At 41.3% G+C, this 130,356-nt stretch overlaps 1 protein-coding gene across 3 annotated transcripts; it reads left to right on the top strand.

Moving 5' to 3' along the window:
- Positions 1 to 22,538: 22,538 nt before the first annotated feature.
- On the top strand, positions 22,539 to 86,404 carry LOC139583832 (gamma-aminobutyric acid receptor subunit gamma-2-like). 3 transcript variants are annotated; one of them, XM_071415361.1, is made up of 10 exons: positions 22,539 to 23,337; positions 30,056 to 30,198; positions 31,078 to 31,145; positions 41,281 to 41,501; positions 42,107 to 42,189; positions 43,928 to 44,065; positions 69,623 to 69,775; positions 75,570 to 75,775; positions 77,037 to 77,060; positions 79,712 to 86,404. In XM_071415361.1, exons 1-10 carry the CDS (start codon positions 23,222 to 23,224, stop codon positions 79,991 to 79,993), a joined length of 1,434 nt encoding a protein of 477 aa, XP_071271462.1. In that variant the 5' UTR covers positions 22,539 to 23,221; the 3' UTR covers positions 79,994 to 86,404. The 3 variants fall into 3 exon arrangements, with proteins under 3 accessions (XP_071271462.1, XP_071271480.1, XP_071271471.1); XM_071415370.1 differs by having other exon boundaries at positions 22,540 to 23,337; positions 79,715 to 86,404; XM_071415379.1 differs by lacking the exon at positions 77,037 to 77,060.
- The last annotated feature ends 43,952 nt before the right edge of the window (positions 86,405 to 130,356 follow it).

Below are 130,356 nucleotides of genomic sequence, written 5' to 3'. Positions count from 1 at the left end.
CCAGAGTATGGCCGTGTGCAACGTGTACGTTGGGAGTCATGACGCAAGTACAGGGAGTGCAAATGTAATAATAAATAGAACATAGTACAAACAAGAAAAATACGAAACGCGTACATACATGAAACAAACAGAGTCAATAATGCCTGTGGAAAGAACCAAGGGGAGTGACAGATATAGGGGAGGCTATCGGGAAGGTGATGGAGTCCAGGTGAGTGTCATGAGGCGCAGGTGCGCGAAACGATGGTGGCAGGTGTGTGTAATGATGATTCAACTGGCGACATCGAGCGCCGGAGAGGGGGAGCGGGAGTAAACGTGACCCCGCGGTTATGGGTGGGCCCAGTAACTTGATGGATAAAGTCCATAGAGCTCAAAAGACGAATAACTTCAATGGCCTTGGAGTCAGTCGCTTTGCCAACATGAATATTAAAATTGCCCAACACAATGATTTCATCATAGTTCTCAAAGAGTTTAGAGGAATCAGTAAAGAAAGTGGGGCTGTGCTTAGGTGGCCTATACAGGGTTATGGCCAGCACTGGTGGCTGATAATTAAACAGTATAGCATGATGCTCAGAAGACACAAAGTCGCCAAATGAAATATCCTTACAGCTGAGAGCAATAGTAGAAATAGAGGCTGTCCCCACCACTCTTTTTCCCTTTATTGATAGAGTATGAAAAGCTGTAGTCCAGGGGGAGGCTTCAATAAGAGCGGCACTACAGTCTGGAGACAGCCATGTTTCAGTGAGAAACATGCAATCAACTTTCTGCACAGTAATGAGGTCATTCATGAGAAAGGTTTAACCAGAGATCGCTCTAACATTTAAAAGTGCGACGTTCAACGAGTGTGGGCCACTCTGCCCCTGGTGGATCTGCCTAGAGGTAACCAATGGGATAACAACCACATTATGAATGTTGCAACCACGTTTTAGGAAGTGATAGGAGATAACAGTTTGTATAAACTCACTAGAAGGCGGAGTTAAGTAGGAAGTTCGGGTTGGGGGCAAGAGGGGGAAAAGGGGAGCAGGTAGCTGACTAGTGGTGGATATTCAGCAGCCTGATGGTCTAGGCGTAGAAGCTTTTGGCCAGTCTTACAGTTTTTGCCATGATGCTCCTATACTGCCCGCATTTGTGTGATAGAAATGGGGAGAACAGGCCATGGCTCGTGTGGCTGGGGTACCTGATTTTCTTCTTGGCTTTCCTGTGACATCTGATATTGTAGGTGTCTTCGAGGGCAGACAGTGTGCACCCAATAGTGCGTTCGACTGAGCGTATCACCCTCTGTAGCACCTTGCGGTCCATGGCGGTGGAGTTGCCGTTCCAGGCTGTGATGCAGCCCAACAGTTTGCTCTTGATGGTGCTCCTGTAGAACCCTGCGAGGGTCCCTGGGGACAGGATGAATTTCTTCAGCATCCTGAGGTTGAAGAGTCGCTGCCGTTAGGTCTTCACCACGGTGTCTGTGTGGTTTGACCATTTCAGCTCCTCAGAGGTGTGTACGCCGAGGAACTTTACATATTTAACGGTCTCCTAAGTGGTCCTGTTGATGAGGATGTGGGCATGCCCAGACTTGTTCCTCATGAAGTCCACAATTAGATCCTGTGTTTTTATGGCATCGAGGGACAGGTTCAATACCTGGCACCACACCGTCAGAGGGCCAACTCCTCCCTGTAGGCTGGCTCGTCATCGATTGGTTATCATGCCTACTACTGTCATTATGTCAGCAAACTTGATGATGGAGTTGGAACTGTGTGAGGCCATGCAGTCGTGGGTATACAGGGAGTACAGGATTGGACTGAGGACACACCCTTGTGGGGCCCCGTGTTGAGAATCAGTGTCAAGGAGGTGATGTTGCCTATCTTCACCACCTGGGGGCGGCCCTTCAGGAAGTCCAGGACCCAGTGGCATAGGGAGGAGTTCAGTCCCAGGGTAGTGCACTTTGTGGTGAGCTTAGAGTGCACTATGATATTGAAGGCCGAGCTGTAGTCGATGAAAAGCATCCCCACATATGCATTATATTTGTCCAGGTGGATGAGGGCAATGTGCAATGGCGATTGTCATCTCGCTTTGTTTCTGACATTTTCACCTGCTTCAAGATGTCCACTATCATCCCCCTGCCCAAGAAAGGGAAAGTAACTGAACCTTGCTCCACTGATCCCTCATCTACTGGGTGTGCAGATTTATATTCCAGCCGAGAAATCACAAACTTGATTATCAACTCATTAGTGTTGAAACAGGTGTGTTAATGCTGAGCTGATATGGAACCCTACACAACCAGCAGACATCCAGCAGGGTTGGCCTGATCCAAATATAATAGGTTCATATACTGAACAAAAATATAAACGCAACATGTAAAGTGTTGTTCCCATGTTTCATGATCTGAAATAAAAGATCCCAGAAATGTCTCAAAATGTGTGCACAAATCACTGTTAGTGAGCATTTCTTATTTGCAAAAATAATCCATCCCCCTGACTGATGTGGCATATCAAGAAGATGATTAAACAGCATGATCATTACACAAGTGCACCTTGTGCTGAGGACAATAAAAGGCCACTCTAAAATGTGCAAAAACACAATTCCACAAATATCTCAAGTTTTGAGGGAGCATGTAATTGCATGATGACTGCAAGAATGTCCACCAGAGCTGTTGCCAGAGAATTTATTGTTCATTTCTCTACCATAAGCCACCTCCAATTTGGCAGTATGTCCAGCCGGTCTCACAACCGCAGACCACATGTAACCACGCCAGCCCAGGACCTCCACATCCGGCTTCTTCACCTGCGGCATCGTCTGAGACAAGCCTCCCAGACAGCTGATGAAACTGTGGGTTTGCACAACCGAAGAATTTCTGCACAAACAACCAGAAACCATCTCAGGAAAGCTCATCTACGTGCTCATTGTCCTCACCTGTGTCTTGACCTGACCACAGTTCGGCATCGTAACCGCCTTCAGTGGGCAAATGTTCACCTTCGATAGCCACTAGCTCACTGGAGAAGTGTGCTCTTCATGGATTAATCCCGGTTTAAACTGTACCGGGCAGATGGCAGACAGCATGTATGGCATCGCGGTTTGCAATGTCAGCGTTGTGAACAGAGAGCCACATGGTGACGGTTAGGTTAGAGTATGGGTAAGCATAAGCTATGGACAACAAACAGCTGCATTTTATTGATGGAAATTTTAATGCACAGAAATACCGCCGCCATCCGCCGCCATCACCTCATGTTTCCGCATGATATTGCACGGCCACATGTCGCAGGGATCTGCACACAATTCCTGGAAGCTGAAAATGTCCCAGTTCTTCCCAGGCCTGAATATTCACCAGTATACGGTCCAGAGCATCCCATGTGCGGGATGCTCTGGATCGACGTGTACAGCAGTGTGTTCCAGTTCCCGCCAATATCCAGCAACTTCGCACAGCAATTGAAGAGGAGTGGGACAACATTCTACAGGTCACAATCAACAGCCTGATCAACTGTATGCGAAGGTAATGTGTCGCGCTGCATGAGGCGCATGATGGTCACACCAGATACTAACTGGTTTTCTAATCCACGCCCCTACTTTTTTTAAAGGAACTGTATCTGTGACCAACAGATGGATATCTGTATTCTCAGTCATGTGAAATACATAGATTAGGGCCTAAAGAATGTATTTAAACTGACTGATTTCCTTATATGACTGTAACTCAGTAAAATCTTAGAAATTGTTACATGTTGCGTTTATATTTTTGTTCAGTCGACGTTGTGTGTGATGCTTCACTTTATTTTTGTATACAACATTTGCTAGGCCTACACATACAGTGACTTCAGAAAGTATTCACACCTCTTAAGTTGAACCACATTTTATTGTGTTACAGTCTGAATTTAAAAATGATTCAATTGAATTTTTTGGTCTCTTTCCTACACACTATACCCCATTATGTCCAAGTGGAATTATGTTATTTTTTTATATTTACAAATTAATAAAAAATGATAAGCTGAAATGTCTTAAGTCAATAAGTATACAAACCCTTTGTTATGGAAAGCCTAGGTAAGTTCAGGAGTAAAAATGTCCTTTACAAGTCTCATAATATGTTGCATGAACTCACTTTCTGTGCAACAATAATGTTTAACATGATTTTTTGAATGACTACCTCATCTCTGTACCCCACACACACAATTATCTGTAGGGTTGCTTAGTCGAGCAGTGAATTTCAAACACAGGTTCAACCACAAAGACCAGGAGGTATTCCAATGCCTCGCACAGAAGTAGTTGCCGGAGAGGAAGGAAACTGCTCAGGGATTTCACCATGAGGCCAATGGTAACATTAATACATTTACAGAGTTTAATGGCTGTGATAGGAGAAAGCTGAGGATGGATCAACAACATTCTAGTTAGTCCACAATACTAACCTAATTGACAGTGAAAAGAAGGAAGCCTCTCCAGAATAAAAAATATTCCAAAACGTGCACCCTGTTTACAACAAGGCACTAAAGTAATACTGCAAAAAATGTGGCAAATCAATTACCTTTTGTCCTGAATACAAAGTGTTATGTTCGGGGCAAATCCAATACAACAAATTACTGAGTACCACTCTCCATATTTTCAAGCATAGTGGTGGCTGCATTATGTTATGGGTATGCATGTAATCGTTAAGGACTGGGGAGTTTTTCAGAATGAAAAAAATAAATGGAATGGCTCTAAGTAGAGACAAAATCCTAGAGGAAAACCTTGTTCATTCTGCTTTGTACCAGATACTGGGAGATTAATTCACCTTTCAGCAAGACAACCTAAAACACAATGCCAAATTGACACTGGAATTGCTAACTAAGAAGACAGTGAATGTCCCTGAGTGGCCGAGTTACAGTTTTGACTCATCAATTTGCAAACATTTCAAAAAAAAAAAAACATTTTCATTTTGTCATTATGGGGTGTTGTGTGCAGATGGGTGAAATCTATTTAATCCATTTTGAATTCAAGCTGTACCACAGCAAAATGTGGAAAGAATCAAGAGGTGTGAATATTTTCTGAAGACACTGTATAACGCATGTCATATAGGATATACCCTTAGTCTCTTTGGACATTCATTGGAACCTCTCTCTTCATCTGCAAGCAGGCTTTCACAGCTTTCCATATCTGAGGACAGAAAACATTACGAAGAAACAGGCTTCATTATAATCAAATTAGACAGCACTGAATAGTAATGTATGCTGCTATTATCTCTCTGTCCTCAAAGTTTAACCCTCTAGAGACTTGAACTGGAGAATCTTTTCATAATGTCCTCCCACAAAAGTACCTTCCCTGTGCAGTAGCCTGCACTTTCCCTTTACTGACAGCTGGAGCTGCAATGTCACCCTCTTCCATGGCTGATATCTCAAAAAATGCGTTTGGAGACCATTTCTAATTTACAATGATTACATTAAGAAAGCTAGCTAATACAGCGTTAGCTAGCTGATTACATTTACTTCACTTAGCTAAGCAGTGTGAAAAGCTAGCTAGCTAACTAGCAGCTTAGTTGAGTTAGCCTACAGTGTCCTACATAATGTTTTTACATTTAAAAATGCATTTACTTACTTGAAGAGGCACTCCCACTGCCTCCATTTTTTGTGTCCCTTCAAAAACGAAATAATGAGCAATCTTCACAATGTTTTTTGTGCTAACAATGTTAAACCTGCAGCCATGCAGACAAATGGAGACAAGGGGAAAAAGTGTGTTTGTCACCACATCGGTTTAGAACGTGTTGTGACGTTTGACTTTACCAGCGTAATCCACTTTAAGTTTCAATAAATATAGATCGCAGACTGTCGGCCACACTTGATAACTTGAAAACTAGCATTTGAAACTAGCATAGGCAACAACTACCCGGACGGAAAACAGTGACACACATAACACTCGGAACCCCTTCTACGGTCATGTGGGGGAGGGTTCTTGAAATGTAACAACCAATCAACATCTTTCCGCGGACCATTCAAACTGACGTGATTTTGGAGGTGTGGCAATACGAGAGTATCTCAATATGACATTCTGCCTGAGGACTCAGGGCATGAAAGCCTTGCTTATTTTTTTTGAAGCACTTAAGCTCCAGTTGATTCAGAACACACCTTTTTTCCATCTTCTTTTGAAGATGCAGGAACTTGGCTGGGGTTTAGAAATTAGATGGAAATGAAATGTCCTCAATCACATGTCATTGACCTGTGTGCTCTGCTGCAGGCAGACCTTTACACACTGCCTGTTTATGTTGATGTTATTGTTTTTTTCCCCCACGGACCTTTTTTAGTCTGTTTATTTACATTGTTTGAGCTGGCTCACAGCTCGCGCACCCGTGGCGTGACGACAGCCACTGAAAGAGTCAGACTTGGAATCTTTACGTCTTTATCGTGAAGCAAAAATCACATTTAGTTTGGTTGTCCTCTGACTTTGTGCAGGCACTGTTAGAATACTGATGGCTGACTTTGAGAAGGACGCCAGTCCATATTGATTCATACCATTGCAGTTGGGTGACATCAACTCTCATAAATATTCAAATTTCAGCCGTCTGACCAAACCGTTCCAACACTATTTGAGAAATGAACATTGACAAATACTGTCGTTGAGTATTACTCAGAATGCATGGCAACCATTACCCATCTCTTCCACAGTTTATTACCTTCAGTGAAGGCTGTGCTTTACACTGCCAAATACAAGAAACGTTGTAAGAGTGAAGTAACAAATAAAGAGGGGGAAAAAAGGCCAGTTGATGTAACAAAATGAATAGAGAGAGGGAGAAATAGGGAGAGAGAGAAATAGTAACAAAGGAGGGCAGAAAAAGAGACAGAATGCAAGAGAGAGTTTAAAAGAGTGTGAGTGCGAGAGAAGGAGAAAAGGAGACGAAAGAGAAAGAGGGAGCGGGAGAGAGAGAGAGAGAGAGCGTTGAAAGAAAGAGTGGAAGAGAGAGAGAAAGAGAGGAGGAGAGAATCTCAGCAAACGCTCCATAATTCATCAGCTCATCTCACTGCAGTAAAGCCAGCAGGGGGAGTTGTTGTAATATTTGGTGGTGTGTGAAGCAATGCGTCAGGCAGGCAGACACGTACAGGCAGAGACAGCCTAGCTCTATCAATCCAGTCAATATTACCAAGTGCAGCAAGGGACTGTCAACTCAGAGGAGTTCTGTGACAGTAAATTAACCAGGCCGTAGCTCACTGTAGGTGTGCAGCCCATCTTGGCCACAGCTCCATGAAATGTTTCCTGCACTTTTAAGGCACTGACATTTTGCCTGCTATAGTTCTCTGGTCTCACAGGTGAGACTAGCTGAGAGTCTGAGCTGAGGTGTCTTTTATGCAGAGCTGTGGTGAAGGATAGCTTGGCAGTATGGAAATCTGTTTGTTTGAGTTGCAGGACCGAGTTTGCGTCTGAGCTCATAGGATGTGTAATGTCTTCTGTGTACTTCTGTAACTGAGTTTGGAGAAAAAGGAACTCACTCATGGTTGAGAGGAAATAGATGATATATTAATACTGCATACTGTGATGAATAACATACGTTTGTGTTGTCGTTTCTTTCGGAATCATAAACAAAGCTTTTGCCCTGGGGTGGTTATTGTGGGGTGATATGAAGTCTTATTTTCTATTACATTAATAACACATGCCCAGTCTCAATGCACTCAGGGACTCTGCTGCTATTGCTCACTGAGACTACAGCGGGAGAAGTTGATTTTTCAGCACTGAATAATGTCCCACTGCCATGTCCCAAAGGCATAATGACCACTGACATTGCTGCTTTCAACTCGATTCCAACTAAATTCAGGTCATGGGGTTTACATTGGTAAAATGTTAGCTCTAAATATTTCATTATCGCTATGAAACCTGTGAGGAGGAGACACAAATAGCCGAGTGGTGTGACGGGGAGATAACGATCTGTAAAACGCAAGTGTCAAAGCTGAAATGGAGCACAAGGGTTCCTCTTTAAGCCTTCCCAACACAGGCTAGGCAGCAGAGTGTGTACTCAGGCTGTGGGTCCGCTGGGTCCAGACTATGGTGGGTTAGCTGCTGATTGACAGGGGATCAGATACGCCGCTGACAGGGGAGGCGAGGGCAGCGCTATCTCATGGCCCCCTCTGTTGACACGCCGCCTGTTCCCATCCAGCCCACGGAGCCGGAGATGCTAAATGCTGCACTCAACGCAGGAGTATGAGTAGTGGAGGCAGAGAGGCAGGAGGTGCAAATATTCTAATCCAGGTTTGAACGCTCTCCAGAAAAGTTCTTACCTAAATCTATTATGCTCAAGTGTGAGGGTTTCCTTTCCACTACATTTAATCACATGGCCGAGTAATTGTTTTTACGTTGGAAAAAGGGCCCCCTGCCCGAGACAGTAGACAGCTGAGCGTTAGGCTAAGGTGTGGACCAATTAAAATAAGTGCATCTAATGCGGGAGAGAAACGCTGCATATCTCAGCCAGAGCACTTTTCAACCAGACAGAGATATTGTAAATTAGGCTTAATGCATATTTGATTAACTCATAAATAACCCAATACAGCACAAATCAGAAGTTAATACACATTGCTGCCAGGGTGCAGTATTTGTCATTCGTTCTGGCCAAGTACAAAAAATGACTGTGTAGCTCCAGATGTATTACTCAAACCTTCACAGTGTGAAGCTGAAATTGACCTTTACATGTGGGCATAAAAGGGGTGGTGCATAATTGAAAATCTTTCAAATCAAAATGTTGGCCTTCTCAGAGTTTCATCTGTAAGCATTGTGCAAATGATCCGTTCTGACTCTAACAAATGGAGTCTGCCATTTATTTCTTTACTGTATCAGTACATGAATTGAAGATGAATAGAACACACTCCTAGAAAAAAAGGTTCTGGATAGAACCAAAAAGGGTTTATTGCTTGCTTCATATATGGCACCCCTAATGGTTCTATATACAGTAGAACCCTTTTTAAAGTTCTATGATCAGAACCCCAGGTGTTCTTCTTCAATTAACCATATAGAACACTTGGGTTCCATATAGGGTTCTATATGAAACCAATTTTGGTTCTATATAGAAAACTTAAGGACGCCATAAAATATATGAAGTATGCATAGAACACGTCTTGGTTCTATCCAAAACCTTTTTTCTAAGAGTGCAGTGTTCACTCACATTGTAAAACAGTAAACACACATGTAACATCAATGCTCTGTGCCTCAGAAGCCTTGACATGGGCTATGCAGTTACTCAGGCACACTCCGTTAGGAGGACAGAGTCTAAATCTGAACACATGCATCACATGCCGCCTAAGGCACTTCTCCCAAATTAGACCCAACATTGTCTCGGCTTGCCAGGTGATACATGGTGGCCTGGGGTAAGGCGGCAGGCATAAAGACACTCATAGTGACATATCTTCAACAAAGTCAAGTGCATATCTTCTCCAAAGTCAAGTTTGAGATGTGTCAAAGAATTATTAAAGGACAAACCAGTTTGTGACGCCTGGCCTTTTCAAGAGCATAAAATCTGTCAACCTCTGTCGTCTAGACTGTTCATTCTCTACTGGGCCAACTAGTGTATTCAGGAGCCAGGAGGTGTATCTAAGGTCATGTCAGAGCCAGTCCTTACGTGTTCCACTTCTTCGCCCTGGCACTGTAGCCAGTGATGCAGTGTTGACAGTTGGCAGGTGAAGCGAAGCCCAGGGGTTGGGCCTCAACAAGTCAGCTTTAGCTGTACTTCTCACAGGGGTCTTTGAAGGCCGCTGAGCACGAGGCCTAACCTTTCCCCACCTCCTGTTGCTGCACCCCCAGGGATAAAGAGCCCTTGTTACACACAGCCTAGCACATGCAGCAGCAGAGACAGAGAGAGACATATACTGCATATTTACCTAAGATGACACAGGGCCATACTTAACATTCTGGATTTAGCACTAACCCATTCCATTTAAATCTCTGTTTTGTAAAAAAATTATATATTTGCGATATTCTTAATTAAGTGTTCTGTGTCATGGTGATGAGTAAGTAAAATAGTTGGCTTGGCAGGTAAGACATTAAGTCATTTTGTCTGCCACCACAAAAAGAACACAACAGCTGATTATTACCTCAGCTCAAAACCCAAATCATTACAATATGTTGTGAAACGTACAAATATACATCCAACCTTGCAATACATGAATTGAGTCCTCAAGGCGGTCTAAATTGCACTGATTAAAAATTCACATGAAAGATTATTAGAAATGCAATTTGATATTCAAAATTCAGAAATATTAAATTGCGCAGTCTCTGACAATCAGGTGCTAATCCATGAATTGCAATACATCTCTCCATCTTTCCAAATTCACAAATGTATGTGGTACAACCTCCAGACATATGAGGGTGATTTTGCAATTAAGATCAAGATTAGATTTTTAAGATAAAATGTTCATTTAGATTTTTTTTCTTCACATCCATTTTTTTTTCTCACATCCATTAAGTGGAGACTAATATAACCTTAAACGTATATTTAATGCACCTGTTTAAAAAAAAAAGTCAAATAAATGGAAATTATATACATATTAGATGTGCATAAGCCATTTGTTACTTTTTTTACTCAAAATACAGTGGTCTCTAAGTATTGTGTCATTACCACCACGACAAGTAAATTACATGATAATAACCTTTTATCAAAAGTTTGTGTACTTGGTTACCATTGATATGAATAGTGACAGTGGAGCACATGGATGTCATGAAGGGAAATAAAACAATTTGCTGCCGGGATATTATAGAAAAATAAAGGTAAATAAGACCATTGTACATCATTAACAAAGAGGCTATAATTTCATCAAATTATGTTCGATTTTTAAAATGATGTTTTAATTCTGTGTATTTAGGATACATTGTATGGTAGCTGTTCAACTAGAGTTGGCATGATAGAATCCCTACTATTTATTACCAAATGCAGTAAAAATGTAATTCCCACCACATAATAAACTGTGATGTTAAGGACAGAATGTAATGGTAATGGCAAAATGTATTATTTCATACATTTTTACTTATCTTAAGGCCTGAAAAGACACACAAATTACATATACTATCATGGTTATGTTGAAATTGAACACTTATTTGCTAAATAAGACCATCACATTTTGTAATATGTTAGGATGATTGAGTGATTTTAATGTCTATTTATGTGACTTACTACATACACTATATATATATATAAAGTTTGGGGTCACTTAGAAATCACTTTTTTTGGTCCATTAAAATAACATCAAATTGATCAGAAATACATTGTAGACATTGTTAATGTTGTAAATGACTATTGTAGCTGGAAACGGCATCTTTTTTTATGGAAAAATGGTCTTTCAAAAAGAAGGACATTTCTAAGTGACACCAAACTTTTGAACTGTAGTGTATATACAAAAGTTTGTGGACACCCCTTCAAATTTGTGTATTTGGCAATTTCAGCCACACCCGCTGCTGAAAGTTGTATAAAATTGAGCACACAGGCATGCAATCTCCATAAACAAACACCTCCAGTAGAATAGCAATAATGAAGAGCTCAGTGACTTTCAACATGGCACCGTCATAGGATGCTACCTTTCCAGCAAGTCAGTTTGTCAAATTTCTACCCTTGTAGAGCTGCCCTGGTCAACTGTAAGTGCTGTTATTGTGAAGTGGAAATGTCTTGGAGCAACATCGGCTTAGCCACAAAGTGTTAGGCCACACAAGCTCACAGAAAGGGACCTCCAAGTGCTTAAGCGTATATCGCATAAAAATTGTCTGTACTCAGTTGCAACACTCACTACCGAGTTCCAAACTGCCTCTGGAAGCAATGTCAGCAAAATCCCTGTTCGTTCGGAGCTTCATGAAATGGGTTTCCATGGCCAAGCAGCTGCACACAAGCATAAGATCCCGTCAGAGATCCCGCGTCAGCTGAAGTTCGATGGACAAATCTCGGTTGGCGGATGCCAGGAGAAATCTACCTACTACATTACAGAGTGCCAACTGTAAAGTTTGGTGAAGGAGGAATAATGCTCTGGGGCTGTTTTTCATGGTTCGGGCCCGTTAGTTCCAGTGAAGGGAAATCAAAACACTACAGCATACAATGACATTCTAGACGATTCTGTGCTTCCAACTTTGTGGTAACAGTTTTGGGGAAGGCCCTTTCCTTTTTCAGCATGACAATTCCCCCATGCACAAAGCGAATTCCTTACATAAATGGTTTGTTGAGATTGGTGTGGAAGAACTTGACTGGTCTGCACAGAGCCCTGACCTCAACCCCATCGAACACCTTTGTGATGAATCGGACCGAATGGTCTGGTCTAAATCTTCAATAAAATTAAACATGTACAACTGTGACATTGAAATGTTTAATGGTATTTTTCATTGGTTGTTTTATATAAAATGTAATTTCTACCACACTCTGTCATTGCCACAATATAAAGTCATTACCAACACAGTACATATTTTTGAGGCAAAGCTGTATTAAATTACAATTGACACTGATGATTTTTACCATGTGTGAACATGATAATATAAGGTTCACTTCTTCAAGATAATTCCTAAAAGAACATAAAATATTAAGATTTTGATGTGATAAATACATGTTTCTCAGGATCATCAAGGCATTTATGGACATTGCAACATTGAATACATGTAATTAAGAAAACTTCCGAATTGTAAAAAGAATAAAGATGTCAAAGAAAATCTGGTGAAATGTTATATAAAATACCTTAGGCAAGGGTTATGTAATTTCCTTTTCAACTAAAATAGCTAATTTTAGGATGTGGTGGTAATGACATTTCCCCTCAAGATATTTGGGGAAACTGATAAACATCTTTATATTATTAATAAGCATGGTTTCAGCCACTATTAAATCTAGCTTCCAGACAGTGGAGAAAACAGTTTGATAGATAAAAAGCAGTTTCAAGAGGTTTCATTTTCAAAAACATTTCACTTCTAATTGTGCCGTATTTGCAAAATCAACCATAAATACATATACAGTGCCTTCAGAAAGGACACATGGTATGTATTCTACACTTTGTTGCATTGGAAAACCTCCCTGGTCTTTGTGGTTGAAGCTGTGTTTAAAATTCACTGCTCGACTGAGGGTGGGGTACAGAGATGAGGTAGTCATTCAAAACTGTATGTTAACACTATTATTGCACACAGAGTGAGTCCATGCAATTTATTATGTGACATGTTAAGGACATTTTTACTCCTGAACATATTTAGGCTTGCCGTAACAAAGGGGTTGAATACTTATTGACTCAAGACGTTTCAGCTTTTCATTTAAATACATTTCTTAAAATTTTGAAAAACATAATTCCACTTTGTATTGTGTGTATGCCAGTGACACACAATCTCAATTGAATCTATTTTAAATTCAGGCTGTAGCACAACAAAATATGGAAAAAATATTTTCTTTATTTCATCATTTGAGTTGACACGCTTTTCATTAAATGGCTTTCTTCAAGTATTATTTTGACATAGCAGCTAAACTTAAGGTTAGAGCTCTATATTCAGCAGTAGAAACAGTCGTAAAGGTTGTTTATCACCTTTTTCCACTGGTGACGACAAGTGCACTCGTCTTTATCCCCTTAGTCAGGGAGAAAATGTTGGACACAAAAAAGCTGGATGAATGAACAATTGTTGGCTGAGTAACTATCGCTGTCTGTATTCACAGTGAGAGAAATCTATGGGTTTGGGTTGAACAAGAGTTATATAACTTCCTGATGAGAATGCAGAAAAGGCTGGGATCTACCAAACATCTCTTGGGCAATAAATTCGATTTTCATCACAATTCTGCAGCGTTGAGAAATACTGAACACAGAGATATGTGTCATTCTGTTATTTCAGGGGCTGGTTGCCACACAGGTTGGTTGTTACAATGGTCAAAACTCAACATTTGGAGGGTGCTGTGAATTGTGTGTGCCCACAGATCAGCCATGTTGGTCATGCATGTCAATTTGGATCAATATTGCTGCAGAATTATTTTCCTGTTTAGAGACATGCCGTGTTTTTCGAAGATACTGTATTGTATTAGCTCAACCCAGGGACAGCAGTGATCTGTTGACCGTTCTGTAGTGTTCTGACTTCTATGAAGGACACATTTTATTGTTATTAAATGAGACACAATCAATTGCAGGCTCTACAAATTGAATTTGTAGAGCCTGCAATTGTCAAAGCCACTGTTATCTCAATGGCTTTGATGGCACATTCTGTCTTTGTACTGATTGTGGTAACATTTCAGGGCTAAATGACTTTATGATTGTCCCGCATGCATGCATTTCCAGGCATTGGGCTCCATTTGTCATTAAAATCCAAAGCGGATGATAGTGTATGTGGCTAACTGTTCCCTGGCTATAAAACCCCAGTTACTGGCATGGGTAAAATTCATCCTCACTATTACATAAACATTAGGAAAGATCAGGGACTCATTATTTCATTTTGGCGTTATCCTACAGAATGGTCCGAAGGGTTGGAGGTCATGGATTCACAAACCAAGAGAAATCAAACTTTTCAATGATTTTTGATGGCAGGATGCGATGTGTGAACAAGAAAAACGGTTATAGTTTCTAGAATAAATAATAGTCATTTCTGAGAGCCTTCGGTATCATCCTATCCCACTGTCAGAGGGGGTCAAGAGGTTAGTGGAGGCATGGGAGAAGAGTGGGAAAAACTAAATAATTCACCCTAACTTGGCAGAGCAATACCATCTCAGAGATTGCTGCTCCAAGAAACCTGAAATGAGTCACGCTGCTCTCGAGAACTACTCTGCTGTTTGTCGTGAATAACAACTAAGCCATTCATACATGGGCACCTCATGAAACAGAAACATAATTATTTGGCTTTAGATTGATTTAGTTAGTTGATTAGAGACATTGACAGGGAAATGACCCTAAACACCACTGGAACATGGCAAATTTTCTTCCATAGTAAACAGAAGTTGAAGTTATATGAATTATTTTGGGCTCTAAAATCTGAGAGCAGAAATAGTGACTTTTTAGATTAGCACTACAATGCTGTTTTGTGTTGGTCTTGGGTAGAGTCTCTATTTAAATCTGTTAGTGTAACGGCTGTCGCTCTCCTCATCCTCGGATGAGGTGAGGAGAGAAGGATCTTCAGACCAAAACGCAGGCTCAGGGAAATAAGCCATCTTTATTATAAATTACGATGGCACACGAAACGAAACAAAACACTTTCCAAACTACAAAATAACAAAACGACGTTGACGAGACCTGAACATAAACTTACATAACTAAACATAAACTTACGTACAGGTAACAGACGACATCGAAACGAAACGAACAACCGAAACAATCCCGTATGGTGTAAGACATAACACAGACACAGGAGACAATCACCCACAACGAACACTGTGACAACGCCTACCTAAATATGACTCTTAATTAGAGGAACGCCAAACACCTGCCTCTAATTAAGAGCCATACCAGGTAACCCAAAACCAACACAGAAACAGAAAACATAGAATGCCCACCCAACCTCACGTCCTGACCAACTAACACACAAAAACTAACAGAAATAGGTCAGGAACGTGACAGTTAGTTTTTTCTATTAGGTCTAATTGGCCCAGTCTCAGTACTTGAATGAGGCAAATACTGTACATGGATATGAAGTTATACCTCGCATTTGCTCACTTGGTAAAGGAGTGTTGATCTTTGCAATAATCACTTATTCTTGGCAGGGGAAGTCATTTTTTTTCAAATATCAACAGACTCTTATTTTTTACCATTTGATTAGTAACTCTTCTCATTTACATATTTATCCACATCAAACATATCTTGTTGCATGTGATGAAAGTTCAATTTAGTCCAGAGGATTATTTAGTATTATTTATAGAGGCGTAAATACTTTTGGATGACAATTCAAATAAAAAATTCATGCTGGCATCCTTATTAGAAAATTAGATTGGCGTTTCATCAAGCAAACAGTTTAGTTTATGTTTCGTAATTCAGGAGAGAGTGTGGGTAAAAACAAGAACGCGAGGAGTTGAAGATTGAAACTCGTAATCAGAGAAATCCATAGGGTGTCGAGGTGTTTGCAATCTACCTGAGGATATGCTAATCTTGATTATACAGGCCATGGATGATCGGGAGGCAAAGAGCGCCTTGACAACATCCTAAAGCAGCTGAATCTTTTGACAACAGAACGACATACTGTATGTGTGTGTTGACATTACTTATACTGTATATCAGATTCCCATCTTTGATTCATTAAGGGTTGGTGTAAGACTGAAAAGGCAGGCTATAGACGCAGTTCTTTTTTTTGTTTATAATACTCTAGTCTACGAGACTATAAAATGTTAACGTGGCTAATCACCTGTTCCCCATCTGTAATTTCCTTTTGGGTATGGCTAAAAAGCCTCACATACAAGGCAATAGTTATGATGTCTATTTGAATTGCTACCTCCCTACAGAGAGGCCGCGCAAATAATATCGAAGCCGGAAGGAGAAACTCAACATGATCTACCTTAGGGAGGGGAGATTATACCTGCTTAATTTAAGCAGCACAAATACTGTATCAGAGCAGCAATTAAATCATCCTGCTGACGTCTCCCATAATCACAGCAAAGAAAGAGAGAGAGAGAGAGGTTAGAAATAGCCACGCAGGCGCCCCCACTGCTCACAGTCCAAAAGGAAGAGATGCCAGCCTTGCAGAAAGAGACATGAAGTAGCTTTAGTGTGCTTACAAAATGGAGGAGTGCAATTTTTCATTCGACTCCAGTTTAGGAACTTGTTTGGTCATCAACCTCTCATGGCATGATTGTGTTCTTATGACTACAGTACTATCCTTGTTGTGATAGGCTACGTGGCGCTTTCCAGCAGTCAAATGACCCAGTGGCCTCAATGGTATTAATGAACAGTCTATAAAATGTAATATTAGGATGCAAACTCAAAATGGAATAGATTTCACCTCTGAAATGTATATCTGACATGGTACATGTGTCTTCTTTTTTTAAGCCCATAACCATGTTTGTGAGGTGTATACTTTTGTTTCAAAGTAGATCTGTTTAAGACTATCAAGAGACACTCTGTGTGACCCTGATTCAGCCCACTGCAGTAAAAGGTTAAGTGTTAAATGTATCTGCATCACTATACTACAGATGTGTGTGATATCAGCACACTCGGGTGGAGGAGATGCAGTGAATATATTTTGTTTGGATAGGTTTGGACCAGAGCAATACATCAGCCCTAGATATAGGATGGTGTAAATAGACTTCCTGGGTATCATGATATAGGTTAACAGTCTTGGGAGCAGGTTTGTTTGTGTGGTCACTGCCAAACGTTTAATGAAAGTCATCAACTACTGTAGGTGCAGAGACTTAAAACTGTGAGCCAGAAAATCAAATGGAATATGTACTTTTTACCTGATGGTTAGGAAACAAGTACATATTCCTCTTGATTTTATCTCAAATTTTAGGGCCTCCATTGGTGAGTACATAAATAGTTTTTGAAAACCAACATAAAAATTTGGACATGTCGTGATCTGCAATTTAAAGGCGGTTGATATGTTCAGAGATGAGTTTTCATAACCCGGACTGCTCAAAGATTTTGAGGTAAACTCTGTCTGACAGACAATGCATGGTCTAGTATCTCTAATGGCCCCATAAGTCCATGTACATAAGAAAGCACTCACTGGAGACAAATATGTCTGCTCCTCTCTTACCAATGGTCATTCTGGCGTTACCCTACTTTTTAAAACAATGCTCTGACTTGAACAAACTTAGTTGTGTATACAGTGCATTCGGAAAGAATTCAGACCCCTTTACTTTTCCCACGTTTTGTTATTACAGCCTTATTCTAAAATGGTTTGAATTAATTTTTTCCCTCACCAATCTACACACAATACCCCATAATGACAAAGCGAAAACTGTTTTCTAGACATTTATGCAAAAAATACCTTATTTACATAAATATTCAGACCCTTTCCAATGAGACTCGAAATTGAGCTCAGGTGCATCCTGTTTCCATTGATCATCCTTGAGATGTTTCTGTAACTTAGTTGGAGTCCATCTGTGGTAAATTCAATAGATAGGACATGATTTGGAAAGGCAAACACCTGTCTATATAAGGTCCCACAGTTGACAGTGCATGTCGGAGCAAAAACCAGGCCATGAGGTCGAAGGAATTGTAGAGCTCCGAGACAGGATTTTGTCGAGACACAGATCTGGGGAATGTTACCTAAAATGTCTGCACTATTGAAGGTCCCCAAGAACACAGTGGCCTCCATCGTTCTTAAATGGAAGAAGTTTGGGACCACCAAACTACAGAGTAAATGATTCAGAACCGATTACCCTCATTACAATGTTCTAAGTATATCCGCCTGAAAGGCTAGTGGTGTAACCTAAGTGTGGCATCTTCGCCATGTATTCAAACTGTCTCCAAAATGGCAGCATATCAAAGATTCATAAGAATCCCTTTTTAAAGAATGCCCTTAAAAATACATGATACAAGAAAGTAAAAAAAACATTTTATATATTGGTGATGCACTTAATGCTATGATTGGTGTTCAAAGATGCACATTGAACAGGAACAACAACCTAACACAACAATTGACCAATTCCTTCAGTTAATCTAGTCAATAGAGTGTGGGGTGGTGGTGTAGCTAAGAGGAGGCTGACATGTAAAGTGGTTGTTGCTGAGGTGCATATCCAGGTGAGTATTAGGGAGAGAGTACAGGGAGGCAGTACAGCACAGGTGTATGCGTGACAGGACAGATGAATGCGTGTCGAGGGAGCATTTCCTGAATCACTCTCCTCCTGTGACCGTTGAACCAACTCTTTCACCATGCAACCTGCCTCTCTTAAAATCCAAAATAACCTGTGCTTGACTTGACTGAGTGCCCAGACAGTGTTATGAGGAAAATCCTATCTTGGTCCATCTCAAATGGTTATTGTGTACTGTGCAACTGCAGTTGGCCTGTTTAAACTACTGTAACTACAATCCCTCGTGTTCATTGAGAGGACACAGTTACAGTTTTATGCATTGATTTTCATACACATATACACACACGTGCAGTGCTACATAAAAGGTAGCTGTAGAAGTGCATAAGAGGTTACTTTACCCCAAATATTGAATGAATTCAAATGAGCAGCAATTACCGCTGGAAAATAAGCATCTAATCAACATCCAACCAAATCAATATCTCTGTACCATCTTTGGGGATTAGCAGTGACCTGAGCAGTGTCCATGACAGTACCAATGACATGGTGGCCTGCCTGGGAGTGTAATGCTGATGCATCAGTCCCTGGGGTATGTGTTATTATGGATGTTTTCAGATGAGCAACAGACTATAGAGTCTAGGTCCATGTGAGCAGTCAGCCAGACTCAAATTAGCATACTGGTGCCTTATTATCTTGCGTTTAATGATGACAAATAGAGAGGGCTCTGACGACCTCAGAACATGGAGGCTGGGTATGGGAAGGAGTGGTTGAGACTGTACTAATACTTTGTAGACAAAGACTACAGTGGAAGTGAGTTATGCCGTGGCTGATTCTACTGAAGCTGATAAAGAATTAAGTCTATCAGTGATCTGTACAAAGGATGTTTCCCCCACTATGCAAATTAAACAAATGTTCCTATTTATACATTCATGTTTGTTGACTTCATATCAGCATGAAGGGCCCATGTAGATCATTAATTAATCCCTCTGATATATGAAAATGCAAACAATGTATGTGACCAACTATTGGAATTCGTGCTCCACCAGTATGGTACACAGATTAGTTGACAGAAATTTGACAGAAAACCCTAGAATCTGTATGTAAATCCAGCAATCATTCCAAGCTGTTGTAAAGCTCTTTGTTCATCATGTCTGTCTATGTTGGGTGACCAGGAGAGCTGTGTCATTTATATAACACCGAACTAAACAAGAAGAGTTGAATTAATCTGCAGACAACTGATTGATAAAGCCCTCAACCTGGGCTGTGTACTCAGGCTGTGTAATCTGCCTCCCCTCAAGAAATAACATCAAAAATACACAGGCTAATACCTGTATTATGTGGTTCGTGCTGTTGTTCCAGGTGACATTAAATTCTTATGGACTTTACACCCACTAGTTGTAAATGTATTATAATTAGCCTCCAACAGAAGTTTTATTCTACACAGGTTCAAAGCTAAGTATAGACTTCTTCACTATCCATTGGATGTCAATGTACCATGTGTTGGCTAAGGGTTAAAGGGGTCATTGCGAGAATATAAAGTAACAACGACAGTAGGAGATGAATAATAATGCTGTCCTCTGTCTCCTTTGCCCTTGTAGATCAAACCAAGACCTCCCCTCTGCACATCGCAGAGCTCTTTCACTGTACCACATATAATCTACAAAGACCTCTTTTTCAGATGTAACTATGTATTTGTCCAAAAACAATGGGAACAATGAAGAATTATTTTACACTGGTACCATTCAATTGTATTTATTTGGGGTTATGATATGTAAAGAATTCAGAATCCCTTTTTTAAAAGTCATCGAATAGAAACACAATGGAATGTTTAGGAGCAAAACAGATCCAGTAGCGTTATATAGCCGGCGTTGCTGGGGAACATGAGGCTTGCCTGAGACTAGATTCTGTAATTAATTAAATCCCAATTATTTTCCAGGTCAGTGCAAAAAGCACACGTTTGCTGGGTTATATAAACATGGGCATGTGAGGTTTTGTTATCATCACTCTAAATGTAGTTCCTCGTCAGTGTAGATATGTGGGTGGCGATGAGACTGAAACCTCTAGCATTTCCACATGTCGCATGCAGTACATTGCTTGTTTAATCTGATAACTTAAGCATCAGGCGCAGCTGAGAAATTAGGTTCGAAACCATTCATGTGGCGATAAAATATATGACAGCATACTCTCTTTCTTTTCATTAAAGGTATTATTGATGAAGATATTATTGTAGACCTGGTGAACCAGCATTCAAATTTCCCACAGATAATTATATCACTCCAAGCTTCAATTGTTACAAACGAGTACATGGTTTTGTTTATTAAACCAAGGCAACTCACTATCTATGCATGACACAGGCAGCTGGTAAGGCTAGCCATTCAATGGGATGAATTTGAACCAGATAGTGAAACTAAACTGATTTATCATTGCTAATATGCATAGGGGTTGATGCAAGGACCCTGGATCCTGATGTGTATCTGAATGAAACAGTATTTACTATGCAACGTGGAATTGATACATGCAAACAGTTCATCACCGCTATCCTCATAGGACCCTCAGCGATGCGTGCCTGTTGTCGTGTATGCGTGTGGGCTAAGTGTTTAGAGGGATTTTGGCAAGCATCCCATTAAAAGATGTAGACTACTGGATACATCTGTTCCTGTTGAATTCAGATGAGAAAGATTATCTTTTTTTGTGACAAAGAATTTCTGACAGTTTGTTTGTTTTCAATTCAACATATTTTCTTCTTTGGAAACACTGAGCATGTTAGTTCTGGGCAAAAGTATTTGATTTGTGAATGGAAAACATAAGACAAACCCTAGGACAGCACATGACATCAGGGTCAAATGTCATGGGTTGTCTTATGGTGTACGCAATGCATTTGGTTGATTTAAATACATACCTTGTACTTTAATTGAAGAAATTTCCCGTGGAATACATTCTAGAAATCTATGCTACTGTACCATAGGATATGCTGCTTAGATGTGCCAATGTTGCACAAATTAATGAATGCATATAGTGTACTGTACATATTCTTCCAGGGAGCACAATGCTGCTTTAAATCAGAGCCAAAGTGGCAAACCTCAAAGGACTGCTAAGCACATGTGATGCCTTTGATGACATCACAAACTTGCAGACACTTCTCAAACACATTTTTTTTTGGGGGGGGGGGGGGGGGTGTCTTCCCCCAGGTGAAAGTAAATGGGGACTGACCATTTAGGTATAACTGTCTCCCATCAGATAATTTGTCAGACAAATGATATTATCTGATTTTATGTTATAGTAAATTACCCAAGGTGACCTCAGAATGAATTACAGCAAATAAGAACATTAATAAGAACATTAATCCCTGTGTTAAACACATTTGGAGACTCTAAAAGAGACCAGTAAACACCACAGTGTTCATACATTACAGCTAACAAGACAGTTGTTAAAATAGCCCTGAACTACAAACCTCCAAGACCAAATACACTATTAGATAAAAGGGTTCCAAAAAGGTTATTCAGCTGTTCCCATAGGAAAATCATTTTTGGTTCCAGGTAAAACCCTTTCTGGTTCCAATAAGAAAAATGTTGGGTTCTATGTAGAACATGGAATCCAAAAGGGTTCTACTTGGAACCAAAAGTGTTCTACTAGGAACCAACAAGGGTTATTCAAGAGGGTTCTCATTAAGGGACAGCCGAAGAACACTTTTAGGTTCTACATAGCACCTTTTTTTCTAAGAGTGTAACCTGTATCAAGCACCTTAACAACTAAAACGTGTCATACACTTTCTTACCTATGGAAATCCTCCCATTTGCAAAAAAAAATTTGTTGTTAAGCTTCCATTTTGAAGATATATATATTTTTTTAATCTTCATTTCACAACTATCGTAACGTAATTCTTGATAATAGGTTTGCAATCGCAGGCGGAAACCTGCGGGGGAGCTGTCCGGGGTGCTGAAAGCAAAACCGTAGGGGATCTGTACATGGTGGCAACTAGTCGCGTAGGCTATAGCCTAGATTACTTTTTCAGCTCAGTGAAATACATATTGTTTCCATTGTTTACGATGTGAAAGATTTAGCTACAGCATACTTCTTACCGCCATATCAGATGTTTGCTGGATCTATTTAGTAGCACCCAAATGAATACACGTCTGTCGCACGCTCAAACCTGCCAAACCAACTCTCTCTCAACATTTTATGCGGCATTTCTAGTCTAGCAAAATAACAACCAAAACGATTTAGGGTGCATTTTTTAAGGATAGTAGCAAGCTAAGGTTTATGTTCATCTCTCCACATATCTGCTTCCGCGCGATGAAACCACGCATGTGTTGATTTGTGCTGCAGCAACGTGCATCCGTTCCTCTTTGACCCCAGAGTTAATCTGCATTCAGACTGACGATTCAATATATTTCTAAGATTTGGGATATTAGGCTATTCCGGAACCGTTGTATTTATGTAGTGTTTACTATTATTTCGTATGATCGGTCAAGCTTGCTTCGATTCAATCAGTTTTGTGACCGTTTTCCTCAACATTGCAGCAGGTCTACATTTTCCCGAACCGAATGCTAACGCGCGCCGCTTATGCTATTTGCGTAATGTATCACAGTGAGGATAGACAGTAAATAAGGGGACCCGTCCATCTGCAATAAAGAGGAAAAGAAGATGGTGATAATGGCTCCTACAAATTTAGCATCTAAATGCTCGACAGCGATGGCGAATGCTTCCTTCCCCGTGAAGCTATTTCTCTGGGTGTTTTTATTCGTTAATCTTCCTACAAGGTAAGGCTTTTATTAAAATGCAGACACCAGATACATGTATGGCCGGGCGAATATGTTTTTTTTGCTTACTAGAATGAAAGCCCAGCCCAGTTATTTCAATATCTTATGTTTTCTCGAATCTTCGTCTTATGCTTTCTCTCAGACACGATCAAACACTGTCGCTTATTATAGGGGCTTGTTACAGAACCAGAACTCGTTTAGTTAGGCTACATGTCAACCATTGTTTTCACACATTGTAATGACATGTTAACAGGTTGGTTAGGTAGTGTTGGCCCCGCCATGTCATTCACTGTAATGTTTAACGTGATTCCAATAGAGCCGTTTTTGGGGAGGATCTGCAGGATGTCCATTATTTCCACGGGTGTATTCGCTGTAGAAGGAATATAATCACGGTTCTGTAGGCTACTGGGCAATGCGATTCAGATCTGAATAATATTTAAAGCCATTGCCATGAACAAATATGTATAAAATAGCATACCATATCTATATATTGAACCATTGCAAATGTAAGCTACTTTTTGCATGTACTGTATGCATACCCTAATTGCATATGTGAATACCTGGTGAAGGCATAGTCTATTGATGTATGTTCCTTATGTTCCAAGATCCAAAGCATCAACATTCCCAGAATGTTTTTAAGGTGACGGACTGTGACTACAACCATCCTGATGTCTTAACGCTTGAGAATATTATACTGATTCACTGCTAACTCCTGAATCTGTGGAAAGAAAATGCTCAGTTGACTTGTCACGAAAAGGCAGCCATTGCACCAAGAAAACGTGAACACTTGAGAAGGAAGCAGATGGTTTAAGGGCTCACATCGCTTCTGTCTTGTGTGCTCCTTGAGGGTGAGAAATGGAGGGTGATAGATCAGTGTTCATTCAATCACCATCGTGGAAAATGTGACCACGGAGCTCTCTGGCCTAGATTAAAATGTCTGCACTGTGTGCGCAATTGTATTCACACACATTTCAGCCTTTAACGTGATTCAACCCTAATTGAATAGGATTCTGTGGTTAAGAGTTCAGAAATGTACAGTAGGATTTGTATATGCATCTGGGACCTGTGGTTATATCATATCACAGATCACATGAGCATGTTAACTAGATGTATGACATGTTTATCAAAGAAAGACACCGTAAAGGTGCATTCTAGTTAGTAAATTCTAGGAGGAATACTTACATGATACATACATAGGCACCTGTGAAAGAGCAACACTGTATAGGCTGTCAAGGCGAGGTACAACTTAAGGTTTGGCCTGTCCCTACAAAAGGCAAAGGGATTTTATTTTGACACATTTATTTGAAGGGTATAGTTGTTACTACAATTTCCTTACCAGCTATTTGAATTTCAATACTGAGTATGAGTATGACCTATGAAACCACTGTTAGTAACAATAAGATATTCATAACAATAAGATACTCATAACAATAACATACTCATACAATAAGATACTCATAACAATAACAAACTTCCACTCCAACTATTTGGTTTACAGTATACTGGGCCATGCTCCACGACCACCCATAGTTGGTAGCATCGGCACCCAGGGGAAACACGATGTAATCCCCAGGAAGTATCTGTAAACCCAGGAAGTGCCAAGGCCTTGCCAGCACGAAGTAGTGTCACAATGAGAGACTACCTGTAGCCTAGTGGCCCTCCCTTGGACCCCACCCCACCCAGGCATTTTGTGTTGTGATGTCTCTGATTTCAAAAGGTCAATAGATCATCACAGGTCAGGTAATCTGTGTTGAGTGGATTATCACAATATGATTATTAAGCCATGCCCTGACAGTGCTGGATTAAGGTGGGCCCTAGGCCAGAGGCATAGAAAACAATAGGTGTATTAAGCTGTATCACATTGGTGTGCCTAAATGTGTCGTGTTTGATACATTATGCAACCATTTCAGGCAATCACACTGTGCCCACACCATGTACTAACTAGATGGTCAAGTCAGAGCTCCAGTACAGCAAAACTCAGCATGGCGCTACTGTCAAAATATCTATTGTTAATTTGCTCCTCTCAATGTGTCCTCTCGCTGTATACTCTCTTTCATCTCACTTGACATAATCAACCATGTTGGTTGTATGTTGGACAGGTTGAATAGCCTTTTGTCTAAGAGGACAACAATACACAGTATGGCATATGGAGGACATTTGTCAACGGCTTATAGGAACCAAGGGCTTAAATCAAGTAAGTCACTGTATTGCATGCCAGAAGCAATGCCCTGGGTTGGAGCCCATGTTGCCCATTGGGTTAAACAGCAGCATACCACCCTGCATACCACTGCTGGCTTGCTTCTGAAGCTAAGCAGGGTTGGTCCTGGTCAGTCCCTGGATGGGAGACCAGGTGCTGCTGGAAGTGGTGTTGGAGGGCCAGTAGGAGGCACTCTTTCCTCTGGTCTAAACAAAGATCCCAATGCCCCAGGGCAGTGATTGGGGACACTGCTCTGTGTAGGGTGCCGTCTTTCGGATGGGACGTTAAACGGGTGTCCTGACTCTCTGAGGTCATTAAAGATCCCATGGCACTTATTGTAAGAGTAGGGGTGTTAACCCCGGTGTCCTGGCTAAATTCCCAATCTGGCCCTCAACCATCACGGTCACCTAATAATCCCCAGTTTACAATTGGCTCATTCATCCCCCTCCTCTCCCCTGTAACTATTCCCCAGGTCGTTGCTGCAAATGAGAACGTGTTCTCAGTCAACTTACCTGGTAAAATAACGGTTAAATAAAATAAAAAGAAATAAAAAAAACTGGCCCTGATCACAGCATCTGTTGCTATTACACAACTTATATGTCAGACAAACTGCATCTATAGTGTGATCCCTCAGAAGGTCTATGTTACAATGACCTACAGGTGTCTCATGTCTCTACTGGACAAAACTTCAATGAAGGAAGTGTCTGGCTCTTCCTGTTTTCTTTGACGGAAGGAATTGGAGATAGACAGGCCTGTGGGTTTGGCCACGCACATCTATTTATGTGCTTTGGGTATGTCTGCATTATTTTGAGAGCACATTTTTACAATTGTTCACCAAATATGAAGAGATAAAGCTTCTCTCTCCCTGGTTGAAAGCACGTATATGTAACGAATGTAATGTCATGTAATATATAGGTAATATAATGTGAAGTAATGTAATGTAATGTATAGGTAAAACCTGAGGGGTTACTTCTACGCCGTGACTCAAGAGTTTGTCGTCTCCGATACCCATGGGGGAAATGTGAGGACAATTTTAGATTCTGGGATACGACTATGATTTGGGTCTCAGTGTTGAACTGATAACACATGTAGCCAGGACCTTCCAGTCAGTATTACAATAATCCTGAAGTAGGACCACTGGGATTTATATATACTTTTACATTAGACACTTCATTTTCCTGGTGCATAAGATACCGCTGACTGTGAGGTATCTCAGGATGGTCACTGCTGTGTTAGCCTGCGGGTAGTGTTTTACAATTATCCTGGAAGACACTCTGAATATGGGCCGCTGGGCCTATTCTTAATCCTAAAAAGTAAGGTTATTTTCAAAGGGCACAGGGCATAAGCCTACTGTAGTGAGTAAACTGAGGATGATACTATGAACAAGTATTTATATAACCTACTTCCTTAAATTCCCACCTGCATGACACTTAATGTGTAGAGAATTACAGTAGGCCTACGTAGTCCCATCTTTCAATTGAACTGTTCTGTTTTAACCAATCAGCTTTCAGGCCTTCCAGGATTCTGCGATCACTTTTTTGTTTGTTGCAAAATTCCCTGCATATTATGGGAGGGCTTGCAAATTTGACCCGTCACCGCACTATTTCCGCATTTAAAAAATCAGTTAGTCACAATACTATCGCATAAAACTGACCCATCACCGCAGTACAAAAATAAGACTTGCAATTTCAACCAATCGCTGCACATTTACCGCATAACATGGTTCAATCAAGCGACTCGTCAACAAACGTGTTCCTTCATCAGCGCATTTTCGCGACAAATATCAGCAAAAAATCCCAGAGAAATCCTGGAGGGACTGAGCTTCAGTGTGTTATTGGATTTTGACTTGGATTTGCCATCTTCTGCTAGCTAGTTCCCTCACAAGCCTGTGTGTAGGCCTACTGGTCCTTTTGTCTTATCTGAACTGTGGATACAAATTAAACCAAGAGTCCTGTGCCTCTCAAATTGGCCTAATCTGCCCTAGGTTTTCTTTCATCATTGTTTATTTATTTATTTATTTAACCTTTATTTGTCCAGGTTAGTCTCATTGAGAACATCTCTTTTTCATTTTTTTTTTATTGTTGAATTTTTGTTTCTAATCTGTCTGATTCCATTTAGTCAGGATCATCTGAGTCCACGAATATCACTGCTGCAAGAGGTGAGCTAATCAGGGCAGGCCACCACAGGTCAGTTGATCTGTCACTAATAGCTCTGTGTCCTCAGGACAGGGCACCGGGAGGGAAGCCATTTTACAAAATCTCAGCTAAACTCCAATCTCACCCTCCATGAAATGAACAAACATAGGCATTTTCATCTTGTTCCACCAGCGTATATAGATATCCTAGTACCTTCACTATAGCAATAACACGCAAAGTGGTGTGAGGACCTCCATTAAGGCAGTTTGTGTTTTTGTATTTCATTAAGATTGTGCTAGCTAGCATAATGAGTCTTCATTAGGTGTAATGATTGTAAGAATGGTGACTAGTGATTGCCTAGTGTCTCGTGTGTGGTTGGCTGCATGGGAAGAGAGTTCGGAGGGCCGTGCCAGCATTAGCCACAATCACAAACACAGGGAAATGATAGCTTACGGAAACGTGACATACTATCAACAGGGAAGCAGGGATTTTTCCACATGATAATATAATGCTCAAGAGACATTTTAAGTATACATCAAAATTATCACCGCTTTTTTTGTAACATTTGAAATGATGGTTTAGTCACTGATTTGGGTATCTTAAATGTATATTGGTATTGGATTAATTATTGGTTTTGATAAACATTTAATCAGACAGCATATTTAACAGTACTCATGTAACCTGCATTTTCAAATGCATCCTAAATTGTTTCACAAAGACCGTGTTTCACATGCTGACATTTGAGTTCTCTTTTCATCTGATAACAGTTTTCACATGATGCAACCACAGTAAAGGACAATTTAAACATTTGAGTATACAGTAGGAAACAGTCCTCTTGTGGTTAGCTAGGCCCTTCTCAATAGAGGTAGCTACAATAACATTAGTGCACTCCAGTGCACTCCAGCATCACACTCTAGCTTGGACATATTTACGGGCCTCCCTTTACCAAATGAACCAGTGATACTTCAGATCTGTCTGAGGTACATGCACAGATTTCTCTTTCATCCAGCCACTTCTGGAGGATTTCCATTGACAGTACAGAGTTCTGTTAAAACCTAGTAACAGCACCTGAACGCCATTGGCTCAACTCTGTAGTGGATTAAAACCACAGATCTAAAATGTTCAGTCTATTTCAATGTACATTCTAGTTCTATGATTCGAATCAGATCCATTTACAGTGTCCAAGATAGCCCAAAAAGATCCAAGCGGTCCTGAATCCGTCTATGAAGTTTTAATGTGAGTGCGGTGCCGCCATATAGGAATATTGAGCACTTAATGCTGCCTGAGGAAGACCGGTAGTCAAAACACGATATCCTGCACCATACCTAAGTGCATGAAAAAGCCATTAGAGAGATATGTGATGTGTGTCTTTTGTTTTTGCACCATGGAAAAAAAACATCCAAGCTCAAAAGCCTCTCTCTGCTCAAAGGGCTTCCGGTGGCTGGCTGTTCTCAAGGTTGTTTTATTATATATCCCTCAGATTCCATGGTTACTGAGTTGGGGTGAGCTCTGGAGCTGTGAGTTCTGATACAATCGAAAGCCTTCATATTCCATCGTATTGTGCCATTGGCAGTAACAACCTCGCAGAACCCACAATCTGTGTTTGTTAGGCTGATCACACACTTCATGGCAGTTTGTTGCCGTTAGCACTTCTAGATCAAGCTCATCTGTGGTGTACTCCAATGCACCATTATTAGCCTATGCATGTCTCCGGCCTCAGTTTCCCAGACCCATTGCAAAACACCTTTTATTCAGCATGCAATTCAGTTAGCTGACTCTTGGCTGAGTGAAGCGAACATTTATGAGGATTGTTGAGACATCTTAATGCATTGAGACGTTTTACAGATGTGAGCCACGTCACAAGACTGACCCTTCTGCTTGAGCACTGAAAAGAGTGCAGAAAACCAAAGAATCCTTTTACAAAATTTCACAAATGGAACACTGTCTGTACCTTGCATTTCTTCAGGGTTGTGGAAGGGTTTTGGAAGTATCTCTCCCCATTTTTCTCCCCTAACTGCGTTTTTGGGGACTATGGCACTATTCATTGTCGTCATCCTCAGTTCCAGCTGCGCTATGGGACTGGTGTCAGTTTGTGAGGACTTTCATGTAGGGCAACACATAGAGATCAGTGGCAATCAGCAGGAGTTCTGCCCTTTTATCCCATTTCTGGCTTGTCCTTTAATTTCAACCAGAGGGAAGTGCACATTTGTAAGAACGGAGCCTAAACACATAGCAAGCTTAGCCTAGCGTGATGTAGTGGTCTTTGCTGTGCTGATGTTAAGGGAAGTTGCTGATTTTCTCTCTTTTCATTTGACCTCACTGCTTATAGTGCTGGTGGAAGAATCATTTATTCATATTTCCTCTGTTCCCTTTTTCCTCTCCTCAGCTCCATCCAGACTGAAAACGACGATGATGAAGTGACAAACAAAACTTGGGTGTTGACTCCCAAAGTGTACGAGAGCGATGTCACCAACATCCTAAACAGCCTACTAGATGGCTACGATAACAAACTGCGACCAGATATAGGAGGTAGGTGTCACACCAACGCACAGTGATTGGCTGCTGCTGCTGCTACGGCCGCCCTCTCCGTTACCAATCTCCATTCTCATCAGCATCGTCAACACAAGCCGCGAGGGATGAACAGACACCATCATCACTGATAGCATCGTCAACGACAGTCCTCTCATTTCAATGAGCCCATTCAGACTACAGGACCATAGGCCCACCACAGTATGACTCATGTAGCATTGTTATGCAGAGGCGGCGTCAGCTGTGAAAGCTGGACGGGCTGGTAATGCATCGTGGGCCTTTTAGCATTGTCCGTCACTGCACTGCTGTGGGCCAAGTATAGAGTCAGTGAAGTAGCTTTCTCTCCCTTCACTTTGACTGGCAGCTGGGCTCAGCTCCCATGTTCAGACAGAGAATGCATACACGGGTGTAAGATCTTAATTTGACCCGTATCGTCGCAGGAAAATGATTCTGCAGCGACAGGATTTGAATGTTCAGTCCATAATGTTGCATGATCAGTGGTCTGGCTACTAGCTGACCAAAATTAGGCTACGAGAAAAGTGCAATAATGTTACCGTGCGTTAGTGCAGGTGTTCAGTGAATTTGTGTAGATCATTAAGCTCATCTGCATGTCCTGCGGCACAGGAAACGTCTCAGCGACAACAGAGTGATCAAATGAAGATCCTACAGCTGTGGCTGCAGTATATCAGAGAGAGAGAGAGAGAGAGAGATTTTCAGCACCATGGACAGCTAACACCATACCATAACTTCACACTCATACACACTAACTGCTACAGCATCACAAGCTATATAGCCTTGACATAAGATAGACGTCAACAACACAAAATACCCCATCGTTCATCGAATGTGCATCATTACACTTGTTTTTTCTTCTTTCAGTCAAACCAACCGTGATCCACACAGACATGTTTGTCAACAGTATCGGCCCAGTAAATGCTATCAATATGGTGAGTATACTAGTCCCCTCTCTCAAATTACACTCTGATGCTACAGTAATATTTTATCTCGGTAGCCGGTGAATTGTTTTTGTTTATCGTCTCATCATTGCACTTCTTCCCATACATTTGGCGTCATAGATACATTTGAAGTTGTAATGTTGATGAATTGCGTTATGTAATGAATGACATAATTGTGTTGTGCTTGTGTTGCTTTCATGTCACGCCACGGATTGTTGCATACATCAAACTTGAGATAATATGGCCTGATTCCTGCTCAAGGTAATATCATGGCTTTTGTTGCATTTCCTTGACTATGGTTGTCGGATAAACATATAGAATTAAATGGAGTAGGCCCATACTAACTTGATGGAATAAGCTATTTGTAGACGGAGTACAGGCGTTAAGCTGGGCTGTAAAAACAGGGCAGGATGGGTATGGCTTGAAGAGCCTGTACTCTGACCGAAATCCCTGCTGAGGATCATATTTCATTGCAACTCAGCACAACAATCTCTCATCTCCATCATCGGCGAGCACCAAGCCACAGAAAGTCTTAACACAAGTGTGGCTCTTTTACCGTCATCACAGGGTTAAGAGACAGTCACGGTTTTGATCTCCTGTTAATCACCTTGAGGCTGTGTATGTGTGCGTTGTGTGTTTGTCTGCATGGGGCGTGCCCATGTGTGTGCATGCACGTGCATGTGTGAAGACCACATTGATTTCTGTACATTTAGATGTAATCAGTGCTGTAGGTACGTTCACATGAAATCGCATGGCTGTTGTTGAGGAAATTGTGGTGAGGATGCTAGCTTTTCTAAAGAGAAGAGGATTATGGGTCGACTGATGATGCAGGGGTGTCTCAAAGCATGGACATAATGGTGAACAGTATGGTATAAACTAGGACTACTCACTCTGCCAGAGCTCTTAGGATCGTCCGTTTGGAGCAAGGCCTGCTTGGGTGGGTCGTCAGTTGAAATGTCCTGTACAAAGATAGTTTCAATTTTTTTGTGGTCATATGAATGCTTTCTTCCAGGTTCCTTCTCGACAATGCAACAACAATAATAAATAATAAAATAAGAATATCAACATAAAGTAAATGGCCCAGTAGAATAGAATAGACATTTTAGCATAAGTATAATACAGGAAGACACCATTTATAGTCCAATATTTACACGTGTCAGGGAAGGGGGGATTGGGTGAAAAAGGTTTAAATTGTACAGTATTAGTAATAGTAAATAAGAGTCTGGTGGCAGCAGTTGTGATGTGTGTGTAACATGCATGTATATATTAGAGGTCGACCGATTATGATTTTTCAACACCGATACCGATTATTGGAGGACCAAAAAAAGGCGATACCGATTAATCGGCCAATTTGTATTTTATTTATTTGTAATAATGACAATTACAACAATACTGAATGAACACTTATTTTAACTTAATATAATACATCAATAAAATCAATTTAGCCTCAAATAAATAATGAAACATGTTCAATTTGGTTAAAATAATGCAAAAACAAAGTGTTGGAGAAGAAAGTAAAAGTGCAATATGTGCCATGTAAGAAAGCTAACGTTTAAGTTCCTTGCTCAGAACATGAGAACATATGAAAGCTGGTGGTTCCTTTTAACATGAGTCTTCAATATTCCCAGGTAAGAAGTTTTAGGTTGTAGTTATTATAGGAATTATAGGACTATTTCTCTCTATACGATTTGTATTTCATATACCTTTGACTATTGGATGTTCTTATAGGCACTTTAGTATTGCCAGTGTAACAGTATAGCTTCCATCCCTCTCCTCGCCGCTACCTGGGCTCGAACCAGGAACACATCGACAACAGCCACCCTCGAAGCAGCGTTACCCATGCAGAGCAAGGGGAACAACTACTCCAAGTCTCAGAGCGAGTGACGTTTGAAGCGCTATTAGCGCGCACCCCAACCCGCTAACTAGCTAGCCATTTCACATCGGTTACACCAGCCTAATCTCGGGAGTTGATAGGCTTGAAGTCATAAACAGCGCAATGCTTGAAGCCTACCATCACTCAGTCAGACTGCTCTATCAAATCATAGACTTAATTATAACATAATAATTTTGCGTGCCAGCGAGTCATCAGGGTTCATTCTGCTGACATTGAATGCTGCAGTACGGGCTCTCAGCATGGTACGGATTTCTCTGTTCATCCAGGGTTTTTGGTTGGGGTATGTCCGGGTTATTGCGAGTACAACATCATCAACACCTTCCCTAATGAAGCCTGTGACTGATTATGTACTGTATATTCCTCAATGTTAATAGATGAGTCCTGGATGGATGAATCTTCCAGTTAGCATTCTCAAAACAGTCCTGCAGCATTGCGTCTGCCTTCTCCGTCCAGCGTCTCACTATTCTTCGTGTTGGTGACTAATTCTTGAGTTGCTGCTTGTAGGCGGGGAATAGGAACAGAGAGACGTGACCTGATTGGCCAAAGTGGGGGCGGGGGGATGGCTTTGTACACATCACGCATGTTTGCGTACACATGGTCCAGCACATTGTTTCCTGTCAAGGGGCAGGATACATGTTGTTGATACTTTGGAAACATTTGTTTTAAATTTGCTTGGTTAAAATCTCCCGTGACAAAGACTGCTTCTAGGTTATACCTCTAGTTTTGGGTTTAATGTGTCAATGTATAGTTCATGTACATGAATAATCAATTCATTTAATTACTGTTTTACCTTAGCCACGGAATCCCTTGTTTGATATGAGACAGACATATTTTTTTAAGCTGGAGGCAGCCGTTTTTCCAACCTAAGTGTCATACGGAATCTGGGCAAGTCCCTTGCCATTTGATTGAGAGCCAGCAAGCAGCACCAGAAGCGGTGTGTTTTCCCTTTACGAGACAGACAGCCTACAGTAGTCGACCTAATAACTATCAGTAGTTAAAACAAATATTTTCAAGAAAGAAACATGTCAGCCAAACAGGTAACATATAGGTTATGCATAATACACCACATGACCAAAAGTATGTGGACACCTGTTTGTCAAACATCTCATTAATACGGTTTTGGTCCCCCATTTGCTGCTATAACAGCCTCTACTCTTCTGGGCAGGCTTTCCAATAGATGTTGGCACATTGCTGCAGGGACTTGCTTCCATTCAGCCACAACAGCATTAGTGAAGTCGGGCACTGATGTTGGGCGATTAGGCCTGGCTCGCAGTCGGCGTTTCAATTCATCCCAAAGGTGTTCGATGGGTTTGAGGTCAAGGTTCTTTGCAGGCCAGTCAAGTTCTTCCACACCAATCTCGACAAACCCTTTCTCTATGGACCTTCCTTTGTTCACGGGGGAATTGTCATGCTGAGACAGGAAAGGGCCTTCCCCAAACGGTTGCCACAAATTTGGAAGCACAGAATCGTCTACTGTCAATGTTTGTCGATGGAGATTGCATTGCTGTCTGCACGGTTTTATACACCTGTCAGCAATGGATGTGGATTAAATATCTGAATTTGAAAAGGGGTCCACTTACTTTTGTATATATAGTCTATGTTTTTATTCCAAATGTAGAGTATTATTTATGAGCACGTATTTATGTATTGACGTATATTTTCCAACACCAATTGTTGTGTATAGAATGCTGCTTTGCTAAAGTAGCTTAAAAAAACAAAATGCTACAAAGTATGTGACGTAAATGTTATACTGATGTACAGGATCAGCAATGCAGAATGGACTGAATTGGTTTCTGAAGCTTCATGTACAGTAGGCCTCGATATCCTGACTGTTTGATTATGCTTGTTTTTTTAGACTGTGAAAGCCCATTAGCTCTGAGACATAGATCAGGCTGGGGTGGAATGGGATGGACCCCCCTACTGTGTTGAGAGACAGAGGTGGGATAGGGAGCAAATTTGAGCTCCCTCTTGGCAAGGCCCAAATGAAAAGGCATGAGAGCCATGTCATTGGCTTTGGGCTGTCTGTTTATTTATATATATTTTTTATATAGCCTATTGAATTGGCATAGGTGTGTTCTGGGTAACAGAGTTGCTTTTTTATCTCGTTTATGACTCTTTGGTGTGGATTTGGGCTTTATTGTTGGGCTAAGCTTTGTAGAAAATGTAATGCCTCTATGCCTTCTCACACACACACACAACTCCCCAGATTTTTTTCTACCCGCACATCACTTTTGAACCTCAGGGCTCTACCGTTCCATAAAGCATAATGAAAAAAATAAAACTGTCAAATAGTAATCAAATAATATACCCCCTATCTGCCCATCTCTATTTTCTCTCTTTCGCTTTCCCTCTTTTTCTTCCTCTCTCTCTTTCGCTTTCCCTCTTTTTCTTCCTCTCTCTCTTTCGCTTTCCCTCTTTTTCTTCCTCTCTCTCTTTCGCTTTCCCTCTTTTTCTTCCTCTCTCTCTTTCGCTTTCCCTCTTTTTCTTCCTCTCTCTCTTTCACTTTCCCTCTTTTTCTTCCCCTCTCTCTCTCTCTCTCTCTCCCTCTTTTTCTTCCTCTCTCTCTCTCTCTTTCGCTTTCCCTCTTTTTCTTCCTCTCTCTCTCTCTTTCGCTTTCCCTCTCTCTCTCCTCTCTCTCTCTCTTTCGCTTTCCCTCTTTTTCTTCCTCTCTCTCTCTCTCTTTCGCTTTCCCTCTTTTTCTTCCTCTCTCTCTCTCTCTCTCACTCAAACACACACGACTACACACACACTGGTCTCCCCTTTCTTCAGTGCTCTATTGAATACCTTTCATATACAGTACCTTCAGAAAGTATTCACACCCCTTGACTTTATCCACATTTTGCTGTGTTACAGCCTGAATTTGAAATGGATAGAATTTAGATTTGTTGTCACAGGCCTACACACAATATTCCATAAAGTCATAGTGGAATTGTGATTTTAGAGTTTTTTACAAATTAACTAAAAATGAAAAGCTCAAATGTCTTGAGTCAATAAGTATTCAGGAGTAGAAATGTGCTTAACAAGTCACATAATATGTTGCATGGACTCTGTGTGCAATAATAGTGTTCAACATGATTTTTGAATGACTACCTCATCTCTGTACACCACACATACAATTATCTGTTAGGTACCTCAGTCGAGCAGTGAATTTCAAACACAGATTCAACCACAAAGACCAGGGAGGTTTTCCAATGCCTCTCAAAGAAGGGCTCCTGTTGGTAGATGGGTAAAAAAGAGCAGACATTGAATATCCCTTTGAGCATGGTGAAGTTATAAATTACACTTTGGATTGTGTATCAGTACACCCAGTCACTACAAAGATAGTCATCCTTCCTTACCCAGTTGCCAGAGAGGAAGGAAACCTCTGAGGGACTTGACCATGAGGCCAAAGGTGACTTTAAAACAGTTAAAGTTTAATGGCTGTGATAGGAGAAAATTGAGGATGGATCAACAACATTGTAGTAACTCCACAATACTAACCTAAATTACAGAGTGAAAATAAGGAAGCCTGTACAGAATAAAAATGTTCAAAAACATGCATCCTGTTTACAACAAGGCACTAAAGTAATACTACAAAAAATGTGGCAAAGCAATTCACTTTTAGTCCTGAATAAAACGCGTTATGTTTGGGGCACATCCAATACAATACATTACTGAGTACCACTCCATATTTTCAAGCATAGTGGTGGCTGCATCATGTTATTGTCACGCCCTGACCATAGAGAGCTGTTTATTCTCTATGTTGGTTAGGTTGGGGTGTGATTAAGGGTGGGTTATCTAGGGGAATTATATATCTATGTTGGCCTGGTATGGTTCCCAATCAGAGGCAGCTGTTTATTGTTGTCTCTGATTGGGGATCATATTTAGGTAGCCATTTCCCCATTGTGCTTTGTGGGATCTTGTCTAGGTATAGTTGCCAGTGAGCATTATATCAGCTTCACGTTTCGTTTGTGTGCTTTATTGTTTTTGTTCTTTGAGTTTTTCTCTTCCTAATAAAAGGGATGGAAACATACCACGCTGCATCTTGGTCCAATCATTATGACGAGCGTGACAGTTATGGGTATGCTTATAATTGTTAAGGACTGGGGTGTACTCCAGGGTAAAAAATAATCAGAATGGACTTAAGCACAGGCAAAAAAAATCCTAGAGGAAAACCTGGTACAGTCTACTTTCCACCAGACACTGGGAGATGAATTCAGCTTTCAGCTTCACAATAATCTAAAACACTAGGCCAAATCAACACTGGATTTTCTTACTCAGAAGACAGTGAATGTTCCTGAGTGGCTGAGTTACAGTTTTGACTTAAATCTGCCTGAAAATGGTTGTCTAGCAATGATCAATAACCAATATGACATTGCTTGAAGAAATTTGAAAAGAATAACGGGCAAATGTTGCACAATCCAGGTGTGGAAAGCTCTTAGAGACTTACCCAGAAAGAAACCCAGCTGTAATTGTTGCCAAAGGTGCTTCTAAAAAGTATTGACTCAGGGGTGTGAATACTTATGGTACCTGTTACACCCTGGCCTTAGTTATCTTTGTTTTCTTTATTATTTTAGTTAGGTCAGGGTGTGACATGGGGGATGTATGTGTTTTGTATTGTCTAGGGTTTTTTGTATGTTTATGGGGCAGTGTTCAGTCTAGGTGTTTGTATGTCTATCGTTGTCTCTGATTGGGAGCCATATTTAGGCAGCCATAGTCATTAGGTAGTTTGTGGGTGATTGTCTATGTCAATGTTGCATGTTAGCACTTAGTTTGTATAGCTTCACGTTCGTCGGTTTATTGTTTTGATTTTGTTTGTATAGTGTTCTTCGTTTTCGTCTTTATTAAAAGTAAAGATGTATTGCTATCACGCTGCGCCTTGGTCCTCCTCTCTTTCCCGTAACGACGATCGTGACAGTACCAGTCAAAAGTTTGGACACACCTACTCAGTACAGGGTTTTCTTTATTTTTACTATGTTCTACATTGTAGAATAATAGTGAAGACATCAAAACTACGAAATAACACATATGGAATCGTGCAGTTACCAAAAAAGGGTTAAACAAATCAAAATATATTTTATATTTGAGATTCTTAAAAGAAGCCACCTTCTGCCTTGATGACAGCTTTGTACACACTTGGCATTCTCTCAACCAGCTTCATGAGGTAGTCACCTAGAAAGCATTTCAATTAACATGCGTGCCTTGTCAAAAGTTAATTTGTGGACTTTCTTTCCTTCTTAATGCGTTTGAGCAAATCAGTAGTGTTGTGACAAGGTAGGAGTGGTATACAGAAGATAGCCTTATTTGGTAAAGACCAAGTCCATATTATGGCAAGAACAGCTCAAATAAGCAAAGAGAAATGACAGTCCATCTTTACTTTAAGACATGAAGGTCAGTCAATACAGAACATTTCAAGAACTTTTACATTTTCTTCAAGTGCACTCGCAAAAACCATCAAGTGCTATGATGTAGCTGGCTCTCATGAGGACCACCACAGGAAAGGAATACCCAGACCCTGCTGCAGAGGATAAGTTCATTGGAGTTAACTGCACCTCAGTTTGCAGCTCAAATAAATGCTTCACAGAGTTCAAGTAACGACACATCTCAATATCAACTGTTCAGACGAGACTGCGTGAATCAGGCCTTAACGGTCGAAAATCTGCAAAGAAACCACTACTAAAGGACACCAATAAGAAGAAGAGACTTGCTTAGGCCAAGAAACACAAGCAATAGACATTCGGCCGGTGGAAATCTGTCCTTTTGTCTGATGAGTCCAAATTTGAGATTTTTGGTTCTAGCTACCGTGTCTTTGTGAGACGCAGAGTAGGTGAACAGATGATCTCCGCATGTGTGATTCCCACCGTGAAGCATGGTGATGGTGGGGGAGTGCTTTGCTGGTGACACTCTCTGTGATTTATTTAGAATTCGAGGCACACTTAACCAGAATGGCTACCACAGCATTCTGCTGCGATACGCCATCATATCTGGTTTGCGCTTAGTGGGACTATCATTTATTTTTCAACAGGACAATGACAAAAAACACACCTCCAGGCTGTGTAAGGGCTATTTGACAAAGAAGGAGAGTGATGGAGTGCTGCATCAGATGACCTGGCCTCCACAATCACCCGACCTCAATCCAATTGAGATGGTTTGGGATGAGTTGGATCGCAGAGTGAAGGAAAATTAGCCAACAGGTGCTCAGCATATGTGGGAACTTCTTCAAGACTGTTGGTAAAGCATTCCTCATGAAGCTGCTTGAGAGAATGCCAAGTGTGTGCAAACCTGTCATCAAGGCAAAGGGTGGCTACTTTGAGGAATCTCAATTATAAAATAGATTTTGATTTGTTTAACACTTTTGCTTACTACATGATTCCATATGTGTTATTTCATAGTTTTGATGTCTTCACTATTTGTCTACAATGTAAAAAAAAGAAAAACCCTTGAATGAGTATGTGTGTCCAAACTTTTAACTGGTACTGTATGCACATGAGATATTTCTATAGATATATTAAATTTGCAAAATGTATGGGATATTATGGGATTTTGTGTGTAGATGGGTGATAACAGAAATATGTTTAATCCATTTTGAATTCAGGCTGTAACAAAACTAAGTGTTGATTAAGTCAAGGGGTATGATTACTTTCTGAAGGCACTGCATGGAGGTAACTGCCAGAATAAAGGAAACACTTGTGTAAATGAGGGATTCAAAGTATATTGAAAGCAGGTGCTTCCACACAGGTATGGTTCCTGAGTTAATTAGGCAATTAACATCCCATCATGCTTAGGATCATGTATAAAACTGCCCAGTTGCCCATTATTTTGGCTACCATAGAAGAAGAGTTCTCAGTGACTTCGAAAGAGGGGTCTCAAAGGAGCATAGGGGTTTTCAAGGGTGTGTGTGTGTGTGTTTTCGTGTGTGCGTGTGTGTGTGTGTCTCGGTCACCAGATCTCAACCCAATTGAGATTCCAGAGTGGCATCTGAGACAGCATTTTCCACAACCATCAACAAAACATCAAATTATGGAATTTCGCATTGAATAATGGTGTCACATCCCTACAATAGATTTCCAGACACTTGTAGAATCTATGCCAAGGCGCATTGAAACTGTCCTGGCAGCTTGTGGTGGCCCAAGCCAGGAGGACGAGAATGAGGGGAGGAGGAGAGAGAAGGACTGAAGGAGTTGTGAGAAGCAGAGGAAGTTACCTGTATATCCCAGCCCTGTTGAATGGGAGACAGTGAACACTGCAGAAAACACTTTTCAGGGAGGTTATGAGGTTAGATAATACTATTGCTTTACAATGTAAAGTTAAGATCACTTTATTTTTCAGTTGCACACAAAATCCAACCGAAATGTGACTTTCACTTTTAACCCAACTCCTCCGAAAGACACACACACACAGGTTTTTGGAGAGGTCCGGTGGGCTGCCACACGGGGCACCCAGGGAGCTGTTATTGTGGGGGGTTAAGTGCCTTACTCAAGGGCACAACAGCAGGCAATGACTTCTAGGATTTGATACCCTCCGGTTGCCAGCTCACTTCCCAACAGATTGTTTTTCCTGTCAGACCCAGAATTCGAACTGGCAAGCCCCCAGTTGCTGGATCGCTAAGCTACCTGCCGCCCCAGGGAAGCCATTCTTTGCCCCGTTAAACATTTCATTTTCAGGTTGAGATGGTCCAGTTCAGCACCACTATTTCATCAGGACAAAGGATTCATGGCCTGAAAGGAAGCCATTTTTCTTAGAGAAAGTGCTCTTCCAACATATGGCTGGCAGCATTACACTTCAATGTAGTTGTAAAACTGCCCTCAGAATAAACGGTTTTGGTGGAACCTGGAGAGTGATTTGTATTAACAGTTCTGGATGTCTCTCGTTCCTGTTAAGGGTCTCAGGGCACTCGGATCTAGTTAATGATCCCAGGGTGCTCAATGGTAATGTTTTTATTCGTTGTTAAATTTCAACACAGACTTTAACATGTATATAAAGGATGACTGTGGATGGAATTCACTCAAAACTGCCATAGTGATGGGCTTTGTGTCTTTTGTAGTTTATGAGCTACTGCCTGTGCACATAGCTCTTATTCTGAAATGGGATACATCTACCTGTGAGGGTTGTCTACCTTGTAGTAGTAGCAGGTTGTTACAGTAGCAAAAAACATTCTCTAATCTCATTTGGCCTTAGGAGAAATAGCTACTGCGTAACACCGCAATGCCGGTTTGATTGAATCGAGCCTGTGTGGTTTTTTTTTCTCTGCAGGAGTACACCATCGACATCTTTTTTGCCCAGACGTGGTATGACCGGAGATTGAAGTTCAACAGTACCATGAAGGTCCTGCGTCTCAACAGCAACATGGTGGGCAAGATCTGGATCCCCGACACCTTCTTTCGCAACTCCAAGAAGGCCGATGCCCACTGGATCACCACGCCCAATCGCATGCTTCGGATCTGGAACGATGGACGGATACTCTACACACTGCGGTGAGATGTCCAATGAAGAGGCACCGATGGATGACCCCGACACAAATGAGGGAACAGAAACTGTTTCCAGTTGACTGTATCTGACAGGCGGTAGTTCTCTATCGGCACTGATTGAGCTTTGGACCACGTTAATTATCCTAATTTGGTGCCCCCAGTTAAGAAAGGAGAGTAGCTTCAGCCTGGCAGTACTGATGTGGTCTAGTCTAGAGAACGCAGTGGTCTAGGATGAACGGTATCTACTATCTAGCTAGATAACTCTCTCTCTCTCTCATACTGTCTAATTAGAGGAGGAACTATGCTGGACCCAGCTGTGATTGATGTTCTCCCAGAATGCAACCACAGTTCATTAATTCGTTAGGGAACTCCAACCTCACCAATGGCTAATTGTATCGTCCTAATGCTGAATAGAATGATACATGACAAACGTGAATGGATGAGTAATGTCATTATTGCCCATTTTGTCATTTAGAAGGTTTAATGAGTCTGACTTTCAAGTCCACTGAATGGTAGAAATCAGACAGGATTGTTACAAAACAGAAGTATGTTAGACGCTTTGTTGACAACCCCAACCAGCACAGTAAACGGTGTGTTTTTTCTGTTTGCAGGTTGACTATTGATGCCGAGTGCCAGCTTAAACTGAACAACTTTCCAATGGATGAGCACTCCTGTCCCCTGGAGTTTTCAAGCTGTAAGTCTGGCCATATGCTCTCTACTACCCCACCGTCTCGCTCACTCTCTCTCTTGCTCACATACACTCTATATATCTCTCTGCATGGCGTCCACATGCCCGCTTCCAACTGCAACAGCAGTGGCAGCCAAGAACAAGCACCATGCCATGCTGATGAAGACATCAGCACAGTGGACAAAATGCTCCCATGTTTTTTCCCCCCCTTTTTACTATTGTGAGTTAGGGGAAAAGGAAAGAGACAGCAGTACATTTTGAGAAGGGAGAAGCAATACGTTTTTACATTGACCTCCAAACCGTAGAAGTTTAGATCCAGTACAGTAGCAGTGGTGGAAAAATTATTCAATTTTTCGTCGTACTTGAGTAAAAGTAAAGATACCTTAATAGAAAATGACTCAAGTAACAGTGAAAGTCACCCAGTAAAATACTGCTTGAGTAAAAGTGTACACGTATTTGGTTTAAATATACTTAAGTATCAAAAGTAAATGTATAAATCATTTCTTATTCCTCATATCAAGTCAACCAGACGACACAATTTTACAATTTTCTTGTTTTTTACATTTATGTATTGCCAAGGGCACACTCCAACACTCGGACATCATTTACAAATGAAGCATTTGTCTTTAGTCAGTCCGCCAGATCAGAGGCAGTGGGGATGACCAGGGATGTTCTCTTGATAAGTCTGTGAATTGGACCATTTCCCTGTGCTGCTTAGCATTCAAAATGTACTTTTGGGTGTCAGGGAAAATGTATGGAGTAAAAAGTACATCATTTCCTTTAGGAATGTAGTGAAGTAAAAGTAAAATATGACAAAAATATGAATAGTAAAGTAAAGTACAGATACTCAAAAAAACAGCTTAAGTAGTACTTTAAAGTATTTTTACTTAAGTACTTTACACCGCTATACAGTAGCCAGGCAGGCAGGGTTGGTGAGAGAGACCACAGCCAGAGAAATCAGTGTTCCTCATGAGGAGCTGATGGGGATGGGGTTCGTGGTAATGAGCCTGTAAGTGAGCTACAGATACACCATGGGACTGTCTTGGGAGAGAGAGAGAGGTTCCTAAATAGCTCCAGGGCAACAAGAAAGAGAAATGAGAGTTGAAGCCCTAAAAACAGAAGAGAAAAACACATTTAAAATTGATGAAAGCCACGGATGATTCCAGTGGCTGAAATCAGTTTGAAGTGCATTAGCTTCCCTCAGTTGCAGCACACGATGCAGCATATTCTTTTTTTCAGCACACACTGAGAAAGAGTGCTACGTTCACTGCAACCATTTTGTAATGTATCCTGAAAGCATAGCCATCTCTGGAAGGATAGAATGGCCTTAATGTGGACAGCAGATAAAGACTACAACCTTCAATCCTATGTGTTTAAAAATGTAAAAACCCACCACAGCTTGCACTTGGGAAAGTTGAGATGCATTAAATCACCCCATTTAGCATGATGTAGGCCTATGCATTGTTGTTTTCTTCTCTGGACAGAAATCAACAAAGACTTGACTCAAGGTCAGTCGTTATTAGTGTCCAGTCACTATTTAGGATTGCACCGTACGATGTTACTGAATGTTCATTGTCCACTTTACATTACAGTGGCCTTAACCCGAATAACCATTGGAGTGCTACAGAAGTACATAGTGTAACACATCACCTGTGCAACACATTTTAATATGGGATGAATTCAGTCATAGACCACCAGGTAGCAATGTCCAGAGCTAACGGTCAACCCCCACCCCCCTGTTCAGATGGCTACCCCAGAGAGGAGATAGTGTACAAGTGGAAGAGGAGCTCCGTGGAGGTGGGAGACATCCGCTCCTGGAGGCTCTACCAGTTCTCCTTTGTTGGCCTGAGGAACACCTCCGAGATCGTCAGGACCGTGTCAGGTAATGGTCTCGTTCTTTTTCTCTGTCTCTCTCTCTCTCTCTCTCTCTCTGAGCTTCCCTGTATTGAATGTGCTGTGGTTTACTCAAGGAGCCCCCCTTTCTGGCGCATGCAGCGTGCATGATATGTGCACCCTGGTGAATTAAAATGCTGTGTGCCTAGTAACAGAGGAAAACATATGCATTATTTTAGGAGAGGATCTTATCCAGAGCATACATTTTCGTATTCTGTTTGTATTGGTCCCCCATGGGAATCAAACCCACAACGTTGGCTTTGCAAGTGCCACGCTCTACCTACTGAGCCACACAGGACATTTTGCATGCACACATTATCTGTTGGCGCATTCCACTAGAAACAAAGCAGGAAATGAATGAACCTGAGGAAAATGGCTCCTCGGCGGCTAAAGTTTATCAGAGGCTGTTTTTAGTTGTTGAATGCTTATTATATGTGGTGGTGTGTTAAGAGGCTTGTATAGAAATGCGTGGATTGGTTGGGTAGTCACCGTGATATTCTATGGTGTACAGCCTGACAGGGAGCTTTACCTTTGGCCCACACAAAATGGCTGACAAGTTTCCTCTAAAAGGCCAAACCTAAATAGTGACAGTCATAAAGATATAATGCCATTTTAGCAGTTATTTCCCCTAAATGGCAGCTACAGAAGAAGAAGTGATAACCAGAGGAAACGCAATCTGTTAAAATGATCATGAAACGTGGCAAGACTCTTTTTGGCTTCTGGAGGGAGTGCATATTAAGAAAGATCTTTAAAAGATACTCCATTTATTTAGATGTTTCGCTTACCGGTAAATGGATATTGATCACGCAGAATGGATCTATATTTCATCTGTTTAGGACTATGTCCCTGGCCTAAAGAAACAGACGTGATTGTATCAGACATGCTTTAGTAGAGCAATTAGGTCTTACATTTTCTTCAGATTACATCTCTGTATATTTGCGAAGGCAATTGTTGTTGTACCGAAAGGTACACATTTTGCTATGTTCTAAGACACTTCCGGTTAGTTTTCCATTTACTGCGAAGGGGACATAACGTACGATGCATTTATTATATTGACTCTTTTGGTCATTGATTGTAATACTGGTGTCATTGCACATATGATTGTTAGGCTACACTCTTAGAAACCTAAAAGGGTTCTTCTGCTGTCCCCATAGGATAACCTTTTGAATAACCCTTTTTGGCTCAAAAAGGGTTCTCCTATGGGGACAGCCGAAGAACCCTTTTGGAACCCTTTTCTTCTAAGAGTGTACAGATGTCAGATAGCCTATTAGTTTTTCAAAAACTCCATGTCGTGGTCCTAACTAGTATTGTGAAAGATGAACAGAATGTCTTTGATGACAACAGATCCAACTCCTTTCGGGCATATAGCCGTTATCAGGAAGTTATGTTTGAGGTACTCTTTTAAGTAGCCTGTATATCATGTGAACTATTGCATGTGTAGAGAGTGAAATGTAACCTGACCTGTTGAAAGTGTAAAGCTGTGTATGGAGAAGATAAACTGAATGGGCAGCCACAGTCATTCAGACCTGTCAGTGTATGCATGCAGTGTGACGAAACCTGGCACACCTCATTTTCGTAGATTTAAAAACAAATAATAAATGACAAAGCCGCGCTCTATATCTACCATGCACAGCTGCACTGACAGCTGTTGCCTTTTATATTCACATGCTAGCCTCAGATCCCTGGGATAATACTTTCTCTGAAGTCAGTGAACAAAACAGAGGTACGATACAATGTCTTGGAAAGTCACTCACTGTCTATACAACTGAGAGGGAATTACATTGATTGGAAATGGTATACTATAATCAGACTGATTTTACTTTCAAGTAATAGATGCTGTGTGGGGGAGGACTAAGTGGAAAGTATTTTTCTATTCTTTTGACATATTGGTTAGATAAACAAAATACGTGTTCTGTTACAGAACAAGGGAAAGTGAATGCCCCTGTTGTAATGGTGCAGTCCATTGTGGAGTTTGCCTCTGTTTAAGATTCTGGAACACACCATCTGGTGAAAATGTATTCAGAGGTAGCAGAGGGATCATGCCCTTGCACTCTGTATTTTAGCTACTGTTCCATTTGTGCTGATATGGGAAATGTTGACAACTGGTAGGGCATTAGGTATATTGTACATTCAGAGCACATAGCTGGAGTTTTATTTCAATTTTGGCCATAAGCACATAAAGACATTAGTCACTTGATTAGCGTGATTTATTGAGTTCTGTACCGGTTGTAAAATAGGTCAGTTAGGGGGAGCACAAGAACACAGAGAAACAAGATGTTTGTTTCTTACTAAGGTTTGCTTTATAAGGACGCTGTGTCTGCTTTGATTTGGTGTTCATCCTCTGGCAATGTCAACAAACTTAGACCTTCACTATGTCACATCACATCAAGGCCCCTCGAGGGCCACCAGTCTACCTGCGGATCCCTACGTCCTCCTCAGACAGTGTCCTGATCTAGCCCCCTGCCGTTGCCCATTGGCTGCTGACAACTAAGGAACTAGCTTTACACGGGCAAGCAGTCCGAGAGTGAGAAACAGACAACACACTAGAGGATTTTGTCTGTAAGTCATTGCAGTGTCTGCCTCCATACTTGGGTAACCTTAATGCAAACTCAACCCTTCAGTCACCGGGTTAAGCCGGGGGTCCGGAGCCTGTTACACCCGTCTGGCAGGCTGTTTCAGAGATCAGGGCAGATCATTGACAGGGAGGTGTGTGTGTGTGTGTGTGTGTGGAGGGGGGGCAGGAAGAGAAAGTTGTTTGAGAGGAAGTTGTGTCAGACGTTGTTGTTTTCTTCCATTTGATTTGTCCCTAGCCAAACACAAACATTCATTTCTGAGCATTTGCGTTGACCCATTTAGTCCCATTGGTCACAATAGTGCGAGGAAATGTTTTGTTGTGTTTTACAGGCTCTAGAGAAGTTAAAGTTGTACGTATCAACAAATAAGTCCTATTCTATGCATTATTAAGGTTACCACAATCAAAAAGCTGCACTTTTACAGACTAATTTGGCACCACAAGTCACTGTTTAACAGCTAAAAAAACCAAATACATATTTGACATATATTATTTGCTTTGTAAATGTAATGTTTAAAGGGTCTAGTTTACATGCGGGCCTTCATGTTCAATACATTGAATCCATGATGCTTGTGGGATATTAAAATATAATTGTTACCAATGGAAAAATACACTGGCTCTAACTTATTATATACAGTATATTTAATCATAGCAGATTATTTATTTTTTTGAAGTTGGGTTATGGATATACAGTATATTTAATCATAGCAGATTATTTATTTTTTTGATATTGGCTTACGGATATACTTGATCAAGATGATGTTACAGATGATTTTACAATTATCCATTAGCCTTTACATTTGTTTAAATCAGTGGTTTTGACTGTAAAATGCCATATTTTGTTATTTGAGGGGGAATTGGCCATGTATAGACCCATAAACTGAACTTGGGTAATAGCTAAACACATATTTAATGTCAATAGGTTTGTTTAGTGTCTTTTGCACAATGTTAAATCTTGCTGAATAGCCACAGGTGTAAACCTGGTTCGTATGGGTTTTTTGGGCTGAGATATGCAGATTTAGACCGGGTTTGTGTAGGAGTACTGGAGCTGAGGTGTAGGGATAGACCTGGTATACAGTTTATGAGTATTCAGGCTTCAGCACATTAAGGCCTGGCTAAGTTGACTAACTGAGTTCAAGCACAGGTGCAGACTTTATAGGTAAGTAACTTGGAGCTGAAATACAGGAGTACTCCTATTTTTATGACATGTCGCAGTTGACCTGTTTTTTTTGTATATTTTTTTTAAATCAATATTGGGTTGGACATGCAAGTGTACACCTGGTCTGTAAGAATACTAGGGTAAACCTCTTCTATATGAGTGTGCCCATGGATTTACCTGGTTTATATGAGTAATGGGGTTTAGGGATATACAAGGCTCATACAGGTAAAGGGTCTGGATGGATGTCTATTGTCCATTTAAATGTCCATTCAAGTTTGCGGTAGGAAAAAAGTGAATGGGGTTGGGACGTGTGTTATACCACTGTGCTATGAGTTTTCTATAAAATGATTAGCGTATACAGGTCGGAGGTCACAGGACTAAGATATGCAAATAACAGGATTAGGATGAGCAGCAAATAGCTGAATATAGGTTACTGTTGGTGATTTGGGGAACACAGGCCTAAGGAAAGTGGGTAACAAGGCTGAGGCAGGCAAGTAACAGGGATGAGGTGTATTGGCAAAGGAACTGGGGTCTATGAGTAACAAATAGGACATTTAGGGCTAGTATATGGGTGTATCACATTCATTAGTCTCCTTCTTAGCACATTAACAGAATAAATGAATTGGAAAACCGTTGTTTAAACAGAGCCCGGGTTAGAGCTATACTCTCAACCGTAAAAAGAATCAATCGCATTCGGCATGTTTCAATTTCCATATTCCACATTCCCCCCTCTATCTGTCTAAGATGAATCATAGTATGGTTTTAAACAGAGTAGCTGATGGTTAATTTGTTATGTATTTGTGTGTGTGTTTTTTTTTGGGCGAGTGCTATTCTTAGAGTGACCTTTTAGATGCTGTGGCGTGCAGCTCTGTTGTCTGTGTGCGTCAGTCTGTGTGATTTAGCTGGAGTCGAAAAAGCCTCGGGACACATCATCATCCTCCTCCGATTATGGAGCCCCACAGTTTGCAGATGAAAATCTGGAGGCATTGTGGATGAAAGGAAGTGGCCGGGTCGAGGGGTGAGGGACGAGGGACAAGCACAGCACACAGGGCATAACGCCGCCCGCCCGCCTGGTTAATGCGTCATTGTTCTCTCCCCTCTTTAGCCCTTCAGTCCTGCAATGGGGGTAAGCAAAGAAACAAACAAAACCCAAATACCAACACGGGATATTTTCTGAGGCAATCCCCTCTTAGGGTGAAGAGACAAACCTTGTGGAAATATAGTGACTGTGGTAGGGAGAGGTTTGGGAATCATCCCAGGGGCACCGTGGTAATGGGCTTGCATCAGGTTCGATAGAAGTAATCAAAAGCAGATTAAGGAGAGAAGGTGTCAGACTGTTAAAGAAGATGACCAAGAAGAAGTGAAAGCTCAACGTTGCCCTTTCACAGGGCAGTGGAATGAATGAAGTAGAAAAAATTCCTGCCAACAGATATTTCCACGTGAAACACAAGTGCATAAACTATACTTACAGTACAGCTACACTATTTCAGGTTCTCCTTTCCAGATATAAACAGTTACTCAGCGATGGCAGTAATGTGCTTAGCACATTTATCAAGTGCCTGGTCAAAAATCACATCAAATCAAATCAAATGTTATTGGTCACATGGTTAGCAGAAGTTGAAACACCTGAAACCCCACCTCTTTAAGGAATACCTAGGATAGGATAAAGTAATCCTTCTAACCCCCCCCCCCCCTTAAAAGAGTTAGATGCACTATTGTAAAGTGGTTGTTCCACTGGATATCATAAGGTGAATGCACCAATTTGTAAGTCGCTCTGGATAAGAGCGTCTGCTAAATGACTTAAATGTAAATGTAAGTTAATGGGAGTGTAGCGAAATGCTTGTGCTTTTAGTTCCGACAGTGCAGTAATATCTAACAAGTAATCTAACAATTCCCCAACAACTACCTAGTACACACAAATCTAAAGGGGTGAATGAGAATATGTACATATAAGTATATGGATGAGCGATGGCCGAGCGGCATAGGCAAGGTGCAGTAGATGTGATATGAGTAATGTAAGATATGTAAACATTATTAAAGTGGCATTATTTAAAGTGGCATTGTTTATAGTAACTAGTGATCCATTTATTAAAGTGTCCAGTGATTGGGTCTCAATGTAGGCAGTTAGTGATTGCTGTTTTAGCAGTCTGATGGCCTTGAGATAGAAGCTGTTTTTCACTCTCTCGGTCCCAGCTTTGATGCACCTGCACTGACCTCTCCTTCTGGATGATAGTGGTGGTTATTGTCCTTGATTATCTTTTTGGACTTCCTGTGACATCGGGTGGTGTAGGTGTCCTGGAGGGCAGGTAGTTTGCCCCCAGTGATACGTTGTGCAGACCGCACCACCCTCTGGAGAGCCTTGCATGCTGAGGGCGGTGCAGTTGCCGTACCAGAATGTGATACAGCCCGACAGGATGCTCTCGATTGTGCATCTGTAAAGGTTTGTCAGGGTTTTGGGTGACAAGCCAAATTTCTTCAGCATCCTGTTGCGCCTTCTTCACCACACTGTCTGTGTAGGTGGACCATTTCAGTTTGTCTGTGATGTGTACGCCCAGGAACTTTCCACCTTCTCCACTGCTGTCCCTTCGATGTGGATAGGGGGGTGCTCCCTCTGCTGTTTCCTGAAGTCCATGATCATCTCCTTTGTTTTGTTGACGTTGAGTGAGAGGTTGTTTTCCTGACACCACACTCCAAGTGCCCTCACCTCCTCCCTATAGGCTGTCTCGTTGTTGGTGATCAGGCCCACTATTGTTGTGTCGTCTGCATACTTGATGATTGAGTTGGAGGCGTGCATGGCCACATAGTCATGGGTGAACAGGGAGTACAGGAGAGGGCTGAGCACACACCCTTGTGGGGCCCCAGTGTTGAGGGTCAGTGAAGTGGAGATGTTGTTTCCTACCTTCACCACCTGGGGGGCGGCCCGTCAGAAAGTCCAGGACCCACGTACATTTGTGTTAAAAGGGTTAGGAAGGATACACACTGTATACAGTGCATCGGAAAGTATTCAGACCCATTCCCTTTTTCCACATTTTGTTACGTTACAGCCTTATTCTAAAATTGATTAAATAGTTTTTTCCCCTCATCAATCTACACACAATACCCGATAATGACAAAGCAAAAACTGTTTTTTTAAATGTTTGCAAAAAACTGAAATATCACATTTTCATAAGTATTCAGACCCTTTACTCATTACTTTGTTGAAGCACCTTTAGCAGTGATTACAGCATCGAGTCTTCTTGGGTATAACGCAACAAACTTGGCACACCTTTAACATTCTTCTCGGCAGATCTTCTCAACGACTGTCAGGTTGGATGGGGAGCATCGCTGCACAGCTGATCCATGATCATCTCCTTTGTTTTGTTGACGTTGAGTGAGAGGTTGTCAGGTCTCTCCAGAGATTTTCGATCCGGTTCACACAAGGACATTCAGAGACTTGTCCCCAAGCCAGTCATGCATTGTCTTGTCTGTGTGCTTAGGGTCGTTGTCCCGTTGGAAGGTGAACCTTCGCCCCAGTCTGAGGTCCTGAGCGCTTTGGAGCAGATTTTCATCAAGGATCTCTCTCTGTACTTAGCTCTGTTATTCTTTCCCTCGATCCTGACTAGTCTCCCAGTCCCTGCCGCTGAAAAACATCACCACACCATCACCATGCTGCAACCACCATGCTTCACCGTAGGGGTGGTGCCAGGTTTCCTCCAGACGTGACGCTTGGCATTCAGGCCAAATAATTACATTTTGGTTTCATCAGACCAGAGAATCTTGTTTCTCATGGTCTGAGAGTCCTTTAGGTGCCATTTGGCAAACTCCAAGCGGGCTGCCGTGCCATTTACTGAGGAGTGGCTTCCGTCAGGCCACTCTACCATAAAGGCCTGATTGGTGGAATGCTGCAGACATCGTTGTCCTTCTGGAAAATTCTCCCATATCCACAGAGGAATTCTAGAGCCATCACCTCCCTGACCAAGGCCCTTCTCCCCTGATTGCTCAGTTTGGCCGTGCGGTCAGCTCTAGGAAGAGTCTTGGTGGTTCCAAACTTCTTTCATTTAAGAATGATGGAGGCCACTGTGTTCTTGGGGACCTTCAATGCTGCAGAAATGTTTTGGTACCTATCCCCAGGTTTGTTCCTCAACACAATCCTGTCTCAGAGCTCTACCGACAATTCCTTCGACCTCATGGCTTGGGTTTTGCTCTGACATGCACTGTCAACTGTGGGACCTTATGTAGACAGGTGTGTGCCTTTCCAAATCATGTCCAATCAATTGAATTTACCACAGGTGGACTCCAATCAAGTTGTAGAATCTCTAGGATGATCAATGGAAACAGGATGCACCTGAGATCAATTTCGAGTCTCATAGCTAAAGGTCTGAATACTTATGTAAATAAGATATTTATTTTTTACATTTGTAATAAATTTGCAAAAAATTCTAAATGCCTTTTTTCACTTCGTCATCATGGTGTATGGTGTGTAGATTGCTGAGTAAATGTTTTATTTAACCCATTTTAGAATAAGGCTGTAACATAACAAAATGTAGAAAAAGTCAAAGGGTCTGAATACTTTCCGAAGGCACTGTATGTATTTTTTTTTAAATTGATGTAGTTCTGTCCTTGAGCTGTTCTTGTCTATTAATGTTCTGTATTATGTCATGTTTCATGTTTTATGTGGACCCCAGGAAGAGTAGCTGCTGCTTTTGCAACAGCTAATGGGGATCCTAATAAAATACCAATACCAAACTCATATTCATTATATAAATGAGCATGTTTTATTTTGTCTGGCTTGCCATTCCAAATAAAGTGAAAAAGGGAAGAGTTCTGAATACTTTTCGAATGTACTGCATAATCAATTTACCAAGGCAGAACAGCTGTGCTCCTATAGGAGCAGGTCTCTGAACCTCTGTCTTCCTCCTGGGTGATGCCAGTGATGAGAAGAGTAGATGAGTGGAGCCTTAGGCTGTGATTCAGACACAATCCTCTCTGCTGAGTAAAATACCTCCCTCTACGTCCAGCCTGTGACAGTCTAATAAGCCTATAATTAACACCTGGACATTGATGCTCCTGATAAGCCAAAGAAGAGTTTGCATTGGGAAAATAACCGCTTGTTTTCCTCACTATTGACTAACACCTGCATATTAGGCGCTTCTGTAGCGCCAGAGAGGGGGATGTCGCGAAACAGAGAGTAAAGGGAATAGTGAAATAGAGAGAGAGTGAAACAGGGAGCGGGGGGCTGGAGAGAAACAGACAAATTGAAATTTGAAATTCCAAACAGTTTTGACTTTCCACTGATTCTTTCCCTCATTTTCTGAAGTGTAACCGCAGCATGCTGCCTCGGCGCGAGTCAGAGAAATAAACTAGGACACAGGAATACATTGAGCAGAAATGAAATCATTTGTGAGTGTGGGACATTTTGAGGCTGCGTGACAGTTGTTTGTTGCTGGCGCGAGATGGAGGCTGCGAGGCGAGAGGGGTATAGTGTATAAACAGGCCAGGCTGTTAGGGAGCTGCTGGTTGGCCCGCTCCCCAGTGTCTTCTGGTGCAGTCGGCAAGGCAAGGCTGCTATGCTGCCACATCCTGACATATCATTATCTTAGCTGGGAGAGCTGGGAGAGCTGCACTGGTGACCATCAGGGGGCTAGACTAGCCCAGCCAGCACACACTTTAATATCACTTCATGTAGCAAGGCTCATGCCATACAAACCTGAGAATTCACCTCTCTAAGCCATAATTTGGCTGATTCAGAAGTGAATAATGGAAAAAAATATAAAACGGAACATGCAACAATTTCAACGATTTTACTGAAATATATAATATTCATTAGGCCATAATGACTGGGGAGGGGAGCAGCCATGGGGAGCCAGGCCCAGCCAATCAGAATGAGTCTTTCCCTACAAAAGGACAGAAATGCTCCTCAGTTTCATAAGCTGTCCAGGTGGCTGGTCTCAGACGATTCCGCAGGTGAAGAAGCCAGATGTGGAGGTCTTGGGCTGGCGTGGTTACACGTGGTCTGCGGTTGTGAGGCCGGTTGGACGTACTGACAAATTCTCTGAAACAACGTTGGAAGCGGCTTATGGAAGAGAAATGAACATTCAATTCTCTGGCAACAGCTCTAATGGACATTCCTGCAGTCAGCATGCCATTTGCACGCTCCCTCAAAACTTGAGACATCTGTGGCATTGTGTTGTGTGACAAAACGGCACATTTTAGAGTGTCCTTTTATTGTCCCCAGCACAAGGTGTACCTGTGTAATGATCATGCTGTTTAATCAGCTTCTTGATATGCCACACTTATCAGGTGGATGGATTATCTTGGCAATGAAAAATGCTCACTAACAGGCACAAAATATGAGAAAAATTTAATATTTCTGGAATATTTTGTTTCAGCTCATGAAACATGGGACCAACACTTGCGTTAATATTTTTCTTCAGCTTATTTGTCAACTAATTGTCACTTCACGGTTGCGTTCAAAATATTCACACTATTACCTGTGCAAATCACCTTTTCTCCTGGACTTTACTATTGGGAAAAGTGTGAAACGATGTCACAAAAGAATGGGGGCTGTCATCAGAAATCGTAGATATAAAAGTTTGATAACACTTTATTTGAAGCATCATGACATGTTATAACAGTCTAAAACCATGTCATAATATGTCACAACAGCTGACAACTTGTCATAATCACTCCTAATATTGTCATAACACTGTCATGACAAATACATTTAGACCTATTGTGGCAAATATTGTGTTATTTTTTGGGCTACCCTACAAGGCAAGTCATTCCATTACACCATAGCCTACATGTAAACAGTATGTTTGTTATATAACATTTCCTGAATTGGCAATATTTTTCTTGACAGTGTCATAACGTGTATTTACTTAGTCCAAGTAAAGTGACACAGGGTGGTCATAATGCTTCATGACAGTGTCATAAAGTGTATTTACTTAGTTCAAGTGGGAGAAATATCTACTTAAATATGATCCCCAATTAGAGACAACGATTACCAGTTGCCTCTAATTGGGAATCATACAAAACACCAAACATAGAAAATATAAACTAGAACACAACATAGAAATTATATACTAGAATACCCCCTAGTGACGCCCTGACCTACTACACCATAGAGAAACAAGGGCTCTCTATGGTCAGGGCGTGACATGCACAGGATAGTTATGGTCATAACACTGTCATGCCTTTCTATAGCACAGCCCTGAATCTACACTAACATAAATTTACATAATGTTAACAGCTTGACTATTAAACAGGTGTTAAAGTTACAGCATAAAAATAAAATATTTAATGAGTTCAGTTAAATAACATAATGTTTACAAATGGCTGTTGTTTCCCTGTGTAAACTTTGTTCAAAACTAAAATCTATGTTTTAAGTAAGAATAGGCATTGGTCTGAAGTGGAAAAAGAAAGGAAATTCACATGAGCACCACAATGCCTATTCCACCCATGCTCTACCAAGGTTTTCCAGCACACAGCTTTGACCTACTACAGTAGCTAGTTGCAAAGTAGCTAAAAAGCAGTAAGTAGTTGCACATTTGATCATTAGCTAAAATAAGAAAGTGTTCTATGTTGTTTTACACTGGTGCACTGTGTGCAGGCCCCTGGCTACTTTTTACTTGTGCATGGTGACTTCAGATTTTCTGTGAACACAGTGAACAGTAACTTGACACTGTGTTGACCAGTCAGCACACATTTGTATTATAAGAATGACAAGACAGCAGGAGAAAGAGCTTATGTCGGAGCTGAAATTTATTCCACACGTTTGAAATAGTGATGTTGTCAGTCAAGTCTGCACAACTGAGGTCCTGTTTACGTGTGCATTCGGGGTTAAGCCGTTTACTATGTGGTTCATAACTAGCTTACTGTTTCTTAACAAAACAATTTACTTTCTCGACTATGGTTTGAGTGGTCTTGGTTGTTCTTCGAGGAACTGCAGCGTAGCTAACTGCAGTGTTTTACCTGTCTGAAATCTGGCTACCTCATCTTACCGTGCTTAGCTTGGTCTGTGCAATGCAAATGAACGTGAGTAGCATGGCAGCTACTCAAGTCTGGTGGTTTTAAACGTAATGCTTTGTGTAAGAAAGTATAATCTATTGTGGTGCATACACTGGCCAGACACATTAGCTAACGCGCTCCAGCGGGTAAATCTCTCTGGTCACCCCCAAAACCAATTCCTCCTTTGGCCGCCTCTCCTTCCAGTTCTCTGCTGCCAATGACTGGAACGAACTACAAAAATCTCTGAAACTGGAAACACTTATCTCCCTCACTAGCTTTAAGCACCAGCTGTCAGAGCAGCTCACAGATTACTGCACCTGTAGATAGCCCATCTATAATTTAGCCCAAACAACTACCTCTTCCCCTACTGTATTTCTTTCTTTTATTTTGCTCCTTTGCACCCCATTATTTCTATTTCTACTTTGCACATTCTTCCACTGCAAATCTACCATTCCAGTGTTTTACTTGCTCTATTGTATTTACTTTTGTTTTTGCCCTTATCTCACCTCATTTGCTCACATTGTATATAGACTTATTTTTCTACTGTATTATTGACTGTATGTTTGATTTACTCCATGTGTAACTCTGTGTTGTTGTATGTGTCGAACTGCTTTGCTTTATCTTGGCCAGGTCGCAATTGTAAATGAGAACTTGTTCTCAACTTGCCTACCTGGTTAAATAAAGGTGAAATAAAAAAATTAAAATTCCAATCCTATATTGGCTAAGGTTACTTAACTAGCTAAAGTTAATTGTCTATCATAGCAGCCAATGACGTTCACAAGTTTATTTGTACATATTTGTTTGTGCTCCGATTACACACAAGTGTCTAGATCAGCAGTTTACACAACTTCAGCCTTATGTGAAAAACCTTACTTTGAAAATTATAGCTAGATAGCCTCCCTCACTTGTTGGTTAGCTACCTAAGTACTACCTATGTACCTAAGTACATACGCTAGCTGCTAGGCTTTGTACAATCAAGTTAAGGTTAGCTACGTAAAATTAGCTACGTAGTTAATCAAAATATCTGTTTGCCTTTATTGATCTATGCCAAGGTGCATTGCTAAGGCGTATTCTGTCGTCTCTGGCAGTTCGTGGTGGCCCAATGCCCTATTAAGACACTTCATGTTGGTGTTTCCTATATTTTGGCAGTTACCTGTATATATTGTAGTGGTCCTCACTATATGGGCCATGTTGCAATTCCCACCAAGTGGGTTAACCCTATTGGTGCGATGCATAGGAATGTTTGCCCATCAAGCCAGTGACCCGGGATCACTTCCCTGCCCCGTCGTTCGCTACACTGGTGTCAGAAAGGGGATGGCAGTCATGATGCATCGGAACGCATGGCCCAGACATGTAAAGGGGGCTCAGTAGTCAAAGCAAGGGGCCTTGCTTTCCCGTTCGAAAGGGGCAGGTTAGCGATCCTCGCTATATGAGCCATGTTGCAATTTCCACCAAGTGGGTGGATTGGTACAATGCGTAAGGTGTTAGCCTTTCACACCAGCGACTCGGGGTTCAACACCATAGTGCCCACAAAGCTCATCACTAAGCTAAGGACCATGGGACTAAACACTTCCCTTTGCACCTGGATCCTGGACTTCCTGACGGGCCACCCCCAGGTGGTAAAGGTATGCAGCCACGCTGATCCTCAACACTGGGGCCCCGCAGGAGTGCGTGCTTAGTACTCCCTGTCCCCTCCTGTACTCCCTGTTCACCCACGACTGTGTGGTCAAGCACGACTCCAACAACATCATTAAGTTTGCTGATGACACAACAGTGGTAGGCCTGATCACTGACAACGATGAGACAGCCTATAGGGAGGAGGTCAGAGACCTGGCAGTGTGGTGCCAGGACAACAACCTCTCCTTCAATGTGAGCAAGACAAAGGAGCTGATCGTGGACTACAGGAAAAGGTGGGCCGAACAGGCCCCCATTAACATCGACCGGGTGGTAGCGGAGCGGGTCGAGAGTTTCAAGTTCCTTGGTGTCCACATCACCAACAAACTATCATGGTCCAAACACACCAAGACAGTCGTGAAGAGGGAATGACAACATCTTTTTCCCCTCAGGAGACTGAAAATATTTGGCATTGGTTCCCCTCAAAAAGTTCTACATCTGCACCATCGAGAGCATCCTGACCAGTTGCATCACCGCCTGGTATGGCAACTGCTCGGCCTCCGACCGTGTCAACATCCTGGCAGGGGCAACCAGGTTTTGGGCTAAAATGTCCTGGTACTTGATAAAGTTCATGATGCCATCGCATTGACCTTAACAAGTGAAAGCAAAATAGCCCCATAACATCAAAGATCCACCACCAACTTTTGCAAAAGGTTTGAGGTACTTTTCTGCAAATGCTTCTGGTTTTCAATACCAAACCCACCACTGGCTCTATTTTATTTATAGTCTTTTTTGCTCAAGGTTGGCAATAATATTTGACCAAACTGTATACACAGTGCATCCCCCATATGTCAGTCATAACACACATGTTGTCCTGCCCCTGCATTCATTCCAGTCATCAGCAACAGAGCATTGGGGTAAGCACATGTTTGACATCAATGTGTGTGACATGGTAATAAAATGGCCAATTTCAGAAAATGTTACATAACATTCTATTTTACAAGTAGGCTATGCTGGAATGGTGTGGTTTGCGTAGTTTGTTAGGTTTTGTTGGTTTAGATGTAGGTGTCAGAACCAGCCATAAAATGTTGCAATATATGTCAGAACACGTCTAAATATGTGTCATGACAGTCTTATGACAATGTAAAGACAGGTTATGAAAAGTTATGTCAACTTTTATAACATGTTATGACAGTGTTATGACACTAATCTTCAAATAAAGTGTTACCAAAAGTTTTGACCCATGTGTTTATCAAAGTTGATATATTGATGGGGATTAAGCGCACTGGCAACTACGTGACAAGAGAAAATGGTCTGCTTACAGTGAATGTTCCCCTTTTGTGGGATAGAACATTTTTGATGTTTGACTAGATGTAATGTCGCCACTCAGAAAAGAAAGCCGATATGAAAAATCCACATACAGTATATAAACAAAAGTATGTGAACACCCCTTCAAATTAGTAGATTCAGCTATTTCAGCCACACCCGTCGCTGACAGCCAAATCGAGCACACAACTATGCACTCTCCATAGACAAACATTGGCAGTAGAATGGCCTTACTGAAGAGCTCAGTGATTTTCAACGTGGCACTGTCATAGGATGCCACCTTTCCAACAAGTCTGTTCGTCAAATTTCTGCCCTTCTAGAGCTGCCACGGTCAACTGTAAGTACTGTGATTGTGAAGTGGAAACGTCTATGCGCAACAATGGCTCAGCCGCGAAGTGGTAGGCCACACAAGCTCACAGAACGGTACAGTTGAGTGCTGAAGCGCATTGCACGTAAGAATCATCTGTCCTCGGTTGCAACACTCACTACCGAGTTCCTAACTGCCTCTAGAAGCAACTTCAGTACAATAACTGTTCTTCGGGAGCTTCATGAAATGGGTTTCCATGGCCAAGCAGCCGCACACAAGCCTAAAATCAACATGCGCAATGCCAAGTCTGGAGTGATGAATCACGCTTCACCATCTGGCAGTCCAACGGATTAATCTGGGTTTGGTGGATGCCAGGAGAACGCTACCTGCCCCAATTCATAGTGCCACGTGTACAGTTTGGTGGAGGAGGAATATTGGTCTGGGGCTGTTTTCCATAGTTCGGGCTAGGCCACTTATTTCCAGTGATGGGAAATCTGAATGCTACAGCATACAATGAAATTCTAGACTATTCTGTGCTTCCAACTTTGGGGAAGTCCATTTCTTGTTTCAGCATGATAATGCCCCTGTGCACAAAGCGAGGCCCATACAGAAATGGTTTGTCGAGATCGGTGTGGAAGAACTCGACTGGCCTGCAAAGAGCCCTGACCTCAATCCCATCGAACACCTTTGGGATGAATTTGAACGCCGACTGCAAGCCAGGCCTAATTGCCCAACATCAATGCCCGACCTCTCTAATACTGTTGTGGCTGAATGGAAGCAAGCCCCCGCAGAAATGTTCCAACATCTAGTGGAAAGCTTTCCCAGAAGAGTGGCGGCTGTTATAGCAGTGAAGGTGGGACCAACTCCATATTAATGCACATTTTTGGGGAATGAGATGTTTGACAAGCAGGTGTCCACATACTCTTGGTCATGTGGTGTATCAACAATCATGCAAATGTTTTATCTTCCCCCTATTGTCAAATAAATGTGCATTGGTTTATTCTAGATAATTCAATTATTTCCATATGTTTATAAAAAATAGTTGATATTTTAAAACATTATTATTCTATCAGTATATTAACAAAACATATAAAAGCGCCATATATATAATTTCATATAATATTTTTTTTTATATTTGACATTGAATTGAATACATGAAGTCCCACCAAAATGTCTGGATTCCATACATTTCTGTCTCTCATTATCCAATTGTTCATGTACTATAATACTGTCAATATTTCAGGGATTTTTTAAATAAAAAAATTGTTGAGTATCTTACTCCATTATGCAGCTGTTACATTTATCAGAGCTGTATTTATGACCATTTATACATTTGTATGATCTTAGCTACTTAAATGTCCTCTCTCCACTCCTAACCCTACACTGTTGAGACAGCACAGCAGCCAGCCCGGTACCAGTATCATCAGTACATTGAGTTTTAAGCTGCAAGAAGCAGTGCAGTCAAGGTAGGAGGAGAGGAGAGTCGTAGAGATCATAATCAATTTATCCAGGCAAACAAAGTCTATGAGAGCTCAGTAAATTGCCATCATGTTCCCGAGGAGAGGAGTCCAGGGCTCCCCTTTTCCCTCTAGCAGGGGCATCATGCACCCATTGTTTTAGAGGGGCACGAAGTACGTGAGGATAGGGGGGGGGTGTCAGGCCCCCATCCAGAAGCAGGGGATTTTAGCATTTTTCAAACACCTGAAACAACCTTTTTCTTGCAATCTAGAACCATAATCATTATGCCCTTTTCCATGTAAAAAAATATGTCTCTTTTTCCTCAAAGTTTGTCTAAGCATATCTCTTTACCTTTTTAATTGTAATTTTTATTAATGTTGCACGTTGATTCTTTAAGAACTTTTAATCATTAGACGTTTAGTAGAATTACCACACTGGTATATAGTATCATAACCGAATAATTACAGTAATGTTAGTCAATAATTATGTATATATTTATTGTAATTTCAGTTTTGAAAAGAACAATCTAAATGTCTTTCAATCTCTGTCTATGAATTTCCATAAAATAAAATTGCTAGGTGGCTAGTATTACAGAGAAAGAACAAAACATGTTTGTTTTACATGTTGTAAAACAAACATTATGTTGTACAGCAAATGAAAGATAAACATCTTGTGAATCCAGCCAATATTTCCGATTTTTTAAGTGTTTTACAGCGAAAACACAACATATATTTATGTTAGCTCACCACAATAGCCCAAAACACAACGCCATTTTTTCACCGTAAAGATAGCTTTCACAAAACCCACAAATAGAGATAAAATTAATCACTAACCTTTGAACAACTTCATCAGATGACAGTCTTATGACATCATGTTATACAATACATTTATGTTTTGTTCGGAAATGTGCATATTTATAGCTACAAATCTGGGTTTTACAACGCAGCCATCATCACAAATAGCACCAAAATCTCCGGAGAAATTTTGGAGAGTCACGTAATCTAACAGAAAAACTCATCATAAACTTTGCTGAAAAATACATGTTGGACAAATAATTAAAGATACACGGGTTCTTAATGCAACCGCTGTGTTAGATTAAAAAAAATTACTTTAGTAAAAAACACAGCATACAATAATCTGAGACAGCGCTCAGCCATTCTCCGCCATGTTGGAGTCCACATATTCAACAAAAATACGAAATAACATCATAAATATTCTCTTACCTTTGATGAATTTTCATCAGAATGCAGTGCCAGGAGTCCTAGTTCCACAATAAATCGTTGTTTTGTTTTAGAATGTCCATTTCTTCTGTCGATTTAGCAACTTTGGCTAGCATAGTGGAGCGCACATGTCCATGAACGTTTGGCGCATGGAACGAAAAATTCCAAAAGTCATAATAAAAGTCGAATAAACTGGTCAAACTCAGTTGAAAATCCATCTTTATGATGTTTTTCTCATATGTATCCAATAACGTCCCAGACGGAGCATTTCTTCGTGTCTACCTAATGCATTGCAGAAAATGATATGGTGCTCCCAGGTGCGCAGCAAAATACTGCCAATATGGCTGACCTGTCACTCCAAAAGCTCTCATTCGGTCCCACATCAGGCCAGACACCTCATTCAACATTCTACTGCCTGTTGACATCTAGTGGAAGGCGTATGAAGTGCATACATATCCATAAATACAAGGCAATTGAATAGGCAGGGCCTGTCACAGAGACCCATTTCAGAATTTTCACTTCCTGTTTGGAACTTTGCCTGCCAAAGGAGTTCTGTTTTACTCACAGATATAATTCAAACAGTTTTAGAAACTTCAGAGTGTTTTCTATCCAATAGTAATAATAATATGCATATCATATGATCTAGAACAGAGTACGAGGCCGTTTAATTTGGGCACAATTTTTTCCCAAAGTGGAAATGACGCCCCCTATTAAGAAGAAGTTAAGAACACATTCTTATTTTCAATGACGGCCTAGGCAGAACGACAGATTTTTAACCTTGTCAGCTCGAGGGATCCAATCTTGCAACCTTACAGTTAACTAGTCCAATGCTCTAACACCTGATTACATTGCACTCCACGAGGAGCCTGCCTGTTACGCGAATGCAGTAAGCTAAGGTAAATTGCTAGCTAGCATTAAACTTATCTTATAAAAAACAATCAGTCAATGACTGTCATTGCTCCAATGTGAACTTAACCATAAACATCAATGCCTTTCTTAAAATCAATACACAAGTATATATTTTTAAACCTGCATATTTAGCTAAAAGAAATCCAGGTTAGCAGGCAATATTAACCAGGTGAAATTCTGTCATTTCTCTTGCGTTCATTGCACGCAGAGTCAGGGTATATGCAACAGTTTGGGCCGCCTGGCTCTTTGCGAACTAATTTGCCAGAATTTTACGTAACTATGACATAACATTGAAGGTTGTGCAATGTAACAGGAATATTTAGACTCATGGATGCCACCCATTAGATAAAATACGGAATGGAATAAACGTTTTGTTTTCGAGGTGATAGTTTCCGGATTAGTCAAAGGTATATGGTTTAGAGAGAAATAGTCGACGCGTTATAATTCCTGTAATAACTTGCGGCTGAACTTGAAAGGGGTTCCTTCGTTATTTTACCGTTCATGTCTTCCATAGAGAATGTCTTGATCTACTTCAAATAAGGTCTGTGTTTCGCGGAGGAGCAGACTGACAGGGGACCATGCAGACAAGCTCTGCTTTCTGCACTACAACCTAAAACTTCTTAACTGGGAATATTGAAGACCCATGAAAGCTGGTGGTTCGTTTTAACATATGTTCTCATGTTATTTGAGACTAATTTGATTTTATTTACGTATTATATTAAGTTAAAATAAAAGTGTTCATTATTCATTCAGTATTGTTGCAATTGTCATTATTACAAAAATGTGTGTGTGTGTATGATATATATATACAGTATATATATAAATACATCATTTTATTTTTTATTTTTTTATCGGCCGATTAATCGGTATCGGCTTTTTTTGTCCTCCAATAATCGGTATCGGTATCGGCATTGAAAAATCATAATCGGTCGACCTCTACTCCATAGTACTGTAATATAGTATGTAATCTCTTCATCACATTTCTGAGACTATATATTAGATGTCAGATCACTTAGACTGCAGGCAATGAGAGGATTACCTTTCTCTAAGATAGTGGTACCTGGTACATTCAACATGAATCTCTGCGATATAATTCCACTACTACAGCTGAGCTGTCGTGTAAGCTATTTTGCACCTTTCCCATGTCCAAATGAAATGTGAAATATTCTCAGCTTGTAGGAGCTCCTCGAAAAACCCCTCTAAACGTATTACTTTGCGAGGATGGATCCGTGCGTAGAGAAAATATTGCTATGACAACTAGAAAATGACAGCATGAGTATGATTGAACAGACCCCATGCCTTCTGTTTTGGGTTTGGAAAGCCTGCCCTAATTGCACTGTGTGCTGCATACCTCTAAGCTATAAGGGTGCATCTCCTTACTGCCGAAGCTGCAGGTCTACCGACAACCACCGCATTGGCTTGCCTTCGCTAATTAGATCTTGTCTTTTTGAATTGCAGATTATCTTATTTTTCCTAGCACACCCGGGATTAGAGTTTGCTCATCAGCGCTCTGATTGTTCTGTGAAGGGGATAAGTCTTCCCCCTTAACCAGTTCAAATGGGTAGCAAGCGGAGGAAGATAAGGAAATAAATGTATTAGATGTGGGGACTGACTGGACTGGGAGTTAAAATTCAGATCTGGGTGGTTACGTAAACCCCAGATGTGGTAGTCCGATCCTGGACCTGAGACCATGGTGGTAATCTCTTTGAACAGCGGGCACACTATTCCCTGACTAAGACATGCTGTATAATCCTCCGCACATAGGCATTAATAAAGACCCGAGACAGACACTGTAACTGCTGTGTCCCCACTCCCCAGTGTATTGTGCTGCTCATCATCCCCTCTTATACTGTAGCTGAGCCCACAGTCATGCTTACCATCCTTTCTCATAGACTGTGCTCTGTGGTTATGCATACCGTCTCCTCTCATAGCCAACCCTTGACAGTGAGGCTGAGGCCCTAGCAAGACCTCATGCCATCCTGTCACCAGATGCCTCTGACCGTGGGATGGCCAACATGTGCCGCAGGTCCAAGCCTGCCTGTCTCCATCATGCCAATTTATAGGAGATGAGAGAGATTCTCCTGTGGCAGCAGATTTTCTACTAGTCAGCAACCCAACCTGGGATTACCATATCCCATCTCCTGAAAGCAGTCGCCCCGGCAATATGCAGCCAGCAACATTCCTGGGACTGATGTTTCAGCATTTCCTCCGCCCATCCAAAGACAATATTTCTTTCCATCTACAATAGGAAATTGAACTGCTTTTTTACCACAGTAATCTTGTTGCAGTGGGATCTGGGATGGTAGGAGTATGAGCAGAGCGAGGCCTGTGTTGTGTATTTAATTCTATCTAGCAGTCCCAGAGGTTTTAACAGTGTGCTCTGAATGATCTTCCTTGCCAAGTTATTATTGCATTCCATAAATCTTTACAGGAGGAGACGATTACATCTGTGAGGTTTCTTACTAAATTGCCTGCATCAGGAAAATGTGCAGCTATACTAATACAAATACAGAAAGCAATATCTCAATATAAACAATGAGTTCGATTTTGAGTCATTGTTTAGGCTATATGGTGGATTTTTCACAGCATTATCATTTTTTCAAAAATGTTGTTTCATAGTAGAGCAAGAGGTCTATTTGAATAGAACAAAACAGAAAATGTCCAACCAATAGCCCACCAGTTAGGCTAACCACTAGACGAGGGAGAAATATTTTAACCCACATAGGCTAAATTAATCCAAGATCTACAGTATCTCAACCTGAATATTGAAGAGGCTTCATCTTCATTGGCACGACCCAACCAAAGCCATTGAGCCGATTTCCAAAAATCTTTCATGTTCCTGGATAAGGGCCTTGCATTTTCTCACGCCAAAGAGAAGTAAAAGAAATATGATGAATATATTAGGTATAGTCCCACCAGAAGAGTTGCCTGCCTGTGAGAAGGCAGCGTTGCTTCATGCATTCCCACGGTGTGAAGATTAAAGGAGGACAGGCATTTCTACACCTACGCCATTTGTTCCATTATCTTGTGGGCTGACAGATCAGATCTTCTGACAGAAAGAGAGGAGCTTTGAGGTGTGTGTGTATGTGTGTGTGTGTGTGTGCGTGCGTGCGGACATTTGTGTGCACACGCTAGGCTGTCATTAGGGAGAAGCAGACAGGGCCCTTTGATGTCCTGGAGTGCACTGAGAAATGCATTGGGATGAGCCGGCTACTTCCCTCACGGAAGCTTTGTAGATTCGGTGGAGGGAGAGATAGAGGGAGACCTATGCAGCACATGCCAAGGACCCAATATTACATTTCACTAAATAATTTGGGAGGGCTATTTTTAGGGCTTTTAATGAAACACAGAAAAAGGAAAAGAGGAGAGCCAGGAATGGTGAGCCGTGGGCCATGATAATGTGTGATGTGTCACTGCTGCCGTGCCGTGCGTAGCCCCATCGAAACATGATTGGGTTGTGTTGATCAGTGGTGTGTGTATCAAAGCTACACCCTATGTACTTTGTTCATCACACTGTCTACTGCACTCATGTAATGCGTAAATGGGATTAACCAGATACAGTTGAAGTCAGAAGTTTACATACACCTTAGCCAAATACATTTAAACTCAGTTTTTCACAATTCCTGACATTTAATCCTAGTAAAAAATCCCTGTCTTAGGTCAGTTAGGATCACCACTTTATTTTAAGAATGTGAAATTTCAGAATAATAGTAGAGAGAATTATTTATTTCAGCTTTAATTTCTTTCATCACATTCCCAGTGGGTCAGAAGTTTACATACACTCAATTAATATTTAGTAGCATTGCCTTTAAATTGTCTAACTTGGGTCAAACGTTTTGGGTAGCCTTCCACAAGCTTCCGACAATAAGTTGGGTGAATTTTGTCCCATTCCTCCTGACAGAGCTGGTGTAACTGAGTCAGGCTTGTAGGCCTACTTGCTTGCACACGCTTTTTCAGTTCTGCCCACAAATTTTCTATAGGATTGAGGTCAGGGCTTTGTGACAGCCACTCTATTTTCTTGACTTTGTTGTCCTTAAGCCATTTTGCCACAACTTTGGAAGTTTTCTTGGGGTTAATGTCCATTTGGAAGAGCGATTTGCAACCAAGCTTTAACTTCCTGACTGATGTCTTGAGATGTTGCTTCAATATATCCACATAATTTTCCTACCTCATGATGCCATCTATTTTATGCACTAGTCCCTGCTGCAGCAAAGCACCCCCACAACATGATGCTGCCACCCCTGTGCTTCACGGTTGGGATGGTGTTCTTCGGCTTGCAAGCTTCGCCATTTCCTCCAAACATAACGATGGTCATTATGGCCAAACAGTTATATTTTTGTTTCACCAGACCAGAGGACATTTCTCCAAAATGTACAATCTTTGTCCCCATGTGCAGTTGCAAACCATAGCTTTTTTTATGGCGGTTTTGGTGCAGTGGCTTTTTCCTTGCTGAGCGGCCTTTCAGGTTATGTCGAAATAGGACTCGTTTTACTGTGGATATAGATACTTTTGTACCTGTTTCCTCCAGCATCTTCACATGGTCCTTTGCTGTTGTTCTGGAATTGATTTGCACTTTCGCACCAAAGTACCTTCATCTCTAGGAGACAGAACGCGTCTCCTTCCTGAGCGGTATGACGGCTGCGTGGTCCCATGGTGTTTATACTTTCGTACTATTGTTTGTACAGATGAACGTGATACCTTCAGGCGTTTGGAAATTGTTCCCAAGGATGAAACAGACTTGTGAAGGTCTACATTTTTTTTCTTCTGATGTCTTGGCTGATTTCTTTTGATTTTCCCATGATGTCAAGCAAAGAGGCACTGAGTTTGAAGGTAGGCATTGAAATACATCCACAGGTACTCCTCCAATTGACTCAAATGATGGCAATTAGCCTATCAGAAGCTTCTAATGCCATGACATACTTTTCTGGAATTTTCCAAGCTGTTTAAAGGCACAGTCAACTTAGTGTATGTACACTTCTGACCCACTGGAATTGTGATACAGTGAATTAGAAGTGAAATAATCAGTCCATAAACAATCGTTGGATAAATTACTTGTGTCATGCACAAAGTAGATGTCCTAACCGACTTGCCGAAACTACAGTTTGTTAACAAGATATTTGTGGAGTGTTTGAAAAACAGGTTTTAATGACTCCAACCTAAGTGTATGTAAACTTCCGACTTCAACTGTATATCTAGCTATTGTATCTCCATTTTACCTCTCATTCGTTTGCTAGCTCCAACTCTTGTGTTGTCCATTGAAGGAATAATCATGTTTGCCGTGGTGAGAGATAATGGGGTTCTGAGCTAAACAAATTAACAAGGTGATAAACAAGAACGCTGAGTGTTTCAGGACAACAGGAAGGCATTATTGAATTGATACTGATACATTAGCCTTGATCCCTAATTGAGGAGGTGGTCGATATCCTCACCTCAAGTCTCTATCAGGAGAGCACTGTTCTCTGTAATGACTGTAGGAAACACTGCCAGAGATGTTCTGTACTGTTGTGCAGCGGGGGGTGTCTTACACTAAGGTACTATTTGAGTCTGTTGGCGAAGCCCATCATTATAAATAGTGGAGGGTAATGCAATGTGGCTAGGCCACTGCTGACCAAGCTCAATAAATGTATTAACTGGCAGTTTCTCAGCTGCCAGGGGCTCTCTGTGCAACTTCCAGGCCTTAACTTATGTAATGTTAATAAAAAACAAATAGTGGACCACAGACCCCTCAGATCATCCTTCATGTCTCTCTCTCTCCTCCTACCAACTGCCTCATCAGCAGAAAATAACATGGCGATATGAGCGGTAATGGTGCTCTTTCTCCCTCTCTGCCGCAGTGCTCGGCTATCTAATGATGCCATCAGGGTGGAGGTGAGGAAAGGTGTAACCTGGGATTGGTCACAAAGTCCTGCTGTGTGCACACACAGATGTTGGTGTTTTGCAGAAATGGCAGACAACGTGTGTTTCTTTTTTCTTTTTTTACTCGTGAGATAAATTACCAGGTTGCCAAATTGCTTGGTGCTTTATTAATAAAGCCAGCTGTTCTCATTCCATCTGAGAAGCAGCGCTGCCCCACTCGCCGAGCAGAAAAGGGTCTCGGAGAGTATGCTCGATGCCTCACAGGCTTACAAGCACAAAACTATAGTAGGGGACAGGAGTGTTTCTGACACGGCTTACATCGTGGTGTTAATCAATTAGTGTACAACATACGGTGAGCTCTCTGTAAACCTACACATGCAGGGCGAGCTGCTGGCACTCTTACGAACTTTGTAACTCCATATAGCAGACAGAATAGAGCAGATCCCGGAAGGTGTAGGAGGCAGGGATACCCTGTGATAAGGGGAGATGTAGTCTTCAGGATGGATGTTTTGTGCAAATCGGATTTCCAGTATACACAATGCTAAAATCCTACATATTTACCTACTCCTGTCTACTGTTTATGTGTTGACTGTATGGCATTTATGTATTTCTCTATGGTGATTCAAGTTGTATTGACTGCATTGCATTCCTGCATATTATGTATACTGACCAAAATAATAAATGCAAATGGAACAATTTCAAAGATTTCACTGAGCTACAGTTCATATAGGGAAATCAGTCAATTGAAATGAATTCATTAGGCCCTAATCTATGAATTTCACATGACTGGGTAGAGGTGCAGCCATGGGTGGGCCTGGGAAGGCAACCACTTGGCAGCCAGGCCCACCCAATGGGGAGCCAGGCTTTATTACAGACATAAATACTCCTCAGCAGCACATACACCCCCCATACACATTGGCAAAGGACAAATGCTCACCAATAGGGATGTAAACACATTTGTGCACACCATTTGAGAGGAATAAGCTTTTTGTCTATATGGAAAATGTCTGGGACGTTTTATTTCAGTTCTTGAAACATGGGACCAACACTTTACTTGCTGCGTTTATATTTTAGTTCAGTGTAATTTCCATATGGTGATTCAATGTTCTGCTTTCTCTCTTGTCTCTCGTCTTTAGGAGACTACGTTGTTCTGACAGTCTTCTTCGACCTGAGCAGGAGGATGGGTTACTTCACCATTCAGACCTACATCCCCTGCACCCTCATCGTTGTCCTCTCCTGGGTCTCCTTTTGGATCAACAAGGATGCTGTACCTGCTAGAACATCCTTAGGTAACAACAGAGCAATACAAATCTCATCCATAATTCATTGATTTCAATCGAATTCAAGAAAAATAAACAGAATAAAAGAGAGTGATAATTATGCCTCTGCCCTGTATTTAATCTCATCAGATTCACGCCAAACATTCATTTTCATAATCAGCCAACCTAGCCCTAACACAAACATACGTTTTTGCAGCTTTATCAGTGAAGTTCATTAGCAGTGTGGTCCCTGATTAATCTCTGTCTCTCATAAAATAGGACTTGTTGTAGTCCAGACCGACCTTTAGCGCCCAGAGAGGGCAGCTGCTTCAGTAACTAGTCCATCTTGAATCTATGAGCCCAGCCTGACGCATATGTTTCATGCAAAGCTCAGGGGAGATGCAGCCTCTGCGTAAAAATGCAGGGGCCGAACTTTGCTTAAAGCAAAAGGGGGGATGTTTGAGGAGAATGTGTGAGCTGTTGAACGTGCCCTTGCCTCCGAAAGGGTGGACATCTTCAGAGAACGTCGTCTTTTACTTACATATTCCTTAGTCAGTGTCTTATACACCTCCAAGCCTCTCGACCCTGACCGCAAGCACTCACACCAGGATCTTTGGAAGTATTGCTGAATGTAAATCAATCCAGGTCACAGACATCCACTTCTTATCAAAGAGCTTTTTGACTTTTAGAAACAATGTTATACCCTATTACTGTGAGAGGCTAATTTATTATTAAATATACTGCCAGTGTATATATCTTATATATATATATATTCTTTTTTTATATAATCTTCATAACATTTGACTAATATCATGACAAATTGAGTTGCCTGCCAAAATGTAAATGGAGTCAAATAGCTTAATTTCCTTCCCAAAGATAACAGGGAGGTAAATGTTGGTTAGCTAGCTGGAAGGATTAATGGCTGTGACATAATTCTTAATCCTTCAGTGCCATCCAACCAAATATCACAATCACTCCAGGCACCCCTATGGATATTACAACATTAATCTTGAGGCATGATGATGTCTCTCGTTTTGAATACAAAATAGATAAATAACAACCAGATTAGCCTAAAGCCCTCATGATATATTAGAGTGACTTGTTGAAGAGCTGGAGTGTGTGTTTGAGGCCGGGATATTGGAAGATGTACACGATCAACACATATCTGTACTCTATCGGTGTGCTTCGTTAAAGGGTTTCCCCTGATGAAGTATCTCCCTCAACATCATCATGTCTCTTACATGCACCAGATGGCTGGTGGTAAGGCATGGTATGAACATATTGGCTGAATTCGAAAGCATGGATATGTTGAGGATCAAGCGAACCAAAACAGCTAGTCACTATGCCATCCCTTATGGGAGACTATACGTCATACTGTGTCAATTGGTTGCAATTAAACAGACACTGCATTTCATAATCCTTTAGTTTTGCGTAATCCAGTACTCTAACCCGTTCCGGAATATTTATTTCTGATCACTATACTAAATTATATTGTTTCATTGGGTTCCTTTTATTTGGGGTATAAGTATTATATGGATTATATGTTATATGTACAGATAAAGCACTTTGGTAGAACCTGCTGGAATAAAGTATGTAATGCATTTAAAACCCATAAGGATAAAACAGCAAGCTCTATTCATTTGCAGCATGCTAAAATTGTTCAACCATCCCCACTGTATATCATACATATTTTATTGTGTTCAACCAGTCTGAGATTCCTCCATTCTAATAATCTCCTATGAGAATACATTTTTGTACAGAAAGATTATTTAGAGTTTTTGTATCTTTTTTTCTCACATCTCTGAGACCATTGAATAGTAGATAAATCAGCAATAAATAAAGGCATACTCTCTCACAACTTTTCATGTTAGTCTTCTACATCTCCTACATTTTTTAATGCCTCCACTGCACAATATCCCCAAATCCTAGAATGCAACATCCCTAAAAATGTGACCAACATCCCTAAAAATGTGACCGACCACCTCGATTAGGTTGTTGGTCACAGCTAGCTAGCTAAACAATGAAGTTAGCTAGCTAAACATAAACCATAATCCCAACCCCATAGCTACAGTACAAACTGAATGTCATAGCTAGCCACCATGCATGAAATGCTGTAGGATGAATCTGCAGGTAGCTAAAGCTAATCAACTAGGTTCAATGTTAGTTAGCTAACATTAGGCTATAACTAGCAATGTAAATGGTTTTCTGAGATACTAATAATATTACTACTCAGATTATACACTTGCGAGACAGCGAGCTAATGTTTTTTAGCTAGCGAACAGTGCAATTTAACTTGCAAAAAAACAACTTCCTGACAAAATTATGAACTTATAATATCTGAAAATGTAGCTAGATTCTTACCCATATACATGGATGACGGACACTTTATGGCAGACTGGAACCACTTTAAGTAAGACGTCCTGTGTCTATTCCTTTTAATTTGGAGCTAGCTACAGCTTGTTTGCCCCTTTGTGTCAAGTCACTCCAGTTTACGCTGACCGTGTGCAGAAAGTAGTCTATCACAAATGTTTTCGTTTTGCCTATCTTTGTCGATATTGCCTGCTAAATTAAGGACAGTACTTTTGTTGAGAGTAGTAGCAACACTTCACCATGGCTAACATTATATATTTAAAAAAATCCGCGGCAGCAAGGATTATCTACACATACGGAGCAGTTCATGTTAGACAGACGCGAGCTGCATGGCAGACTAATCCAAACCTATCTCTCGGCATGTCAAGCCCCCCATTATCTCAGCCAATAATGGCTAGCGGGAAGGTTCCTGACTTTTTCCGTGGCTAAACCAAATAGGCTTGTAATTTAACAATTGTATTTGTATTTACAGATGGCAAACAAGTTTGTTATTAAGGCACATGGGAGTTCACATGTTCAAGAAGGCATTTCTCTATCTCAAGGCATTCAGACTGTTAAACAGCCATCACTAACACATAGAGGCTGCTGCCTACATACATACTTGAAATCATTGACCACTTTAATAATGGATCACTAGTCACTTCAATAATGCCACTTTAATACTGTTTAGATATCTTGCCTTACTCATCTCTGTATTTTATACCATCTATTGCATCTTGTCTATGCCACTCGGTCATTGCTATTTATATATTTATATGTATATATTCTTATTCCATTCCTTTACTTAGATTTGTGTGTATTAAGTAGTTGTGGTGGAATTGTTAGATTACATGTTAGATATTGCTACACTGTCGGAACTAGAAGCACAAGCATTTCGCTACACTCGCAATAACATCTGCAAATCATGTGTATGTGACCAAAACAATTTGATTTCTGCCAAAAAACGCATACTTAAAAAAAATATATATAATATTTTTATTTTTATTTATTCTCCTGTGAAATTGTGACGTGTGACATACAGTTGAAGTCGGAAGTTTACATACACCTTAGCCAAATACATTTAAACTCAGTTTTTCACAATTCCTGACGTTTAATCCTAGTAGAAATTCCCTGTTTTAGGTCAGTTAGGATCACCAATTTATTTTAAGAATGTAAAATGTCAGAATAATAGTAGAGAAAATAATTTTTTTCAGCTTTTATTTCTTTCATCACATTCCCAGTGGGTCAGAAGGTTACATACACTAAATTAATATTTGGTAGCATTGCCTTTAAATTGTTTAACTTGGGTCAAACATTTTGCGTAGCCTTCCACAAGCTTGCCACAATAAATTGGGTGAATTTTGGCCCATTCCTCCTGACAGAGCTGGTGTAACTGAGTCAGGTTTGTAGGCCTCCTTGCTCGCACACACTTTTTCAGTTCTGCCCACACATTTTCTATAGGATTGAGGTCAGGGCTTTGTGATGGTCACTCGAATACCTTGACTTTGTTGTCCTTAAGCCATTTTGCCACAACTTTGGAAGTTTGCTTGGAGTCATTGTCCATTTGGAAGACCCATTTGCGACCAAGCTTTAACTTCCTGACTGATGTCTTGAGATATTACTTCAATATATCCATATAATTTTCCCTCCTCATGATACCATCTATTTTGTGAAGTGCGCCAGTCCCTCCTGCAGCAAAGCACCCCCACAACATGATGCTGCCACCCCGTGCTTTCACAGTTGGGATGGTGTTCTTCGGCTTGCAATCCTCCCCCTTTTTCCTCCAAGCATAACGATGGTCATTATGACTAAACAGCTCTATTTTTGTTTCATCAGACCAGAGAACATTTCTCCAAAAAGTACGATCTTCGTCCCCTTGTGCAGTTGCAAACCGTAGTCTGGCTTTTTTATGGCGGTTTAGGTGCACTGGCTTCTTCCTTGCTGAGCGGCCTTTCAGGTTATGTCGATATAGGACTTGTTTTACTGTGGATATAGATACTTTTGTACCCATTTCCTCCAGCATCTTCACAAGGTCCTTGCTGTTGTTCTGGGATTGATTTGCACTTTTCGCACCAAAGTATGTTCATCTCTAGGAGACAGAATGCGTCTCCTTCCTGAGCGGTATGACAGCTGCGTGGTCTCATGGTGTTTACACTTGCATACTATTGTTTGTACAGATGAACGTGGTACCTTCAGGCATTTGGAAATTGCTCCCAAGGATGAACCAGACTTGTTGGAGGTCTACAATTCTTTTTCTGAATTCTTGGCTGATTTCTTTTGATTTTCCCATGATGTCAAGCAAAGAGGCACTGAGTTTGAAGGTAGGCCTTGAAATACATCCACAGGTACACCTCCAATTGACTGAAATGATGTCAATTAGCCTATCAGAAGCTTCTAAATTCATGATATCATTTTCTGGAATTTTCCAAGCTGTTTAAAGAGATGGGCGGGGCTAAGACTTAAGAGGGTGTGAACAACGCTGAATGTTCAAAGACTAAGATGAGCTCTCCAGTAGGTGTACCAAAACATTCAAGTGCCATTTTCTCAAAAGTGGGGTAACAAGTTTATCAACTTTCAAGGCATAACTACTTTCCCATTGTTCCTCAACTGTAGTGTATGATATACCATTTTCTAGCTTTGAGTCTCTACTTTTAGTAGCAGACAGCTCAGCTGTTGCTGTTACTGTAGAGTCAAGTGTTGTGGAGAGAGAGAGAGAGAGAGAGAGAGAGAGGGGTACTGCACTGCCACTGTATTGATATTTTAGCTCTATATGATATATGTAATTATAATTAAAGACATCTCAGAGGTGAGTGGAGTGGAAGGAAGGTAGAAAACAGAGAGACCTAGATGCACTGCCAGTTCCTTAATATGCTGTGCATTCGGGAAAGTATTCAGACCCCTTCACTCAATATTTATTGGAAAGGAGCATCAACCTCATCCCCTTGCACATTCACCACCCTGTGAAGTTTATTATCATGTGGAAATGTTGTGCTGTGTTGTAGTGGGGGGACCACACAATTTATCATTGCGTGACTCCAAGTTTATTTCAGCCCAGCTGTGACTTTTTTTTATAGCGTCAGGTAGTTAACCCACATGAAATGGTTGGAAACGTGGTTAGTGTTGTGTAAATTAACCTATGAGCCCCCAGACCCAAATGAATGGGAGATCAGTCAACTTAGTGTAAGTAAACACTAATTCCCACTGGAATTGTGATACATTGAATTATAAGTGAAATAATCAGTCCGTAAACAATTGTTGGAAAAATGTATTGTGTCATGCACAGAGTAGATATCCTAACCGACTTGCCAAAACTATAATTTGTTAACAAGAAATTTGTGGATGGTTGAAAAATTAGTTTTAATGACTCCAACCTAAGTGTATGTAAACTTCCAACTTCAACTGTACGCCTAGCTTCTTAAAATAGGTCACAAATGGTATATGTTTCCCTCATCTTGACCCTCTTGTCCATTGACAGGCATTACCACTGTGCTGACCATGACTACGCTGAGTACCATAGCCAGGAAGTCGCTGCCTAAGGTATCCTACGTGACGGCCATGGACCTCTTTGTGTCCGTGTGCTTCATCTTTGTTTTCGCCGCTCTGATAGAGTATGGAACACTGCACTACTTTGTGAGCAACAGGAAGCCAAGCACAAAAAAGGACAAGAAAAATAAAAACCCGGTGAGTGTTGTATATCCAAAACAATGTAGGCACACAAGTAGTGAATACAAAATTGCCAGATTTTCTGTCAGGGAACTAATAGTATATGTGTACATTTCTCCTCAAAGAATTTTGCATTTGAGCTTAGTGTGTTTTCACAGAGTTCTAACCTTATTTCCAGCCTCTGAAGGCTTTACCAATCACTCTCACTGTATTACTGTGTTACTGTAATGTATAGTCTACTACTACTAGGTTCCCTTAAGGGAAAAGTCATTGTGAGTGCCATGCAGTCTGCGTGAGAGGCACGGGAGAGATTGAACATGTCCTTAATCCACACCACAGCTGTGCAGTTGTAATTTAGACCTTTGTCACATGACCAGACGTTTTCTTAGGGGCTTCAAATCCCCGCAGCATCATGGTAGCTAAAGTGAAAGCACCAGAGTTAGCTAGCAAGGTACTTAACATGCTGTGTGATGCTGCAGTTTCAGCTTCTCTGTAACTAAGATTTGCTTCTGGACATAAATGTGTGCAGGATGAATGAGTAATGATCTGGATGTTCTCACCGAGGTTGTTCTCACTGAGGTTCTTCACATGGTCTGCCAAGATATGATGCAGAAGCCTTTGACTGAGCTCCTTTTGATCTTCATGAATAGTTAAGAATAAAACAGAAAATCGAGGAAATAACATCCTTTAATTTCTCATAGGCTTTGGGTGTAAGGGTCTAACCATTTTATGAAAAATAATGTCCTATTTCATGTTATGATGGTATTTGTTCAGATATTTGCATTATGCATGAGGACAACAACAGGTTATTTATAATCGATCTACTAAATGTATGCGTACTGGAACTGATTAGGTAATCTAAGGTATTTTAAGTTAGATGGAGAAAGAGAGTATAAAGCACTGAAAATCCATATTCAATGTGTTTTTTGGATACAAATGCCATTAACTGTGCAAAAAAATGACATTGTCTTGTTTTGGTGTGACGGGTCAGCTTTGAGCCTTACTAGGATCAATATCACCCCTAAACCATTGATGTCAAGTTTGTTTTTATCATGGATATAGCACATCTCTAAAGGTAGATTTGGCTGGGGATCAACCTGGTCTCCAGTGCGATGTATCCTGTCATGCAACTTCCTCCTACTGTATGTGTGTGTCTCTACAGTATACTGTTCTCTTTCTACTGTTATGTTCTTTTGATGTTTTTGTTTATTACATGTGTTCTTTTTTGTGTTGTTCTCTTTTAATTCCACATATTCTTTGTTTCCTGTTGGGACAATAGCTCCTCCGGCTCTTTTCCTCAAAGGTACACTGCCTTTAGCTTCAACTATTGACTGCATGTGTCTGCTGCATTTTGCCTCTTTCTGGCCCCAGCTAGCGCATCGCACTGCTACTTGTCTGTTTTAGATACCCTTTCTTTACCTTTACCTCAGAATGTCTTCCGCAATACCATCAAACAAGGTGCTCACAGGAAAGTGCAGAGGCAGCCAGACGTACTTGTGTAGTGACAACATTCCGCTATTTCAACCAGCCCACACATGTCGCTAGTTACAAGATGGCACGCAATGGTTTCATTCTGGCTTTTTCCCCCATTTCTTTCTGCCTCACACTGTGCAATTTTGACTGTAAACCGGTGGCATATTTTTCTCCGCTATCAGTTAACCTACCCGTGTGTTTGTGGGGCTTTTAACCTGACGGTTCCTATAGAGTCAGCAGAGCCTTAACAGACTGAAGTAGACAACCCCTACACTGTGCTAGGCCTCATTAGTAGTGGTCATCTTAACGGCTACACACGCAGCAGAGTGGATTCAGCCCCAGTCATCTTCATACACTCACAGTGCACAGGGTGCTACTGAAGAGCTATATTTAACACTCGAGTAAAGAAGATGGTGTGCTTTCAAAACCCGAATCACCCTTAATCTATGGTGTGAAAGAACATTTCTTAATGGGGGTCATTTGACTGAATTTAAATACCATTAGTCAGAGAATACTGTAAGTAAACATTTGAACCAGCCATTTATAGGAAGGGCATTTTCTATAGCTATTTTAAATTGACAAATAATCAACAACAAAAAATGTACTACAGCTGACACTAAGCTTAGATTAAAGTGGTACGGATCCAGAGCAGAAGCCTGTGTTTCCGTCAGTCATTCCTCCCTAGAGGTTGTCTACTTTCATCCGGTTAAAGCTGCAATGCCACTGTTTTGTTTTGCAAACCCCGGCCACGCTGCAGTATCTGTGTTTGTTACACTGCTTGAGCTAGCTCCTACCACACTCTTCCTTCTCCCGTGCAACCCCCCTTTGAGAACCGAGTCACATGACCTGATGCTGCTCCCTGCTGCAAATCCCCTGGCGGCTGTCAATCAATCAGGCAATATTGTGGAACCAGCCATTCATGCTTTACACAATGGTTATGTAGCGTTTTCAAAGGGACGACAATAACCCTTGTGTTCTAGTGCTGGGCAAATTTGAGCTGCAGGGAGCGAGTTAAAGTCAAATCAGTGTTTTGAGCTTTTATGATGACACATGCCTTAAACAATTTACCCCAATGCTTATGGCATTTGAGAAGTGGTACTTGACACACATATGATTCATTTTATGAAGACCAAACATTCGGAAAGCAGTATGATTACCTCAACATAGTCCTGGCACGGCATCACATTGTAAATATAGCTACAGTGAAGACTCATGAAGAGCATAACGGCTTTTGAAAGAGGCTAGGGGCTTTGGTCTCTGTTCAGTTAGTAGCGATTCCATTCAGTTTATTTTAAGCGGGACAATACAATATGTAACTACGTCATTATATTTCTAAGTGACTCATACAGAAAATATTACGCTGGGGTCAGAGAAACGTCATTCTTAAAGTTGATCATGAGAGTTCTTTTTTTTTTAAAGGTGGCGTGTTGTTTTGCGATAAAAGCCCATGAAAATGCCCTGCTTGAATGCTAATTGTGCCTCTTTTGACTGATGGAGCAAAGGACTCGCTGATGTCACTGACCTATTTTAGGAATCATCAGAAATAAAACGCTGTGCCCTGAAGTGGTGAGCAGGCTTAAATGGAAGTTGATTTAACCCATTTAGGGACAGGAAATGGAGGAACAGTGAGTTCCTGCTCAGGAGTCTTTCTTATCATACAGCTTGCATCATAAGCGATTTACAATAAATTCCGATTTCCTCCCTCTGAAATCCATACAAGGGAATCCACGTACAGAACAAGAATTGGTCCCGCTTTATTTGAAGTGCACCTCATGAAGTCGTCATAAAGCCTTCATATAGACTTCATAAGCACTACATAGATGCTTCACATATAATCTATTAACAAATATCATGCTCTATAACGATTCATAATGTGGCATAAGTGTGTGACGTAAGCGTACAGTTATTTGTTCACATTTGCATGAAATACGGTTCGAGATGATTTGTGACCCATTTATGTAGTGCTTATGAAGCCTATTTGATTGCTTTATGAAGCCTTCATAATATTCACTTCAAATAATGCAGGACTGATGTAATTTGAGTGAATCATAATGCGTAAGGGGACTATGGTTTAGCTTTGGGACTAATGATAACCACGATACTCCTCGTGTTTTCCCACGATGTGCAACAGCAGAGCTTATAATGGGTTGCCCAGCACTAGCATCATCTTTCTGCTAAATAAAGCAAAACTACACAATGTTTCTGACAGAAGCTAAACTTTGTACTCACAGGCTTTACCCTAAGGTGTAATTTGCATTGCGTGTTCCAAAGGGAATAGTCCATTGTCATCTTTAAGCCACTCTAATTAAATGCAGGTGCCACTGATATGTAAACATGTATTTGCTGACATGCTTAAAAATATCCCATTGGCAAGTGAAGGTGCAAATTACATTTTGTATACTAACATAAAGAGAGACTAAATTAGGTCCCCTGTGCTGCCTCTTAGACTCTAGTCGCTAACTGTGCTCTCTCTGTTAAAAGCAGACACCTACGGTGGACATACGCCCTCGCTCAGCCACCGCCATCCAGATGAACAACGCCACCCACATGCAGGAGCGGGATGAGGAGTATGGCTACGAGTGCCTAGACGGCAAGGACTGCACCAGCTTCTTCTGCTGTTTCGAGGACTGCCGCTCCGGGGCCTGGCGGCATGGGCGGTTGCATATCCGTGTCGCCAAGATAGACTCGTACGCTCGCATCGGTTTCCCCACCGCTTTCGGTCTCTTTAACCTGGTTTACTGGATCTCCTATCTCTATCTCTAGATCCAGCGTGTAGCCAGACTTAGAATATACGTTCTGCTCCAACTAGACCATTTTTCAGAAGGGGACCCACTGAAATGTTTTCCTTTTGTTTCTGTTTGATTTTATATGTTTGTTCATTCATATTTCTCATAATTTCTTTATATGGTTGAAGCAAAAGTTGTAGCAAAACCATTAGGCATGCAGGGATCTGGAGTCCGATAGTGGAACTACGACTGCGCTTTGGGTAAGGCAAGAACCTAAGTTCACCGTAGTGATTCTGCATGACTACATTTTCCAGATTCCCCTTGATCAGATAATTGGTTTATGTAGAAGGTAATCACAATCAGGGCCGCTTCAATGTTTTTTTTGTGTCTGCCCTTAGTCAGTATATTAGATCACAGTAAACATTTTCACAGTAAACAAACGTCATTCAAACTGAAAAAGTATTAAGGCATGTTCCCGTTTTCTTGCATTAACGAGTCACGCATGCGCTGTAGAAGACAAACGGAAGATTTGACATCAGCTTACTTTCCCATCTTTTAAAATATGTATTCATTTATTGCTGTATTCCATCCATCCAAAATACAAAATAAGCTAAATCTAAAGCACTTTAATAGATATATAGGTTGAACAGTAAGTATGATTTTCAATGATAATTTGATAGCTAGGTTTCTTTTCATCTAACTGTAAAACATTACTTTTACACAGTTAAACATACATTTTTTAATGTGCGGTCAGAGCGCTAGAAAATACTGTTTATGGTCAATGGTCAACTGTACAGACACTGTATATATTTTATTATTAGGTAGTGGTTTACATTTATTGCATGCACCTTTCAGGCCCAAAATCAACACATGTTTTAAAGGGGCAATCCACAGTTGCTACATCCATTTTCTGACATATAAATTAATGATATTCTCATTGATAATTGAAGAATAGAACTTATAAAGGCCTCATGAGCTTACTTCAACTGTCCTACCCCATCACAACCCAGCATATAAGCTTGTTTTACTCCAATGTTTGTAAACATTGTAAATGTAAACAAACACTGTATAGCCTCCATAATTTAGATTTCATGGATGGTCAGTCTTTGCGTCAATAACTCTGTCTATACATTTTTTACCAAGACAAGAGGTGGGGTGTCCGTTTGTTATTGTTTAAACTGTGGATTGCCCCTTTAAGGTCGTCTATTGTTGGCTATGGATACAAAAAAAAGAACAACGGCTGATTATCCATCTGGATTTCGTCTTACTTTTTAGGAAAAGTAGAAAATGAGACAATAAAGTCAGATTTTGTCTTATAAATGAACGTTCATCTCTACCAATATGTATTACAAGAGGATCAATCCAGACCTTACAGGAAAAACGTTGTTATATCAACTGTTATTAACTTGTAGACTGCTCTGAGAAACTCTTCCCTTTCAAACACTTTGCTATTGGTGGCTATCTTCAATTGACACACACGTATGGCTGTGCTGGCTCCTTTGGGAAGTGTGTAGATAAGAAATAGGCCTCAAAAACAAATGTATGGTTTTCTTACATCGAAACATATTTTCTTCCATCAAAACATATTCTGCGCCCTTTCTCTCCCCCACAACCACTTGGTGGAAGTGAATATCATGCAAACACAGCAAGCAGTGTTTTACTTCATTCAGCTGGCACATGGAGTGTCTGGAAGCGGCTGTAGTTCTGAATGCATACACCCATCAACATGCCAAAACTCTCAGTGACAGAAAACACACTCCCATTTGTCATAAGACTGAACTGCATTACTTAGTCACTGCATTAAAACAGGATCCATTCCATCTGTCTCAATGGGTGGTTTAGAGCGACTTAAGGCGAAAACAAACCATTTAACTTGAGGAATATCGATGAACATGACAGCTCCATGGAGAAGAAAGCATCTGCTTGTGACCAGACCAGATGCATAAGCCTTACTCTCTTTGAAGAGAAACACTGTGGAAATTACAATGATCTGACGCTGAAAATGTATTGAAAGATCTGGGAGAAGTTCAGGAATTTATTTTTTGGTTGTTTTTGTTTTTTCTGTGTTTACAATGGATCATTGCATCATTAACGTGTCAATACAGCATTACTCATTGATAGTGTAGCACATTGTGAATGTCAACATAAGTACTCAAACGATTTGTGCTTCACATCATATGCTAATGGAACGCTTACAATGCAACTTATGGGGTATTTGTATACCCAAATCATGGCCAACCTGTTCCAAAAGAGTACCTTAGCTAAAGGCAGCCAGAGGATGTTAAAGCAGTGCTTTAATCTAAATCAGGGCTTCCCAAACACGGTCCTGGGGCCTCCCATGGGGGCACGTTTTGTTTTCTGCCCTAGCACTACACAGCTGATTTGAAATATCTCATCATCAAGCTTTGATTATATGAATCGGCTGTGTAGTGCTAGGGCAAACACCAAAACGCGCACCCCTGGGAGGACCCAGGGCCAAGTTTGGGAAACCCTGATCTAAATGAATAAGTCATTTTACTGTACATATTGTAAATCACATGATATTATGTACATAGTAGATCACAAAAGGAAACAAACACTTATCAAACCCTTCAAGTTTTGAAAGGGGCAATGATATGTTGTATTTTCTTCATTTATCCCCTTTCATTGATATCATTATTATCATTGTATTATGCTGGACTGTGTGGGATATTGTAGGGCAGGTGTATTCAACGAGGTCCGGAGCCTGCTGGTTTTCTGTTCTACTTGATAATTAAGAGCACCCACTTGGTGTCCCAGGTCTAAATAAGTCCATGATTAGAGGGGAACAATTTTAAGAAAGGAGTGGAACTGGCTTTGAGGTCCAGAGTAGAGTTTGAGTGTTGTAGGGTATTTTTCAAGGAAATTGTTGCGTTTCCCTATTTAGAAAGCCCTCAACGAAACAGAGATGGAGAATGTCCTTTGTAAGCAATATCAAAGAGACACAATTTCGTTCTATAATGAATTTATCTTGTTGTTGTTGTATGTTCTATGTTGTGGTCTACATAGGCTCTAAAAACCAGTTGTAGTCAGTTCACTGAATGGTATGACTAAAAAGGTAGGTGGCGAAGTTTCTTATTAACCAGCCTCAATTGACAATATCTTTTCAGACATTCAACTGTGATGTTAGCTACTCCCTGAGGTACTGAACAGATGTGCTACTCTAGTCTAAAGTGACCGTCAGAGTTTTTGCATTCAATTGTAAAGTTTCTTAGCAACAACTGTACTACCCATTGTCATGAACTGTACTACCCAGTTGAATGAAGTGGAAAGTGAGTGGAATTTGAAGCTCTTCCCCTTGTGCATTCACTAGTGGTCCTCTATTTTGTACCTGTTGCGAAGCTATCACTCAGTACAAGGTTTTGTCTTAAGGGTGTGTGTTTTTTCTCTCACTTGAACAGAAAGGAATGGATTTTTGTTGGCCACTTGATAGTTTACTTCAGTTGAAATGTAGAGGAATGTAAGGGTGTGGAAGAACAACTTTAAGTGCCAAACTTTGACACAAATGTGATACATCCATTCAGAAACCCATGGTATTCAATGATCTCTTAATCAAAACAAACTGTTGTTTTGCACTGGATTTTTGAGAAATATGTGTGAATGGGAGAAACGCGTTTTGTGTTCTTAGAGAAATAATATTTAACCGATATAATTTACTATTAACACATACAGCATGAGACATTATTTGTATACCTTCATTTGTCATTATTAAATTTCACAGACGCTGTTATCCAGATCAACTTGCAGTAGTGAGTGCGTACACTTTCTGTACTGGTCCCCTGTGGGAATTGAACCCTGGTGTTGCAAGTGCAATGCTCTACTAACTGAGCCATACGGAACATTATCTCATAACATTATCTCATGGTCTATGGCTTATGAACAAATATCAAAGCACAAGGACCAAACCGTGCATTAGCTTTATCTTAATGCCTCTGTCTCAGAGACACACTTTAATTAATTCAAGTATAACCTTTGAAAAAGAGAATGAGTTAGCATCTTTTTTTGTTTGTTTGTAAGAAAGGCTGAACGAGCACATTCAGAAAGTAGAGATGTTTTTAACTGTGAGAAAGTAGTTACTGAGGTATCAAGTGTATGTATGTGGTTTATGAATACCCAATGACCAACCAGTCATATTGAACGGTGCTGGCATACAAAATTTGATTATTTATATCAACTATTTAAATGTTGCTTTACTATACACAAAAAAACATTATATTGTATTTTTGTGATTTCTTTATTTTCTTATGTTAGTTTACACACATACGGTATGGTACATACAGTATTACACATAGTTAAAGGTTTTGGGAATTCTCCTCGTACTTGGAAGGAGATAATCATAAAAGATAGTGTGCACACGATATATAGGTCAATCACAAATATGAATATATTTAACATTTTAGGTAATGTGGTATTACTCATCTTATTTTAATTTGGCATCCATCTATTCGACCATCTCATGACCTAATTTAGGTTAGAGGAAGACAGAGCATTCAAGGATAAAAGCAGACAGAGATATTTTATTTTGGGGAAACTACAAATATGACCTATGTGAAGAGCACATGTAAATAATTTCTATAGTTATATACTTTGTCAGACTGGAGAAAAAAAAAATATACCAGTCAAAAGTTTGGACACAGCTACTCATTCCATTTTTTTTTGTTTTTTTTGTACTATTTTCTACATTGTAGAATAATAGTGAAGACATCAAAACTATGAAATAACACATATTGAATCATGTATCAACCAAAAAAGTGTTAAAGAAATCAAAATATATTTTATATTTGACAATATTCAAGGTAGCCACCCTCTGCCTTGATGACAGCTTTGCACACTCTTGGCATTCTCTCAACCCGCTTCATGAGGTAACCTGGAATGCATTTCAATTAACAGGTGTACCTTGTTAAAAGTTCATTTGTGGAATTTCTTTCCTTCTTAATTTGTTTGAGCCATTCAGTTGTATTGTGACAAGGTAGGGGTGATATACAGAAGATAGCCCTATTTGGTAAAATACCAAGTCCATATTATAGCAAGAACAATTCAAATGAGCAAAGAAAAATTATAGTCCATCATTACTTTAAAACATGAAGGTCAGTCATTCCGGAACATTTCATGAACTTTGAATGTTTCTTCAAGAGCAGTCGCAAAAAACATTAAGCACTATGATGAATCTGGCTCTCATGTGGACCGCCACAGGAAAGGAAGACCCAGAGTTACCTCTGCTGCAGAGGATTTCATTAGAGTTACCAGCCTCAGAAATTGCAGTCCAAATAAATGCTTCACAGCGTTCAAGTAAAAGAGACATCTCAACTGTTCAGAGGAGACAGCGTGAATCAGGCCTTCATGGTCGAATTGCTGCAAAGAAACCACTACTTAAAGGACACCAATTATAAGAAGAGACTTGCTTAGGCCAAGAAACACGAGCAATGGACATTAGATTGGTAGAAATCTGTCCTTTGGTCTAATGAGTCCAAAGTTTAGATTTTTGATTCCAACCACCATGTCTCTGTGAGATGCAGAGAAGGTGAACAGATGATCTCTGCATGTGTGGTTCCCAACATGAGGAGGAGGAGATTTGATGGTGTGGGGGTGCTTTGCTGGTGACAATGTCAGTGATTTATTTAGAATTCAAGGCACACTTAACCAGCATGGCTACCACAGCATTCTGCAGAGATACGCTATCCCATCTGGTTTGCGCTTAGTGGGACTATCATTTGTTTTTCAACAGGACAATGACCCAAAACACACCTCCAGGCTGCTTAAGGGCTATTTGACAAAGAAGGAGAGTGATGGAGTGCTGCATCAGATGACCTGGCCTCCACAATCACCTGACCTTAACTCAATTGAGATGGTTTGGGATGAGACAGACCACGGAGTGAAGGAAAAGCAGCCAACAAGTGCTCAGCATATGTGGGAACTCCTTCAAGACTGTTGGAAAAGCATTCCAGGTGAAGCTGGTTGAGAGAATGCCAAGAGTGTGCAAAGCTGTCATCAAGGCAAAGAGTGGCTACTTTGAAAAATCTAAAATAAAAATAGTTTAACACTTATTTTGTTACTACATGATTCCATATGTGTTGTTTCATAGTTTTGATGCCTTCACTATTATTCTACAATGTAGAAAATAGTAAAGATTTTTTTTTAAACTGGAATGATACGTGTGTCCAAACTGTCAACTGTTACTGTATACAGTATACCACACCATATTTGCAGTACTGGGTACCTGGGTTCCAAAAACAAAATACATCTATTATGAATTCCATTGATATCTTAGTTGTTTGCCATCTCTGTATATTTATTGAGTATTGTACAAAAGGGACACTGATTAATTATTGTTAGGGTCTGCATAATATACTAAATGTACTGAAAAAATCCTTTTCATAAGGGAATTGCACACAGTTGTGGAATTTTACAATAAAAATGATTGCATTATCAATGTGTCTTGTTTGTCACATTAATGCCTTGTGTTATTCTATGGAATGGCATGCTATAACAAAACAAATGTGACCATACATCTGACATGACAAACTAACATTTGCTGCTGATTTCTCACGCTGTATAGACCATAGAATACTTGTGAGAACAGGTTAAAATCCTTATTGAACTACGATAAAGTGTTTGGTGCTGTTCCTGAACAAAACAAGATGCATATTTGGAGGCATGTGAATCATTTTTTGGTTTGCGACTTGAGGTGTGGTTGACACCTCAAGTCGTGATGTGATGGGAGCATTAGCAGGAGCCCAGTGTTTGATGTGTTTCAGGGCAGCAGCGTGCTAGGCTGGCTTGCGCTGTGAGACCTCTGCTTTGGCACCTCATCCCCTGGGTTGAGTCACAGCTGCTGGGCCAGAGATGGCAGCGAATCCCCCTGGTTATTACACAACGCACTATCAAAGGTAGCCTTTCATCTGCAGAGGTACAAGCTCTTGTGAAGAAAAACTGGAACTACAAGGGTCCACCATTAATAATGCAGCACAGCCACTCATTTTTTAATTAACATTATTATCATCTTGGTGCCAAACATTCATCTGGTCCATGGCGAGGTGAGGCAATATCCAGGATGTATTATGCTTCTGGAGTTACATTTCACTCCTACAGTATGATTTGAGGTATGTCGTTGATTGAGGTGTGCATATCCCTGGAATGTTGTTCTCAACTCAATTCTATAGGACTCGCTTTTCACCGGGATTGTAGCTTTCCATGAGCGTGGCAAGCCAAGATAGAGGTTAACTAACCTACGTAGGCTAGGTGGTTGGAGAGCAAAATAATTCCAGGGACATAGCAAAAGAGGGATTCTAGTCATGCGGAATATAAGACTTGCTGAACTTTAAAGAAGTTTGTCCAAAAAAGAAATGTCTCTGATCCTACAGGCTACCTATAAAATACTATATGGACCTGTAGAGTCAATAACACTGCATTTAGACGTATAGATTAATTCAACATGGTTGATAGCTCCATTGAGCATGTTTTAGTCAAAAATGTTGCTTAATCTATGTCCAGGAAAAAGCCTCCGATACATAAGTTGTTTTGAGTAGACCCCCCCCCAATATGGGGGGAAATCACCCTTTCCCACTAGCACTGACTTTGCAGATAAAAACTTTGTTTGAGGGAAAATGTACATGAAACTATTCAGATGTGTTGTTGTCTCATCTAGCAATCGTAAGATGAATGCACTAACTGTAAGATGCTTTGGATAAGAGCATCTACTAAATGACTCAGCACACACATTTCATAATTATTACAATGTGAGTGAGAGAGAGAGAGAGAGAGAGAGAGAGAGAGAGAGAGAGAGAGAGAGAGAGAGAGAGAGAGAGAGAGAGAGAGAGAGAGAGAGAGAGAGAGAGAGAGAGAGAGAGAGAGAGAGAGAGAGAGAGAGAGAGAGAGAGAGACATGATAGTGGTGTGTAAATTAGTAAACACAAGATTGTGCCTAATAAAACTGAGCACAAAAACAAATAGTTTCAGGACCATTGACAGCTATACGAGCCATTGAGGAGAAAATCGCTCACCTTGATCCAGCACCGGTGGGGCCACGCCCTTTGTTGTTTGCTAGTGCAACAAGCCTACGTGTTTGATTTTACTTCATTTTAGTCCTCATTTGGACTAATCTTCCAAGAGCCCTCAAGCAATTAAATACAATTTATAATACGATCACATTTTCACATATTGACCAGAGAAATACTCTTAACAGTTTGAAAAGATAGATTGATTCCTTAATCTACCATAATCCTGGTTCTAAAGTACTGTTTGAATGTATATATTGAAAGGTTTCTGGTTTGCTCAGATAAATTATTCAATTTATTTATTTATGTGAATCAAAATGTTATGTAGCCTATTTCTCTTGTCTGTTTGAATAATAGATGGTGGACCATCTATTCTTAGTATTTACTGAATGTCTTTTTTAAATGTTGTACATTGTGAAATAAAATAAACGTGTTTTTTTTCAATTGTCTTGTTGATTGATGACCAACCAAGAGCATTGTGCATGACATCTCCACCTGAAAACAATCCTTGCTGCTTTGTTCTGTGCAATCTGCAGCCTCCTAATTTCACTTGCTGATGCATTTACCCAGACCACAGAACAGTAGTTCACCTGACTCCCAATTAATGCTTGGGGCTGTTTGCTTAAGAATCTTTCCTGGTAAATATTTAGCTATCCTTCTGGTCATGCATGCATTTAAAAAAAGTATTGTTCTTAGATGAGTAGTTGTCTAGCTGCACCCCTAGTAGTTTACTTTCTGCCACTTCCTCAATTTGTCCTCCCCCATACTTAATAATTGTATCCCATGTTGTGTTGGCCTTTTTCTAGTGGAACAGACCAACATAACCTTGGTTGTCTTTGTGTTCAAAACAAGTTTGTTCCGGCAATCCCACTCCCTGATATTTCCCAGATCTACTTGTAGAGCAGCTGCCCTGCGGTATTCCACAGTTTCTAGCACGAGGGAAAGAAAACGACCCATTGATATAGGTGGACTGTTTCCTGTCAGTTAGATATGACTGTACCCAATTCAATGCTGCTTTCTAAACCCACAATTCAATACTTTTGTCAAAATGATTTCATGATCCACTAAATCGAATGCTTCACTAAAATCAAAAACAATAGTACACCCATGATGAACCGATATTATCGATAGCATTGAGCCACTGGTCATTATCGATAGCATTGAGCTACTGGTCAGTCATGTCAACCAATGCAGTGTGGTGGAATGGTTTTTGTGATAAGTATGCTGTGATCAGATCATTCTTTTCCATGTACGCACATATTCGTTAACTCACAATACCCTCCAATATCTTGCTGAGTGAAGGGAGTAGACTAATTGGTCAACTATTGGCAGGAATAATGGGTTCTTTGCTGTCTTTCGGGATTGGACACAGTTTAGCATGCTTCCATACATTTGGAAATGTCTCCTTTTCCAGTGACCAATTAAATATGTATTTCAGTGGAGCTGCAATCTTGGAAGCATCATAGCGGAGTAAAAAATTTGACATAAAATCATAAATCTGTAGATTTACAGTACCATTGGTTAAGGAATGCAATAGGTTTAACACCTCCTCTACTAACACCATTTGTAGACTAAAAGAGCATATTTTTTTGCTCATGATATGATCATCAATCCATTGGACAGTAGCTTGTTTGGAAGATTGGGTGTTTACATTATCGCTCAGTAAATACATTTTCTTTGTAAGAAAAAATCTGCAAAATTATTGCCAATATCAGCTGGTTTTGTTATTTTTCTCCTGTCAACCTTCACACTAAATGGGCATGGTGAGATATATGTACCAAGTAAGCCCTTAACTATATTCCATATCTTTTTAGAATAATTTTTACAATCAATAAAAGCATTTTTATAAAATAATGTTGTTTTTTTACGATTTATTTGAACTGCATAATTACGTAGTGTTCTATTTTTCTGTTCATCAATCTCTAGTATAGATTTGGCTGCTAAGACTTTTGCCAAATTTCTTTGAGAAAATGCCTTACCCAGTAGATCATCAATCCATGGAGATGGACGAGCACCAACTGTACTCTTTCTTGCTGGGGCATGATGGTCCATTACCTCAGTGAGCAAATCAATAAAACATTCGGTAGCATGATTTAAATCATTCTCTAGATAAATCAGCTCCCAGGGTACAGCAGCCAAATCATTTTGAAATAGCTCATGATTAAATGTTTTAAAATGTCTCTTGACCACAATCCTTGGTTTTTTCTTTGGAACCTTGGTGTTCATGGTTATGGTCACAATATTAACATGGTCCAAGCACACCAAGACAGTCGTGAAGAGGGCATGACAAACCTATTCCTCCTCAGGAGACTGAAAAAATTTGGCAATGGTCTTCAGATCCTCAAAAGTTTTTACAGATGCATCATTGAGAGCATCGTGACCGGTTGCATCACTGCCTGGTATGGCAACTGCTCGGCCTCCGACCGCAAGGCACTACAGAGGGTAGTGCGTACGACCCAGTACATCCCCGGGGCCAAGCTTCCTGCCATCCAGGACCTCTATACCAGGCGGTGTCAGAGGAAGGCCCCAAAAATTGTCAAAGACACTCCAGCCACCCTAGTCATGGACTGTTCTCTCTGCTACCGCGGTACCGGAGCACCAATTCTAGGTCCAAGAGGCTTCTAAACAGCTTCTACCCCCAAGCCATACAACTCCTCAACAGCTAATCAAATGGCTACCCAGACTATTTGCATTGCCCCCCTTCTACACTGCTGCTACCCTCTGTTATTATCTATGCACAGTCACTTTAATAACTCTAGCTACACGTACATATTACCTCAATTACCTCGACACCGGTGCCCCCGCACATTGACTCTGTACCGGTACCCCCTGTATATAGCCCGCTATTGTTATTTACTGCTGCTCTTTAATTATTTGTTATTCTTATCTCTTACTTTTTTTTGTATTTTCTCAAAACTGCATTGTGGGTTAAGGGCTTGTAATTAAGCATTTCACTCTAATGTGTACACCTGTAGTATTTGGCGCATGTGACAAATAACATTTGATTTGAATATGATGTGTCTGTCCAGCCTACTGGCATTGATCTGGCTTTTAAGCATAGCAATGGTATATTACAGATCAATGCACATGAACGGTGACCTAACTTAGTTGATGATCTAGTAGCATCATTAACCATTTGTTTCAAACCACAGCTCTCGTCATCTCTCATTAAAGTAGTTCTATTTTAGTTATTAGGATCCTTCCAATTCATATAAAAATCACCCTCAATAAATATATCTCTGTTACTATCTGTGGCCTGGTCAAATCCAGTGCATAAGTCATCCAGATAGGACATCTTAGACTAGAGCTAGGAGGTCTATACACACATCCTACCAATATGGGTGCCTGGTGAGTTAGATGTACTTGAGCCCATAGTGCATCTATTTGACATACATTAAGGTCATCCCTCCTCTTAAAAGGTATATGATTCTGAATGCACAGTGCTACACCCCCACCATTCCTATTCCTGTCCCTTCTCAGTAGACTATATCAATGAATGTTAATTTGCCCATCATTTACAGATGCATCCAAATGCGTTCCGGTTAAAGCTAAAATATGAATATGATTTATTTTGACCAAGTTAAAAACCTCATGTATTTTTTTAGGAAGGCTACATACATTAACCTGAGCTATATGCAGCCCTTTTCTTGTCAAGTGAAGATAAATAGATGATGTATTCATTATAGTTGAAGTTGTCATGATACACTGCAACAAACAAACTCAGATTTGAACATTGGATTAAAATAGCCAGGGTGTTACTCTAGAGTCCCGATACAGTTGGATTAAAATAGCCAGGGAGTTACTCTAGAGTCCCGATACAGTTGGATTAAAATAGCCAGGGAGTTACTCTAGAGTCCCGATACAGTTGGATTAAAATAGCCAGGGAGTTACTCTAGAGTCCCGATACAGTTGGATTAAAATAGCCAGGGAGTTACTCTAGAGTCCCGATACAGTTGGATTAAAATAGCCAGGGAGTTACTCTAGAGTCCCGATACAGTTGGATTAAAATAGCCAGGGAGTTACTCTAGAGTCCCGATACAGTTGGATTAAAATAGCCAGGGAGTTGCTCTAGAGTCCCGATACAGTTGGATTAAAATAGCCAGGGAGTTACTCTAGAGTTCCGATACAGTTGGATTAAAATAGCCTGGGAGTTACTCTAGAGTCCCGATACAGTTGGATTAAAATAGCCAGGGAGAGACTCTAGAGTCCCGATACAGTTGGATTAAAATAGCCAGGGAGTTGCTCTAGAGTCCCGATACAGTTGCCCGTTGGTGTACATTTTATCCATCACCAAGGAGACTCGTTGGTTCAGGGCAATGCTTTTCTTTCATGATGGGATACAGTTTTTTTCTCCTTTCATTGATCTCCGTGGGGAAGTGATCATTCGTTCAAAAAATTCACCACTTCCTTTTGCTTAAAATGTTCAAAACATGCAATAATAGCCCAAATGCCTTACCCATTCTATGGACTCTGGAGAAAGTGACATTACGCATGACATCTGTGAGCAGTTTCAGTTGAGTTGACATAAAATCTTGAACAGTGTTAGATATCAAGTTTGGCAAGTTTTTTCATTGATGGATTTCAACAAGTCAGCATCCATACCCGTAAAACTCTCCCCACGTGCTTTCGTGCTTGGGGATGGTTTGATGCCATCATTGATACCGCTTGGCCAACTTGGCTTTGGTTTGTTTTGTTGATTGGATTTGTTGTCTTTAGTGGTGCTTGAATTCTCCGAAACCGGCGACATGTTTCTTTGAGCTCGTAAGTATCTCTCGTCGATGAATCGTTCAAGCTCTTCAATGGATTCTGAATCATCAAATCAAATTGTATTGGTCACATACACATGGCTAGCAGATGTTATTGTGAGTGTAGCGAAATGCTTATAGGCTAACAATGTAAGAAATAATACATAAAAAAAACTAAATACTGCACATTATCATCCAGCGTGTTTGCAGGCAGAGTAAAACAAAAATAACAAAACAACGGATCATTACGGATTTATACAGGCCGTTGGTAGATACACCCAATACAACAACACAATCAAACGATTGTGTACTCACTCCTGCCTGCTAAATTGAAATATTTGCCATAAAACAATTAACCAAGTCTGAAAGACGTGTTTGACATGGGCCGGAGCAGGCATGCAAGCCGAGGGTGAGAGAATGCCATGCTCCTTATTTAATATTGTTCCCATTCCCTTTTTGCAAAGTTATTAGAAAACGGAAGTAATAGAACTAATAGAAAATAGAAGTAGGAGACTATTGTGAGCACTGCTCCAGATCACCACAAGAGAGAAGAGAAAATGGAGAGAGTGAGGGGGACAGACTCAACTCAAACTAAACTGTCTATTGTACAGCAGAGCATGTGTCTGACTCCAAACCCCCACAACTGAATAGATAAGAGCATAAATCGTGACCACACCGCTAAAAAAAAACAGAGCTGTGAGCTCTCCATGCAGAATCGGGCTGGTGCCACCTAACTAAATCAAGCAAAGTGGACTCACTTATCACCTGAAACTCCCACCAAAGCACACAATCATTAGAAATAATTGCTAAACAAATCATAACACAACAGCGTTCAAGAAGAGAAAATGCACTAATTTCAATAGCCAACACCATACTATCAACAAGCTATTGTGCATGGTGCACAAGAGTAGCCAACACATTAACATTGCAATAATATGACAGTTTGTAACACAGCAAGAACATTTTTTTATTCATCCTCAAAGAATATTAACTGCAAGGCGCAGATTAATAAACTATTGGAATTACCATGCGCGCCGGCAGTCATAAAACATCTACAACGTCAGTTAAGAACACATTCTTATTCGCAATGACAGCCTACCCTGGGACAATTGTGCGCCACACTATGGCACTCCCAATCACAGCTGAATGTGATTCAGCCTGGAATCGAACCAGGGACTGTAGTGACGCCTCTTGCACTGAGCTTCATTAAATAGCACCCGCAAAACACCAGTCTCAACGTCAAAATTGAAGAGGCGACTCCGGGATGCTGGCCTAGGCAGAATTGCAAAGAAAAAGCCATATCTCAGACTGGACGGCCAAAATAACACAGACACTGGACAGAGGAACTCTGCCTAGAAGGCCAGCATCTGGAGTTGCCTCTTCACTGTTGACATTGAGACTGGTGTTTTGCGGGTACTATTTCATGAAGCTGTCAGTTGAAGACTTGCGAGGCGTCTGTTTCTCAAACTAGACACTCTAATGTATTTGTCCTCTTGCTCAGTTGTGCCCCGGGGCCTCCCACTCATCTTTCTATTCTGGTTAGAGCCAGTTTGCGCTTTTCTGTGAAGGGAGTAGTACACAGCCTTGTACGAGATCTTTAGTTTCTTGGCAATTTCTCGCATGGAATAGCCTTCATTTCTCAGAACAAGAATATTCTGACAAGTTTCAGAAGAAAGTTTTTTGTTTCTGGCCATTTTGAGCCTGTAATCGAACCCACAAATGTTGATGCTGCAGATACTCAACTAGGTTAAAGAAGGCCAGATTTATTTCTTCTTTAATCAGAACAACAGTTTTCAGCTGTGCTAACATATTTGCAAAAGGGTTTTCTAATGATCAATTATCCTTTTAAAATTATAAACTTGGATTAGCTAACAAACATAAACGTGCCATTGGAACACTGATAATGGGCCTCTGTACTCCTATGGATATATTCCATGAAAAAAATCTGCTCTTTCCTGCTACAATAGTAATTTACCAAAATTAAGAATGTCTACACTGTATTTCTGATCAATTTGATGTTATTTTAATGGACAAAAAATTGCTTTTCTTTCAAAAACAAGGATATTTTTAAGTCACCCCAAACTTTTGAATGGTAGAGTATATAAATACAGTTGAAGTCGGAAGTTTACATACACCTTAACCAAATAGTTTGATGGTAGGCCTTGAAATACATCCACAGGTACACCTCCAATTGACTCAAATGATGTCAATTAGCCTATCAGAAGCTTCTAAAGCCATGACATCATTTTCTGGAATTGACTGTGCCTGAGGCACAGTCAACTTAGTGTATGTAAACTTCTGACCCACTGGAATTGTGATACAGTGAATTATAAGTGAAATAATCTGTCTGTAAACAATTGTTGGAAAAAATACTTATATATATAGTACCAGGCAAAAGTTTGAACACACCTACTCATTCAAGGGTTTTTTCTTTTTTATCTACATTGTAGAATAATAGTGAAGACATCAAAACTGTGAAATAACACATATGGAATTACGTAGTAACGAGTAGCAACCGTTTATGACAGCTTTGCACACTCTTGGCATTCTCTCAACCAGCTTCATGAGGAATGCTTTTCCAAAAGTCTTGAAGTAGTTCCCACATATGCTGAGCACTTGTTGGCTACTTTTCCTTCACTTTGCGGTCCAACTCATTCCATACCATCTCAGTTGGGTTGAGGTCGGGTGATTGTGGAGGCCAGGTCATCTGATGCAGCACTCCATCACTTTCCTTCTTGGTCAAATAGCCCTTACACAGCCTGGAGGTGTTTTGGGTCATTGTCCTGTTGAAAAACAAATGATAGTCCCACTACTGAATGGGATGGCATATCGCTGCAGGGTGCTGTGGTAGCCATGCTGGTTAAGTGTGCCTTGAGTTCTAAATAAATCACTGACAGTGTCACCAGCAAAGCACCCCCCCACCATCACACCTCCTCCTCCATGCTTCATGGTGGTAACCACACATGTGGAGATCATCCGTTCACCTACTCTGCGTCTCACAAAGACACGGAGGTTGGAACTAAAAATCTCTAATTTGGTCTCATCAGACCAAAGGACAGATTTCCATCGGTCTAATGTTCATTTCTCGTGTTACTTGGCCCAAGCAACTCTCTTCTTATTATTGTTGTCCTTTAGTAGTGCTTTCTTTGCAGCTTTTCGACCATGAAGGCCTGATTCACGCAGTCTTTTCTGAACAGTTGATGTTGAGATGTGTCTGCTACTTAAAATCTGTGAAGCAACAGGGCCTGGCCTATGTTAAAATTGTTTTAAAAAAGTACAATGTTTTGTTAGGTGTAAAACTTGTGTTAAAAGATGCTTAAAATTATTAAAAGACAAAAAAAGTGAATGTGATTGTGTTGAAATGTGTTTGCTTTTAAAAATGTAGTGGTAACATTTAATTCAGTACAGAAATGTGTAGGCTGCTTTACTTACTCAGTCCCGAGGCTCAATTTACCCCGGGGAAAGCCATGTTTTCACAATTTTGCTGTTTACATGAATTCTGATTATTTCCAGGGATACACAACATCGTGAAATATATTGTAGCAGGCACAAGGGTGTGGGGTTCCCGCATCACCAAGCCAAATAACCAAACACGCACAAGGAACACAACTAGAATGCAAATTAATAATTTATTAGGGATATTTGCACACGGTGGGAATCCAGCAACAAGCTCACAACTGGTAAATGTACAGATAATTCTCTCGCTTCTCACACTCTCCATAACACTTGTTTCCCTCTCGGTCCTCTCCCTCTTTGTGCAGCATGCTTCCTCTTTTATCCCCAAGCACTCAATGGCTAAACGAACAACCGGCTTGCCTCGATGGGGCAGGAAGTCCATATAAGGCTCGGGGGTGACGCCAGCGGGCAGCAAGATATCTTCCTTCAATCACCACTCCCCTCACCTTTCCCTGCCGTCTGCCACAATATGTAGGTATCTTTGTTTGAAATAATACTATATTTCCCTTGACGGAGTGATGCTGAATCAACTTACACCACTCTGCCCTACGGTGCATTCGGGAAGTATTCAGACCCTTTGACTTTTTCCACATTATGTTAAGTTACAGCCTTATTCTAAAATGGCAGTCCCATAGGGCGGCGCACATTTGGCCCAGCATTAGCCGGGGTAGGCTGTCATTGTAAATAATAATTTATTCTTAAAAACTTCTTATGGCTTATCCCGGTAATGGGATGATATGACAACAGCCAGTGAAAGTGCTGGGCGCCAAATTCAAAACAACAGAAATCTCATAATTAAAATTCCTCAGATATACATGTGTCTTATACCATTTTAAAGGTAATCTTGTTGTTAATCCCACCAAAGTGTCCGATTTCAAATATGCTTTTCAGCGAAAGCACTACAAACGATTATGTTAGGTCACACCAAACCACAATAAGCACAGCCATTTTTCCAGTGAAAGATAGCAGTCACAAAAAGCACAAATAGAGATAAAATTAATCACTAACCTTTGATGATCTTCATCAGATGACACTCATAGGACTTCATGTTACACAATACATGTATGTTTTGTTTGATAAAGTTCATATTTATATAAAAAAAATCTGAGTTTACATTGGCGCGTTACATTCACTAGTTCCAAAAACATCCAGTGATAGTGCATAGCCACATCGTTTCAACAGAAATACTCATCATAAATGTAGATGATAATACAAGTTATACACATGGAATTATAGATATACCTCTCCTTAATGCAACCGCTGTGTCAAATTTCAAAATAACTTTACGGAAAAAGCAAACCATGCAATAATCTGAGACGGAGCTCAGAACAATAGTCAAATTAGCCGCCATGTTGGATTCAAAAGAAACCAGAAATTACATGATAAATATTCCCTTACCTTTGATGATCTTCATCAGAATGCACTCCCAGGAATCCCAGGTCCACAATAAATGCTTGATTTGTTCGATAATGTCTGTTATTTATGTCCAATTAGCTACTTTGGTTAGCGCGTTAGGGTAAACAATTCCAAAGTCACGAAGCGCGTTCATTAAAACCTGACGAAATGTCCAAAAGTTCCGTAACAGTCAGTAGAAACATGTCAAACGATGTATTGAATCAATCTTTAGAATGTTGTTAAAATAAATCTTGAATAACGTTCCAAACAAAGAATTACATTTACTTCAGATGAGCGGTGGAACGGAGCTGCCTCTCATGTGAGCGCGCGTGGTCAAAGAATGTTCACCTCATGGCAGTGGTGACTCATTCCTGTCTCCTTCGGCCCCCCTTCACAGTAGAGTCATCAGACAAAGTTCAACAGATTGTTGACATCTAGTGGAAGCCGTAGGAAGTGAATACTCATTCATATCTCGCTGTGATTTCAATGGGATCTTGGTTGAAACTCGACCAGCCTCAGAATTTCCACTTCCTGTTTGTATTTTTTCTCAGGTTTTTGCCTGCCATATGAGTTCTGTTATACTCACAGAAATAATTCAAACAGTTTTAGAAACCTCAGAGTGTGTTCTATCCAATACTAATAATAATATGCATATATTAGTAACTGGGACTGAGGAGCAGGCCGTTTACTCTGGGCACCTTTCATCCAAGCTACTCAATACTGCCCCTGCAGCCATAAGAAGTTAACTGACTTGCCTTGTTAAGTAAAGGTTAAATAAAAATAAATTAAATATTATGAAACTTTGTAACTGCCTGAGAACCCATTTAGGTATAAGATCAAAGTCCACAAGATACTTTCTGTATGCCCTTAATTTCCTTCTAAATGTCTATTTTTGAAAGCAAACACATTGGGAAGTTCAAAGAGGAAACCTGTGGCGCTCTCCAGTTATTTAGCTTATTAAAGTTATTCATTTTTACATACTAATTGAACCTCTGGTGATTATGTTCAAGAAAACAACATCAGTTTAATGGTAGGAGATAGGACGCACCAGCCACTCTAGCCACCATGCCATAGGCAGAGATCGTACATTATGATAAACACATGATAATAGATCGTTTCACCCAGAAGACATAGTGCACAGTAGGTGCACAGTAGGTGAAGACACTTGAGCACCTTAGATACTACGTATCATAGCATATATGATGTGACAGCAGAGAGCGTTAGTGCTTTTCTATTTATAGACCCCCCTGACCCAAATCCAGATGGTAGAGTCTTCTGCTCATATACCATGAGAGCCAGGCATGATGCTTTCTCACCTGTGAACAGAATTTTCCCAGTCTCCTAAAGCACTCAAGGGCTTAAAGTTAAATGAACCTTAACTGAACAAAACTAACTCTGAGATCCGTGAGCTATGTAACTTTCCACTTTCATTGCAGTTTCCAAAGTGTTTGCTCGTTGTTATTTGTTCATTTGATTATGATTGGTACCATACTGTACAGTATGTGTTGCGATTAGGGCAGCAGTTAGCCTAGTGGTTTGAGCGTTGGGCCAGTAACCGAAACTTTGCTGGTTTGATTACCTGACAAGGTGAAAAATCTTTCGATGTGCCCTTGAGCAAGGCATTAACCCTAATTAGCTCCAGGGGTGCCATACTACATTGGCTGAACTTGTAAAAACATCTCTGATGCAGTTAATATTGATGACATCAGCTGGTGTTTTGTTTTGAACTTGAATGTTTACGCTCAGGGTGATTGTCAGGAAACAGTCCATGCTGCTTTCCTCTGCTGAATGACTTGGCCAATCCAAAGTTTGTCACATTGAGCAACAGAATAAAAATAAGATCCCATTACACTTTGGAGTGAAAAATGTGATATGGACTTCATGGCCTATTTTTTTTACCTTTATTTAACTAGGCAAGTCAGTTAAGAACAATGATGGTCTTTCACTTACAATGATGGTCTTTCAATGGTGGGTTAACTGTCTTGTTGAGGGGCAGAATGACAGATTTTGTTTTGTACCACGTCAGCTCGGAGATTCAATCTTGCAATCTTTCAGTTACTAGTCCAACGCTCTAACCACTAGGCTACCTGCCGCCCCAATTGGGTAGCTGTCAACGGCATATACATCTGTTTGTATGTAAGCATCTCAAACGTATGTTATTCCACCTTGCTTTCGGGGAAGTTTATAATTTATCCAATTTAATATTTTATGAAAAATGTGTCCTCAAAAAGAACAGGATGGAAAGAGACCATGGAGGGGACTGACAACACTGCCTAGCAAGCATCAGCTGCCACTCATCACGGAGAGACACTTGGGAGTTGCAGAGAGGCAGACTTTCTACCTCATTGGGCTTGCTGTTTGGATGCCAAACATGCACATTTGAATTATTATATAATTCAAAGGCAAATAGCTGTGATAAACTTTCGATACGATTTCATGGTGGGTTGGTCTTGTGTATATTTATATCGGGCTGCTATGGTGGCAGCTGACTGACAAGTACACTACTACGTCCAAATAACTAACATCCACGTCTCATCATGTCCAGATCAAAACTACAGACCAGATGCCATCAACACTCCCATAGAAAGATGTATGCAATATTGTCCATACAGTGCATGGATATCTTATTCTTTAAGCAAGAAGCATCTACCTGTAAAGGGAGTCTACCTGCTATTTTTACTATGCAAAAAAATAACAGTCTGTGAATTTGATGTGACATGGGGAAAAAAGTGTTTAAATAGTGAGATGTGTGTTTGACTTCATTGCAACCTATATCCCCAAGCCATGAAAGGTGTTGAACAGACATCATCAGATTCAGTTCACATGTTGAAAATAAATGAATGAAACCATATGGCAAATACATATGACATGTCTATTCTGGTACAGCACACTTTTACAGTTCTTTGGTATGAGCGTTGGTTTTACTTTGGCACTTTGACACTTTGTGAAAGCTACATCCCTGGGAATAAATAATATCATCCGGAACCTGAAGTTCCACCCATTTTTCTGATATGCTGCTTACATAGAGATAGATAGAAGACTCATCTTTGTATCTGTGCCATTATAACGTCCGTGACAGCCTTAATGCCGCTGCCCGTGTTATCTCCATTTTGAAGTAGTCCATTTTCTTCTTCACGATTGGCTGATCCCTCCTGATAAACTGGTTGGACATGACTAGAACAGGGTTACCAGGAGGGATCAGCCAACGAAGTTGGAAGTCCCATCCAGGTGACTACATAAAAAATGGTGGAAGCTCTCAATGGCGCTGCCTATGCTAACACAGGCTTTAGGACACTAGAGGTCTCTATCATTCTCTATGGCTGCTTATTAGTATGCTCCCCCTGCCGGGCTGGCCCCAGGTATGCAAATGTTTTAATCCATAATCTGCCAGACTGCCAGCGGTGGCTTCCTCACTATGACTGAACCTGGAGAAGATAGAAGTTACAGAACACAAGCTCTGGATCAGTCAATGCTAAAGGGGTAATGTTATTACAGTACATTACATACAGTCAGGGTAATGTTAATTACTGCACACTACCAAAACGTCTTCCAATGAAAACTAGAGTTTCTTATTGGACAAGTTCATAGTTCCTCCTTGTTTCGATAAAAAAATATATAGTTGGTTGCTAGTGAATATGACCCAGATGGGAGGATCACTGCACTGTTTGTGTCTTCTTTCCTGTGAGAGCAAGCACTTTCAGTTGTGTCTGTCTTATTGTTATTTATAACTAATGAAATAAGACTCTCCAAACCTGGTCTGGGCTGCACATCATTTCATGCTCAGCGTTGGGTGACTATTAAAGATAATCAAAGTTTGATAAGGCAGGTAGACACCATTACCAACCGTTTCACAGTTTGGGTTCCAGATGAACTATGGCAATGAGCTTTGGCAGGATTGATGGGGCGTGAGGCCAGGAGTGACAGAGCGCTTTACACCTCTGTAGCACCCGCCCGGGCTCCACGTCAAAGGGGAAATCAAATCTGCAGCACAGTGAAACGGCAAAGGCCTGTGTTTACTGCCCATGCACCCGGGAGTGGAGAGTAAACATAGGGCTCTATTCAATCCGTAGTGCTGAAGATCCACTTTATTGCGTGATTGATAATTAAAGGCAATGTTCCCGCAGTAGTGGAGACTGCATTCATGGTAAATGCTGCATACGTCAGCTCAATCGGAAATTACCTTTACATTTTAGCGTGGATCTTCCGCGACACTTCAGCTATACGGATTTTAATCCAACCCCTAGTTACTGGCACCACAGCGACATCAGAGAGGCCGGCATTGTTAATAATACCCATCCCGGATCCGGGAGCATCCTCATCAAAAAAGCTGACTAGCATAGCCTAGCCTAACGGGACAGGGATATCATATAATATAATTTTCATGAAATCACAAGTCCAATACAGCAAATGAAAGATAAACATCTTGTGAATCCAGCCATCATTTCCGATTTTTAAAATGTTTTACAGCGAAAACACAATATGTATTTCTATTAGCTAACCACAATAGCCAAAGACTCAACCTCATATTTTCACCATGTTTTTACCGCATAGGTAGCTATCACAAAACCGACCAAATAGAGATATAATTAGTCACTAACCAAGAAACAACTTCATCAGATGACAGTCTTATAACATGTTATACAATAAATTTATGTTTTGTTCGAAAATGTGCATATTTGAGGTATAAATCATAGTTTTACATTGCAGCTACCATCAAAAATATCACCAAAGCAGCCAGAATAATTACAGAGAGCAACGTGAAATACCTAAATACTCATCATAAAACATTTATGAAAAATACATGGTGTACAGCAAATGAAAGATAAACATCTTGGGAATCCAGCCAATATTTCCGATTTTTTATGTGTTTTACAGCAAAAACACAATATAGCATTATATTAGCTTACCACAATAGCCAAACACACAAACACATTTATTCACCGCATAGATAGCATTCGCAAAAACCAGCAAAAGATATAAAATTAATCACTAACCTTGAACAACTTCATCAGATGACAGTCTTATAACATCAGGTTATACAATACACTTATGTTTTGTTCGAAAATGTGCATATTTAGAGCTGCAAACCGTGGTTATACATTGTGAAAATGTAGCAACATTTCCCCAGAATGTCAGGAGCTATTTTGGACACTCACCTAATCTGACCAAAGAACTCATCATAAACTTTACTAAAAAATACATATTGTACAGCAAATGAAAGATACACTGGTTCTTAATGCAACCGCCGTGTTAGATTTTTAAAAATAACTTTACCATAACAAACAGCTTGCGTTATTGCGAGACAGCGCCCGCCAAAACGGCGGAGAATAGAAATAACATTTTCCACAGAAATACGAAATAACATCATAAATTGTTCTTACTTTTGCTGAGCTTCCATCAGAATCTTGTACAAGGAGTCCTTGGTCCAGAATAAATCGTTGTTTGGTTTTAGAATGTCCTTTTCTCGTGTCGAATTAGCAACCTTAGCTAGCCATGTGGCGCGAACATGCCCATCTTCTCTTGACGCAAAGAACGGAAAATTCCAAAAGTCCCAATAAACGTTGAATAAACTGATAAAACTCGGTTGAAAAAAACTACTTTATGATGTTATTATCACATGTATCAAATAAAATCAGAGCCGGAGATATCCGCCATGTATACTGAACGCTTATCAGAAGACAATGTCGACGTACTTCGCGCGCCAGAGAAGACAAAGAAATTTCCAGACCTGTCACTCCAAAAGCTCTTGTTCGGCCTCAGATCAAGCTAGACACCCCATTCCACCTTCCACTGCCTGTTGACATCTAGTGGAAGGCGGATGAAGTGCATGCATATCGATAAATATAAGGCAATTGAATAGGCAGGCCCTGGAACAGAGCATCGTTTTCAGATTTTTCACTTCCTATTAGGAAGTTTGCAGCAAAATGACTTCTGTTTTACTCACAGATATAATACAAACAGTTTTAGAAACTTGAGAGTGTTTTCTATCCAATAGTAATACTAATATGCATATTGTATGATCTAGAATAGAGTACGAGGCAGTTTAATTTGGGCACGGTTTTTTCCAAAGTGAAAACAGCGCCCCCCTATTGACAAGAAGTTTTAACCTACTGTAGGTTCTAATCTATGCAGTCTGGATCCTCTAAGCAGCCATATCACACAGGCTGAGGAGATCCGCTAATGCATTCATACACGTATTTTGTCAAATCAAATTGTATTGCTCACATACACATGGTTAGCAGATGTTAATGCGAGTGTAGCGAAATGCTTGTGCTTCTAGTTCCGACCATGCAGTAATATCTAACAAGTAACAAATCTAAATCTAACAAAATCTAACAATTTCACAACTACCTTATACACACAAGTGTAAAGGAATGAATAAGAATATGTACATATAAATATATGGAGGAGCGATGGCCGAACGGCATAGGCAAGATGCAGTAGATGGTAAAGAGTACATTATATACATATGAGATGAGTAATGTAGGGTATGTAAACATTATATAAAGTGGCATTGTTTAAAGTGACTAGTGATACATTTATTACATCCAATTATGAATTATTAAAGTGGCTAGAGATTTGAGTCAGTATGTTGGGAGCAGCCACTCAATGTTAGTGATGGCTGTTTAACGTTCTGATGGCCTTGAGATAAAAGCTGTTTTTTAGTCTCTCGGTCCCAGCTTTGATGCACCTGTACTGACCTCGCGTTCTGGATGATAGCGGGGTGAACAGGCAGTGTCTCGGGTGGTTGTTGTCCTTGATGATCTTTTTGGCCTTCCTGTGACATCGGGTACTGTAGGTGTCCTGGAGGGCAGGTAGTTTGCCCCCTGGTGATGCGTTGTGCAGACCTCACTACCCTCTGGAGAGCCTTGCGGTTATGGCCGGAGCAGTTGCCGTACCAGGCGGTGATACAGCCCGACAGGATGCTCTCGATTGTGCATCTGTAAAAGTTTGTGAGTGTTTTTGGTGACACGCCAAATTTCTTCAGCCTCCTGAGGTTGAAGAGGGGCTGTTGCGCCTTCTTCCTCACGCTGTCTGTGTGGGTGGACCATTTCAGTTTGTCCGTGATGTGTACGCCGAGGAACTTAACACTTTCCGCCTTCTCCACTACTGTCCCGTCGATGTGGATAGGGGGATGCGCAGTCATGGGTGAACAGGGAGTACAGGAGAGGGCTGAGAACACACCCTTGTGGGGCCCCAGTGTTGAGGATCAGCGGGGTGGAGATGATGTTTTCTACCCTCGCCACCTGGGGGCGGCCCGTCAGAAAGTCCAGGACCCAGTTGCACAGAGCGGGGTCGAGACCCAGGGTCTCGAGATTAATGACGAGTTTGGTGGGTACTATGGTGTTAAATGTTGAGTTGTAGTCGATGAACATCATTCTAACATAGGTATTTCTCTTGTCCAGATGGGTTAGGGCAGTGTGCAGTGTGATTGCGCTTGTGTCGTCTGTGGACCTATTGGGGCGGTAAGCAAATTGGAGTGGGTCTAAGGTGTCAGGTAGGGTGGAGGTGATATGATCCTTGACTAGTCTCTCAAAGCACTTCATGATGACAGAAGTGAGTGCTACGGGGCGATTGTCATTTAGCTCAGTTACCTTAGCTTTCTTGGGAACAGGAACAATGGTGGCCCTCTTGAAGCATGTGGGAACAGCAGACTGGGATAGGGATTGATTAAATATGTCCGTAAACACACCAGCCAGCTGATCTGCGCATGCTCTGAGGACGCGGCTAGGGATGCCGTCTGGGCCGGCAGCCCTGCGAGGGTTAACACGTTTAAACGTTTTACTCACATTGGCTGCGGTGAAGGAGAGTACGCAGGTTTTGGTAGCGGGCCGTGTCGGTGGCACTGTATTGTCCTCTAAGCGAGCAAAGAATTTGTTTAGTTTGTCTGGGAGCAAGACATCGAGGTCCGCGACGGGGCTGTAACGCTTCTCCTGAGGTCACAGAGGTTCTAGTTATTGCAATTTATTAGCATACCAACAAAAGGCTTATAGGCCTAACTGGGGCTGTGTTCTCAGCATGTTGTTAGGTTTATGGCATTCTGGCATTCAATAGCCAGAGTAAAGGGTAAAGGTTCTTCTAGACTATGTCCTCCAAAATAAATATATTTTCATATTTCACCACAATAACTATTCTGATGTGTAACAAACAAAATAATGTACTGTATATAACATTTTCCATCTTGATGAAGATATAGATATTTCATTACTGTATTTTCTTAGATCTTTCCAATACACACAAAGCCTTCGGAACTATTCAGACCCCTTTACTGTTTCCACATTTTGTTACAGCCTTATTCTAAAATCTATAAAATAGTTTTTTCCCCTCATCAATCTACAAACAATACACCATAATTACCAAAAAAAATACATTTTTTATAAATGTTTGCTAATTTGTGAACCGTTTCAGGAAAGTAGTCGTATGTCGTGGGTCACTACTTCACACGAGGCCATTTGAACGTAAACCTTTTTTAAATCAATGTGTTTTTTTGGCAGAAATGCCGTCTAGAACATATGAACTTTCATGTGCCTTAAAAACAAACGTGTATGCCATCTGCAAATACGAATACAATTGTTAAGTTACGAGCCAAGTTGGTTTACCCACAGAAAAAGTTAGCGACTTTCCCGCTAGCCATGATTGGCTGAGATAATGAGTAGGCTGGAAATGCCGAGAGATGAGTTTGAATTGGTCTGCCATATAGCACGCTTCTGTCTATTTGAGCTGCTCAGTATGTGTAGGTAATCCTGTATAAGGCGTTGAAAAAATGTTTTATCACGTAGTAAAACTGCATAAGTATTCCTCTCCACTTTCAGAGGACTGAGTTTTGAAATCAGTGGAATTCGAATATGATAGCTAAGGAGATGGAGAAACACCTGTCTCCGGATTACATCTTCAAACTAAGGGCAACCATGGCATCCGTGACAGGAGACGCATCCATCCATAATGTTTACGGGTAGGATAGTCTAGCTAGCTATATTTTCAGATATTACACCAGACATAGCGTTTTCCTTGATGGCCAAAAAGCTCAATTTTAGTCTCATCTGACCAGAGAACCTTATTCCATATGTTTGGGGAGTCTTTTTGGCAAACACCAAAAGTGTTTGCTTATTTTTTTCTTTAAGCAATGGCTTTTTTCTGGTCACTCTTCCGTATTGCCCAGCTCTGTGGAGAGTACGGCTTAAAGTGGTCCTATGGACAGATACTCCAATCTCCGCAGTGGAGCTTTGCAGCTCCTTAAGGGTTATTTTTGGTCACTTTGTTGCCTCTCTGATTAATGCCCGCCTTGCCTGATCCGTGGTTTTGGTGGGCGGCCCTCTTTTGGCAAGTTTGTTGTGGTGCCATATTCTTTAAAAAAAAAGTATAATGGATTTAATGGTGCTCCGTGGGATGTTCAAAGTTTCTGATACTTTTTTTATAACCCAACCCTGACCTGTTTGGAGAGCTCCTTGGTCATTATGGTGTTGCTTGCTTGGTGGTGCCCCTTGCTTAGTGGCGTTGCAGACTCTGGGTGTTAGGTGCCTCCTAAGAAGAGGTAGGTGCAGGAGTCAGGAGCAGGAGAGCAAGGAATTCCAGTTGGCACAGTCATTTATTATAAGTGCCAACACACCAACAACAGGCGGGGAAAATCACAAAACACACGGAGGAAAAACTCTACTCCTAATACAGTACCAACGGTACAACGACTGTGAGTGGGAAAAAACCCTGTGGCGCAAACACGCACCCCTAACAGAGCTAACACAGCAAAAATAATTCCGCACAAAGACTAGCAGGCAGCGGAGGTGAATAAACCCACCGAATTTAACTAATCAGACACAGGTGATAACAAAAACAGACAGGCACAAACGAAAAGGAAAAATGGATCGGTGGCAGCTAGTAGGCCGGCGACAACGACTGCCGAGCACCGGCCGAAAAGGGAGAGGAGCCACCTTCGGTGGAAGTTGTGACAGTACCCCCCTCCGCGCAGACGCCGGCCTCGAGGACGACCCGGAGGACGAGGCGCAGGGCGAGCCGGATGGAGGCGGTGAAACTCACTCAGCAGAGATAGATCCAAGACGTCCTCCACTGGCACCCAGCATCTCTCCTCCGGACCGTACCCCTCCCAATCCATGAGGTACTGCAGGCCCCTCACGCGATGCCTCGCACTGCGTATGCTGGAGCCCCCTCGATGTCCAGGAGGGGCCTCAGCTTCTTGAAGCGGACCAGCTATCACTGGCCTGAGGAGAGACACATGAAATGAGGGGTTAATACGGTAATAAGGGGGAGCTGTAACCTATAACACAGACGTGTGTAAACAGGGCCTCTGCAGTCTCTAGGGCCGTAGGGAGACCGGGCAAAGGGAGGAGACGACAGGACTTTGAAAACCGATCCACCACGATCCCTGAGACGGAGGAAGATTGGTCAGGAATTCCACCGACAGGTGTGACCAAGGCCGCTGTGGAACGGGGAGGGGTTGTAACTTCCCCCTTGGCAGGTGCCTAGGAGCCTTGCACTGAGTGCACACCGAACAGGAAGTGACATAAACCCTCACGTCCTTAGCTAAAGTGGCCCACCAGTACTTCCCCCTAAGGCATCGCACCGTCCTATCGATACCCGGATGACCAGAGGAGGGTAACGTGTGAGCCCACCGAATCAACCTGTCGCGAACACCAAGCGGGACGTACTTCCGTCCAGCTGGACACTGAGGAGGAATAGGCTATGACCGAGATGCCCGCTCGATGTCCGCGTCCACCTCCCATACCATCGGTGCCACCAGACAAGAGGCCGGACGTATGGGGCTGGGATCGATGGACCGCTCCTCTGTATCATAAAGACGGGACAGTGCGTCTGCCTTAGCGTTCTGGGACCCTGGTCTATACGATATCGTAAATCTGAATCGGGTGAAAAACATGGCCCACCTTGCCTGGCGAGGGTTCAGTCTCCTCGCCGCCCGTGGTTGCAATTTCTGAGGCTGGTAACTCTAATGAACTTATCCTCTGCAGCAGAGGTAACTCTGGGTCTTCATTTCCTGTGGCGGTCCTCATGAGAGCCAGTTTCATCATAGCGCTTGATGGATTTTGCGACTGCTCTTGTAGAAACTTTCAAAGTTCTTGACATTTTCCGTATTGACTGACCTTCATGTCTTAAATTAATGATGGACTGTTGTTTCTCTTTGCTTATTTGAGCTGTTCTTGCCATAATATAGACTTGGCATTTTACCAAATAGGGCTATCTTCTGTATACCAACCCTACCTTGCCACAACACAACTTATTGTCTCAAACGCATTAAGAAGGAAAGAAATTCCACAAATCAACTTTTAACAAGCACACTTGTTAATTTAAATGCATTCCAGGTGACTACCTCATGAAGCTGGTTGAGAGAAGTACAAGTGTTCTAAGCTGTGATCAAGGCAAAGGGTAGCTGCTTTGAAGAATCTCGAATGTAAAATATATTTTGATTTGTTTAACACTTTTTGGTTACTACCATACATAGTTTTGATGTCTTCACTATTATTCTACAATGTTGAAAAATGCAAAAATAAAGAAAATCCCTAGTAGGGTCGTTGTCCTGTTCGAAGGTTCTGGAGCGCTCTGGAGCAGGTTTTCATCAAGGATCTCTTTGTATTTTGCTCTGTTCATCTTTTCCTCGATCCTGACTAGTCTCCCAGTCCTTGCCGCTGAAAAGCATCCCGACAGCATGATTCTGCTACCATCATGCCTCACTGTATGGCTGGTGACAGGCTTCCTCCAGACGTGATGCTTGGCATTCAGGCCAAAGAGTTCAATCTTTAGGTGCCTTTTGGAAAACTCTAAGTAGGCTGTCATGTGACAATTACTGAGAGGTGGCTTCCATCTGGCTACTCTACTATATAGGCCTGATTGGTAGAGTGCTGCAGAGATGGTTGTTCTTATGGAAGGTTCACTAATCTCCACAGAGGAACTCTGTCTGAGGGACCATCAGGTTCTTGGTCACCTCCCTGACCAAGGCCCTTCTCGCCCGATTGCTCAGTTTGGCAAGGCGGCCAGCTCTAGGTAGAGTCTTGGTGGTTCCAAACTTCTTCTATTTAAGAATGATGGAGGCCACTGTGTCCTATATTAGGTCCCACAGTTGACAGTGTATGTCAGAGCAAAAACCAAGCCCTGAGTATGAAGGAATTCCATAGAGCTCCAAGACAGGATTGTGTTGAGGCACAGATCTGGGGAAGGGTACCAAAAAAATCCTGAAGCATTGAAGCACCCCAGGAACAGGCATTTGTGTGCCTTTCCAAATCATGTCCAATTAATTGAATTTACCACAGATGGACTCCAAAGAAGTTCTGGAATCATCTCTAGGATGACCAATGGAAAGAGGATGCACCTGAACTCAATTTCGAGTCTCATAGCAACGGTTCTGAATAGTTATGTTAATACAGTATTTCTGTTTTTTATTTATAATACATTTGCAAAAAATGTCTAAAAACCTGTTTTCACTTTGTCATTATGGGGTATTGTGTGTATTATTGCTGATAAAAAAAAAGATTTAATACATTTAAAATAATGCTTTAACGTAACAAAATGTGGCAAAAGTCAAGGAGTTTGAATACTTTCCGAAGGTACTGTATTTCACATTCCCTTTCGTCTACTATTCCCTTTCATCTCTCACTGTACACTCTTAGAAAAAAAGGTGCTATCTAGAACCTAAAAGTATTCTTCAGCTCTTTCCCCATAGTAAAATTATTTGAACAACACTTTTTGGTTCCCTTTACACATGGAACCCAAAAGAGTTCTACCTGCAACTAAAAAGGGTTCTACCTGGAACCAAAAAGGGTTCTCCTATGGGGACAGCTGAAGAACCCTTTGGAACCCTTCTTTTGAAGAGTGTTATCAGCTAGTAGTTTGAAGGCCTTGTTACTTTTGAAAGGTTGTGAAATGCATGAAAGTTTTAAACCATGTCATCATCCCAAAACTTCAAATAATTTCTCACTTGAAGTGTCAAAACCTTCATGAAATGTGATGTTCATTTTATTCATTATGAAAAAAGGATCAAAGCTGTGTGATCCCAATCATATCTGACAGTGTGACAGCAAGTGTCTTGCATTAGTTTTTGGCTGTTAGGCATACATACGTACATAAAAGGGTATGACTCACAACCTCACATATAGCAGAGACATACTCCTCGATTGGAGATCCTTAGATAATCTGTGTCTGTGATTTGATTATGAGCAAAAAAAAGGAATCCAGAAATGGATCGATCTCATGATGTCCGGACTCCAGGTTCACATTACGTCTGAGCTCTGAGTTTCATCAGAACTGTTAATATGGTGGTTTTTCCACCACTGCCATCTTAAGTGCAGGTGACCCATGACTCTAAAGCCTAGAGGGGCTCCCTCTCCTATCATTCACTCCCCCACCTCAAACAAAGCCATCCACGCCAGCTGCCCCTCACTATCTGTCAACAGAACTGACAGGTCCAGGCCTGATGATGGTGGGCTTTCTGGTCCACAGACAGCATGCTCACACCCAGTTCATCACAGGATCATGCTGCCTCTGGACAACGCGGGGTCTTGGCTTTGGTTATCTCAAGCCCATAACTGCACAGACAGAGGAAAGCCCCCAGAGACATACACTATATCCCCACCCACTGTCCCCTTAAGGATAAACCACTGCTTTGAAAATGCACGTCCACAGAATTGGCCACTGTGGATGTTGCCCTTGCTGCTTCCTTGTACCACGTTAAGCCGAGGGCCATGGGCTCTGTCGCTCCAACGCCATCTCTGTCTGCTTGTGCTGGACTGGAACTCTCCCCCGAGGCTAGGGTCCATGGTCGGGTGCTTTTATGTCTCCTCCACTGCCCGTCTGCCGCCCCCAGGACCCCTGAGTCACCCAGCTGACAGCTGAGTCACTTCTATAGGGTCCAGATAGTCTCCCAGAGAGGTGTGTTTGTATTTGTGTGTCTGTGTGTCGATTGTGTGTTGTGTTTGTGTGCATGAGTATGTATGTATGTGTGTGTGTGTGTGTGTGTGCGCGCGTATGTGTGCATCACGCGCATGTTATGGTTATTTTTACTTGACTTGCGTATGCATCAATATCAAATAAAATCGAATTATATTTGTCACGTGTGCCAAATACAAAAGGTGTAGACCTTACAGTGAAATGCTTACTTACATGCCCTTAACCAACAATGCAGTTGTAAGAAAAATACCTAAAAAAATAAATAAAAGTAACAAATAATTAAAGAGCACCAGTAAAATAACAATAGCAAGGCTATATACAGGGGGTACCCGTACAGAGTCAATGTGCGGGGGCACCGGTTAGTCGAGGTAATTAAGGTAATATGTACATGTAGGTAGAGTTATTTAAGTGACTATGCATAGATAATAACAGAGAGTAGCAGCAGCGTAAAAGGGGGGGGGGGGGCAGTGCAAACAGTCTGGGTAGCCATTTGATTGGATGTTCAGGAGTCTTATGGCTTGGTGGTAGACGCTGTTTAGAATCCTCTTGGACCTAGACTTGGCGCTCCGGTACCACGGTAGCAGAGAGAACAGTCCATGACTAGGGTGGCTGGAGTGTCTTTGACAATTTTTAGGGCCTTCCTCTGACACCGCCTGGTATAGAGGTCCTGGATGGCAGCAAGCTTGGCCCCGGGGATGTACTGGGTCGTACGCACTACACTCTGTAGTGGCTTGCGGTCGGAGGCCGAGCAGTTGCCATACCAGGCAGTGATGCAACCGGTCAGGATGCTCTCGATGGTGCAGCTGTAAAAACTTTTGACGATCTGAAGACCATTGCCAAATCTGTTCAGTCTCCTGAGGAGGAATAGGTTTTGTAGTGCCCTCTTCACGACTTTCTTGGTGTGCTTGGACCATGCCAGTTTGTTGGTGATGTGGACAGCTCTCAACCTGCTCCACTACAGCCCAGTAGATGAGAATGGGGGTGTGCTCGGTCCTCCTTTTCCTGTTGTCCACAATCATCTCCTTTGTCTTGATCACGTTGAGGGAGAGGTTGTTGTTCTGCCACCACACGGCCAGGTCTCTGACCTCCTCCCTATAGGCTGTCTCATCGTTGTCGGTGATCAGGCCTACCACTGTTGTGTCATCGGCAAACTAAATGATGGTGTTGGAGTCGTGCCTGGCCGTGCAGTCATGAGTGAACAGGGAGTACAGGAGGGGACTGAGCACGCACCCCTGAGGGGCCCCAGTGTTGAGGATCAGCGTGGCGGATGTGGTGTTACCTACCATTACCACCTGGGGGTGGCCCATTGTGAAAGTCCAGGATCTAGTTGCAGAGGTAGGTGTTTCGTCCCATGGTCCTTAGCTTAGTGATGAGCTTTGAGGGCACTATGGTGTTGAATGCTGAGCTGTAGTCAATGAATAGCATTCTCACATGGGTGTTCCTTTTACCCAGGTGGGAAAGGGCAGTGTGGAGTGCAGTAGAGATTGCATCATCTGTGGATCTGTTGGGGTGGTATGCAAATTGGAGTGGGTTTAAGGTTTCTGGGATAATGGTGTTGATGTGAGTAATGACCAGCCTTTCAACGCACTTCATTGCTACAGACCTGAGTGCTACGGGTCGGTAGTCATTTAGGCAGGTTACCTAATTGTTCTTGGGCACATGGACTATGGTCGTCTGCTTGAAACATGTTGGTATTACAGACACAGACAGGGAGAGGTTGAACATATCAGTGAAGAAACTTGACAGTTGGTCAGCGCATGCTCGAAGTACACGTCCTAGTAAACCATCTGGCCCTGTGGCCGTGTGAATGTTGACCTGTTAAAGGTCTTACCCACATCGTCTGTGGAGAGCGTGATCACATACTCGTTTGGAACAGCTGATGCAAGCATAGAAGTAATTTAGCTTATCTGGTAGGCTAATGTAACCGGGCCGCTCTCGGCTGTGCTTCCCTTTGTAGTCTGTAATAGTTTGCAAGCCCTGCCACATCCGATGAGCGTCGGAGCCGGTGTAGTACGATTCGATCTTAGTCCTGTATTGACACTTTGCTTGTTTGATGGTTCGTTGGAGGGCATAGTGGGATTTCTTATAAGCTTCCGGGTTAGAGTCCCGCTCCTTGAAAGTAGCAGCTCTATCCTTTAGCTCAGTGAGGATGTTGGCTGTAATCCATGGCTTCTGGTTGGGGTTTGTACGTACAGTCACTGTGGGGACGACGTCGTCGATGCACTTATTGATGAAGCCAGTGACTGATGTGGTGTACTCATCAATGCCATCGGAAGAATCCCTGAACATATTCCAGTTTTTGCTAGCAAAACTGTCCTGTAGTTTAGCATCTGCTTCATCTGCCCACTTTTTTATTGACCGAGTCACTGGTGCTTCCTGCTTTCATTTTAGCTTGTAAGCAGGAATCAGGAGGATAGAATTATGGTCAGATTTGCCAAATGGAGGGTGAAGGAGAGCTTTGTACTCGTCTCTGTGTGTGGAGTAAAGGTGGTTTAGAGTTTTTGTATATGTGGGTCAAGCATACATATTTTGCAGCATGTGTGTAGCTTGTGAGTGTTTGTTTTTCTTTTAAACTTGTCGTCATTACCAGGGTCTACATTTTGTTATGAACCCAAGTCATTTTGCAAAGCCACATTTTGGACAGTACATCGTTTCATGCGTTTCCTAGAATTTGACATGAGAAGATAAATAGGGTGGCAAATACAGCTGTTATTGTCAGTGTGCATGGGTTCACCTAGCCAAACTTTTCTCAGCTCCACCATGTACATCACGTCAATGGAGTTGAGCGGAGATGACTGTGGGCGGACTGAACCTCCTACCACATGGAGTCCCTGTCAGTCCATACTTGTAAATGTTTTAAACCCTTGCCTTGTACCTACTGTATGTTTGTCTTCTGTAGCTGCGTGCCTTTCTTTGTTTGCTGAAATACATACTTTTTAATACAACTTTTGTCAAATACAACCACCAACTGTTTCCTTGTGTCGTCTGACAGCGACTCATTGTTGTCAGAGGTACACTCTGCCCACAGTCGTCGCAACCCAACTCCAATGTGCTGTACATATCGTGGAGTTAAGAAACCCAGCTTGGGTTCACCATGCAGGATCAGTCTGTCCCAGTCTGTCCCACACTAAAAACGAATGGTTCTATATAGTGCCAAATAAGGGTTATTTGGCTTTCAACCATAGCGGATCTCTTTTTGGTGCTGAATAGAACTTTTTTTTAAAGATTCCATAAGAACCATGCTCATACAGCTCAAATTGGAACCTGTGTGGTGCTATAAAGAACACTTTCCTGGCTCTTTTCCTGAGCGATTAGGTTTAAGTGCCTTGGCTTGGTGATTCAAACCAGCGACCTTTCAGTTACTGGCCCAACACTCTTCACTGTTAGGCTACCTACTGTATATATAAAAAAATAGGTCCTATACAGCACAAAAAAAGGGTTCCGCTGCATAGCATAATGGTTACAACCCTTTTTCGGGCTATATAGAACCCTTTTTATGGTTCTTTACAGTACCTTTATGGACAATGGTTTCATAAAGAACCTTTTCAATCTTGCGTATGTGTAACGGCGTTCTAGATCTTCCTCCTCCTCAGACGAGGAGAGGAGAGAAGGATCGGAGGACCAATACGCAGCGAGGTATGATGACATAATGTAATTTATTGAAAGACGAACACAAACACGAAAACACTTGGAAAATTACAAAATAAGAAAACGACGTAGACGAAACCTGAACATGGAACTTACATAACTACACGCAGAACTCACGGACAGGAACAGACTACATCAAACAAATGAACAGCCAAAACAGTCCCGTGTGGTGCACAAACACAGACACGGAAGACACAGGAGACAATCACCCACCAACAAACAGTGTGAACAGCCAACCTATATATGGTTCTCAATCAGAGGAAAACGTCAAACACCTGTCTCTGATTGAGAACCATATAAGGCTGATTACAAGACCTAAACATAGAAACACAAAACATAGAAATGCCCACCCACACTCACGCCCTGACCGACTAACACATACAAAACAACAGAAAATAGGTCAGGAACGTGACAGTATGCTTAAATGTGTGGGCCATACAGATAAACCATATGAATTTCAGATGTGATCACGTGATCGCATGTGATTGCATGTGAAGTGAATGTGAAAATATGTGATAACATGAAACTCCAAATGTGAAAACTTCATCTCGTGAAATAAATGTGACAAAATGCACATGTCAAAATGCAATTCCACATGTGAGAGCTCAATTTTCACGTGAAAAACGTTAACATGTAAAAGTGCAAATTCAATTTTCACATGTGAATGTTTTTCTCCTCGTGAAAGGTTGGTGTTAACATGTGAACTCTAAATGTAATACATGTGAACATATGGTTTCACATATGAACAAATTTCAGCTCAATATGTGCAAACAGCTGCAGTATTTCACATGTGAAAATGCAATTACCATGTAAAAATGCAATGTTCACATGTGAAACTACAAATGACACGTGAATTTCAAAGGAATTAAATTCTATGGGGGTTTTTAAAGTAAGTGGTATGATGTTCAGCTAAAATTGTGTAAAAAAATCTTTAATAAATGACAATATGATTACATTTGACATGATCGCTTATTACTGACTTTTTAATAACATGACCCTACCTGGGATTTGAAATGGCAACATCTGGATTTGGGGTATGCTGAGCTTTCTGCTGCGTCGCAAAGTCTGCAGCATTCCTCTACACATTCATTACCAATAATATGTCTCTGCACTCTGCCATCTGCACTTCTATTTTAGTTACCACTTAATCTGACTATTCTCTCATCATTGATCTAAATTACTTATTTCAGCAATATGAGGGGTTTTCTGTATTGTTGTTTAATGTTGGTGGGCATATTATTCTATGTTAATGTTACCCCTGAATCACTATGATAAATATGATAGAATTTCTTGAGTGTATTTTTAACAAAGCTGAGGTTTACATGAATTAAGTCCAAAGTGTATGCATACAGGTGAATTCAGTCATTGACACAGACATGGTGGTGTAGCAGAAATATCGGAATACTGTGAACCAAGGTTGTCAGTTCAAATCCCGGTTGAGGACATGTTGAATAGTATAGTTGAATATTACTCTATAAATATACATACACAGTCAAATGTGTACATTGAAAACACTATAGGCACTGTTTGTGTGTGTATCTGAACAACTCATTTTTGTTTGCAGGGCACCAGCTGTGAAGTCTTGTGAAAAATATTCACAAGTGAAAATTTGAATCCACATGTGAAAGGTTATGTGAAATATCATCGTGTGAAATTTCATATGATGTCACATGTGGAATTTCACATGAAATAAAATGATCATGTGCAAAACGTGACAGTTTTACATGTGAAATCATGTGGTTTTTCCTTAAGGGCAGTTCTTTGTAGATCCTTCTTAAGAACCATACAGGTTTTTTTGGTTATATTATATGGTTAAAATTCCAGGTGAGCGATCTCTGGAACAGCTGGGTTCCCTAAAGAAATAATTGAGAACCACTGACTTAGACAACAGTTCTCAGAAGACCATACTTTAGTCTTTCACAAGACACCATTATTGGTGTGGTCATTTATAACATGTAATGGCATAACACAAAGGATTAGATGACAGGAATGACAGACTCCCTCACGGTTGCACAAAAAGAGCTGTGTACAAACCACTCCCCAAAATATACTGCTACCTATACATTTTAATTATCGCTTAAAGTTGCAAATAACCCTTTTGTGAACTGCAAAGAACCATTAAAGAGCTCAAAGGGTTCTGTGGGTCATTATGGTTCACCCTTCCCAAAGAACCCTTGAGGAACCCTCTTTTCTGTGCAGAGGAATGGAAGTGACTGGGCAGACAGGCAGCGTCTCATACAGCAGGCAGGGGGTGAATGGCCTGCCTGTCCTCCATCCATCCATCCCTCCCTCCCTGAATCTGACTGTTATATAAGCCCTGCTCTCCAGATGTCTTCCTCCTCTTCTGTCTTTGTCAAGTCAGATTGCAGGACGGCTAATTCCTGGAAGATGCAAAAAATGTAGTGTGCTCCCGGGTGTGCTGTGTCTGGACTATGTGTGTGTGTGTGTGTGTGTGTGTGTGTGTGTGTGTGTTTGGGATGAGTGAATAGTAAGGAGGTCAAGGATTCTCACATGGGTATCCTCTCTCCTCTCCTGGGTCCCATTTGGCTTGAAGTTATTGTCATAGAGTGAGGGTTATCATAAGCTGTCATAATAATTTACATGCAGCCATAAATGTCATGGTCAATCACTCGTGCATAGCATGAGTGAGTGTCAGAGTGTCATATCAGAGCAGGGACTCTTAACATCTGGTAAAGGTCAGAGAGACTGATGCTATTTATTCTCACTTCACTCTACATGTCAACAGTTCCTGTCTAAAAAGTGATGTTCCTGTGCTTTATATATATATTTGTTACCAAGTAATTATTTGATATTGAGATAAAAATGTCTGCATTGGACCTTTAATGCATTCATCATTGAGTGATGAGATTCCATTAGATAGGCTATTGACACAAATGTAAAGATGCTGATCCTATATTGCAACTCATAAGTTCCTCATTAGGACCATGAAATACATTTAAGATACAGTATATAACTGGATGGATACATGGATACATAGGATGACATATGAATAAATATAGACATGTCTCTACCTTGAGTTTATCTATGCAGTAGATGGAAATGTTAACCATATAATGAAATTAAAGATGTCCAGTTGTTGCAGTCAACTATATCGCAAGCATGGTTCAGTTTATTATATCATCATGATTCAGTTTATTGCACTTTTTCAGAGTGAAATGAGGTGCATTGAAGTCCGAGGCAAAAATTAAGCAGTGAACCGTTCACAACCCTGACCTTTCAGCACAGATGTTGCTTTCACATTACATTTCTGTCTCCTTCTGCACCACAGCTGCTGTGCATTCTATGATGTCACAATGAAATGTCTGTATGTAGAATCCCAGTAGGCTATACTGTAGGTTACTCTCAGACAACACAACAACAAGTCTTTTGTTGCTTGGTGAGCTACAAGTGGCCATGTTTATTTTTTTTATTTCACCTTTATTTAACCAGGTAGGCAAGTTGAGAACAAGTTCTCATTTACAATTGCGACCTGGCCAAGATAAAGCAAAGCAGTTCGACACATACAACAACACAGAGTTACACATGGAGTAAAACAAACATACAGCCAATAATACAGTAGAAAAAAAAAAGTATATACAATGTGAGCAAATGAGGTGAGATAAGGGAGGTAAAGGCAAAAAAAAGGCCATGGTGGCAAAGTAAATACAATATAGCAAGTAAAACACTGGAATGGTAGATTTGCAGTGGAAGAATGTGCAAAGTAAAGATAGAAATAATGGGGTGCAAAGGAGCAAAATAAATAAATGAATAAATAAATACAGTAGGGGGAGAGGTAGTTGTTTGGGCTAAATTATACATGGGCTATGTACAGGTGCAGTAATCTGTGAGCTGCTCTGACAGCTGGTGCTTAAAGCTAGTGAGGGAGATAAGTGTTTCCAGTTTCAAAGAGTTTTGTAGTTCATTCCAGTCATTGGCAGCAAAGAACTGGAAGGAGAGGCGGCCAAAGGAAGAATTGGTTTTGGGGGTGACCAGAGAGATTTACCTGCTGGAGTACGTGCTACGGGTGGGTGCTGCTATGGTGACCAGCGAGCTGAGATAAGGGGGACTTTACCTAGCAGGGTCTTGTAGATGACCTGGAGCCAGTGGGTTTGGCGACGAGTATGAAACGAGGGCCAGCCAACGAGAGCGTACAGGTCACAGTGGTGGGTAGTATATGGGGCTTTGGTGACAAAACGGATGGCACTGTCAATAGACTGCATCCAATTTATTGAGTAGGGTATTGGAGGCTATTTTGTAAATGACATCGCCGAAGTCGAGGATCGGTAGGATAGTCAGTTTTACAAGGGTATGTTTGGCAGCATGAGTGAAGGAGGCTTTGTTGCGAAATAGGAAGCCAATTCTAGATTTAACTTTGGATTGGAGATGCTTAATGTGAGTCTGGAAGGAGAGTTTACAGTCTAACCAGACACCTAGGTATTTGTAGTTGTCCACATATTCTAAGTCAGAACCGTCCAGAGTAGTGATGTTGGACGGGCGGGCAAGTGCAGGCAGCGATCGGTTGAAGAGCATGCATTTAGTTTTACTTGTATTTAAGAGCAATTGGAGGCCACGGAAGGAGAGTTGTATGGCATTGAAACCCGTCTGGAGGGTTGTTAACACAGTGTCCAAAGAAGGGCCAGAAGTATACAGAATGGTGTCGTCTGCGTAGAGGTGGTTCAGAGACTCACCAGCAGCAAGAGACACATCATTGATGTATACAGAGAAGAGAGTCGGTCCAAGAATTGAACCCTGTGGTACCCCCATAGAGACTGCCAGAGAACCGGACAACAGGCCCTCCGATTTGACACACTGAACTCTATCAGAGAAGTAGTTGGTGAACCAGGCCAGGCAATCATTTGAGAAACCGAGGCTATCGAGTCTGCCGATGAGGATGTGGTGATTGACAGAGTCAAAAGCCTTGGCCAGGTCAATGAATACGGCTGCACAGTATTGTTTCTTATCGATGGCGGTTAAGATATCGTTTAGGACCTTGAGCGTGTCTGAGGTGCACCCATGACCAGCTCTGAAACCAGATTGCATAGCGGAGAAGGTATGGTGGGATTCGAAATGGTGGGTAATCTGTTTGTTGACTTGGCTTTCGAAGACCTTAGAAAGGCAGGGTAGGATAGATATAGGTCTATAGCAGTTTGGGTCAAGAGTGTCCCCCACTTTGAAGAGGGGGATGACTGCAGCTACTTTCCAATCTTTGGGAATCTCAGACGACACGAAAGAGAGGTTGAACAGGCTAGTAATAGGGGTTGCAACAATTTCGGGCAGATCATTTTAGAAAGAAAGGGTCCAGATTGTCTAGCCCGGCTGATTTGTAGGGGTCCAGATTTTGCCGCTCTTTCAGAACATCAGCTGACTGGATTTGGGAGAAGGAGAAATGGGGAAGGCTTGGGCGAGTTGCTGTGGGGGGTGCAGTGCTGTTGACCGGGGTAGGGGTAGCCAGGTGGCCAGCCGTAGAAAAATGCTTGTTGAAATTCTCAATTATAGTGGATTTATCGGTGGTGACAGTGTTTCCTGTCCTCAGTGCAGTGGGCAGCTGGGAGGAGGTGTTCTTATTCTCCATGGACTTTACAGTGTCTCAGAACGTTTTTGAGTTTGTGTTGCAGGAAGCAAATTTCTGCTTGAAAAAGCTAGCCTTGGCTTCTCTAACTGCCTGTGTATATTGGTTACTAGCTTCCCTGAAAAGTTGCATATCATGGGGGCTGTTCGATGCTAATGCAGAACGCCATAGGATGTTTTTGTGTTGGTTAAGGGCAGTCAGGTCTGGAGAGAACCAAGGGCTATATCTGTTCCTGGTTCTACATTTCTTGAATGGGGCATGCTTATTTAAGATGGTGAGGAAGGCATTTAAAGAAAATAACCAGGCATCCTCTACTGACGGGATGAGATCAATATCCTTCCAGGATACCCCGGCCAGGTCGATTAGAAAGGCCTGCTCGCTGAAGTGTTTCAGGGAGCGTTTGACAGTGATGAGTGGAGGTCGTTTGACTGCTGACCCATTACGAATGCAGGCAATGAGGCAGTGATCGCTGAGATCTTGGTTGAAAACAGCAGAGGTGTATTTAGAGGGCAAGTTGGTTAGGATGATATCTATGAGGGTGCCCGTGTTTACGGCTTTGGGGTGGTACCTGGTAGGTTCATTAATAATTTGTGTGAGATTGAGGGCATCAAGCATAGATTGTAGGATGGCTGGGGAGTTAAGCATGTTCCAGTTTAAGTCGCCTAGCAGCACGAGCTCTGAAGATAGATGGGGGCAATCTGTTCACATATGGTGTCCAGAGCGCAGCTGGGGGCAGAGGGTGGTCTATAGCAGGCGGCAACGGTGAGAGACTTGTTTTTAGAGAGGTGGATTTTTTAAAGTAGAAGTTCAAATTGCTTGGGTACAGACCTGGATAGTAGGACAGAACTCTGGAGGCTATCTTTGCAGTAGATTGCAACACCGCCCCCTTTGGCTGTTCTATCTTGTCTGAAAATGTTGTAGTTAAGAATGGAGATTTCAGAATTTTTGGTGGTCTTCCTAAGCCAGGATTCAGATGCGTCTAGAACATCCGGGTTGGCAGTGTGTGCTAAAGCAGGGAATAAAACAAACTTAGTGTAACGGTCGTCTTTAGGTGAGAGATTGGACCAAGGCGCAGCGGGTGATGAATACATAATGATTTATTTAAACAAATACGAAACACGAAGAACACTTGAGAAATTACAAAATAATAAACGAAGTCAACAGACCTGAACAAACGAACTTACAATATACAAAGAACGCACGAACAGGAACAGACTACATACACTAACGAAAATGAAACAGTCCCGTGTGGTGCGACATACACAGACACGGAAGACAACCACCCACAACAAACAATGTGAAACAACCTACCTATATATGGTTCTCAATCAGAGGAAACGTCAAACACCTGCCTCTGATTGAGAGCCATACAAGGTCAATTAACACTGACACTTAACATAGAACAAACAACACAGACTGCCCACCCAGCTCACGTCCTGACCCACTAAACACAACTACACAAAAGGAAAACAAGGTCAGGAACGTGACACTTAGGGAGGATGCTTCTAATGTTAACGTGCATGAAACCAAGGCTATTACGGTTACAGAAGTCATCAAATGAGAGCCCCTGGGAAATAGGAGTGGAGCTAGGCACTGCAGGGCCTGGATTCACCTCTACATCACCAGAGAAACAGAGGAGCAGTAGGATAAGGGTACGGCTAAAAGCTATGAGAATTGGTCGTCTAGAACGTCCGGAACAGAGAGTAAAAGGAGGTTTCTGGGGGCGATAAAATAGCTTCAAGGTATAATGTACAGACAAAGGTATGGTAGGATGTGAATACAGTGGAGGTAAACCTAGGTATTGAGTGATGATGAGAGAGATATTGTCTCTAGAAACATCATTGAAACCAGGTGATGTCATCGCATGTGTGGGTGGTGGAACTGAAAGGTTGGATAAGGTATAATGAGCAGGGCTAGAGGCTCTACAGTGAAATAAGCCAATAAACACTAACCAGAACAGCAATGGACAAGGCATATTGACATTAAGGAGAGGCATGCTTAGTCGAGTGATCATAAGGGTCCAGTGAGTAGTGAGGTTGGCTGGGGTAACGGCAATTCAGACAGCTAGCTGAGCCATCGGTAGCAAGCTAGCATAGGATGGAAGTCTGATTTTAGCCACCTTGTGCATTTCCGACGGTAGATTAGTGGGGTTCCGTGTGGTAGAGGGGATCAATCCAAATGGCAAAATAGATACAGTGGGGCAAAAAAGTATTTAGTCAGCCACCAATTGTGCAAGTTCTCCCACTTAAAAAGATGAGAGAGGCCTGTAATGTTCATCATAGGTACACTTCAACTATGACAGACAAAATGAGAAAAGAAAATCGAGAAAATCACATTGTAGGATTTTTAATGAATTTATTTGCAAATTATGGTGGAAAATAAGTATTTGGTCAATAACAAAAGTTTATCTCAATACTTTGTTATATACCCTTTGTTGGCAATGACAGAGGTCAAACATTTTCTGTAAGTCTTCACAAGGTTTTCACACACTGTTGCTGGTATTTTGGCCCATTCCTCCATGCAGATCTCCTCTAGAGCAGTGATGTTTTGGGGCTGTTGCTGGGCAACACGGACTTTCAACTCCCTCCAAAGATTTTCTATGGGGTTGAGATCTGGAGACTGGCTAGGCCACTCCAGGACCTTGAAATGCTTCTTACGAAGCCACTCCTTCGTTGCCCGGGCGGTGTGTTTGGGATCATTGTCATGCTGAAAGACCCAGCCATGTTTCATCTTCAATGCCCTTGCTGATGGAAGGAGGTTTTCACTCAAAATCTCAAGATACATGGCCCCATTCATTCTTTCCTTTACACGGATCAGTCGTCCTGGTCCCTTTGCAGAAAAACAGCCCCAAAGCATGATGTTTCCACCCCCATGCTTCACAGTAGGTATGGTGTTCTTTGGATGCAACTCAGCATTCTTTGTCCTCCAAACACGACGAGTTGAGTTTTTACCAAAAAAGTTCTATTTTGGTTTCATCTGACATTCTCCCAATCTTCTTCTGGATCATCCAAATGCTCTCTAGCAAACTTCAGACGGGCCTGGACATGTACTGGCTTAAGCAGGGGGACACGTCTGACACTGCAGGATTTGAGTCCATGGTGGCGTAGTGTGTTACTGATGGTAGGCTTTGTTACTTTGGTCCCAGCTCTGCAGGTCATTCACTAGGTCCCCCCGTGTGGTTCTGGGATTTTTGCTCACCGTTCTTGTGATCATTTTGACCCCACGGGGTGAGATCTTGCGTTGAGCCCCAGATCGAGGAAGATTATCAGTGGTCTTGTATGTCTTCCATTTCCTAATAATTGCTCCCACAGTTGATTTCTTCAAACCAAGCTGCTTACCTATTGCAGATTCAGTCTTCCCAGCCTGGTGCAGGTCTACAATTTTGTTTCTGGTGTCCTTTGACAGCTCTTTGGTCTTGGCCATAGTGGAGTTTGGAGTGTGACTGTTTGAGGTTGTGGACAGGTGTCTTTTATACTGATAACAAGTTCAAACAGGTGCCATTAATACAGGTAACGAGTGGAGGACAGAGGAGCCTCTTAAAGAAGAAGTTACAGGTCTGTGAGAGCCAGAAATCTTGCTTGTTTGTAGGTGACCAAATACTTATTTTCCACCATAATTTGCAAATAAATTCATTAAAAATCCTACAATGTGATTTTCTGGATTTTTTTCTTCTCATTTTGTCTGTCATAGTTGAAGTGTACCTATGATGAAAATTACAGGCCTCTCTCATCTTTTTAAGTGGGAGAACTTGCACAATTGGTGGCTGACTAAAAACTTTTTTGCCCCACTGTATAGTTATAGTGACCCAAGAATTTTTTTTCCGATAGATAGATCTATTCAGATAGTTGCCGATAAGACAGCTAACGATTAGCGGGCCGCAGATGGGCGTTCAGGTAATGTCGCGACGGAGGGGCCAGTTGGATAACTCCCTCGGGCAGATAACGTCGGTAGTCCAGTCGTGAAGGCCCGACGGGGCTCCGCATCGGCAGTAAAACGGGTCCGGATAGGTGATTGTAGCCCAGGATTGGCTGATGGAACTCTTCAGCTGGCTAGCTCTGGAATAATTGATGTTTGCTCCGGGATCGACGTAAGCCAATAGTTACACGGATAGCAGCTAGCTAGCTGCGAGATCCAGGTGTAAATGTCCAGTGCTTGCGGTTGAAATCCGGGGATATGGAGAGAAAAATAGGTCCGGTGTGTTCTGGTCTGAGTCGCGTAGTACAAAACTGGCGATAGCTTTTCGAGCTAAAGGATAGCTGATGGCTAGCTTCTGGTTAGCTTCTGGCTAGCTTCTGGCTAGCTTCTATTGTGGATTTCAGATTTGAGGTAAATAATACTTTTTGAGAAAACACATTTTCTATTATTTGTTAGCTAGCTCCCAGCTATGTTCCAGATAGGAATATGGTTTGTATCATGATGTTTTAGATTGTGAGCATAGCTATAATAAACAGCAAGTAGGTACAGACAAGAAAACATTGATCAAAGCAGTGCTACGCTACCTATAAAAATAGAACTACAGAAATCAAATAAAGCAAACACACATACTGAAAAGAAGAAAGGATAAAGGCCTAATTATTTTTGCAAACTCAGTAAAAACTCTCGCCTGAAAAATACAACTTTGTTTTTAAAAGCCTGCGCCACACACAAAAACGTCAAGTACATGTTTTATCTGTAACCTTGTTTGTGTGTTTGAGATTTCACACTTGTCTGCGAGTCTGTGTGAGGTGAAGGAGCACTCAGACCTGTCTGATGTGTTTGTGATCTTATTTGGGAGCTGTGAAAGAAGGTCTGCCATGACACCACTATGATGGAAAGCTTATTGGAGCGCTACAGCACTCCTCTCTGTTCCTCCCATGAGCCTCAGCTGCAGACACTGTCTGCTGGACCCTTGGGGATTGACTGAGAGACAGAGGGAGCAAGGAGCACATTTTAATCTTCCCTGTATTGTCCTACACTTTTGTCTGGTCCACTTAACCTCTCTCTCTGAATCTAAAATGAATGGATTTTTGGGACTATGATAACATTTAATTCAGTCTGCAAGGTCATTTCAACAAGGTTGTCGTTTGGTCATGTATGGAAAAAATTATATTGGTTCAAAAAATAATTGATGTTCTCTTAGCTGACTGTGAAAACGGTAGGTGTTGGTTGGTTCTTTATGCAATGTCATTTGGTTTGACAAACACACACAACAAATGACAACATTGAGCAGAAAAAAATATGATTTTGCAACTTAGCACCATGTAGCTACAGACAAACACAATTAACACAATTCCTCTTTTTAAAAGCAATGCTTGCAAAGTTACAGGTGCTTAATTTCAATTTTCCATTGTGGTTGTTTAAGTGACAGTCAAGCCTCACTTTCCTTTTTTGGTCCAATCCCAGCCATGACGTTAGGGCTCTGGTTTGTTTCTTAAGACAAATCCCTCAGCCTCAGATGGTAGGTATATTTAGTTGATTGATGTCAGGGGAAGCCAGACAGCGATTAAGCGACTATGGCCGCCTTTTATCCCCTAATTCTAACACAAACTTTACTCTGCTTATACTAAAGGATAGAGCCGAATACAAAAAAACATGAGATCCACCATTAGGTTTGTGTGTAAGTGACATTAGACTGCTGAAAAGTTACCTGGTGTCACGCCTTGACCATAGAGAGCTGTTTATTCTCTATGTTGGTTAGGTCGGGGTGTGATTAAGGGTGGGTTATCTAGGGGAATTATATATCTATGTTGGCCTGGTATGGGTCCCAATCAGAGGCAGCTGTTTATCGTTGTCTCTGATTGGGGATCATATTTAGGTAGCCATTTCCCCATTGTGCTTTGTGGGATCTTGTCTAGGTATAGTTAACTGTGAGCACTACTCTGAGCTTCACGTTTCGTTTGTTCGGTTTATTGTTTTTGTTCTTTTAGTTTCTCTTCCAAAATAAAGGATGGAAACATACCATGCTGTATCTTGGTCCACTCCTTATAACGATCGTGACACCTGGAGTATTTGCATTGACCCCCCTTCTGTTTTTGCACTGCCTCTATGCACACTCACCGGACTCTACCCACACACTCACAATACTAGACCGAGACTCCAACACACACATACACACACAGACGCATAGGGCTGTGGCGGTCATGACATTTTGTCAGCCAGTGATTGACAAGCAAATAACTGCCGGGCTCACGATTATTGACGTTTAATTAACATAAACACATTTAGCATCTCCTGGCTTCCATGCATAACCTACAAGCCATTGATGCAGACCTTCGGAACATATAGTGTACATTTTAAAAACTCTACAAAATGTATTTAATATAGCCTACACCATCACAATAAATCCATTACTTATTTTAGACAGGTCTAAAGAAACATCATATGAAGAAAATGTAGTCTGTTTCAGAAGAACAGAATAACGTAGTCCTTATTGTCCTTATGTTAGGCCCTGATCTGGCTATGCCATATGGCTATGGCCTACACTAGTTAATTTAGCAGACAAGATTTGCTTAAAATTCTGTGGCATTATTTAATATAATTTTATAGTATGAAGAATACAACTGAACATAGCTGAATAAAATAGAACATACATTTTCTCTAAACAATTCCCGAGGGAGTGCGCACCATGTGCCTATTCTGTGCTGAGCGGTTAACAAATAAACAGCTCCTCTTATAGCTGTTTTCAAATGTTGGGGTTTATATTTGGATTTGTAATACATTCTTAGGCTGCATGATCCGACTCTAATAATGATTTGAAAAAAGTTGCATGAAATGCATGAGCTCTGCTTTGTTTCTGGTGCAGGCTGCACATTAGTGGCGATCGGGTGTCATTTAAGATGAGGGCGGACAATTATTATTATTTTTTTTTATGAGCATGGCCTTATTTCTGTTACAGTATATTGGATGAGTGTCATTCATATTCCATTCACCCAGTTCAATGTAACATCGATAGGTTTTGGCTACTACATGATACTCAAACTTTCCCTACACCCATCATGATATTGCGTCAACCTAGCCTAGGAAAGTTTACAACAGGTCGAGAGAAAATGTTTAAGTGACAGACAGTGACACATTCTATACTGCCTTGCACACTCTTGCCTGCATCTAGTTGATCTAGTGTGTAATCATTAGTCCAACAGTTGCAAACAAAAGTTTCTATTGGACAAATTCAGGTATGTTTATCCCCCTTTTTTTTGTTTAAGATGCGTTTTCAACAGAATCGGCAGAATCAATACATGTAAACACAGTTCATTTTCACAGCAGCCACGTTGTATTCCGTCTCGCATATAGATGCTCTCCTCCTCTCATCTTTTACCTTCGCTTGTGGACTTCAATGCACAACACATCATCTGTCTGTGACCAGGCAAAAAAAACTGTTCCAAGCCAAACCATGTCATAACCGCTTACCGCTACACACAGCCTACATTGTTGTCACCCTATTAGCTAAAGTAACATCATAGTCACCATAGCTAATAGAACTAACACGTTAGTAAACCCACTGCAATCATGCAGTACTGTGTGTACAGTCAGTAAGCAGTTACACCGGCAAGCCCTGGTGGCAGAAAATCATAAAAATAAAAGCTTACCTTGATTTGGAAGAGTTCCAGTGTTGGATAGTCATATCCAGCTAGCTAACATAACATCCATCTGTTTGAGCTGGGTATTTGAATAGGCTAAACTAGCTAGCTGCATTTGCAATTTAAGTAAAAAATACCATATATCTCTCTCTCTCTTGCTTCTCTTTAATTTTTGAAGAAATGTATTTGTTCAAAGCTGTTAAACAATTGTCTTTCTCTCTTTGAGTCAACTACTCACATCATTTTATCCACTGCAGTACTAGCTAGCTGTTGCTTATGCGTTCAGTAATAGATTCATTCTCTGATCATTTGATTGGGTGGACAACATGTCAGTTCATGCTGCAAGAACTCTAACCGGTTGGAGGACATTCTCCAAAAGTTGTCATGATTACTGTGTAAGTGTATGGAAGGGGGTGAGAACCATGAGCCTCCTAGGCTTTGTGATTGCCTCCACCCCCTCCAGGTGTTGCCCATCTTCCCCATTATCCCCTGTGTATTTATACCTGTGTTCTCTGTTTTTCTGTTGCCAGTTTGTTTTGTGTCGTCAAGCCTACCAGCGGTTTTCCCCCTGCTCCTGTCTCTCGTTTGTTCCTGTTTTCCTGGTGTTGACCATTCTGCCTACCCTGACCCTGAGCCTGCCTGCCTTTCTGTACCTTTACCCCACCTATCTGGATTACTGACCCCTGCCTGGCTTTGGCCTGTCCTTTGCCTTCCCCTGTTGTTACTTCGATGTTGTCTGCATCTGGGTCTTACCTGAAACGTGAAAAATGTACCCAGAGGAGGACGGAACATAGCTACACCATGGTGCTACCGCACAGAGAGCTGTTGAAGCTACTGTAGACCATCAGCAAAACAGTGTGTTTTAATCAACTATTTGGTGACGTGAATATATTTAGTATAGTTTTATCAAAAAATTATAACTTAAATGTTTCACTATTTTTATGAAATTCACTGAGGAGAATGGTCCTCCCCTTCCTGCTCTGAGGAGCCGCCACTGCTGCACACTTCAGTCTCTCATTCACAATTTGACAAACACTTGATAATATTTTCACTAGGCCTCAAACTTCCCGGCGGCATCCCCCTTGTGTGGCCCGTAATGCCCGCTAAAAACAATCCATGTTTTTTGCTGCCCATGGGCTGAATACAATAATTATAATTCCTTTCTCCAAATCGCCTGCTCGGAAGCACCTCTGACTCACATGGCTCTCTCAGATATCTAAATTCTTATTAGCCAATGCCCGTCACTTGATCAGGTCCTTCTCACTTAGCATCTTGGCTCCGGAGTAAGCTACAAGTGAAGACAGACAAATTGGGGACGTAATTGCACGCGCCTTATCGAATTCCCAGGAGCATATTGAAGATGTTAGAAGAACTGTCCACATTTACTTTCGTCAGCCAAAAAAGATGAGTAGGCCTAACAAACAGCAAAAGCACAAGCCTATGTCAATCTACCATCACCCATAGTACAAACGTTTACCCATTCTATTGGTCAACTTGTCCTTCTGTGTGATTCCAAACATACTCTGGGAAAGTGTTTTTCAAGCAATGAGCCTGATGCAACAGATCAGAACGTTTAGCTTAAAATGTTGACAAACTATTAGGCTATTTCTTCACATTATAAGCTCAGCAATGCGCACACGGCAGTAGAATATAAACGCGAATGTTCCAAAATGCAATACATTAGCAGAAAAACTAAAAAGTGACCACAAATGTGATTATGCATGTAATGCTGTATTTTAGTGAACGTTATCTTCCCCAAACTTGAAACTCATGCACCGCCTATGTATGCCAGTTTTAAGAAGTCATTTGGCCACTTTAGTTGTGATACTAACCTTATCAAAACATATAGGCATATGGGCGACTATAATAATCGCAAAAAAAGGCATGTGCTGTTTCTCGCCTTACTGCACATGTATGGGCATCCTTCACATGTGATAGGCTAACATTGTCACCTCCTGTATGAGACTATTCTTAATTTAATCTTTACATATACTAAATAATAGATGTGTGAATGTTTTTTAATTTTTAGACTGGACCATTATCAGGCACCTATCTCGGGGCAGGGGAAGAAATATATGTCATCTATGCACTTAAATAGCGAATGGAGGACAC

Source organism: Salvelinus alpinus, chromosome 1 (genome assembly GCF_045679555.1).
Source record: "Salvelinus alpinus chromosome 1, SLU_Salpinus.1, whole genome shotgun sequence".
In the NCBI taxonomy this organism is placed as follows: Eukaryota; Metazoa; Chordata; class Actinopteri; order Salmoniformes; family Salmonidae; genus Salvelinus; species Salvelinus alpinus.
The sequence above is the reverse complement of the archived record's forward strand: the minus strand, read 5'-3'. Positions and strand labels throughout refer to the sequence as shown.

What these genes read in the sequence shown, in the direction of transcription:
- LOC139583832 (XM_071415361.1), top strand. Translation starts at nt 23,222, where the DNA reads ATGGTGATAATGGCTCCTACAAATTTAGCATCTAAATGCTCGACAGCG. An exon ending in TTCGTTAATCTTCCTACAAG is followed by an intron (nt 23,338 to 30,055) that starts GTAAGGCTTTTA and finishes TCCTCTCCTCAG; the next exon opens with CTCCATCCAGACTGAAAACG. An exon ending in ACTGCGACCAGATATAGGAG is followed by an intron (nt 30,199 to 31,077) that starts GTAGGTGTCACA and finishes TTCTTCTTTCAG; the next exon opens with TCAAACCAACCGTGATCCAC.